The sequence below is a fragment of the Sminthopsis crassicaudata genome, chromosome 6, assembly GCF_048593235.1.
Source record: "Sminthopsis crassicaudata isolate SCR6 chromosome 6, ASM4859323v1, whole genome shotgun sequence".
Taxonomy (NCBI): domain Eukaryota; kingdom Metazoa; phylum Chordata; class Mammalia; order Dasyuromorphia; family Dasyuridae; genus Sminthopsis; species Sminthopsis crassicaudata.
This window is the reverse complement of record NC_133622.1, coordinates 59,993,399-60,137,577: the sequence shown is the minus strand read 5'-3', so window position 1 is coordinate 60,137,577 and position 144,179 is coordinate 59,993,399. Positions and strand designations below refer to the sequence as shown.

At 32.5% G+C, this 144,179-nt stretch overlaps 1 pseudogene; it reads right to left on the bottom strand.

Moving 5' to 3' along the window:
* Positions 1-36,403: 36,403 nt before the first annotated feature.
* LOC141547266 (chromodomain Y-like protein 2 pseudogene) lies at positions 36,404-123,872 on the bottom strand (annotated as a pseudogene).
* Positions 123,873-144,179: the final 20,307 nt, after the last annotated feature.

The window sequence follows — 144,179 nt, the reverse complement described above, 5'->3', positions numbered from 1 at the left end:
ATGCAAACACCTCTCAGACAAAGAGCATTTACTTTGCTTGTGTGTGTGTGTGTGTGTGTGTGTGTGTGTGTGTGTGTGTGTGTGTGTGTTTTAATTCTCCCAACCATTAGAAGTTCTTCTCTGCTTATTTCAGAATTTTTTATTTCTGTATTTTACCTTAATTACCAAGACAAAAAGACATGAATAGTTTGGGCCTTTTCTGAAACAATTTCAAATCACTTTTTCTAGACAGTTGAACTAATTCACAGATCTGCCAACAAAATATTAACACGTCTGTCTTCCTAAAGTCCTGCTCAACTTTGACTATTTCCATCTTTCTTTATTTTTGTCACTTTGAGGGATGGGAAATGTGGCCACAGACTTATTAGAATTTTTTTTTTTTTCCTTTTGCATTTCTCCTATCATTAGCATCTTGCGCATCTGATATACTTTGCAAGTCTTCTTAAACCTATTCATTTTTTTTTAACTTGAAAGTAGCTCTATCTGACCTGTGACTTTATTAATGGGTTACTATTATGAAAAGCATATTTATTTCAAATTTATATATTATCTTTTTTAAAGTAGGAAATTAATTAGATTGTGATCCCTTTAAGAAACTAGTTTGTGATCCTTTCAATTGTTATCCTTTTAATCCTTTGATTGATTTGTGATTCAGATTACTCCCAACCCCTCCTGGCTGATGCATTATCAATTCAAAAAGCTAGGACCTTTGATTCACAAATCCTGGTCAAAAGCACCCCTTTGAATTCCAATAGGAGATCCGGGCTTGTCCCAGCCCACACCAGAACTGAGCCAACTTGGGCTCTCATAGCCCCCATGGGATCTGAGCCAATTTAGGACTCCACCCATGGGCCCCTTTAGCTAAATCTCTCATTATAAAAAGAGCCAAGATGGAATCATCTCTTCACATGTCAGCACCATGCCTGGAACTCCAAGGACTCTCTGTCCATTGGAATACAGTTTCTAATGTCCCTTCTCTCTTTCTTCACCTATTTCCTTGACTAGACATGAACCTTACTTCCAATCCCCATAATAAACCTCTTTTATCTGTCTTGGTTTTCAGGTCTTTAAATTCCTTTATAGGGGACTCTTGCGCCACCTCTAGACCTCATTTAACTCCTTATCCTTGCATCATCACTAGTCCTCATTTCCCTGACCACCAGAAACCCTAATTTCATTTGGATACCCCAAATCTAGACATCATCATTTTGGTTACCTCATAAGGAAAGTATGTAGTTATAGCCAAAAATATCATAATCAGCAAAGTTAAATATAATTCTGAATGAGGAAAAAAAAAAAAAAGACAATAAATTTTCAGATTTTCAGGATTTTGTTGCAAAAAGACCTGAACTTAATAGAAAATTTGACATACAAAGTCTAAAAAAAATAAGGCAAATATAAAAAAATTAATTACAAGGGACTAAATAAGGAGTTATTATTATTATTATTATTATTATTATTATTATTATTATCATTATTTTAAATCAGGAAATGCAAATCATATGTTAAGACAATTATCAATTGCTTAGTTTAAAAGAAAGATTTGATTGGAGCTGAGTATGTGATTCTAAAAAGCAAAATGTAAAAAGAGTAATTATAAAAATTAGCAGGAATTGTTAAGGGACAGATCAATTCTCTGGGAGCCTCCACAGCTGTGGATCATAGCATCTGAAGGAGTTGCAAGGCAGTTTTTGCTGACATAGGTGTTGCAGACTGAGAATGATATAAATTGAAGGCAGAGGGAAGAGGAGAGAGGAGTGAGGTCAGACAATGCAATGGCCTCTCAGTCACAGAGGTCAGAGAACAGCCACTGAGCCTCTCAGTCTCCTTGTATCATCCTCTCACAAGAGGAGATTCATTCTGGGTTGGATATCTAGCAGCCACTCTCAGGTGGCCCCCATGTATTCAAACAGCTCTCCTGTATATTCCAACAAGGAAGAGAAAGAACTGACACAGAGGAATTAGATGAGGGAGGAAGACAAACAAGCATAGAATAATCTTAATAGATACATATGAATATATATGTGTATTATTATATATCTATCTATCCATATATATCTATGTATACTTAATTGTATACTTCTTGGGGGGAAGTGGGTAAAAGGAAAAAAGAATAACATAATAAAGTAAAAAGTACTTAGCAGAGAACAAAAGAAAACTTATATAGAAGTTCAGAAAAGATATTCCTGACACAATGTGTAGTATTCATTATTTAAGCTTTCCTGAAAGGGAAATTTCTTGATTTATATTTTGGATCCTCTCATGTTCTGCTCTGCATATGGCAATATTTTGTTTTTTTTTTTTTTCCCCTCCTATTTTGTATTAGTTTAATATATGCATATATATACATGTGTACACACACATATATATGTGCATATACACATATATATCTATACACACACACATACACACACACATACACACACACACACACATATATATGTAATAAGGTTTATAAAAAAAATAAAAGTAGGAAAACAATGCCTAGGGTAGAAGCAAAGATAGATTAGAGTTCCTTGTTTTCATCATAATTAGCTTGGGGCCATTTGTTTATAATATGGTAAATTGTATCCATTTGAAAAGCATTGAGATTCTACATTTCATCAAGAGTAACCAATGTGATATAAATTTGAGCAATTATGAAGAAAAATGAAGACATGGGAAATTACAACAAATTAATTCCTATGGGCTCAACTCTATGCTAGCACTTGAGGTATAGACAAAAAAAGTTAATTCCCTAATTTCAAGAAGTTCGTAATCAAGGTTAGGGAAATAAGGGAAATGTAAAGAATAAAACAAAATAATACATTACATATTAATTAAGGGCTAAATTTTGTGATCTCTACTATAAGCTAGAGCTTTTTAAACTTTTTCTTACATGACCACTTTTCACCTAAATTTTTATATGTGTATAGGTATATAAAATGGGTTTCCAAATCACACATTTACTGAAAATCACAATTCTGTGAGCTCTACATTCAATTATGTGATACTATAAGAGGATTGTGACCCACAGTTTAAGAAATTTTATCCACAACTTTTGGTTTAGTCTCTTGAAAAATAATCTTTGTTTTTATATAAGCAAAGCTTTAAATAGCTCTATATAATCAGTATTTATTCCTAAAGTGGAAAAAAAAAAAAGTAGATGAAAAGGAAATATGTGAAGTTCCCTTTGCAAACCACACCAAGTTCCCCCATTGAATTTGAGGAATCATCCTGATGGCACTATCTTTTCCCCACAAGAAAAGGTATATTATTTAAATCAGTTAATATTGATTACTTTAATTTATTTTTAGTTTTGATTATAAGATTAAACTCAGTTCTTTAGAAAAATCTAGCCCAAATAGCTAAGCCAAATTAACATAGATATCTTTGAGTCTAAGTAACTTAACCTGTAGATTTAGTGAATAGATAACTTGATAAGACTTTATCATTTAGCAGCAAATAATTTAGAGTAAGATATTTATCTTTGTAGGAGTACAAGAGTCAGGATTATAAGACTTTTTAAAGGCTAATTTTCACTTTCTAGCATGGAAAAGGGATTGACTCCCAGTTCTAATGTTAAGTTCCTTTTTTTCTGACAGCTGCAGGTAAGAGATTCCTAAAGTAATCTCACTTTGACAGCTAAATGTTGTCACTAGTATGCACTTGTGTTAATAAAAATGCCTAGGATAAATTAAATAATCAAATGACCTGTTTTGTCCAGAAAAATTATGTACAATATAAGTTTTGTAAAATTGTAATCTCTCCCTCCCTCTTTTCTGTTATTAAAAAAAAAAAGCTCTGTAAATAATAGTTCCCAGTAATAATAAATGTTATTAGTTAATAGTTAATTCTCAGAAGTCCTTATAGCAATTGGTTCTTTTTATATCATTCTAATGAATTTGTTTTTATCATATCTTGTCTTATCATCACATCATGAAATCCAAAATAGTTTTGATGTTACATTTTACTCTAATTATACTATATCTACATATACATATACTATATCCTGAATTCTAATCTAATTATATAAATGCTCACATTACTAGTTTAAGCTCTTGCTCTCAATAAAAGGATTTTCATAAAGGAAAAAGTCCATTATCCAATGAGATAACTGCTATAGTTCTCTTGCCACCAAAAAAACAAACAAAAAATACAGTTTCATAAAATTGAATTGAGGAAAAACAAAATAAAACAAATTGTGTGATTATACTCCTAAAAGATCATCTCTTAGACAACTAGTAAGTAAAGATACATTCAATATTTCCATTTCCCCTATTTAGATTAGTTCTTTTGGACATTAGCATGGCAACTTCATTCTGCTTAGAGACTTTTTCCAATATGAATAGACTTCCAAGTGGTAGACTGGATAACTGTTCACATCTTTTGGCTTCTTTAAATCCCTTCTTAAAATCCCTCAACCAAAACAGAGATTTTCTTGGTTTAAAATCAGACTTGCAAATGAAATTCTCTAGTACTTGTTTCTTCAAATATCTTCTTTTGCTCTAGTTCAGTAAATCTTGTGACTTGATGAAATGCACCCCTACAAACAATATAGATATGTGTATTCATACATATTTATGTAAACACATTTGTAGGAATATATTTTAATTTAAAGATCCACCCCCAATCCTTCAGTTAAATAGAATAGAGGAATGACTTTCTTGTTTACATAGATCACATAAGGATTTAACACTTTCTTGTAATTCTCTTCCTCTGTGTTTTTTATCACTTGCAGATGATATACTATTTTATATTGCATAAACAATATCGACACTTATGAGAGTCTTCAGTATTCTCATGTGAGAGGAATTAACTTCTAACTCTAAGTCTGCTTATCATCAATATGACTTCACAATTTCTCAGGTCCACAGTTTTCTACCTATAAAATGAAGAGTTTGACATTGATAACTTCTAAAATTCTTCCAATTCAAAACCTGTTTTATTTGCTTTTTAGCCCTATATTAAACGGTAAACTAGGGAATTAATAAAAAGAAAGAGTCGTTTCAAGCCTCTTCCATGATGTCATTAGGTTCTTTATTTCTCTAGAAACACCTTCTGCAGCTTGCATAGAGGTCTCATTTATTCACAATCTGTTTTGATTGCTAAGCTAAAAACCATCACTAGCCCCAATAACTTACCTATGCTCACCATCATTTGACCTCTACATTCTTCCTCCTTTGCCTCACATAAAGAGGAAATTTTCAGTTTTCCTCCTATACACCAATTCAAAGTTTCTGGGGACCTCTCCAATGAATTAGAGTATTAGATCTCCATAATTAAACTCTGTTTAAACTGTAAGCAAATATCATATCACACAGCTCATCCCGGTGCAGGACACATATGATACATATTTTCAGGGTTATTTATTTAGGAAGAGTTTCAGGTTTCTGAAAGAATTTTAAATTTGTCTACATTTTAGCTGCCCAGGAATATATCTCCTGTTTATAAGACTGTTGCTATGGAAAAAAGCTGCCCTTGCAACATTGTTTCAATTAAAATTATATTTTCATAGAACCTATTAAAGAAGTTAGGTGGGCTGAAACTGTAGGGAGAAAGTCTGAGAAAGTTTAAGAAAACTGAATTATTCAAAGAAGACTTTATGGGGATACTGATCAAAGTTTATAAAACCCTATGAAATATAATCAGAAACCACTTTAGGAGTTTAATAGACTCCAGGTTTATTCTTTCACCTTTGCTTCTTAAAGAGTTTGTAATCAGTATGTTGAGGAGTTATTTGATCATAGAAGAAAAAAAAAATCACTATACAGATCACCACTAAATTCCTATACTTGAAATACTATATACTTGAAAGTAAACATCTTGATCCATAGTTTGCTGTTCTTATTGGTAGGTTTTGTGATTATCTAGTAAGGCTGATTCTCTTGGGAAATTGTGGTAAATTTTCTTATTGGCTAAAGACTTTCCCTGACTTGAGATTGTTTCTTTTATTGTTTTTATTTTTATTGCATCAATATTTGCACTTTTGCAGTTAGATAAAATTAATTTTTTCAACTCTTTTTGAATAGCAATTAATAGCTTTCTGACCTACCCTTAAATTTAGAATCCTTAAAGATGACTTTTTGCCAAAAGAAAGACTGCTAACTCCAAGGAACATTATCCTCTTCTCAGAGCAACAGTAGGAAAAATACATCATTCTACATCTAAATTTTAGCTTGATAGTGAGAATGTTAATCCAGTGCGTTGGAAGAAGAACCAAATGCATATGTATGTGGGCAACAGCCTACATGTGTCTAACCATTCAAAATACTCCCACATATTACTTTTATTTCCATTTCTGTAGCAAAATGTTTTAGATAAATTTTCAAGTCCAAAATGTTATCCCAGGTTCTCTATAAATTGGCTTTTGTTCTTACTTAATCTTTATCTTTAGAACACCTTTTCTAGCTCTATTCAAAGAAGAGGTAAAAGAAAAAAAAAATTCGTCCAATGTTAAGACACATTTGCTTCAGGGTTTCACACTAATTGAACTATACATGCAAGGTGTGAAAATGTCTGCATAACTTATAGACTCACAATATCCATTTCACTTAGATGACACAACATAGAAATGTTAACCTATATCAAAACAGAGAGATGGGAGAGGATGAAATCTGACAAATTTTCTCTAACTTTTGCCCAAATACTTATAGCTGGTAAAGACAGTTCAAATTTAATGATGATCTACATAGACACCTTTTTTTTTTTTTTTCTTCCATGATGAAGTAACCGTTTTCTATGCTCAAAGTATTAATTGTAACCCTCTGCAAATCAATAATTCCCTTGGGATAATTCTAACTATCAGGAATTCCCATGCTTCTCTTTCCCCCTCCCTCCGGACATCAAAACCAAATTTGTCTTCATTTTACTACTCTCACACTGCTAATGTTGTCCTCTTTGGCCAAACATAGCAGTCAAATCACTGTTACGCATTTTAGTTTTTAAATATTCCAAGACAACTTTAACACCCTTTCTGAGTCTTCAATAGAGAAAATTTTTCTCTGTTCTTGGAGATATGGATTGATTTCAAGAATCTTTATCATCCTCCATTACCTTCCTTCAATGTCTTCAGGTTCTTATGTCTCCTGCAACCTGAAACTCCAGCTACATTCCAGATGTAGTTTAATCAGCAAAGAATACAATGGAAGTAACACATTCCCATCACTGTCAGCTACACACCTTGTAGACTACCATATTTTGCTGACTCATCCAGTTTATGGTCTAGCAATACCTGTAGAATTTTGCTTTTGTCTTTGTTGTTGTTGTTGTTGTTGTTATTTCTGTTATTTTGCTTTGTTTTGTTCCTTTTTTTATAACATGAAATCCTATCAAACCCTGCTTGTCCCATTTTAAATTTAGAAAACTGCTAATTTAAAACTCAAAATTCTAGTTTTGAATCATACATATATTTGATAAAATAATCAGATTGAATTCATACTTCATTCTATGGTGAGTACTTTGGTCTGTGACTGTTCCTTGGATAGGAAATAAAAGGTGAACAATTAGAATTAGACTCATTTAGATGATAGGATTGCTAAACTGATTTCAATCATATTTTTGATGTTTTGTCTTGTGAATTCATATTTTAAAAAATGGAATTGACATAGTAAGAGAATGTTGAATTGAGAACAGGAATTCAATATGAATCTCAGGTCTACCATTTACTCCCTTTATGACTTCAGACAATGTATCTCATTAATGTATCTCAGCTTTCTCTCCTGTAAAATGAGGTATATTACTGTATAAACTTAAAGCCCTCTTTCTACTTCTAAATCCATGATCCTATAACCTCTTTGGTACCTTTTCATATAATTTCCATTTTTAGTAGCAGCCCCAGGATAGTATAACATTTGCAGTTGATTACAGTATTTTTTTCACAGTGAGTATTTAGTAGATAAGTCCTAACTCTAACTCAGATGAATGAGAACAATGCCTTTTGGTAAAGTCTCTTTGCTGAAGGCAACAAGGAATATGGGAAAAGTACCCTGTGTGCACATCTGTATGTCTGTGTATATGTGTATATTTTATAATATGTGGTTTTAGGGTCTAGACTCCAGGTTCATTCAGCCTAACATTTTGCAATAGACTCTTATAGATACAGGTATTGCTATGATGAACATACCTGAAAAACACAAAGGACACTTTTTACTTAGTTATTTATTCATTTTTAGTGATTTTATAATCACTATAAAATAAAATCCAACATTGTACCTAGAGCTATTCTAAGGGGAAAAAATAATGATGAGGCATTTTTAAAATTGTATGAAAAGAAAATTTTCTTCAATTTAACTTATGATCAATAAATTGAGGACAAGAAGATCTAAAAAATAATTTAGTCTCAAATTTCAGAAACAATGTCTAAAGCTACTAAAAGTTAAAACTAAATATAATTATGTAATTATGTAGAAATATAACTTGCAAAAAAAGAAGAAAGATTGATGTTAACAGAAAGGGGAATAGTCAGGGAAAAGATTAAAGAAATTATAGTCTTTTAGGGAACTATATTATATCTCCAGGAAGGAAAATATAATATTTTAGCTGATCCAAGCAAGTGCACTGAACTATACGGAATAGATTTGAAACCAAACCAATTTAAATGAATCCTTTCATAAAAGGCAATAATTACTCCTTTTTTTTTTTTCTTTTTTTCCTCTAGATTTGGTAAAGACTTAAATAGAAACTTTTTTATTATATAAGAAGTTGGTATAAGTCACAAAGAAATTTTTGCCTTAGTAAAGAGTTACTACAATAAAAGAATGACTTTGCCAGATATATGTCATATGTGGTAATTAAATCCAGTCCTTCCTGATTCTGAGACTGGCCCAAATTTATTTTCAATATTTTTACCTCTCATTTGGTTGCTCACTATATTTCAATGTTATAATTTAAAATTTAATAGTTGAATGACAAAACAAATCTTTCTTACTGACCCGACACCCTAACATGAAACTTACTGACTTCTCATATTGTCTAGTGGCAGAAGAAAGTCCATTCCACAGTGAAAGTCCTTATGCCATCATTTGACATTAGAAAAATGATCTTGAATCAGGTGCCTTTTTTTTTATTCTAGCCTCACAAATGTTCCTTTTCTCCTTTTATCAGAGCTTCCTTTCTCTCCTTTTCACTCTCTATTTGAAAATATGCTTCATCTGAGACATTACTATATTGTGAAATTAACCTAATTAATAAACCAATTTAACTAATTAAAAATCTGATGATTTGCTTTAATCTAGATAATTATATGACCAACCTAAATTTTGGTCCAATAGCAGAACAAGATAAAAAACATTAGCTTGTGAACTCCTTAAAGACAGTGAGTATCTTAGCCCTCTTTTTATACCTTCCAGGGTATTGCCTGATATATTGTATGTGCTCAGTAAATGTTTACTGATTGTTTGGAATACATCATTAATTTTCTTTCTCAGCTGCTTAAATATGAGAAAATGCCATGCCCAAAAATTCACTTATGCTTATGTAATTATTATATGTTCCTATGCACAAATGCATATGTGTGTGTGTTTATATAGGTACTTTGAGAATCATGTGACAGGGTATCCTTTGGGATTTTATAGGAACATATTCTTTAGCTAATACAAAGCTTTTAGTTTTAGAACCATAACTAAAATTTGTTGTGTCTGAAGCAAATGTGAAAATAGTTCTCTCATTTAAGGAAAATGCATAGGTAAGTATTCCCTAACTGTGGGAAACAGAAATTTGGGGGCACTGGCATGAAGATATTGTGCAGTTGGTCTCACTCCAGCTCAGTGCTCTAAGGATTGTCAAGACCCTCACTTAGAGAATTTGATGACAAAGTCCCAGATGTCTCATTTGGTTATAGCTTTAACCAAGAAAACTAAATAAAGGCTTAATAAACACTTCTATATGTGTTCCTTCAAGTTTCCCACATGGAATTAATGTTGGAAAGCCCAGGACAAAGGCTGCATTATTAAGAGCTTCAGAAGGAATGAGACATGATAAAATGAGAATTCAAGGATATTGGGAGATACTTTCGGAAGTTAGGCTAAAGTAAGAAAAACAATTTAAAGGTTGTTCCCAAGTACTTGCAGTTCCCATTTTAATGCTAATGAGCCAAGAAATATTAAGCTAAGAAAGCTAATCTGTATTCAGAACATTCTAATAAATTAAAAGAAGAAGTGCTGATTCTTTGCTATTTGCCACCACTCGTTCTGATAATTGTCACATCAGCTGGCTATTTATCTCATCAACACCACTACATTTACCTTATCCAATATCACTGCTACACTGGTGGTCCCGTTTCTTTACTGACATTAATGGAAATAAGACTTTGCATTCACTCAGAGAAAACGTAAGACTATGAATTCCTTTAGCATAAGAGAGAGACAGCATTTCAGATGCCATATCTAGAGTGTTATAAATTTACTTATATCCTTCTTATTAAAGAACAGTCTCTCTGGAACATCTGAGTCATGTAATACTCTTTATTTTCTTTTCATTCTATGCTTTCCAGGTTTAAGGGTTATTTTTAATATTTTTATTCCATACTTCTGTGATAGTATTATTCTTTTTTTATTATTATTATTTTGCATTGAGCTTTAGCTCCACAATATCCATTTCCTACAAATTTCCTCAATTTACATGACTCCTATAGCAGCTATTTTTTTGTCAGTCTGTTCTCCTGACCTCATTTTCTATGTATATTCTCTAAAATATTTGCAGGCCCTCATAGGCCTATGATTATGCACCACATAAATAATAGCAGAGTGAATTTACAAAACATACAAAACATACATTATATAACTTCTAATGTAGTGAAAATTATCTAATGATTACTTATACTAAGTACAAAGAGAACTGCCAGTCATGATTATTTGTTATTAAAACTCACTAAACAGGGAACTGCATTCAACTTTTATATGCCAGACCCCAAAATGTGCACACAGACACACATATATATATATACACGTACACGTACATTAAAAAAAAAAAAAAAAAAAATCTATTTTAAGTGAATTTTTCCACAAACAGCATTTATTTTGGAATAAAATGGACACAGACTTAGTAAGTAAAGGCTTCTTGACAACAATTGTGTCCAATTAAAAGAAACAGTTTCCAGAAAAGAGAATGTAGAAAATAATTATGTTATTAGAAAAGATTATGAATTTCAGGAACATGATTGCAATAGCCTGTCTTTTCTTGTTTTGTTTTATTTCTTTTTGTTTCCAAAATGAAAATAACTTTGATAAAAGCACAAACCTCTTCTTTTAGTCAGAATCCTAAATTAATAATTTTTCGACCTTCAATTACAGTATAGCTAATTTTTAAATCTTGTAACTCTCCTGTAAAATATTGGCACATAAAAAAAAAAAAAAAACTATCCTGGACAGATGGAAAATTAGCATGCCATAAAAACCTATAATAGATTGGCTGTTGCTGTCAATCTTGGAGAAAATAATTACATCAGGATGGCCCATCCTGAAAATTTCCATGGATCAAGAGGTACAAGCATTAGCTATGTAAGATATTTGCAGTAATGAGTGGGTAAAGTTTCATGGATAGAATATAAGTATCTTTTATAATTTTTGGAAAGATTTATAAAAATTTTCTTGAATATCCTACATGTCCACAAGATTTTTTTTTCTTTTTCTGAGGCTGGGGTTAAGTGACTTGCCCAGGGTCACACAGCTAGGAAGTGTTAAGTGTTTGAGACCAGATTTGAACTCATGTGCTCCTGAATTCAGGGCTGGTGCTCTATCCACTGTGCCACATAGCTGCCCCCACAAGATATTTTTAACTATCTTTCCAAGTAAAATAAATATTTTGAAAGTAACAATAGGTCCTTTAAAAATGATGCATATCTCTAATTATACCTATGGATTTGTTAAAGAAAAATAATTTATAAGAGCTAGTTACACATGTATTTACTATATTTAACATGGATCATTTGCCTCTAGAGGAGGAAGATAGGGAAGGGGGGAAATTGGACCACAAGACTTTGCAATAGTTAATGCTGAAAAATTATCCATGTATATGTTTTGAAAATAAAATACTTTAATAAAAAATAAGCAAAGTAAAAAAAGAGTTAATTATAGAACATAATTAAATTAACACTTGTTCTACCATTTTCTTAAACCTAAACAATTGATTAAATAATAATAAAATGTTCAAAAGGAAAAACTTTTAAATTTAAACTACATTATTAGTGCTTTTCTCATCACTTTCTTGGACCCTACAATTAATAAATTAATTAATAAAGTTAATAAAAATAAAGCCCTGAACTGTAATACTTGCTGATTCCTAACCCATAAATTTCACCTTAAAAATTTAACAATTGTCTTTGTATGTAGAAGCATGTAGATGACACATCTATCACAAGTGTGGGAAATATTTGAAAGTAGCATATTGGTTAGTTCCTCTGTGGAGGATTTATGTGACTACATCCCACAGAAAATGTATCAATATTTCAAAATCTGAATTATTAGAAAGATTATTTAGCACAAAGAGATCAAATTCTATTGAATTATAGAAATATTGTGAGTGGAATATCAATTGCAACATGCATTCTAAGCCTCATGGGGTGTGAAAAATTTAGATAAACTCTTTTTTTTCCTGCCTTTATAGAGTCTATGAGAAAAAAAAAAAAAGTAGGCCTTAAGAGAATGAGAAATAAATATAATAAGTACCTTGGTGTACCCCCTCAATGCTTTTTGGTTCTTTCTCTATTCCACATTCTCTGTCATTGTCCCATTCATCAAACTTAGTGCCCTAAATCTAGAAGAGAGGGGAAAAGGAACTAGAAAGACAGAATTGTTGGAAATGTCTGAAGAAAGCTTACCTCTGAGGAACAAAAAGAAATACTGCTAGAAGGAATTGGGCTATTTAATTTCTAGTTTAACCCAAAACCTGAATGTGATTTAGTTAAGAAAATAACAGCAAATATGCAAAAAACTAAAACAGAATAGTGATAACACCTACCGGGGGGAAAAAAAAAAAGTCCCTCTACAATCTGATTTTTACTACCACTTCAGCATCATTTAATTTGTTTACCTTTATGAATTCTAAATTCTATCCATACTTGAATATAATCCACTTCCAAAATTAATTTCTTTCTCACCATAATACATTCATGAAAGTTGCATATTTCTCAAATAAACACCCTCTGTATCTAACTTTTTATAATTCTTCCATCTTTTCAATGCTCTTCTCAGTCAAGCTTTCTTCGTGGAGCGTCCATTGTCTTCTCTTCCCTTATGCTCCACCCTAACTTGTATTCTCTGCTTCCTTAATATTCTGTGTCCTAAATTTATATTTGTACATGTTCACAGAAGTAGAATGGAACCTCCTTGAGAATAGGAGTTATTTAATTTTTGTTTTACTATTACTAGTCACTATCATGGTGCTTAATAAATATTTGATAAATTCCATTGAATATATAAATAAGTAAAACATCTTTCCTTTAATGAAAACATGTTTAAAAATACTTAGAAAAGTTATTTTAATGTACTAAATTTGTGTTGCTTTTCAGAATTAATCAGAATTTTTTTCTTTTAAATAGATTTCATTTTAGAGGTATGATTTATCTGAAACATCAATTAAAGTATTAAAAACAATGTCTTGCAATAGAGCAGCTCAATGTCCATTGTCATGTATTCCTTGTCTTTCATGGTCAATGTTTGGAAATATCAAAAGCATTTTCTCCATCTTCTGACAAATAAAATGGTTTTATTTCTCTCAGGCACTGTCTCAGTTCAATATACATTTTGTAATGCCTGCAGTGTGCAACACACTACAAGAGAATAAAATGGCAAAGACAAAAAAAAAATGGAGTTTTTTAAGAGTTTTCCTTCGATTTCAAGGATGTAGTTTGCATACACACACACACACACACATATACATGTATATATATAGATATAGATATAGATAGATAGATAGAATTCATTAAGCACTCAATATGTGCCAGACACAAAGCTATGCCCTAGATACAAACACAAACAAACATATCCACAAACAACAACAAAATAAACAAAATAAACAAGAACTTCTGCTGCAGAGATGCTTCTGATGTAATATAATCAAGAAGGAATGAGCACAAACAACTGGGGGAAACAGGAACAACCTCCTGTAGCAGAGTAATGATCTGAAGTAATCTTGAGACTTCTGGAAATAGGAGTGAGTGATGAGAGCATTGAATAGTGCAACACCTATGCAAAGGCTTGGAAGTGAGAGATAGAAAGTTATATACAAGGAATGACTAGCAGATCAGGATAACTGGAATGAAGAAACTCTTTAGAGATATATGGATTTTTAAAAATCATTACAACTGCAGCTAAGAAATTCCCACTTGCTGGTTGTTTTGAGCTTCCATATGTCCCTCTTGCAGGATCTCACAGAGTGTCGATGGAGTGAAGGGCTGTGTTCCACACTCATTTTCACATTTCACATTTTCATATTATCCCCTTGCCATTTGGAACACACTTTCTATGGCTCTCAAGACCTCCTCCTCCTCACTTCACATTTTTGAGAGCATATTTAAAGTTGTCTTTACCACTGAACATATGGACAAGGTTTGGGTCTAGTTTTCCTTTCTCTGTCTTGTTATGATAAGTGGAACTTTTACTTTCCTGACATTGTCTAATGAATCATACACTTTCTCTTCCTTTTGGCTCTATTGCCAAACAAAGATAATAACAGCATACATGTATATATATATACACACACACATTATAGTTTGTCCCATTGATCAAGAGTTCTAAAGGTATGCACGTTTCATTTCTCATTCTCCAAGAAAGTTTCCACATTGGAAATCCTATAATATTGCTCCCCTTTCTTATTTTATTGTATTTTTTATTCTTTTCCTTATCTTTATTTTAATGTCTTTTGTTTATGAATCACAGTTATTCGGAACACTTAACTACTACTCCCCCAACTTAAATCCCTATTGTAACAAATAGAAAGTTATGTAATAAATGTGCAAAGCAACTACATATATAGCATTCTATACATTCCTCACACAAACATCCTTTTCTTTGCAACAAAAGAGGAAGGTACATAAATGCCATTCTTCTCCAGAACTGAGAACAGTCATGAAAAGTACATTGTCAAGTGTTTTTGTGATGTTTTCATTTATATTATAATAATCACCTATATTGTTCTGATTCTGCTTATTTCACTCCTGATCGCTTCCTTCACGTTTTCCCTGGTTTTCCTGTAATCCTCACATTCACTATTTCTAAAAAAGCAAAAATATTTCATTCCATTCATATAGCACAATTTCTTCCATTCTTCCACAGTCAATGGATACTATTTTTTTCCAGTTTTATCTTGAAAACTGTTTTTGTATTTATGGGACCATTTTATCTTTGACTTTATCATCTTCTTCAATGTCTCATTTCAGGATTTTAACCACAAATATTCAGATGGATTAATTCTAAATCTATTTCTTGCTTAATAGAACGCTTTACCTAAGCAAAACAAATAGTGGTGCTAGGTCTATAAATCAATAGTTTTAATCTGAGGTTATAATGTTAAGTAATGTGTACACCCACGCTCTGAAGAAATGAGATTTAGGGTTAAAGAACAACAGAACACATATCTAGCTTTTTTTTTTTTTTTTTTAAATCTACTTGTGGATTTTACATTGTTTACCTCATAATTCACTTTATCTATTAAGGGACAGGGAAGGGAAACTGTGAGGAAAGTGAAGTGTGAAAGGAGATGAGACATGAATTGTAAGGTATATCATAGAATAAATAACCTTTGAGTTCTTCACCAACTCTTGGAATGATCTTGGATCTTGAAATGGTAGAGTCTGATGAATCACAAGGACAGAACTATGTGATTATAAAGTGATAGCTTGGGAGGAACATGTTATCCTCTGTTGAACGGATGTGGCCAAATCATAAGTACTCTGAAATAATAGTTGGTGCATTGGTGAGAATTCTTTCAAATTTGTTTGTTGATAACTTCTGAATTGTTCCCCTGATTCTGCTCACTTTAGTCTCCATACATATCTTTCTAGTTTCCTCTGAATCATTTTTTAAAATTTTTTGTTATTTCTTTTGACAATTATATTTTATGCCATTCATATACCATAATTTATTCAATCATCAGACAAACTATGGATATCTCCTAAATTTCCAGTTTTAGAGGCATTAGAAACAGAACATCAAGTTTGATTTACACATATGTACAGAAATGCGTGTACATATACACATAAAATCTGTAAATATAAATGCATAGATAGATAGGGTTTTTTTGTATTTATGGGACCTTTTAATCTTTGATTTTATAATCATTTTCCTGCAATGTCTCATTTCAGGAAAAATGGATAAATAGACAGATAGAGACATTTTGTTAAGCTTTAATGATCTTAGGCCTAACAGGTTAAAGTGTAAGCCTAATTTGGTAACTAGAGGGCTAAAATTTTAAAGGCTTTAGAAAAAGCTGAACCAATTTATTACACTGATAGAATAGTGTGCCACTTTTGCCATAATCTTTCCAACATTTGATCTTTTCCATTTTGTCAACTTTGCCAACTTCAGAAGTGTGATAAAGACCCCATATCTGCTTTATTTTTCCATTGATTAGGAACAAATGAGTAGAGTAATTCTTCAGAATATTTTAATATATGCCTATAAATTTATTGATATAGAAAACTCACAATGTGCAAGCCTATCAAATGTGAAACTAGCAAACTAAAATGGAATTTAAAATTGCATCATTGTTTGGGGAACTTGAAGTGATTTTCTCTGGCAGAATCAAATAGTCTGTGTCAGAGACAAACTTTGACTTTGTTACCTGAAACACCATCCTATTCATTATGATATGTTATCTATCAGTTAGTAAGAATAATCAATTAAAATAGGAATCTAAAGGCAAGTGACTTTATATAATAGTCATCTATGGATGTATATGTTAATGAAGTCATGTTTCCAGCTGACCTGTTAAATCTTAGTTACTTATTTTCACACCACAAATTTACAAAGAGAATATGAAAGTAATTTTCTGGAAGTATTTTCCAGGTGTCTCAGTCAATAATATTGCTAGTTTAAATGGAAACTTTTCCTATGTGGCAGGGCATGCCATAACTTATATTTCTCTTCTATTGCTTTCAAGAATTCAGTGTCAGCTTCATGGAAGAAGGAACAATTATATGAAGATTTTAAAATGAAGGAAGACCAATATGGGGGAGAAGTGGAGCATGCTTTAAACAATTTCTATCAGCAGGCAAGTTAGATCCAATAATTTATTGCATACATATGTATCCTACAGGTTTGTCCCACTTGATAAGAGTCATAAAGATATACAAGTCTGAGAAAACTCTTGGAAGCATCTAGTTGGATAAAAAATATATTTAGCTAATTGCACATAATGAATCTGATGAAGTAGTTGAATTATTTGAATTATATATTCCCATTAAGTTAAAACTGATTATAATATTTTACTTAATTATAACTTCAAATAACATGAATTTAAATACATTTGATCAATTCACAGGATTCATTATTAATAAAAATTGGAACCTAGCAGTAATGCTGCATGATGTTTTGTTTCAGGACAATTTGTCATAAAATATCAATGTTATTGAGTCAGACAAGTTAGGGAAAGACCATTGAAGAACAGTCATAGAAGTACTTTTCCATGCAAGATACTCAAATTTCATAGTTTGTACCACTGGCTCAAAATAAATGGGGCAAAGAGTGAAGGATTCAGCACTGAGGGTAAGATAATTCAGTAGAAAGTACATGGTCTTGGAGTCAGGAGCCCAGGATTATAGCACTAACAGACAAAGAATTTACCATGAATAAATAATTTCCTCTCTGAAATACAGATTTTTGTTGTCGTTGTTTATGAAATGAAGACCAATAATAATGCTACTACTATTCTGTTGGGATTCAAACTAGCTTAGTGATATTTATCAAACTGCTATTATGTTCAAAGTATTTTATGAGAAAATAGCATTTCAAATATCAAGAGGATTAAAAAAAATGTCAGATATTACTATAGAAAGAAGTTTAGAATAATGAGTGTACTTTGAGTTAAAAAACATATGGGTTCAAATCATACTTCTGTTAATTATCTATGACCCTGGACATAATCTCTCTAGTAGGAGTGATCTACTAATCTAAAAATGAATTGTGATCTGCATTGTTAGAGGGAATTGTCATGCTGGGAATTGTCCACAAGGATGAAAGTACATGTTATTTTCATATGCACATAGTCATTAGGAGATCAAAATACATATCTACATGTGGATTCCCAGAAAAATTAATATTCTGATAGCCAAGGGATCTTCCATATGGGAAACTATATTTTTCAATGTATATTCTGGGATTATTTAATATTTCAGGAGTGGTAAATGGCAAAATCTTGTTTGTGATTTGTCAATGAGTCACATTTCTGTGGCACTTTAGGAGCCATAAACTACTGGATGGAGAGTTCTTAGCTTTTTTTTTTTTTTTTTTTTTCAGATTGACATTATAAAGTGCTATGATCAGAATTTGTCTTTTCTCTCTACATTAAAGGAAAATATAACTAGGAATCCTACATGAAGGCATCACCCCAGGTAAATTCCCTGACTTGCAATATTTCGATTAGACAAGCATTTACTAATTGCTTACTATATACCAGGAATTGTCATGTATATGTATTCAAGTATATATGTATATGGGGATATACATATAAACACATATGTAGACTAATGTTTGTACATGTATAGATATATGTACCCATATAAAAATATATTTTATGCATGCATGCGTACATAAAGGCATATATTCAAGGAAAATATCATGACATGTCACATGTGCACATGTGTGTGGATACTCATACACCTATGATTATATGTATATGACTACACACATACATATATATATATATATATATATACATGTGCATATGTATATATATATATGTTATATATGTGGATATGGATATGGATAATACATATAATTCTCGCCCTCAGGAAATGGAAAAAACAACCTATACACATAGAAATAAATAAAATATATACATTAAAATCAAAGGATGAAAAATGTATTTTAAATAGCCACTATCCTTCACATACTGGGGAAATATTAGAGATACAAATTTAAAAATCTGGAAATATGGAAGTGTCGTGACTTGGGGGGAATGTTTTGGATAGGGAAATTACAGGGAGTTTATGACTGGAACTATTGGTATACCCTTATCAGTAATGATAGTATAGATCTGATTACTGTTCTCAGAGCTAGATTTAAAAAATAAATAAATAAAAAGGGTGAGGTGGAGCTGGAGCTAAAAGGAGGGTTCCATAATATAAAGAAGGTTGGGAAATACTTTCCTGGGCACTAGGCTATTCTAGAAAAGGTGAATGGTCATCGTTTCTTTAAATTGGATTAAAAAGTTGCATTCATGAGGTCTAAAACAACAGTATGTTTATTATGCAAAAATGAAACTTTTAGGGACCATCAAGTAAAGAAATTCTAAATTTAAACACCCTGCTTTCTGTTACCTGAATTATTTCCTTTTGGGAAGATAATATTTGGTTTGTACTCAGCTGGCATGCTCAACTTTGTTTCTGAGCCTATGGAAGTATATTTTTCTTTAGATTTATGATGGTCGACTTCCCTCTCAGAAGCAGCATGTTACAGTGATTATAGAGGTGAAGCACCGTAAAATTATTTTCATGTATAGATAGATTTTCATTTAAATAACTTTTATTTGCACAGATTTTACCTCTGATTCATCATTATGCCCTCTACAATTCTTTCAATTAGCCAAATTTCACTGAGTGAATGTTTTTCCAATGCTTTGCTGCTCTACTCCCTCAATGTGTTCATTGTTTAACACCAATTTCATCCAAAAACCTACTTTCCATATTCAGCTTACTTTCCAGACACTTTAAATTAATCAAGTGGGTCAAGCCAAGGGCATATTTGCAGTTTTCCCTTGAAGGAAATGGTTGAAAACTATGAACACACTGCGTGAAAGTAGTAAAGCTATATAAGTGCCTTTCTGAGTGAAACTTGGCTAATTACATCAATTGTGGAGGTCATAAACATGGGAGTCAAGATCACAGGAGAGTACAGATCCAAAGCACTGATAATGTTCTCCAGCCTCTTTAGCAGCACCTCATAAAAATGTAAACCACTAAGAATTACATAGTCAAGAATGGATAATAGGTACTTCTAAACAACCTGCTTTCTTGCAAATACATTTATGTTACTTCTTGATGTACATGATACTCATCTTCTTGGAACCCCAGTAGGGAGAATATAATTATGTTTGCTAAACAATGATATAGTCATATAGACACTTAAAATACTTTAGACAGAACCAGCTGCTGCTTTAACCATTAATGGACTAATAGGTTCCTACCATTTCAAAAATGCAAAGGAATAAAGATTTAGAATTTCTTAAAAATAAAATTGAGGGCAAAACTTCAAATGAATATAGGTATTCCCACAATATTATTTCACAGGGCTAAGTCCATAATTATGATGGTACTATTTATATAAGTGCAGACAATCAATATTTAGTGACTATTACATTTTTGACTTTAGAATAAAATAGAAAATTCTTATCCAGTTTTATAAAATGCTTAAAAAAATGACTCCATCTATTTTTCCAGTAATTCTATCTGATTTCTTTGTCACAATGGCTTGGTATAGTTGTTCTCAATATGCTTTTCTATAAGTGTTCCCCTATATTTAAGAAGTACTCTTTCTTTTCAACTTTCTTTTAGAATCTCTAACTCCCTTCAGGGAACACCTAAAATGCCACTTTTCCCATAAAGATTTTTTTTTTTCCCCAGATTGTGATTTTTATTTTTTGACTCTCAAATTTGCATATATAATTTTTGTATAATATAGAATTGCCTTTACTTATTTGTGAACATATCAGTAAATTGGTTTCCTACGAGAAAGTTCTGTTATTCTTATACTTTAACATATTTAACATGTATTGGTCAACCTGCCATCTGGGGGGAGGGGTGGAGGGAAGGAGAGGAAAAGGTTTTGCAATTGTCAATGCTGAAAAATTACCTATGCATATATCTTGTAAATAAAATCCTATAATAAAAAAGTTATGTTATTTTAAACCAGAATTTGTTTGATTTTAATCTTTATAAACTCAATATACACAGACCATTATAAAAAATAGAAAGAAAATAGTATTCTAATAGTTTTTTAAATGAAGATAACTATCAAAAATTATACTTACAAAAGAGAACCAGAAAAGTGCACCAAATCACAGAATCAGAAAATTTGGTATATAAGGAAAGAAACACATAGGCGCTCTATTTCAATCAAGTATTTGTTCAGAAAATTTCTCTACAACATATCTGATAGACAGTGATCTGGCCTCTGCCTGGAGGCCACTGTTCATTTCCCTTTGGAAAGCTCTGGATCCTGCTTGAACAAACTACAGAAGTGGTGATCTCAGAATTTTAAAGAGCACTCAGGGAAATGACCCCTCCCTCATTCTTCACAGATTCTAACTTCTTCCTATAAAAAGGACATGATATTATTTAGTTCCAAGTTCCTCCTCCCACCCTCCCCTTTTATGTCATATCTTTCCATCCTCCAAACTTATGTCAGAATGACCTTCCTCGACAGATTTTTTTTTCTTTTGTTTTGACATTGAGACCATTCTATTTTAAGGGGGGAAAATGTGATCAACAAGATGAAAAAATAGGCATTTTTCCCCAGTTCCAATTAAAAGAAAAAAAAATCATGTAGTAGAGGCAAAACAATTACAGATTTTCTCACCGTACAAGAAGTAATAAGCCCAACAAGGTAATAGCTTTCTGAATTAACAGTGGAGAATGTTAATCCATCATATTCATTTAGCACCCCTGCCCAGTAGCTTCCATATTCTAGCAGTATACACAAATCTATCCATCCACTATGTCTTGGGATAAACAAGGAGATTTCCCTGCTGCTACATTCCCTGACTGCTCATTTTATTCCTGCTTTAACCCAGGATCCTGTTACAAAGAAGTAAAACAACACAACTGAACTCTGCAAAGCCATAAGCAGAGGAGAGGGAGAAAGAGAAAGACCTGATACAACTACTTTGTTAAAGATATTCAAGGCAGCAAAAAACAAACTAAAAAGACAGCTTTGTCAGAATAAACATTTCACCCTCCTCCAAATTATTTTTTTTAAAAGGAGGAGGGTAGACACTGATTCAGTCATCATAGAATTAAAAAATAAAGGGAACTGCTATAGGGGCTAGTGAATGGGACTACATCAAGCCTGAAGTAAAAGGGACTGTCATTCAACTGGCAGCAAAAAAAAAAAAAAAAGAAAAGAAAAGAAAATTACTATCCAGAAGTCACTTGAGGCAGAGATTAAGAAGAATGAAAAGTGAATTTTTTAATTTAAAAAGGGACTTTTTTTAGTTCCAAAGGATAAATCCATAATGAAAGAGGAAAAGAATTATAGAATGTACAACAGAAAAATATAAAGAAAGGGGAAAGTGCCCTAAATCCCCAAAGATCTCAAGCAGAAAATTCAGTTAAATGCCTAGAGCATAAGCAGATAAATCAATATGGAAAATATTAAAATTAGAAATTAATGACTACTAAGATATTTAAAATAATGGGTATGTATTTAAACAGTCTAAAAGAAAGAAAATTGAACTAATACCAGATAAAATATAGAATACTGTGGATTCCCAAGAGTTCATGGCACAGCAAAAAGATGTCCCAGAATCATACAAAGGAAAAATAGGAATATTGAGAGAAATTAGGAACAAATTGCAGCTAAGTAGCAGCTCTATGGACCACTAGGCCTGGAGTCAGGATAATTCATCTCCTTGAGTTCAAATGTAACCTCGGACACTTACCATGTATATTATCCTGGGCAAGTCACTTTACTTCATATGCTTCAGTACCTCATCCATAAAATGATCTGGAGAAGGAAATGGTAAGCTCCTCCAGTATGTTTGCCAAGAAAAGTCTAAATTGGATTACAAAGTCAGACCAAATTGAGAGAATGACTAAACAATAACTGAACACGATAGGAACAACAGCAGCATTTATGATCAGAACAACAGAAATAGTTTGCTAGATGTTAAACTAGCAGTGATGTGTCTAAAATGGAGTGAAAACCCAGGGAAGATATCGGAAGAATTTTGTTAAGTATATGTGTTCAGTTGATTTAACTCTTTGTGATTCCATTTGGAATTATCTTAGCAAAGATATTGAGTGGTTTTCCATTTCTTTTACTAGATCGTTTTACAGAAAAAAAAAAAATTGAGGAAAACAGGGTTAAATGACTTGCTCAGTGTCCCACAATCATGAATCTTCAAGACTTCAAACCCAGTGCTCTCTTCATTGGGCCATGAAAGAGTTTGACAACTAAACAAGAACTTAAAAGGAATAAGTACATTGTTATATTGCCTCATTATTATCATTCTCTTGGATGAAATTATTATTTTAATGATTTTTGTTTGAATCACTTATTCTTTAGAATTAGACTATTTAATTTCTAATTGGTTTTTAGTCTATCTTTCTCTGATCCTTTATTGAATGTAATTTTATGGCAATGTGAATTTTTTTAAAAGATGCACTTACTATTTTCAGCCTTTCTATATATGATTGTGAGGGTTTTATGTCATAATACATTATCAGTTGTTTTGTGTAGCTACCATGCATTGCTGAGAAAAAGTTATATATTTTTTTTAATCTCTATTCAGTTTTCTTCAGAGATCGATCACATCTATGTTTTGTGAGATTCTATTAACCTATCTAATTTCTTTCTTGTTTATATTGTTTTTATATTATTCTAATTTTGATGGGGGAGGTTGAGTTTTGCTATTCCCATAACTGGCTTAGCTTCTTCTCTAAGAATTTGGATGCTATATTACTTGTGCATATCATCACCTATGCTATCATCTTTAACAATATGTACTTCTCTTCTTTTGTCTTTTAATTAGATTTATTTTTCTTTTGCTTTTTCTGAGGTCAAAATTGCTATCCCTGCTTTTAATTTTTTCTTTAGCTTAAGCAGAATAAATTCTGAGTCAACAATTTACCTTCTCTCTCTCTCTCTCTCTCTCTCTCTCTCTCTCTCTCTCTCTCTCTCTCTCTCTCTCTTTCTCTCTCTCTCTCTTATATATATATATATATATATATATATATATATATATATATATATACATGTTTTCTGGGAGAGTTCATCCCATTCACATACACAATTAAAATTACCAACTATATATTTCCTGCCATTCTATTTTCTCCCATCTATATATTTTATATTTCTCTCTTTCCACCATGTCTCTCCTCAGTAGTGTGTTCTTTTTGACCAATCCTGGCCTCAACCTGCTCTTCCTTCTATCACCCCTCCTCTCTCTTCTTATCCCTTTCTCCTGGTACTTCTATTCAGTTCCTCCCTTTTCTTTCTCTTACTAGGTACCTCTGGTGTGAAGGCTGTTGAGCACTTTTCAGGGCTACTTTCCACTTTTGCTGTCTGCCTGATGCACCTAACTCTCACCTGTAGCTCCTAGAAGCTGAAGCATGCTGAGTTCCCCCCCCTCAGCAAATCATTTCAGCAGAGAAGCTAAAGCAGATTGAGGGGAACCAAAGGGTCTCAAACCTATGGTGAGTTAGAAGGGTATCTACCTCAAGCATGAAAAGACTCTCTGGTGGAATGAGTGGATGAGAACAATTTATTGTAATGACCATGAAGGCAGGTGAAGCAGGTGGTGTGGAGCACTTAGAGCTTGATTATTCATCAAAGACATGTATCTTTATTTATCATCAGTTGTCTTGACTCTGTCCTGCCACAAACATCTTTCCCGTTTACCTTCCTGTGCTTCTCTTGACCCTGTGTTGTTTGTGGGTCAAATTTTCTTTTTAATTCTGATCTTTTCAATAGAAATGTTTGAAAATATCTTACTTCACTGACAATCTATATCCTATCCTGAAAGATGATGTTTACTTTCACAGAGTAGTTGATTCCTGGTTGTATACCTAGATCCTTAGCCTTCTAGATTATAATATATTCCAAGTCCTCTGATCCAACCATATTTCTTGTGTTTTGTTTGTTTGTTTGTTTGTTTGTTTTGTTTTTGTTTGTTTGTTTTTGTTTTGTTTTGTTTTGTTTTGTTTGTTTGTTTTTCCTTGAGGGATCTCTTTCTGGAGATGATTAATGGATTATTTCAATGACTATTTTGCCCTCTAGTTCTAGTATATCAGGGCAATTTTCTTTGATGATGTCTTGAAGAATACTATCCAGACTTTTTTTTTTTCCCAGTTGTGTCTTTCAGGCATAGCAATAATTTAAAAATTGTCTCTTCAGGATCTACTTTCCAAGTTGGTTGTTTTTCCAATGAAGTATTTTATATTTTCTTCCTTTTTTTGTTTGACCACTCTTGATGTCTCATAGAGTTATTAGCTTCCATTTGTACAGGTCTAGTTTTTAATTTATGATTTTCTTCAACTAGTTCTTACATCTCTCATTTCCCATTTGAAATTCTAGTTTTCAAGGTATCGTTTTTCTTCAACATGTTTTGTTTTGTTTTTTAACCTATCTAATTACATTTTTAAGTGGAGCCTTTATTTATTTATTTTTGCTTTTGGCCAATTATATTTTTTAAGGAATTGTTTTCTTCAATGAATTTGCATCCTTTCTTTTTCAAATGATTAACTCTTTCCTGCATACCATCTCATTTCTTTTCCTAATTTTTCTTCTCCCTATTATTTTATTTCTTGGGTTGGCAGTATGCTTTCTGATTTAAGACTGGAGGCTGTCCCACTAGTCTGCTTTACTACTGAACTAGAACCAAAGGTTTCAGTTGCTAATCTGCTGATCTCTCATTAGGTTTCATGGACACTGTCTGAGCTGGGCTGAGCACCCTTTTCACCCCAGTGAGACTCACTTTTTCTGAAGTACTGTCAATCTGTCTTGAGCTAAATAGTTTCATTCTGAATCTCTATAGGCTCTGTCATTTTGGACTGTTCAGAAAGTTGGATTTATGTGATTTTCAAGGAAAATTGGGAAAACTTGAGCAGCTTCCTGGCTTCACTCTGCCATTTTGGTTCCTCCCCCAATAGCCCCTCCTCAGTAAATTACAATAAAAACATGCATCTTCCTATCATCTTTTTCATAGAAGATGTGTTTTTCCCAACTCTTTAAAATTATTTTTTTATTTTAGAAAGGAAACAGACTGCATTTTGAGCATAGATAGTATCTATGTTTGTGACAGAAAAAAGAGCATTGTATCCCTATGGTAGGTCACCGTAAAATTATGCCTGCTTTCCATATTTTCTGGAAGCAAGATCCTTAGGACCTATTCACTGTTCTTAGAAGCTTTTGTGGATAAGGCCTCTGGCAATTACTGTAACAAATCATAGTCTGGGTCAAGAGAACTTATATTCATAAAGTAAACCACAAAAAAATATTACATTCTTATTCATAAAGTTATATCCTTGGATATTATAAGTAATTTGAACTGCAGTACTTGAAGTCACTTTTCTGAATGATAGCGTATGTTGGGGTCTGACTGAAGCTGGATTTAAATGATCTATTAAAAGTCGCTTTGGAACCCATGGAAGAACCTCCAGGTTATTTCAGAGTTGGAGAGTCAAACACTTTTTCTAATCCAATAAATATTCTTCTAGTGTCCTCTATGGACAATTCACTGTAAATAATAATAATAAAACAAATATCTTTGATAATAAGGTGTTTACATTCTACTGGGCCATTTTTTTTCTTAAATTTTATATATACTTCAGTGTTTTATTATACATGCATTCTTAAAAAACTTGTTTTTGAATGGATAAATGAATAAGTAGATGAGTGAGCTAATAAATGATTAGAAAAATTTAGGGATGAGGTTGCCAGTTGATGGCAGAGTAATGTTTTCTTCAATGTTCCCTACTATTTGAGCTATATAGAATATCTGACCATAAAAGAAACTAATAAGATATAACAAGTTATTATGCCTCTATATGAAGTACTACCTAAATTTTTCCAGTCCATGTTTATGAGATTTTGAAGAATTCATTATAACTGATTAAATGAAAGAGTTGAGATAGGTCAATAAATGTCCCTTCTTGTTATGGTCTATAGCTTATGCTACAGGATTGTCAGTGACATTATGAAGTATAACTTATTGGTAAAAGTGACTAATTTTTATAGCTTATATGAAGAGTTAGGTTATTTGTTGTATTAAGATTACTTGTAATGATTGAACAAATTACTTTATCATAACAAAGAACTTCCCTAGTTTTTTATACTCAGTAAATTCTGGTACCAAAAAACTAAAAAAACTGCATAATTAAAATTTAGACAAAATGTATTTGTTGAACATAGTACATATTTGAGAAAAAAAATAATTTTAGTATTCTTATAGTTTTTCTGAAAGCATTAAGTCAATAATTTCCAAAAACTGAAATTTTATGTTTATGTTTATAACAAAACTGTTGCTCTCTAAAGGTTTAATGGGTAAAAGTTGAAAAAATGCATTAAGCCTTAATGTAAAGGCTTAGTATTACCTGATCAAAATATTACTCTGAGAATATTTTTTTTTCTGGAGGTATTGAGATTTTCCAACACTCAGAAGTTGGCATCAATATGCCTAATTTCTGGCCAATGACCAATATGTTGGATTTTTTGCATTTTTACTTCCTGAAATCTCTGAGGACAAAATACTAAAATGATTACACTGAAACTATGAATTATATTTTAGATATTGGAAAGACATCTAATTCCCTCTTGCTATTTTACTGCAGTGCAGAGGAAAATGATGAGTCTGGGGAAAACATAGCTCTTTTTGGTAAGTTTATTCCCAACAGTTCATGAAATTCTAAAGATCTAGGTCAGCTGTGGGTCCCTGTAAGGGCTCCTAGGAGACTCAAAGGGAGGTCATCTTTTATCAGAATATCAGTGTAGGTGTCTTGGTGACCTTTAGAACAATTCTTAGGCTGGAGAGAACCTTACCAGTGGCATACATTAAACTTGACCCATGCCATAACGCAGTTTTGAATGAAAGTTTGAGTTTGCAGGCAAATAACAGACATACATCATCATTTGTTTTTTAGGAAGTCATCTTAAGTTTCTGAATTCACAGCCATTCTGAAGTGAGGAGGCCATGTGACTGTACCAAATTAAAGATAAAGACAAAAATAATTAAAACAATTTTTAGGGTTTTTTAGGCTCCAGGCTGGCTTTTCCTCAGTTAAAGAGGAATCCATGGCAATTCTATAGATATATTAAATTAGGCACTAAGGAGATGCAAAGATAAAAATGAAATAATTTCTTCTTTTGTGAACATTCTAGTGATTTCCCTAATGTTTTCATGTTAAATTGCATTTCAATTTTTAAATGCACAAAATTAAGTACATGTGATTATAAAGAAAACTAATTACATTGAAATAGCTATCAAAAATTAAGGAAGGAAGGAAGGAAGGAAGGAAGGAAGGAAGGAAGGAAGGAAGGAAGGAAGGAAGGAAGGAAGGAAGGAAGGAAGGAAGGAAGGAAGGAAGGAAGGAAGGAAGGAAGGAAAGAAGGAAGGAAGGAAGAATTTAGTTCCCAAACCCATTTAAGAACCCTAGAAGAAAATAAACTATGGATTCAGAGTATGAAAAATGTGGATTTAGATTCTGATTGTGACACTTATTAGTTGTTTGACTAACCAATTTTGATGTCTGCAAAATCGTGATAATAATATCTAAAGAAGCTATTTCACAGGATTGTCATAGGGCTCCTTAAAATAGCATTTTTACTTCACAAAACTGTATAAGTGCCAATTTTGGTAGTGGAGGAGGAGGGGGAGGAGAAGGAAAAAGAGGAAGAAGAGGAATTGTATATAGTAGTAAAAGTTATATTAAAGTGGGAAAAAGTTACTGATTTTAAACTAGGTGCAAATACTTTTTTTTGTCATTTACTGCCTGCATAATGTTTGGAGTTCTTTCTTCTCCTGTGAACTTTTAAGGTAAGACTATAGGACTTGAGAAGTCATCACCTTCCAATTCTACATGCATCATCCTATGAATAAGTCAATAAAAAAGTATTTCAACATAACTTTTCAGAAAAAATCCAAAACTACTCAATCCTTTACCCTGATGAATGGGAGAAAAAAATAAATAGTTTCCTTATTCTGGCCATTGGAAGGGAAATTCTAATTGGCTAAGTTTATTCCTTTGTGTAGACCTAAATGCCAGATAAAACAAAAGCTGTAGCTTGTAAACATTCCAAATTGGCAATGGAATAGCTGTATAGTTGTTCCCCTTAACTTTTGTTCTTAAAAGGCAGGAATCCATTACTTTGAACAAAACATTGACATAGGTTCTTCCATTATATACATACCTATATCCTTGTTAAGTCCTTGGTCTAGTTGAGTATTTACTAAAATAGAACAATGAAGTCGAAATAAATCTAACAAATCTTGCCCAGTTACTGAAATATTTGACATTAGGTAAAGACTGTGCTAAGCTTCTAAGAAATACTCTTAATGTGTAGGAGAAAATTGTCAATTTTTAGAGGAAAGCAAAGAGATTGCTTCTGTCTTGTTCTTACCCTTAGTGGAAAAAAATTCACGTTAATAAAGAGGAAAAATATGAAGAAACCAAATTCTACCACATTCATGGATACATGATCTTTTCCTATTCCCACATGGAGGGGAAGACTAGTATGAACATTCAATTTTGTTGGCATAGAGAAATTCCAGAGAAGAAAATTCCTTTTCTAAGGCAGATCAACAACTAGTCAGTAACATATTCTTAAAGTACTATTAGCTTTACAAAACCAGTACGTGTTTGAGATCAGATTTAAATCCAAATATTTCAGTCTTCTAATTAGATACCTTGATAGATAAAATATCAGATTTGGAATCAGAAAGTCATGAATTCAAATCCAATTTCAGATACTTACTGTTCATGAGCAAATAGATAAATTTGTGCCTGCTTTAATTTCCCTATTACCTGCAGTTAGGTGACATAGTTAACTGAGTGTCAGATCTGAAATAAAAGAAGATTCATTTTTTCTGAATTCAGATCTGTCCTCAGATACTTTCTAGCTATGTGACCCTGGGGAATTCACTTAACTGTTTGCCTCAGTTTACTCATCTATAAAATGAGCTAGGAAAGAGAATCCAGCATCTTTGCAAAAAAAAAAAAAAAATGAGATCTCAGAGTTAGACAAGAATGAGCAATAAAAATGAGGATGATAACAGAACCTTCTAGATAGCACACTGGATAGGGAAATTGGCCTGGAGTCATTTCAAATCTGGCCTTAGACACTTACTAGTAAGGTGACCCTAAGAAAGTCACTAAATCCCAGTTTGCCTTGGTTATCTCTCTTGTAAACTGAGCTAGAGAAGGAAAGACAAAACCACTTCAATATTTGCCAAGAAAACCCCAAAATGCATCAGACAAATACAACTGAAATGACCAAGTAATAATAACACCTAATTATTTGTTTGATTTTTTTTGCAGATAAAATTAGATAATATTTGTAAATAGCTTTGAAAATCCTAAATCAATTTATAAATGCAGGCTATTAATATTAGTACAAAAACATCTCTGTGTCAATTAAAAAACACTATTGATTCATCCAGCATTTTTTATGTGCCTACTATATGAAAAGGATTAATAAATGCTGGATTGTGTATGAGTATACAAAAACATTCATAGCTATTCCTATACATTCCTATATGCATATATAAGCATATGTACACAGCATTTGCAAGTAGGGGTAAATTCTTTTTAGTTCAAATATCTACACTTTTACTTCAAACTTAATTGGATTCATGATCTCATCCATATGCAAACTGCTTCCAACATCACAGATTGCAATCTTTCCATTTCTTATCATTCTATATCCTTATCTGTTTCCTCCACATACATTCCTTGGAAGATATTTTCCCAGTGATTTTTGACATTCTGAGTAATTGTTTAGCATTTATCCTATAGTTGTTTTTAATTAGTTGCTCTTCTGATATCCTTTTCTGATCATATAAATATGTTATTTGATAATTTCTTCTGCATTACATGTTGTATACAATCTATCAGTAGTAATGGGTTGCAGCCTAATTGTGTGTATGTGTATGTCTCTCACACAAACACACACACACACTCACACTCACACTCACACACACACACATACACACACACACACACACACACACACACACACACACACACACGGTTCATGTGTTAACCAATAATGTATCTGCATAATTCATAGCCAAAAAGCATTATATAAGAGAATATTTTGGGGAGACATATTTTGTTTTGTGTCAGTGAGGACACTGAAATGGTTGAGAGTTTTAGATAATTTTTCCAAATGCCATAAAAATGACTATCTTTCTCATATTAAACAATGGACCTGAACAATAGAGACTATTTCATGGAGGAGGCTCTATATCATTGGAGGTAGGGATAATTTGATGTGATTATTATAATGTCATACACAAAAAGAGTATCTAGAAGTCCTGATTAGCTATCAGAAAACTCCCTCCTCCAGCTTAACCTTTCATAGGACATCCTGGAATGCACAAGCAAAAATATCCTTTGTAAACACATCTACCTCTTTTATCCCCTACTTGATACAAGTGAATGACCTTTGAATAAAGATAACTCTGAATGCATCCATGAAGGGATCTCTTATTACCTTAATATAGATATGAAAGCAAGTCTGGCTTGCAAGGCTACATTTTTTCCACAAAGTCAAATTTAAAGAAATCTAATTCAATAATCTTCTTTCAGTACCTGTTAGATGAAAATATTGTATTCGGTACTAGGGATACAGAGATGCAAATGGAAAGCATTCTGGATGACTCCATTTGCCAAATTGCCTTTTTAAAAATATGCTTCTCTGTAACCTTATCTAGCTATGTCTTCACCACTAGAGGACAGAACCCAGGAGCCTTATGTAAAAGCTGTAGAGAAGCAAATTAAAACTTATTGTAAATAAAAGCTTCTTAACAATTAGAGCTGTCCAAACAGGGAATAGATTTCCTCAGTGGAATCCTTCAGACATTGCTTATTTGTCAGGAATATTGTACAAGGGATTTCTGTACAAGGGTATAGATCAGACTATATGATCTCTGTGATATCTTCTCGTCTCCTCCAAAAACTCTCATATCATAGATTTAAATAGCTAGAGTTGGAAGGGATGCCATAATCAATTAATTCCAACTTCCCATTTTACAGATAAGGAAGTTAAGGACCAGAAATTTTTTAAATTGTCCAGTATCTCACACATATGACATGTCAGAGATAAAATTTGAAATCATATCTGCAAACTAATTCCAGAATCATTGATTTTTTTCCATTGAACTGTTATCTTTTTTGATTTTCTTGTCATGAAAAGCAAGGCTTTCCTGTGTTCCCTTTCCTCATCCTATTAAGACTTATTCAGTTAGTGTCATTTCAGCTAAAGCTAAGTTTCTAGGGTATTTTCATCTGCCTGTAATTCTTTGGTCCCACACAGAGAAACACACATTCATACATACACACATACACACACACTTTCCTAAATACAATTTTAGCCATTTAACATATGTTTGCCTTAAACCACTGAAGAAGAAAATAGCAAACCATTCCATTATCTTTGTCAAAAAAAAAAAAATAGATAGTATTGTCCTCAAGGTCAGGTCACAAAGAATCAGATATGAATGAATGACTGAAAACCATCAGAACTTAATCCTCCAATATGTGATATAATTAGTGAGAGATTGTACAAAGATCATTGACTCTGAAGTCTGAGAATCCAGAAGGATCCAAACTGTAACATTTAAGACTCATATAACAATGGTCATGTTATTAAACTTCCATGAACCTCACCTGTAATATGAGGAAGTTGGATTGGACAATCTCCAAATTCTGGTATAGCTTCAATCCTAATTAGTTTGGAGTTTGCAAGACAAATAACATACAAATAATTTCATAAAATTGAATTTGTCTTTATATAGATTTAATGACCTCCTATACTCAAGTAGAGCAAAAGGAATCAAGAATTTCTGCAAAGAGTTAAAAACATAACCTGTGAATTTTGCATATCATATATAAAGTAGATTGAGAAGTGTCCCTTAGGATTTCAGAGCTATTCTATTTCTCCATTTCCCCAAATCACTGAAGCGTTTTACACAGAGCACCAGAAAACATGCCCCAGGATGGTGCCAGGGGAGTAGTGCTTGGGGAACTTTTGAAGAACTGAGAGCCAAATGTAGCGACTTCCAGCTGTCCCTGGAATGCCAAGCAGATCTTCTCTACGATGTGTCTCCTTCCTGTGCAAATGAGTTCCATACCCTCATGAGAATGGACTACAGATGGGAAGCTGAAGAGAAATTGGATCACCCCATTTGAGGTTATATGTTAATAATCTACATTAATGTTAAAGCAGTATAAGTGGAGCAAGATGTGGAACAGATTTTTTTTTCCCCTACAGGTAAACTTTTGTATGTAACTTTATGGGCAAATTTTCCTTTTATTTTTTAAGAGATTCATTACAATAACATGCTATTATTTCATATGACTAGTCAAAGGATTATTATAACAAAGTTGTTTACTACAAAGGAACAATAGTAAACTATGAAACCTGTTATTGAAGGCCCATTTGGTAATTCAAGATTTCCTTGGTGGGAGGGGAAATGGGAGAGAGTGAGTGGGGAAAACTGTTCCTCTGTTTTTGAGAAAGCTTAAAGATTTCTAACAAAGTTATGAGAATAGTACTTCTAAGCAAAACCGCAAACCATTAAGGATGTCTTTTATGAGTCCATTTTCCTCTTCTCCTCCTATTTCCTTGTCTCACTGTACTGGCACTGCTTTGTAATATGAACTTCCTTCACTTTAGGCTATCTTTTAGTTTTTCAACCATATTGCAAACTGCTGATAGGGTTACAATGATTTAGAGTCATAAGCTCTGGCTAGACTTTCAGAATCTTATTTTCATAAGAAAAGTATTTACCAAATCATGTTATTACAACAAAAAATTTCATCAAAATATGAAATCTCACAGAATTTTTTTCATAATTTTCTATATAAGAGATTATCTATTTGTTTCTCTTAGAAACTATGTGTCAAGGTAAATTTTTCCTAAAGAGTTCTGAGTATAAATTTTTGTTTTTGGCAAAGCATAAATAGATTATGCTTGTACTGAAGCTTACTCATTACTACAATATACTAGTGCACAAGTTTGAAACATGGGTAAAAGCAAAGAGACATAAAATGGAAGCATTGACTAAACACTGCTGAGAGAGCAAATGAACAAATATGAAGTAGATAAATTCACTTCCAAGATATACTCATGATTAAATAATCTTCTATCTTGCTACTATGGTACACTTTCTTAATCCTAGATTTTCAATCTTTATTTTATAAAGTGTACTTTGTTACTATCTTTTATTTTGTTATGCATTGTTTATATCAATTGAATTTAATTTAATAAACACTTATTGACAATCTACCATTCTATGGGTTTGACACATTGTTCAGCACTGACTAGATGCTAATGTCAAAAGAAATTAAAATCTCTGCCATAAAGAAATGATATTTTATTCAGGAAAACAAAAATTAAAACAGTTGAGCTGATAAAAATATGTAAAATACAAATAAAACATGATTTCATGCTAAAAATAACTCAAAGTGGGAGATTAGAAATAGATTCTTGTGGGAAGTGCCACCAGAGCTGTACTTGGATCAAAAATATTGATTTTTCCCAGCAGTATAGAGGAAGGGGAGCATCATATGCCTACCTTAGCAAATAAACAAACAAAAATATTAGTTTGATTTGCTATTTCAAGGAATATAAATGAAGCCTCATACTAAGGTGACATAATTGAAATGTTTATTGATAGTACAAGAAATTTAGAGGAGATGCTGATACAAGATAATATATATTTGCTTCCTCTCACTAGGATCCTATGTCTCTGCTTGGGAATGATTTGAGGAAATTGCAACCCCGGCAACCAGCCTGCACATGTTCAGGAATGTGTGGCTTTATGCTGATAGAGACAAAGAGAACTAGGGCTTTTGAAATGCATCAATCTATGGGCAAGTCAGATAAGGCTAAACTTAAAACGAGTTGATAGAATTCTTTTGGAATAAAGAGTTATACATATACATAGCCAATAAGTACTATTTGGTATATGAATATTCACCTTATTCTGGGAATCTAGCCATTTTTTATCAGAAAGTTCTCTATGAAGCTCAATAAGACAGGAAAAACAATATTTGAAAATTTTTCCATATGGGAGATTTATAGTGGTTTTTAATCATCATGATAGATTATTGGATCACTGCATTTCCAGTAAACTTGGCAATATATGCTAATTATTAGAGCTGATGAGAACAGAGGGATAGACTATTTTAAATAGTTTTTCATTCTTTTTTTTTCTCTAGTTTTCTTCAATTCCTAAGTAAGATCCAATTTTACTAGAAACATTCTTTGATTTCCTTTAATACTAATGTTGATCCTGGCTCCCCCATTCACTATATAAATCTTATATCAATATAGATGTTTTTGTTTTGAATGTTGTCTCATCCATTAGCTCTGGGAGAGCAGTGATTATCTTGAGTCTTTCTTTACATTCCCAGTGCTTGACATAATATCTTGTACACAGTAGACATTGGAGTGTTTATTGACTGACATCCTTAGTGTCACTATAGATGAAACTTTAATTTATCAATATAAAGTTAAACAATGTGATTCTAACTTGGTATAGTGGAAAGAAAACCAAAAAAGAATTAAGATTACATGCATCCTGTCTCTAACACTTACTAATTATAGAACAATTCCTTTCCTTCCTCGTCTTTAAAATAAACTGAATTAAATATCTTTAAGTTTCCTTCCAAATGTAAAGTTCACGATTAAATGCCTAATATATGAAGGGCACCATTCTAGATTCTGAGAGAGATAGATACAAAGTTCAATTTACACACTGTCCATGTATTCTCAATGCTTTTGAACAATAGATCCCTGAGCTCATCGGCCCAACCACGCCTCTCATGCTATAGGATTTTCCCCTCTTCCTTCTTCTGTAAAGCAACTACTATCTATCTTCCTACGGAGCTGTAAACTTCTTTTTTCTAGACTTTTAAACAGCTGTAGGTGCCAGGGAAGCCAAAATACTGTGCAGACAAAGAAATAAGAAAAAAAAATAATAAAAAGCACATTTCCATAATATGTTAAGGTTTATAAAGGACTCTCTTAACAACATCCCTAAAATATGCACTGCAAGCACTATTTTCCCCATTTTATTTTATTTTTTTCATCTGAAAAGAAGAATTTTAAGGGGATGAGCAGAGGAACAGGAATAGATACACAAATGAGCACTTCAGTCTGGAAATGGACTGAGATTTCTACAGAGGGAAAAAAGCTCCCTAGCCTCCTGCTCTGGCAATGTGTTGCTTTGTATCCCCTTACACTATCATTTGAATGTACTGTTCAGTCTCTGAGTCAATCAGACTGACCTCAAGTACAGAACAGATAGAACTCAGGGTCAGTGTGGGTCACCCTTTAGCTTCTGCAAGCCTGGTACTCTCCTTTATTATGTTGTGGCCAAGGAACTGGTAAGAATCTAAGCCACTACAGAACACTACCGATGCTTTCCACACTTCTTTCATAATGTCTGGTTTCAGAGGATTGTTGTCAGAAATCTAGCTGGACTGCAGAATATGTGTGAATCCTTCTTCTTTCCACAGCACAGTATTTGAACCCGACAGTTGCTCTTATTTTGATAGATGCAATATCTAAGCATCTTATCAAAAACATAAGCTTTGCTTTCTTAAAGAGCAATCAGGAATTTCTGCTTCATTAAACACCTTGACTGGTGACCTGACATGTTCTAGTGGCTTGTACATATATGTTTGTAACCAATATGGGTCCATGACCAAATCCATATGACTTGATTTTATTAATCTAACTTCAAATTAATCAGCCATATCAAGTTCCCTCTCATGCTCATTCCATTCCAAGTGGAATTGTGGAAATTATTCCCAAAATTTCCCACATCTTTCTCATGACTGGCATCTCCATTCAGTATCTCATTGTGTACCATTTTTTATGGCATGATTTGAAAGCCACTGAGCATAGTTTAGTAATAAACAGTCTTGGCAGCCCTGTCCCACCCCACTGACTGGGGCTTTGTGGAATAACCCTTTTCTTTGCTTTTTTGCAGGGAAGGGTTTGTCTGCTTTCATTTATGGGAACTCCCTTCACTTTTCCCTGATTTGAGTCTATGAGACAGTTTCTCCATAGGAGTTCCTCCACTTTCTCTTATAAATTTCAAGGTGTTGGTTTGCTTCCCAGATTTAATCCTCTTCTCTCTTGCCACATGCAGTCCATTAAACTCATTGATAAATTTCTCACAGTGCAGTAAATGATGCTATTACATATCTTTGTTGCTTCCATAATCTTTCCACTGAATGAGATATTCCCATTTTCCTTTCTTGGTCTTCTTTTTGTTTTCACCTCAACCTAATGAGGGTCCCCAAAATTATTCTGGATTGTGGAACTTGGCTTGTCCCCATAACTGTACCGAGGGATCCTCCTGTCTTGCTTTCTGCTTTCCAAGCTTCCTCTCCCTCCTTGTTCTGCTTCTGTAGTGTGAAGGTGTGTGCATGCAAAGGAACAAGTGTGTATGTATGCGTGTGCTTTCCCCATTTTAAAGATAAAAATGAGTTGGTAAAATAAATTTAATGACAAAAATATGAAATTATCAAGTGTTAACATCACACATAACTGAAGTCTCCTAAATACAAATTCAGTGCTTTCCCAATCACACATGGTTAATGAATTAGTTTGCAGAATGTATTTAGGGGATAAATAAGATTTCTGCTGAATCTTTAAAATGCTAAGCAAAAAAAGCAAAACCTAATTGAGGTTGGGGCAGCAGATACTGTACCTGAAATACCCTTACCAATAAGGTCAAGGTGACAATTCCAAAAGAAAAAAAAAATTACCTTATGTTTATAATTGCTTCAATTTCTCACTTCACATTTTATGTGTAAAACAGCCACCACTTAAGTGTGGCTCTTTAACACTGCAAAGTCTTGAAAACTCATCAGCTTAAACACTTCAAAAATTCATTAGTGCTTATTTTCTTTGGTCTATTCTTGCTAAGTTCAATGAAAAATTGCAATTATTTGGAGTTCATTGTCAAAATTCTTCTTCCTGAAAACAAGTCGCATGTAGAACTATATCCTTTTTACATCCATCTTTGTCTTGTAATATTTTATACTATAGTGTGACAAAACTAGGATATTTAATTAGAATATGAATATCTTATATAAAAATAAGTCACTTTTCCAAGTTCAATTAAAAATAGTATTGAAGGGTGGACCCTATTAGGAAATATTGTACCTTCATTATTTTGTTAATTCTCATTCCTTGAGAAGATGGATGAAAGGAGAAATATGAATATTGCAGCAATGTTATAATCAACTGTAAATTTAAAATGAATTTATAGAATATAATAATAATAATAATGCAGAAAAAATAGTTTATATAAACTCTTAATTGCATGTCCTTAACTTCTCTTGGAAAAATCTCCAGCAAGAGAAAAAGTTATTCTAGATTTATCTTTTTTTACTGAATGTTAACTTTAAAAAGCAGCTCATTTTCAAGGATAGATGAGGTGACTTCTTTTGGTTAATAGTATCCAAAAACTAAAAGATATTGTATAGACTTTCTTTTTAGTATGTAGAAGTAAAGATTCCAGAAATTGCTTTAACCCATTTGGAAACTCCAGACCTCATCAAAAAAAAAAAAAAAAATCTCCTTCCTTGGAGATATACTTTATTATGTTAGTACCACATCTCCTGATGTGATGACCAGAATTGTTCATAGAGAGTTTGGAATCATTTACTCTTAGCTAAAAAAGTGAAGCATCTTATTTCATTCAAAAGACAGGAGGAAAAATTCAGCATGAAGATATTGGTTTGAAATGACTATTTTCTCTTACAGAACAAGACAGCCACTTAATAAGACTCTTCTTTCTACCAGTTAGCAGCATACAGCCTAAACCCATTTAGATTACCTCATACATTTTTCCCTGAAATGAGGATGAATAATGTGCAAAGAGAAAACCAGCTTACTTTTTCTTTTCTGTGTGCTTTTCTGAGTACTTTTTCCCCTTGATATTTAGTTAGTTAGTTAGTTAGTTAGTTAGTTAGTTAGTTAGTTAGTTTCTAGATGTATATGACTAAATTGGCTTTGTGAAAGTTCAGGATCAGTTTTAAAACAGGAAGCCTAGCATGTCCGAACAAATCAGTTCATCAGCCCCTTTGGGTCTTTCCCTATGCAATCCCAGAAAATGTTCCTGCTGGCAAAGGAGAAATTCAAAATTCTTGTACCGGTAGTATATAATCAACAGTCATGGGGGAATAGATAAAAGTTGAATATTTTCCATGCCCTATATAAAATGTTTCAGAATGGAGACTTTATGCTTTTCCATACATGGCTCCATTTCTGGAATGATTCCCTTCTTCACCTTCCCTGCTTCAAATCTCTCCCTTAAAGACATAGATTTAATGTAACTGCTGGTTAAATAATACAAGAGAATGGAGTCTAATTCTAGAGAAAAAGGATCTTTAGTTTAAATATCCTTATTAATGATTCCTAGTTCTAAAATTTTGCAACAATTTTTTTGACTAATAAAACCTTAATTTCTTTGTCTATAAAATGAAGTGGTTGGGCAGAATCACCTTGGAGTTTCCTGCCTGTTTTACTTTATAAGAGTTCTTTCCAGTTGTCCTGGCTCCTTTCATTCTGAAATCATTTCGCAAATATATTTGCATTTGCTTAGATTCATGTGTGATTTTTTTCTTTTAGTAGTATGTAAGATCCTTGAAGGCAGGGATCCTTTCTTTTTTTGTCCCTTGGTCCTTAGTATAGTGACTGCTTCACATAGTAGGTACATCTCACACACACACACACACACACACACACACACACACACACACATACACACATACATAAACACACACATACAGGTAGATAAAAAATAGATAGATAGATAGATAGATAGATAGATAGATAGATAGATAGATAGATGTATTTTTAAACCATAAGCTTCATTTTGTCCTTTATTATTCCTTTGAAAATAGAAGGGGATGGGAGCAGCTAGGTGGCAAAGTGGATAGAGCACCAGCCTTGAATTCAGGAGGACAAGAGTTCAAATCTGGTCTCAGACACTTAACACTTCCTAGCTATGTGACCCTGGGCAAGTCACTTAACCCCAGCCTCAGGAAAAGAAAAGAAAAAAAAAAAGAAAGAAAATAGAAGGGCAAATCATGGAATTGATTTTCATTTAAGTATAAAAGTGAATAGGAATGACATAAGAAAGGTTCACTTATAAAAAGTACTTTTAGGTAAACAAATCATTTTGCATGAGTTCTTTCAAAATTCTCACAACTCTTGGAGCCAAGGACTAAAGTTTCTATTCCCATTTTACAGTTAAGATAACTGAGGCACAGAGAGGTTCAATGACTTGACAATAGTTTAAAGTAAGTCTATATGGAAAAGTAGATATAAAGTGCCTAAAAAGTCATTAAAAAGTAATTTACAATCCTCAAGGGAGGGCAAAAGTAAAAGGAGAAGCCCAACTAGGCTTCATGTTATAAGTGGTCCTTGAATTAAGTTTTGAACATATGAATCAAAGTTATGAAGAGAATTAATGAAAGGCAGGAGATAAGAAACTTCAAAAACAAACAAATAAACAGTGGATTAGCCATGGGTTAATCCCAGAGGAGAGTAAATATAAATAACCAGGTTTGAGTCCATAGAGTCCAAGAGTCTATATATATATATATATATTTATATATATATATATATATATATATATATATATATATGTAGTTCATTGAGTCCAAGAAAGATGTGGAAAGAAGTAGAGAGAGGTAGAGATGTAGAAAGATTCAGAGATGCAGAAAGAGAGACACAGAGACATACATTCACTTGCTCTTTCTTCCTGCTAACCCCTGCTGATATTACCAATAAAGAAAGACTGTTTGGAACCTTAACATTGGCTCATCTTCATGTCTATCCAGGGAAGATTGGTATGCATGGCTCTGGCAATCAGTAGTCTGGAAGGGAGATTATAATGCAGGCATATAGTATTTTCTGTATTATTCCAAAAGAAAGGTGAAGAAGAGAGAAACCTTTGAATATAGCATTGTGTTTCTTATGCTTGGAATGTGTTCTATTTTATTGAATTTTTTGCTGCCTTCTAGGCTCCCACAATCAAAGGGAAGGAGAAGGGGGAGGAGAGAGTAAAGAGAAGGAGGATGAAGAGGAGAGAGAGGAGGGAAAGGAGAAGATGAAAAAGAACAAGAACAAGAAAAAAGTAAGAAGAAGAATATAAGGAGGAAGAGGAATGGAGGCCATTCAAAGAAAACATGCTTTTTTTGATGATTTTGTTGTTTTTATTGCTTGATGTTCATCTAAAAATATGAGAGGGAAACATACAGCAATTTTCATAAAAAATTCTGCAAATTTCATAATAATTTGAATGATGCATTATATTTTTTGTTGTTGTTGGCAGTTACATTTGATTTGTTTAAATTTGTGTGTGTGTATATATATATACACTACATATATATATATATTTGGTTTTTAGTACAAAATGCCATACAATGCTAGAATGCTGTCACTAAGATATTCACCAACCTATTCCACCTTGGGAGAATTTTGACATATTTTCCAATTTCTTTGCTTCCATGTCCCTGGGTCTTTCTACTGTTGTTTACTCATCATTACTGATCTTTGAATGTCACATATAGTCGTAGACCCAGAAACTAAATGAAAGTGATGAGAATACATAATGTACAAAGAATAAAAAGAATCACTATAATATGTAACAATGTGATGAGGAAAGTTCCCTACTATTGTCATACCACTTCTAGTGACAGAGCAGTGATGACAGTCACAATAATAATATGAAGGAAAAAAGTGATCCACTGCCAACCCTACAAAAATAAAACCTTATATTGCTGGTTTCTGAGTTAAGCAGAAAAGGGGTAGAGAAAAAAGGAGAGCCATGAGGTGGAAGTGAATTCTAAGCTTAATTGTCCTAATTAGCTATGTCATCTCATGCAATCTTTGTAAATCTTAAAATTAAATTTTACATGAACATTTTTTTTAACTTTTTGACCACATAGTTCAGTATAAAGTACCAAGTTCAGTATAAAGTACCAAGTTCAGTATAAAGTACCAAGTTCAGTATAAAGTGTTTCCTCGTCATTGAAGGACACTAAAATATATAGATTTTTTTTTACTTTGATCTTTCAAGGATCTGTGATTTTTTTTTTTATTTCAGAAATGATACATAGCTATTTCAATCACTGTAATTTACAAAATAATCTATGCCATAGATAACAAAATCATAGACTGTGAGAGGAGAAGGACTTTGAGCATTTGGATCTGTAGCAGAAGTAGTCAATATTGCTCCCAAAGTAAGGTGAACCACAGCACAAAAAAAAGCTATATATGAATAAAGCAAGAAATATATTAAATTAAAATCAATGCAACAATGAAGCAGCAATATTAGTCACTAATCTTAAACTATTTAGCAGGAAGGATGAAGTGTGGGGCCAGTCCAATGATTGTCTTGGTTGATATGACACTTTACCTTGGGATAGAAGTATTAGATAAATGCCTGACCCTCTTTAAATCCCATAGAGCACCTTTCACTCCTTTTATTTCATCTCTTTAAGCGTAGATATGTCATCATTGTATCTGGAGCATATTTGCTACATTATACGTCAAGCCCTGGCCAAACGGCCTTGGCACAAATGGAATCACTCACCATAAGAAACAAAATATGTCTAGTTATATACAGTAGTTTTGACATAAAACCAATAAAAGCAATTAATAATATATAATATTTCATTGACTGTTCATTTATGCTTTCAAAGTTTCTCCCAGACTCAAGCAATTTTTGGACAATATGTAGGCCTTTATGAATTCAAGAATTCTAGGAAATATTCAACTGAGTTTTCTTACCACTATTGAAAATAAAGATTCTGGAGGCACTAAGCAACTCTTACATATACTATGGGCTTTGGATAATCTACCAGTGGGGAATCCTGAGTGCCAGTTTTCTTTTCTTCAGTCTCATATAATAGACAACCACTTGCAACTATTTTCCCCATAGAAAAAATTGAGGCAAGCAAATATCAGATATAAGTTGAACTTAATTCTTCTCAGCATCATTAAGTTTTGTTCTCCCTTAGTCAACTGGGTCTTTCTCACATATTTCAACGTTTTAGGTCTCCTCTACTCTGAACAGTAGAATCAAACAGTAGATATTGAACTTTTCCAAAGTAGTGTACCTCATCCCTGATCATTTTCCCCCATATTTGGGGAGCATGGGGATTCTTTTGCATTATGATTTCTTTCAAAACTGCTTGGCATACTAGAAATAACATTTTTTTCATTCTCAATTGAAATAAATCCAATAAATATTACTTAATTACTTATGTGATAGTACTGTGTTAGGCACTGGAGAGCCAAAGACAAAAACAAAAATGGTTCTCAACCTCAAGGAATTTATCTTATAACATAATATATATTATGTTATATATAATATATATATTATAATAGAAAGATGAATAGGAAAATAAATAACTAGATATTCATATATGTTTATATATATAATCTATAGATATTATATAGATATTTAATATATAGTTATATACATATATTTGTGATAAATACAAAGTAATTTATTAATTTCAGATGATAGAAATGCTAACTCTGCTTCCTTCTTTTCCTCTTATCCTCCTTTAATAATAGGTAAAGAAATAGAAACTGATCAAATGACCAATCCTCACTTGTCAAAGTTATTATTTCAAACGGTAGAGACAGCTAATGATCTTTGAAAAATCTAGTTTCCAAACATTTCCTGATGTTTTCAAGCTAAGATCTACTGAAGATATAGTTTTATAGTTTTGTCATGTTTTTAGAAATTCTTTCAATATTACCTGCAGCAGAAAACAAACCATGTTTCCTAATTAAGAAAAAAAATGCTATTTATTTCAGAAGTTTATTAGTAAATTCTTCCAATTTCTATTTGGTACTATGGTTCTGGGATATCAAGGGATTCTTCATTGTGTGTTGAAACATCATATCTAGACTCTTTGCTTGAACATCCTTTTCAATAAGATGAGGATGACCATAAGGAAGAGGAGGAGGAGAAGGAGGAAAGAAATAAAAAAGATAATAGTTTTTCTCCAAATGTTTTGCCTAAGATTTTGCAGCAGCGATTTGAAGAGCTTAATCACAAGAACACAGGCTTATAGCTGTGAGAAACTTTAATAATTACCTAGTTTTACTTCCTAAGTAAGGAAGAACATTTCTGGACAAACTATAGGACAATTTGCTCACATGCTAATATATCCCACAATCAGGTCTGCTTCTAAATCCAGTATCCTTTCCCTATGTTCATGCAACACAAGTCCAATTTAAAATTTTATAAATATATAAAATACTGAATAACTTCATCCATATTCTTAAAAATACAGAACAGTAGCAATAATAAGTAAAAAAAGAAAAACTAAATAAATGCTCTATTCTAACAAATAATGTAAAAAGATGGAGGACTTCAGAGAAATGTGTGTTTGTATTAGTCAAGTAATAGCCACATCAATCCTGAAAAGTTGTTTTCATCTTATTTGGTAATTTGTATCTTCTTTTGCTTCTCTGACTTTCTCCATCAATGAGAGCTTATCTTTTAGTTTCCATGTCAGAATATTAAATTGCTGATAAATTAGTGTCATCTAAGCCATCACAGAATCTACTTACTGTTAAAAGTGTCAGTCACTCATCTTTCTTTTTTGATGTCTGGCTTCCCATATGCTTTTTAAAGCACCCTTTCAAATTACAAAAGCTATCCTTGTAGTTTTGCTCCTTTAAGGTAAAGCAGATTTGGTAGATGGATAAATGGTAGGTTTGGTATTACAGGTCTTTTTTTTTTTTTTTTTTTTTTTTTTTTTTTAAAGGGTAGGATAGGGACTTTTATTGTATATATATATATTTTATAATATTATCCCTTGTATTCATTTTTCCAAATTACCCCCCCTCCCTCTATTCCCTCCCCCCGACGACAGGCATGGTATTACAGGTCTTGGCCACCTGTCAAGAATTATTTTAACTCCTTAATAATATATTATTTAACCCCTAAATAACAAGGAAAATAAAGCCCTTGAGTCTCATAGCTAGCTGGCAACTAGAAAAAAATATTACCCTGTTAACTGTGTTAGTTTACATAGTCAAGTGACTTCCCCAAGCACATTAATAAACAGTATCTGTAAGTCTAGATACTATAGGGGATACAGAGTAAGTATATGATCTGTAACTTTCATTCTCATTGAAAAGCCACAGTTTACACAAATGAGACAATTGGCAAACAATAGGAAACAGCATATATCTCACTGGCTTGCAGCTCACATTCAATCAACTCTTATCATAGAACCAAAAGTGCATGTCTCAGAAAACCAGGCCAGCTAAAGTAAGGGGTTCATTATTGACTTGGCTGCTGTGATGTAGATGTAGATTTATTCTACAAGTAGGTTTTTTTTTTGTTTTGTTTTGTTTTGTTTTATTTTACTGAACCTTAGCTGATACCATTATTGTTATTTTGTGATAGGGCCATGAGGCATTCCCATCATCTCTTATGTTGATATAGATTTTCTTCTTTCCTAAGATCTCATGAGGAATTGTCAAAATCACTGCTAATAATAGTATCAATCCCACAAAAGATGGAGAAGAGTTTCACATAGGATATTTTTATGTATCACTCCACTGTCATTTTCCATGGCTTAATGATATTGTTTGTGTGTGTGTGGGGGGGGGTGTAATTAATTTAGATTAATTTCTTACTTTGGTCACATTCAAAGTAAGAAAATATTTTTATTGTTAGATTTGGGGTTGCTTAAAAAATTTAAGAAACCTGCTCTCAGAGAACATTATATTCTAGAGAAGAACATTACAAAGAGGCCTACAATTCTTGCTATCACCAAACCAATCCACATTCAACTGCCCCTGGTGGATAGCTTCTTAGACCCTGGGAACAATAGAACTCTCATTGCTACTGATTCTAGCTTAATCCCCTAAGCCATAGCACCTGGGAAATATCTCTCATGAAATGTTAAAATTTACTTTTCAGTCTTACCCAAGACGCAGAAATGAAAGCTCTTATCACTAAAATCTTTGACATCCTCAAATGGTGTTAAACCAAATGGCTGGATTTGGTAAAAAAAAAAACCAAAAAAAAAAAAAAAACAAAAAACAAAAAACAAAAAAAACAAAAAAACAAAAAACAAAACAAAAACAAACAAACAACAACAACAACAAAAAAAAAAAATCCACTAAAGCTATGACTTGCCTTTTCCATCTGAGTTGAAGCTGAAACTTTTTATGTATGTTGTCTCTCCTTATTAGAATATAAGCTCCTGGAGAAATTAGAAGCTGTTTTACCGTTTTTTTTTTTTTTAATAAACTAAACAGGAGATTGTTTAGCACATAATAAGGGCTTAAAATATTTTTTCATTCCTTTCATTTATTCAAGAGTAACTAACAAATAGGAGCAGCTAGCTGATGCAGTGGATAGAGTACCATCAGCTCTGAAGTCAGGAAGATCAAATCTGGCCTCAGCTGTGTGACCCTGGGCAAGTCACATAACCCCAATTGCCCCAGAAAAAAAGAGTAACTAACATGATGCAAAAGAAATACCAGGAATTTTTTATTTGTACTTGAAGTTAGACATAGCAAAATAACTTGAACTTGAGACAATGCAAATTTAGTGAGAATGCATTTCATACATATTTCATTATGGTATGTGTGACACATTTTGATATCTTATGCCTACATGTTCAACTCTGTGTTAAACATTCCATCTTCCTATTAAGCTTGAACTCTACTTTTGTTTTTCATGCCCCAAATGATGTTTTTTCTATACCTTCTTATCCAGTTTTATTATTTATTATTTTACTACCCAAGAAATACTTTTCTTTTTTTTAATTGTTTTATTTTTCTGGTTATACATGTATAATAACTTTTAATGCATTTTTTTTTTATGAATCATGTTCAGAGAGAAAAATCAGAACAAAAGGGAAAAACCAAGAAAAAAGGGAATGCACCATGTGTTCATTTACATTCAGTCTCCATAATTCTCTCTGGATGCAGATGGCATTTTCCATCTGAAGTTTATTGAGATTGCCTTGGATCACTGAATCACTGAGAAGAAACAAGTCTTTCATAGTTGATCATTGCACATTCTTGCTGCTAAAGTGTACAATGTACTTCTGGTTCTACTAGTTTTGCCCAGCATCACTTCACATTTAAGTCTCTCCAGGTCTTTCTGAAATCATTTTGCTGATTGTTTCTAATAGAACAACAATATTCCATTACATTTGCATACCATAATTTATTCAGCCTTTCCCCAACAGATTGGCATAGACTCAGTTTCCAGTTCCTTATTACCACAAAAAGAGCTATTGCAAGCATTTTTGCACATGTGAGTCCCTTTCCCTTCATTTATGATCTCTTTGGGATACATACTCAATAGAAACACTCCTGGATTAAAGGGTATGTTGGATAGCCTTTGGGTATAATTCCAAATTGCTTTCCAGAATGATTGGAACAGTAATGTAATAAAAATTGTCCATTTTGCCTTTAATAACGTTTAATAACGTTCTCTAATTCTTTGCTCATAAATTGTTCCTTTCTCCAAAGATCTGATAAGTAAATTATCCGTTGCTCTCCTAATTTACTTACGGTATCACTTTGTATGGTCAAACCACTTAACCATTTTGATCTTATTTTGGTAAAGGATAATAGGTGTGCATCAATGCCTAGTTTCTGCCTCCAATTTTCCCAACAATTTTTGTCAAATAATGCATTCTTATGCCAGAAGCTTGGGTGTTTGGGTTACACTAGTTCACTATAGCCATTGACTATTTTGCCCTGTAACCCTAACCTTTGCTACTGATTAACTACTCTTATTTCTTAGCCCATACCAAATGGTTTTGATGACTATTATTTCATAATATAGTATTAGGTCTGGTATAGCTAGGCAAGCTATATTTGCATTTTTTCATTAATTCTCTTTAATTTTTTTATTCTTCCAGATGAACTTTGTTATTACTTTTCTAGCTCTGTCAGAGTGATATGGCCACTGAATAAGTAGATTAATTTAGGAAGAATAGCCCTTTTTTATCATTTTATTTCAGCCTACCCATGGGGACTTGATATTATTCCAATTGATTATGTCTGACTTAATTTGTGAGGAAAGTGCTTTGCAATTTTGTTCATATAGTTCTTGACTTTGTCTTGGCAGATAGACTCCCAATATTTTATATTATCTAGTTATTTTAAATGGAATTTTTCTTTGTTATCTCCTGCTGCTGGACTTTTTTGGTAATATATAAAATGCTGACCATTTATGTGAAGTTATTTTGAATCCTGCAACATTGCTAAAGTTGTGAATTGTTTCAAGTAGTTTTTAATTGATTTTTCAGGGTTCTCTAAGTATACCATCATATCATATGCAAACAGTGATAATTTGGTTTCTTCATTACCCACTCTAATTCCTTTATTTTTCTTCCTTATTTAATATGTATGGGAATGCCTGCCATCTAGGGGAGGGGGTGGAGGGAAAGGAGGGGAAAAACTCGGAACAGAAGGGAGTACAAAGGATAATGTTGTAAAAAATATATATATCTATGCATATGTACTGTCAAAGAAAACGTTATAATTATAAAAATTAATAAAAAATATAAAAAAAATTAAAAAATATATTTTTCTTCTCTTATTGCTAATACCAACATTTCTAATACAATATATTGAATAGTAATGATGATAGTGGACAACCTTGTTTCCTACCTGATCTTAGAATGGTTCTAGTTTATTTCCATTGCATATGATGCATGCTTGACGGCTTTCAATAGATACTAGTGATTATTTAAATGAAAACTCTATTTATTCATATAATCTCTAGTGTTTTTAATAGGAATAGGTGATGGATTTTGATAAATGCTTTTTCTGAATCTATTGAAGTAATCATAACTTTTTTGTTAGTTTGGTTACTGATATAGTTATTTATGCTAATAATTTTCCTAATACTGAATCAGCCCTGCATTCCAGGTATAAATCCTACTTAGTCATGGTGTATTATACTGGGAATAACTTTTTGTAATCTCTTTGCTAATATTTCATTTAAGATTTTTGCATCAATATTCATTAGGGAAATCAGTCTATAAATTTTCTTTCTCTGTTTTAATCTTATCTGTTTTAGGTATCAGCATGATATCTGTGTCCTAAAAGGAATTTACTAGGAGTCTTTCTTTTTTTCCTATTTTTCTAAATAGTTTGCATAGTATTGGAATTAATTGTTTTTTAAATATTTGGTAAAATTCACATGTAAATCCATCTGGCCCTGGAGATTTTTTCTTAGGACATTGATTAAAAGACTATTTATTTTCTTTTTCTATTTTTTTGTAACATCTAAGTTTTTTTTTTTTTAATGCAAGGATAAATTTTCAACATTGACCCTTGAAAAACCTTGTGTTCCAATTTCCTCCTCTTTCCCCCCAAAGATGGGGAACACCATTAAATGGACTTTGTTGGTAATATATAAAAATCCTAATTATTTATGTGGATTTATTTTGTATCCTGATTCTTTTCTAAAGTTGTAAATTGTTTCTAGTGGTTTTTTAATTGATATACCATCATATCTTCTACAAAGAGTTGATAATTTGGTTTCTTTATTACCTACTCTAATTCCTTTAATTTCTCTTTCTTATGACTAGCAGAATGATTTCAGAGAGGCCTGGAGGGACTTACATGAACTGATGCTCAGTGAAATGAACAGAACCAGGAGATCATTATACAAGGCAATAACAAAATTATATGATGATCAATTCTGATGGATGTGGCTCTCTTCACCAATAAGATGATTCAAACCAGTTCTAATTGTTCAGTGGGTAATCTACACCTAGAGAAAGGACTGTGGGAACTGAGTGTGTGGTTCACAACATAATATTTTCACTCTTTTACTTGCTTCTTTCTCTCTCTTTTTTTTTTTGTTTGATTTGATTTTTCTTGTGTGGTATGATAATTGTATAAATATGTATGCATATATTAGATTTAACATATATATCTACCATATTTAACATGTATTGGACTACTTTCAATCTAGGGGAGGGTATGGGGTAATGGGGGAAAATTAGGACACATTTTCCCTCATTCCCCCATACCCTTCCATAGATTTTTTTCTCTTATTGACCCCTAGATAGATTTCTTCTCTTATTGATAAACTAACATGTCTAATACAATACTGAACAGTAATGGTGATCACGGGCAATCTTTTTTCATCCCTGATCTTACTGGGAATGATTCTAATTTGTTCCCATTACATATAATGATTGCTGATGATTTTTAATAAATGATACTGATCATTTTAAGGAAAAATCCATTTATTCCTATACTCTCTAGAGTTTTTAATAGGAATGGGTGTTTCCTCCACTAGTATAGTTTTGCTATTTCTTCTTATAGCTCTCTGAACTTCTCCTCTATGAACTTGCATACTATGCCACTTGGTGTGTGTGTGTGTGTGTATGTGTGTGTGTGTGTGTGTGTGTTTAGTATTGACATTCCTTCATTATCAATGGTACCCTTTAGTAAGATGTAGTTTCCTTCTTTATCTCTTTTAATTAGGTCAATTTTTGCTTTTGCTATATCTGGGATTTGGATTATTTCTTCTCCTTTTTTAATTTTAGTTAAAGCAGAATAGATTCTGCTCCAGGCTTTTACCTTTCCTCTGTATGTATCAGTCTTTAATGTGTTGGTAAACAACATATTGTGGAAGTCTGGCTTTTAAAACAGTCTGCTGCTCCCATTTTATGGGAGAGTTCATATCATACACATTCACAGATAAAATTTCTAACCCTATATATTCTGCTATCTTATTTTCCTCAAGTTATATTTTTATTTTTTTCACTTTCCCTCCTCACCAATGTGAGGACCACCTCAAATGGCCCTTCCCGTTGACATCCCCTCTCCGCTTTCTTATTCATTTCCCCTTCTACTTCAATTCTCTCTTCTACTACTTCTCCTTTCCTTTCCACGTTCTACTCCTAATTCCCTAGAGGATACACCAAGTTTCTATATTAAACTAAATATGTGATATACTCTCTTTAAGCCAAATCCAATGAGATTAAGCTTCGCCCAATGTTCACCTCCCTTCCTTCTTTCCTTCAACTGTAATAGGCCTTTTTTTGTCTTTTCATATGATATAATTTACTCATTTTACCTTCCCTTCCTTTTTCTTCCAGTCCAATCCCTTCTACACTAGTAGTTTCATTTTTATATCATCACAGAGGATATACTTATATCCTCTAAGTATATTCCTAACAGAGATACAGTTCTCAAGAGTTAAAGATATCATCTTTGCATATAGGCATATAAATATTTCAAGCTTTAAAAATCAAACTTTTTTTTTCCTTTACCTTTTTACTTTTTTATGCTTCTTTTGACTTCTGTATTTGAAGATAACATTTTTTGTTCAGTTTTGCTCTTTTCATTAAAAATAAAAGAAAAATTCCCTATTTCATTGAATGGCCATCTTTTCTCATGAAAAAAATAATGGTTAATTTTGCTGGATAGTTGATTCATAATTATAGTCCAAGTTTCTTTGTCCTTCTGAATATCATATTCCAGGGTCTTTGATACCTAGAAGCTGCTAGGTCCTAGATAATCCTAATTGTGGCTCTTCAATATATAAATTTGTGCTTGCAGTATTATCTCCTTGATCTGATAATTCCAGAATGTAGCTATAATATTCCTTGGACTTTTCATTTTTGAGTCTCTTTTAGAAGGTGATCAGTGAATTCTTTAATTGACTATTTTACCTGGCAATAGGACATTAGGGCAGTTTTTCTTGATGATTTCTTAAAAGCTATTGTCTAGGCTCTTTTTCTCATCACAGTTTTCAGGCAGTTCAATAATTCTTAGATTATCTCTCCTGGATCTATTTTCCAGGCCAATTGTTTTTCTGATGATATATTTTATATTTTCTTTAATTTTTGAGTTTTTGTTTGAATGATTCTTGATGTCTCATTGAGTCATTTGCTTCCACTTTTTCAATTCTAATTTTTAATGAATTATTTTCTTCAATTAGCTGTTTTATCTCCTTTTTCAATTGTCCACTTGAACTTTTAAATGACTTGTTTTGTTCATTGGATTTTTTCATTTCAAAAATTCTATTTTTCATGGAGTTGATTTCATTTTCCATTTAGTCAAAGCTATTCTTTAAGGAAGGATTTTTTCTAAATAATTTCTTTGTTTCCTTTTCAAGTACTCTCATTTACTTTCTTCATCTTTCTTCTAACTCTCTTTTAAGATACTTTTGAATTCTTCCAAGAATGCCCTGTGAGATAGAGACCAATTATATCACTCTTTGAGTATTTATCTGGAGATGTTTTGCCTTTAGTGTCGTCAGGATTTGAGAGCTGTTCTTTCTTTCTCCACAAATGCTAAATATGGTTACAGTTCTTTTTGCTTTTTTGTTCATTTTTAAGAGTTGAGATCTGCTCTTAGGGCAAAGGAATGATTGTCCCAAATGTCCCCAGTTTCCTCTACAAATGAAAAGGCTTCATGATGTCCCTAGGACTGAGGCTATTGGCTTCCTTCCAGTGCTAGGTAGATGTGGCTAAGTTCTATGTTATTCTGGGGTTCAGGTGCTTGGCATTTGCCTTTTGTAGTTGCATTGAAGTTCTCACATTTACTCTGCTGATCCAGGACAGAGTAGCCAATGCTACTATACTCATCAAATCTCATTTCCCTTTTTTCAATCTAAAACTTTAATTTACCCACCCATTCCCTTATGTTTTATTTAATTCTAATTAATATTGTATTAGGGAAATTTTCATAGAAGAAGGGATGGGTTGGCCCAAATAAGATCTGGATTGTCTTAAGAGAAAAAAAAAAATATTTCTCTACTTGAGCAGAGGCTTCCTGCTAAATAACACATAAAAGTGTTTTGTTATAGGACAACCTTTTTCTCCAGAGTTGGTCTGAACAATCTTGCTATTGACAAGCAATCTTGCTATGCATATCTATCCACCAATACTTTTATATCATTCAGATGTAATGTACTATGTTAATGGACAACAATATGATTTTAATGTATCGATCAAAAGGAGGAAATATGTGATATTAAAAAATATAGTTAACTACTGCTGTAAAGGGAAATATATATATATATATATATATATATATATATATATATATATATATATATATATATTCTTAAGAAGAGTAAAGACACGTCAGTAACAGCAGAGGCTAGGTGAATTTTTCAGTGTCGAGTATTAAAAAAAAAAAAAAAAAAAAAAAGTTTTTATTTAAAGGATGTACCCTGCCAGGTATGTTCTCTAAATGATATGATTATGGAAAGTCTTACCCGAGGTCCTTTGCTCTTCCTGTATAGGTTGAACCTTAAAAATCTGTCATAAATAGTTCTCCTTCTGAGTCATCCTCACAGCTTCCATCTCTAGCCATGAGTAGCTTTTGACTATTAAAATGCATTACACCATATGTTCTGGATTTAAACTTTTGAAAAATAATGATGTAAAGCTCAGCTGGATTCAAAATAAAGCTGTAAATATCATATTTAGTAGCATTATGGCGCTTCCTTCTAATTCATATGGTACAATCATTTTGTGCTGCCCAGAATTCTATGTACTGTGGAGCATGTAATGGCTGAAACTCCAAAATACATTTTGGAGAAAGAGGGGAGAAATTTCCATCTGCTTCAATTTAGCTGGTCGGTTAGTTTAGTATTTCATATATCTGAGATTTCATCACTGGGGATAATCTTTTGATTAATAAAGATCAAGGTTTCCTCACCTTATCTTGGTAGATATCTATTAAGAGTTATTGTGCTAAGAGTCCATTATCTTGGGGCCAACCTGGTGATGAACTTCTGAAAACTTGAGTTAGTTAAACTGTTTCTTGGACAGTAGACACAAATTTCAAATTTCAGTTGACAAATCACTTCACTTTTCCAAATCTGTCTTTGCTTAAATGTATAATGATGCTCTTAGAACAGATGGTCTACAGGGTCCCCCTAAATTTATAATATAGATAAAATAGTTCTATAATCTTATGATCATACATTCTTTTGAACAATAATAAATTATCTTTATACTCTCTCAATACCACAGTTGGAAGCCATATTTTCATATGTTCCTTTGAAATCAATTAACAAAAATTTTGCATTGACAACCCAGAAAAAAATGTTAACATTTAACTTTTTATCCATCCCTTAATAATTATGTAAAAATGAGGATCTTTTCTTCACCTCTACATATCCAAATTTCAGGCAACTGTGTTCAATTGACCAAAACCAAAAGATGGCTGAGTGTGTGGAGAGGGAAAGGGGTGGGGTGGGCTAGTAGAAATTGCTGCATAATCAAGGTTACCAGGAAAGCAATGGTGGGTAGGGATAAACCAGGCCCCAGTCCAAGATGTCAGCTGTTGGCATCTAGCCTGACTCTTCCCAAGCCTATTATATTCCTACCATGGAGGGATCCAGAGACCCATGATGTATGGTGCAGATCTGAACAAGGACCCAGGCCCAGGAACCCCAAAGAATTTGAGGGATGGTATATGTGAACCTTCATAATGTTAGATGACGTTAAATGTTCATCTGGCTCAAATATAACCTGATCAAATTCTACCATGAAGATTGTATATGATTATTGAAAAGCTCAAAGCAAACAACACGCAAGCAATCCCAAATGGAGGTGACATTAAAACAGAACAGCTATTGCAAGGATTAGACCACAGAAAAGTAAATGCTCTTCAATCCCCAGAAATATACACTTGTGCAAAGTATCCTCCCATCATTTGTTAGGGCAAAAATTCAGACAGTTTGATTAATATCCTATCTAGGAATTCACCCAAAGTACTAAAAGTGATAACTTTTAACTCCTGAACAAGCACAAAAGCAGTGTGTGTGTGTACATATATATGTATGTATGTATATATCAAGTCACTCCTTAAGAAAAGCTATAAATCAACAATTATACTGAAGATTATCTTGTGGGTTCAAATACTAAGAAAGTTTTTGTATCGTTGATAGCTCCAACAAAGAGGTCCTTGACATTAAATAACATTTGTGAAGTACTACACTGTATTTGGCACAAGGCAATCATTTAACAAGCAGTCCCCCATGTAATTGTCATTTAAAGATTTCTTTAATTCTTTAAGTTCTCTTTAATTTTTCTATGTTGATTATAAATTATTCTCCTTTCAAGAATTACAGAATTCAAGACATGACATAGTTGTTATTTCCCATATACAGCATTCAATTTCGTATCTCCATGTCTTTGCATAAGTTATACCTCACTTCTACATTGTTCTTCTGAACTATACCTATTGTAAATCTAGATCACTCCATAAAAAAGGTTTTATTTGATTCTTCTGGTTATCATATATCACTCTACAGTAATTTTTTATTTACTTTACATGTGGGTGTATATCTGTATCCACCCCACTGGAATGCTCAAAATTCACTTATATTACACTAACAAAGAATCACTAGGTAATTTCCAAGACTATAAAGAACAGAATAATTTCAACAGTAGCATCTTAATTCAAATAATTTCACATTAATTCACTTCAAGCTGTTTTTATGCATGTGAAACAAGAAACACAAAACAAATATATACTATTGCTTTGAAGGACTAAACATGAAATATACAAGTTACTAAAACTGAATTTTTGGGGAATAGATTTTTAACTGGGAAAAAAACAACTTAGAAAATCAAAGATTAAATTATTTGACAAAATGTTCCTTGTTTTGTCATAGTTAGATATTACTCATTTCCCCATGTTCTTTATAAGATAAGAAAGCTACTATTAAACTGAGGTAGGTGGAAGCCATGGGATTTCAGTAGTTGCTCTCAGGTATCACCAACATGTGAATTGTATTTGGAAGATTTCTAATCCATGAATGGATAGATTGATTTCTATAAGAACCTCCCAGTTCACTTTAATGGAATTCTGGTGAAATAAACATTGGTTTTTATTGACTTACTACTTTAGATGGGTAATATTCTGTCATGAAAGTGGAAAGAGTATTTGAAAACTCTAGGGCTAATAGTTCAGTCTAAAAGAGAAAAAGCCCATCCAATAGGCATATAAAAACAAGAACAATTAAGAGATTATTTATAAACATATGAGCAGCTACACATTTATCAAGGAATTTCATTCTTTTTCAGTCATTTCGTTTACTCCCAGCTGTAGGTATTCTCCCTCCCTCCTTTCCCACTGGTATTGTTTTTAAAACTGTTTTAAGCTTTTATAAATCAGAATGTTATTGCTGTTTCCATGTTGCAGAAAGCAGATAAAGTAGCAAGAAAAAATTTAATGAAAAAGGAAAACAAGCCAGCAAGGCAATTTACAGCAGAAAAAAAAAAATGTAACAGAATGTGGAATTCAGATGTATTCAGCAAATGGGAACAAAGAACTTTGATAATCTACCTTTTTAGCTCTGAGCTGTTAAATAGAAATTACTTTTAAAAAATATAGTCTATGTTTTCCAAAGGGGATGGAAAGGAAAAACTACTTCAAGTACTTTTTTTGGTGGTTGCTGATAAAAATTAGTATATTATACTTTTATAGGTTCATTCTATCATATTTATGTCATTATCAAAATAACAATGTTATTTATAAAGCAAAATTTTAGGTATAAAATGTATTATTCTAATTGAAAATATTTGAATAAAAAGATGGCAGAAGTAATAAATATAGAGATAGATATAACTATAAGTTTAGTAAGTTTGACCAGTGACAATTTATAGGAAATTAATTTAATAATTTAATACTAAAGTTAATGAAGTTCCTTTTACCAGTAATCTCAAACCCACTCTGCAGCTTATAAACTTAAAGTTGCTTAGAGCACTGAAAGGTTGGACAATTCATTCAAAGTCACATAATCAATATATGTTAAAGGCAGTATTGAACAAGGAACTCCAAGTTAATCTTTCTATTCACTATCCCATATTCTCTGTATGTGTGCACATATACACATATAAGTGTGTATATGAATATGTGTTCATATAAATATACACACAAATACATATTTGAGTACCTTAGTAAATACACATGCTCACACACACACACACACACACACATTCACACACAAATATTTCTTGTCTCTAAATAATCTTAGCATACTGGTTAGTCATGATAAGGATAGTTGGCATTTAGCTAAGTGATCAATTAAAAAATTGAGCAATTACTAATAGAGTCATTCATGACAGACTGAACCTTAAACATATGCTGAGTTATAGATGAAACAAACATGCTAATTCAATATCAAATGTTTAATCAATCCATTATATCCTTAGGTGGGGGAACATGAAATAAATATCTGAAGCTGAGTCAATATATCTATAATGAAGCACATTTTGAGGATCTTCCCAAAATTATCGAAGCTTTATATTGGGTGAGTCAGAGGTACTTTTACTATCATTATTCAGATATGTAAGAGTATTATATATATATGATATATATACATATATATGTATATACATATACATATATATGTATATATATAAATTTAGGATTGTTGTCTCTACTCTACACTTAATTCAGCTATGCAATTCTAAGTACAACAAAAATTGACATTCATTAGGTATTCCTATTACCTTTATAATCACACACATACACACAAAAAAAAAATTAAATAAAAAGGAAATACTTGATGACTCAGCACTTACCATAAATCCTCAGTTATGTTTCTATGCATTGAATTTTGATTTGTTTTCTTTTGAATACATAAAGGTTTATGGTTTCTGAACAATAAAACTTTTTCAAAGAGAATGGAAAAGCTAAAGAGGGAGTATGGTAGCATACATTAAGAACTTATGTTCATGTCAGGAAATCTAAAATATAGAGAGACTAATCATGGTAAAGAGCATTTCATTGAAGAGAGATGGAGAGGAAAAAAATGATATTGTCACTATATTAACACTTCATGGTATGTAATAAACACTTAATACATATTTACTGATTAATTGGTGGAAAGACTGGAAGAAAGAGAAAAGAGATTAAGATTTTAGTAAATACTTCTCAAGATTGGCATGGAGATAAGACATAGTAGACAATGGAGCCTTTGATGATTTAGATAACTGATGCAGAGACAATAATTATTACCTGCCTTGCTTTAATGAAAAATTTAACATATAAAAACAAATAGAATTTCCATCCTAAATTTCATTCTTATAAACAAAGAGAAACTGGTTGAATAAATACAACTAACAGGAAGTATGGGGAATTAACAATTTTATCTCAAAATATATGTAATCCTTGCTCTTGCCATATCACATTTTAAGTATTCAATTTTGGACACTGTATTTATAAAGGACATTGATAATTTGGAGAATATTCAGAGAAAGACAGCAAGCATATCGAAGGATTACAAGAATTCATTCCATCAGGATTTATTGAAGGAATTGAGGATTTTTGGCAGCTTTTTGTAGGAAAGATGTTAGGAACGAAATGATAGGTTCTTCAAATATTTGAAAGGCTTCCGTGGAGATAAAAGAAGAGATTTCATATGTTTCATCCCAGAGGATAGAAGTCAAGCAATGAATGCACAGGCTTGCATAAAGCATTAGTCAAGTGAATTTGTAGACATTTAAGAAAGGTTGACCAGGATGATTTTTATCATCCTTATATTCTCTCCCAAGGTAAAGTAGAAGTAATGGTCATGTTGTTCTCAAGGTGTAGTGACTTTATATAGCATACCTTTGGGCACAAAAAAAGAAAATTTTGTTTTGTTTTGTTTTGTTTTTTTAATTCAGAGTTAGACTTATTGGAATAAAAAAAAATCCTAACAATTAGAGTGCTCCAAAAGTGAAATGGAATGCCTGGAAAGCTAATTGCTTGCTAGAGATGTTCAAGTGAAGGCTTAACGACAATATGTCAGTTATGTGGTAGAAGAGAATTACATTCAGTTAAATGTTCATAGGATAATAGATTTAAATTTAGAAAGGACTTTAGTCTAACATCTTATTTTGTAGATAAGAAACTGAAATTTAGAGATACTTATGCAGGATTATATATCTGGTAGAACTATGGCAGTATTTGAACCCAGGTGCTCCTTACTTCAAGTCTTTTACTCTGTCCATTAAACTGTGATGAATGGCTTCAAAAGATGTCCAAACTCAGATATTTTGTTAAACACCTAAAATATAGTCATATTAGTGACATAATGGAATAATTTTCTAATAAAATAGACAAATCTTTTATATTAATTTTGGCATACCAGCCTATCATTGATCATGCTGAGATTTTTAAGCATGCTAAACATCTTCCCTTAGCATCAGTCCATGTTAGTCTCTTCAGGCCTCTCTGAAATCATCCTGCTGATCATTTCTAATAACAATAATACTCCATAATATTCATATACAATAACTTATTCAGCCATTCTCCAACTGATGGGCATCCACTCAGTTTCTAGTTTCTTGCCACCACAAAAAGGACTACCATGAACATTTCTGAATATGTAGGCCCCTTTCCCATCTTTGAGATGCAAGCCCAATAGAAACACAGTTAGAACAATGGATATGCACATTTTTGGGCATATCAGTTCACAACTCTACCAACAATGTATTAGCATCCCAGTTTTCCCACATCCCCTCCAACATTTGTATTATATTTTCCTGTTATTTTAGCTAATCTGAGAGGTGTATAGTGGTTGTCTTAATTTTTCAGAATTTTGTCAGAGTTGTCTTAATTTGCATTTCTCTTACCAATAGTGATTTAGGGGAACTTTTAATATGAGTAGAAATTGTTTTTATTTCACCTGAAAATCTTTCATGTCTTTTGACCATTTATCACATGAAGAATGGCTTGAATTCATATGAATTTGAGTCAATATTTCAGAAATGAAGCCTTTATCAAAATCCTTGAATGTAATTTTTTCCCTGGTGTATTCCTTTCCTTCTAATCTTGTCTGCATTAGATTTGTTTGTACAATAATGTTTTTAACTTAGTATAATCAAAATTGTCCATTTTGTATTCAATAATGTACTCCAGTTATTGTTTGGTCAAAAATTCCTTCCTTCTCCCCAGATCTGTCAGGTAACCTATCTTTTGTTCTTCTAATTTGATTATAATATCACTATTTTTAAATCATGAAATCAATTCGACCTCATCTTCGTATAGGGCATTAGGTGTGACTCAATGTTTAGTTTCTGCCAATTTCCAATTTTCCTAGCAATTTTTGTCAAACACTGAGTTATTACCACAAAGGCTGGTGGTATCTTTGGGTTTGTTGAATACTACATTACTATGGTCATTGACTACTTTGTCTTGTGAACTTAAACTACTCTATTGATCGATTACTCTTGTTTTTTAGCCAATACCAAATACTGATCCTTTATAATATAGTGTTAGGTCTGGTATAGCTAGGCCATGTTTATTTGCATTTTGTTTCATTAAATCTCTTGAAATTCTTGATCTTTTCTTTTTCCAGATGCACTTTGTTTTTATATATATATATATAAAGTAGAAGTAATGGTCATGTTGTTCTCAAGGTGTAGTGACTTTATATAGCATACCTTTGGGCACAAAAAAAGAAAATTTTGTTTTGTTTTGTTTTGTTTTTTTAATTCAGAGTTAGACTTATTGGAATAAAAAAAAATCCTAACAATTAGAGTGCTCCAAAAGTGAAATGGAAAAAAAATACATACATATATATATATATATATATATATATATATATATATATATATATATATATATATGTAATTTTTTTTCTATTTCTGTAAAGTAATTTCTTTGGATTTTGATTGGTATGGCACTGGACAAGTAGATTGGTTTAGGTAGTATTGTCATATGTATTATACTAGTTCGCCCTACCACTAAACATTTAAACTTTTCCAATTGGTTAGATATGACTTTATTTGTGTGGAAAGTGTTTGGTTATTGGGTTCATATATCTCCTAACTTTACTTTGGCCAGTAGACTCCCAAATAATTTATATCATTAACAGTTATTTTAAATGGAGTTTCTCATACTATCCCTTGATGATGGGCTTTGTCAGTAATATATAATAACATTGATATTTCTGTGCATTTATTTTATATCCTGCAACTTTGTTAAAATTGTGAATTGTTGTCAGTAGTTTTTTGGATGATGTTTTAGGATTTTCTAAGTATATTATCATATCATTCATTTTACTTCCTCATTTCCTATTCTAATTCCTTTCTTTTCTTTTTTCTTTTCTTTTTTTTTTTATTGCTAAAGCTAATATTTCTAGTATAATATTAAATAATAATGGTGATAACAGGCATCCTTATTTCAGCCATGATCTTCTTATTGGAAATGTATCTAGCTTCTCTCCTTTACAAATAATGTTTGCTGTAGATTTTAGATACTGCTTATTATTAAAAAACAAACAAACAAACAAAAACAAAAACAAAAACAAAAACAAAAAAAAAAAAACTCACTTTATCCCTATGATCTCTAGGTATTTTCATAGGAATGCATGCTACATTTTTTCAAAATCTTTTTCTGCATCTATTGAGATTATGATATTATTTCTGTTGGTTTTGTCATTGATATGGTTAATTATGGTAATAGTTTTACTGATACTAAACCATTACATTCCTGGCATAAATCCCACTTGGTCATACTATATTATCCTGCTGATAAGTTGCTGTAATTACTTTGCTAACATTTTATCTAAAGTTTTTGCATCAATCATCTCATTAGAGAGATTGGTCTGTAATTTTCTTTCTCAGTTTTGTTCCTTCCTGGTTTAGGTATCAGTGCCATATTTGTGTCATAAAAGCAATTGAGCAATACTCCTTCTTTACCTAATTTTCCAAATAGTTTACATAGTATTAAAATTAATTGTTCTTTAGATGTTTGATAGAATTTATTTGTGAATCCATCTGTCCCTGGAAATTTTTTGCTTAGGGAGCTCATTAATGATTTGTTCATTTTTTTTTTCTAAAATGCAACTATATTTTTATTTGATTTTCTTATAAAATATTTTATTTCTTCTTCTATTAACATGGGAAATTTATATTTTTGTCAACATTCATACCTTTCAGTTAGATTGTCAGACTCTATGCTGCCAAAGAGTTGAGAAAAATAGCTCCTATTTATTTATTGCTTTAATTTGTTTTTCATTGCTAGTAAGTTTATCCCTTTTATTTTTGGTGCAGGTGATTTTTTTTTTTCTTTCCTTTTTCTGATCAAATTAACCAAATGTTTATCTATTTTGTTGGTTTCTTTTTAATAAAACCAAATCTTCCTTTTGTTTACTAGTTCAATAGTTTTCTTGGTTTCTATTTTATTAATACCTCCTTTGAGTTTAAAGTTTTTAAATTTGGTATTTAATTTGGGGTTTTTAATTTGTTATTTTTCTTTATTTTATTTTTGTAACTATTCAGAGATATAAAATTTCCCCAAGAATTGCTTTGGCTGCATCCCAAACATTTTGGTATGTGGTCTCATTATTGTCCTTTTCTTGGATGAAATTATGGATTGTTTCTGAGATTTATTTTTGATCTACTGATTTTTTAGAATTAGATTATTTAATTTGCAATTGATTTTTAGTCAATCTTTCCCTGGCCCTTTATTGAATACTATTTTTATTCCATTGTGGTCTGAAAAAACATTACTATTTCTGCCTTTTTTATTTGATTTGAGATTTTTATATATATTTATATTGAGATTTTTATATTTCTCAATTTTTGTGAAAGTGCCATGTACCTTCACAGAGAAACAAATATATTCCTTTCTGTCCCTATTCAGTTTTCTCCCAGAGGTTTATCATATCTAGATTTTCTAAGATTTTGTTAACCTCATTAGTTTCTTATTTATTTTGTGGCTAGAGTTCTCGGATTCTAAGAAGGGACAGTTGAGGTCTCCCACCAGAAGAGTTTTGTTTTCTATTTCTTCCCGTAATTTGCTTAAAACCTTCTCTAGGAATTTGTCTGCTTTACCACTTGGTGCATACACATTTAGTATTGTTAATACTTCTTTGTTTACAATAACCTTTATCAAGATGTATTTTATCTCCATATCTCTTTTAATAAAATCTGTTTTTACTTTTGCTTTATCTGGTCAGATCTGCTATCTCCACTTTATTTTTTACTTCAGCTGAAGCATAATAAATTCTGTTATAGCTTTTTACCTTTACTCTGTATATGTCTCTATAAACAATATATTGTAACATTCTGTTTTTTTAATCCATTCTGCTATTTACTTCTATTTTAAGGGAGAGTTCATCCCATTCACATCCACAGTTAGGATTACCAGCTCTGTATTTCCCAACATCTTATTTTCTTAACTATAAATACTTTTATTCTCTCTTTCCACCCTGTCCTCAGTTCTGTGTTCTTGTGGTGTTGTTTTTTTTTTTTTTTTAATCATTTTTTTAATCCTTTTTCACCTTATCTATCAATCAACCTTCCCCCTTCTCTTATTAGTGTTTTTTGTTAACCTAGTAAATCCACTATCATATCTTATATCACAGCTTTCTCCTTTCCCTTATCATTATCCCTTGTGTTTCTGCCCTCTTTTCTATCCTGTCCCTCCCTTTTCTTTTCCTCTTTCTCCTTCTACTTCTTTGTGGGATTAAATGAATTTCTATACCCAACTGAATGATTAAGTTATTCACTTTTAAAGCTAAAACTCATGAGATCAAGCTTCAGACAATGTTCATCCCCTCCCTTTTCCCCCTAGATTGTAATAGATCTTTTGTACTTCTTCATCTTTACTAATTATCCCATTATACCTTCTCTTTTTTTTCAGTTCAGACCTTTTTCCACCTTTTAATATCATTTTCTCTGATGTTATCATATCAGGGACCATATACAAAAACAACCTAGTCCATGTCTGTCTGTCCCAGTGACAAATATAGTTCTCAAGAGTTACAGATATTGTGTTCCCATCTAGGAATGTAAACAATTTAACCCTTAAATATATTTTCCCCTGTTTACCTTTTTATGGTTCTCTCGTGTCCTCTGTTTATAGATTAAATTTTCTATTTAGTTCTGTTATTTTTTCAATAGAAATGAATGAAAGTCTTTTACTTCATTGAAGTTCCATCTGCTTCCCTGAAAGATGATGCTGAATCTTTCTGGGCAGTTAATTCTTGGTTGTAATCCCAGATCCTCTGCTTTCTAGAATATGGTTTTCCAAGCCCTCTGATATTTTATTGTAGAAGCTGGCCAGATTCTGAGTAATCCTGAGTGCTACTCCTTAATATTAGAATTGGTTTTGTCTGGCAGCTTACAATATTTTTATCTTGAGATTGTACTTCTTGAGTTTCACAACAAGGTTCCTGGGGATTTCCTTTGTGGGATCTCTTTCCATAGGAGATGGATGTATTCTTTCAATGAGTTTTTCTTCTCTCTGTTTCTAGAATATTGGGGCAGTTTTTCTTTATGACCTCTTGTAGAATACTATCAAGGTTCTGTTTTTTGTTCATGGCCTACAGGTAGGCCAATAATTTTTTAAAATTGTCTCTTCTGGATCTATTTTCTAAGTCTGATTTTTTTGTCAATGAGGTATTTCACCCCTTCTTCAATTTTTTTCATTATTTTTAGTTTGTTTGACTGATTCTTGGTGCCTCGCAAGGTCATTTGCTGCCCTGTTTAGTTTTTAATATGTTATTTTCTTCAGTTATCTTTTGTATCTCTTTTTTCCATTTGATTTATTGTACTGTTTAAGGATTTGCTTTCTTCAGACAATTTTTCCCTTCCTTTTCCAAACTCTTGAGTCTATCATGCATATCTCTTATTTCTCTTTTCATTTGTTCTACTTCTCATTTGTATTTTCCAAGAAGGCTCTTTGGGCTCGAGACCAATTTATTTCCCTCTTTGAGATTTCTTCTATGGAAATTCTGTTTTCATCTGAATTTGTGTTTTGGCCTGCCCTGTCACCACTAGCTTTCTGTCATCAAGATTCTTTTCTGTTTCTTGCTTATTTTCTTTACTTTCCTTGTGGTAATTCTTTTTTTCTTTTTTCTTTTTTTTTTTTTTTTTTTTTTTTAAGGTAGAACTCTGATTGGGGGATAAAAGGGTTGTTGTCTCAAGTTTCCTGTGCAGCTCTGAGCCTTGGCTTTGAGCACAGGGGCCCCATGTGTTTCTAGGTGTTATCTTTGCCTACTCTGTTCAGGAAACAGCCTGGCTTCCCAGAGTTTCCCTTCTGAGCTAGGACTGGAATGTGCCCTCTTGGTCTGATTCTCTGCTGAGCCAGGACTGAAGGTTTCAGTTGTTGATTTGCTGTGGTTAAGACCTTCTCATCAGCTTTCCCAGAGTCTATCTGAGTTAGGCTGACCACCCTTTTCACTCCAGTGAGATTGACTTTTCTTAAAGTTTGTCCAGTCTATCTTGACCTAAACAGCAGATTCATTTTGTCAGACTGTTTTGAGGCTTGGTTTCATGTAGTTTTTGACAGAATTCCCTCAGTTTTCAAATTTTTTCTACTATCAAAAACTGGCTTTTATACAATTAGTTCCTTTTGACTTGTTTTTGATCTCTTATGTAGATCTAGTAGTAATGTGCAGTTTTATAGGGTCTTTCATTGTACTTTCAAATAATTCTGCAGAATAATTGAACTAATCCATCAGTCTGCTAAAAATGCAACAGTACATTAATGTCCAAATTTTTCAATATCCCTTTAAGTATTTTTTTTTTTTATTTTCTGTCATGTTAGTCAATTTGATTGGTGGGGTATCTCAGGGTTACTTCAAGTTGTATTTCTTTAATTTGTAGTGATTTAGATACATTTTAATGACTATTCATAGCTTTGATTTCTTTGAGAAGTGCCTCTTCATATCTTTTTTAATTATCAACTGGTAAATTGATTTTGTTTTTATAAAATGTCTCAATTCTCTTATATATTTGAGAAATGAGGCCGTTATCTGAGAAAATTACTGTATGGTTTTTATTATCTAGTCTTCCTGTTTTCCTTCTAATTTAGATGATGTTAGTTTTGTTTCTGCAAAATCTTTTTTTTTTTCTTTTTTTAATTTCATATTATCAAAATGATCTATTTTACTTTATGTGGTCATAAACTCTTGCCTTAATCATAGATCTGACAGATACATTTTCCATGGTTACCTAACTTACTTATGATAACATCCTTTTATGTCTATATCATTTATCCATTTCTATACCATTTATCCATTTTGATTTTAGTTTTGTATATTGATTGAGGCTGTAGATTGATGTTAGTATATGGTGTAAATGTTGGTTTATACTTAATTTTTTACCAAACTGCTTTCTAGTTTTCCAAACTATTTTTGTCGATTTCTGATTTATTTTCCCAAAAGCTAGGATTTTGGGGGCTTTCCAAACACAAGATTACCATAGGTATTTTCTTTTGTGTAGTTTATACCTAATCTAATCCACTGATCCATGATTTTGATTTCTTAGATACATACCATGTAAAATGATGATTACCATTTTATAATATAGTTTAAAAACTGGTGCTGATAAACAGTATCTCTTCCTATTTTAAAAAAATTGATTCCCTTGATATTCTCAAACTTTTGTTCTTCCATATCAATTTTGTTATTATTTTTCTAGTTCTATTAAACAATTATTTTGTATTTTTATTATTATGTCATTGAATAAGTAAATTAATTTAGACAGAGTTGTCAATTTTATTATATTGCTTTGGCCTACCTAGGAATAATTTACATTTCTCAAATTGTTTGTATCTGTCTTTATTTGTGTAAAAAGTATCTCAGAATTATTTTCATACAGTCCCTTAGTTTATCTTGGCTAGTAGACCATAAGAATATATATTTGTCAGTAGTCATCTTTAATTATTTACTTTTGGTTTTTTCCCTAATTACATATAAATTTTTTTTTTTTTTTTTTACATTTTGAGTTACAAATTCTCTTTCCTTTCTTTCTCCCCTCATTGAGAATGGAAACAATTGATATAGGTTATACATGTGCAGTCATGAAATACATATTTCCGTATTAGTTATGTGGTAAAAGTTATGTTGTATTAGTTGCTATTTATATTGTAAATAAAAACACAGATGAAAATCTAAGCAAAATAAAGTTGTTGTTTTTTTTTTAAGTTACTTTAAAAAATAAAAATAAAGTTACTTACCTCTAAATAGGACCCCATCATTTCTTTCTCTGGGGATAGATACACTTTTCATTATAAGTTCTTAAGAATTATCACAGAACATTGTATTCAAAGTATTACTGAAAAGAGATCTTACAATATTTCTATTACTGAATACCACTTTCCCCTGGTTATTTTCCTTTCATTTTGCATCATTTCCTCTGTCTTCTCAGATTTTTTCCAGAGAGGATACTGCTTATCATTTCTTATAATACAATAGTATTCCATCACAATCATATATACCCACAATTTGTTAAATCATTCTTCTATTGAACATCCCCTTCTATTTCCATTTTTTGCCACCAGAAAAGAATTGCTCATTATATCATAATAACTATTTATTAAATCTATCATAAGAATGATAGCCAGGAATTTGACATTTGAATACATTAAATCAAATTAAATCCTATCCCCACCCCATTCCAAACCCACATGTAATACTTAGTAAATATTTACCAGTCATTGCTCAAGATGAGTGACCTGAATGGCAAACTGACTTAGAGCTCTATAATATTTTATTAAGACCTTACTTAAATCACATCCTCTTCTGTCATTTTGAGAACAATTCTGGGTGTATATGACAACTAAGCATTTTGTTTGTTTGCTTGGTTCTTTCTCTGTTTTAGATTATGCACAAGTGTAGAGAATAACAAATTAGTAATAGACAAAAGAGAATGGACCTTCAATCCCAAAATCATTCTTCTTCCCAAATGGAGGTTTGAGTGTTTTTCATGCATGCATTCATGCAGATCACTCTCATGATGGAGTGACATTGGCCAGTGTCTACTGCTCCATGGGCTAGTGTATAAGTAGGAAATGGAAAAATAATGATCTTGCCAGCAAGGAAAACAGTTCCATTCATCTTGCTCAGCTTCCTCACTGCCATGTATAATAATGTTACACTCCCCTAGAGAGGACTAGACTATTTCCACCACACACACCCCTCTGCTTGTCTTGATTGTCATTTGCCCTTTCAAAATAATACACTGCCCTCGGCACTCCTCATCCTGTAAAATATTAAAATGCTATCTTATTTGGGGGACCAGAGGGTCTACAAGGCAGTGTGAAAAATTAATGGGATATGTGTGAGTTTATGACCCTTTACTTGTTATGAACCAAAGATATATTTTAGGAGTGACCTCTCATTAATTCTTAATAGAAAAGACAGTTTCACCTCAGCAACCAAAGCTATTCCTTAGTACTATGGTGTCCCTCTAATATCTATGGGGAGCATTTAGAAAAGGAAGAGGTCCACTTGGCCGGGGCAATAGATCTTAATTTGCCTCTGTAACCAAGTGGGCTGATGCAAAGCTGACAGTCTCCAAGGAAATATTATTCATTATGTATTTACAGTTATTGGATTAAAACTTTGTAATGTGCTTTGTTCAATTAATAATCATACCAAGCTGCCTGAGCTCGGAAATGCATTGTGCTTTTTAAAAGCTCTAATATAGGAAAAGACAAGCAGTTTGTCCTAATGAACGCGTCTAATTGGTGCACTTTATTATAAAACACTGGAGCAGCATTTTTCAAGAGGCAGTTCTATTTGTAACAGGCTGTCTTCAGCATGTCAGGGTGTAATAAATGTGCTGCAGACTAGAACTGCTGATTAGCATTTCTGGAATCCCAGGAAGTTAGTAAAAGCTATTTGCTGTTAAAGACAGACCTTTTTAACAGTCTTTGGAAAGGGAGTTGTAGTACAGTGACCTGTAGGGGTGATCCAGGAGTATAAGTAACTTTCTATTGATTTCCTCTGGTCATTCCAGGGTATCTATGTTTGCTATAGGGAGAAGATTCTCAAGAAAACGAGTTAAATTTTTATTTTGTCCTTTCAATGTTTATCACACTGGGCATTTTTTCAATGAATGAACTCCCTTTTAATAGGGAAGAAGGAAGAAGATAATTGGAGTGGGTTAGTACAATCATAAAAATATTAAATACTTTGTCCATGTCCGCACCATTGGTGATATTTTAGGGATACTGCAAAATTTTCTATCTCATCCTAAGTTTCCTCAACCATTTTATACAGGAAGACTACTAAGTCATTTTTATGATGCCTTACTTGTAAGTCTAAATCTTTGATCTTTCATTTCATTTCCCTACATCCATAAGCAGTTCATCTCTAAATTAAAGTCTTACAAAGTTGCAGGGGGTCATTGTGAAGTTTATTGTCAAACAGGCCGAATATGTTTAAAGCTGGACCACAACTTCTATCTTCCTTACTATGAGGCCAGAGCCATACACAACTATATGTCATTTTAAGTTAATAATCTAATACATATTTTATTGCTTTATGCTTTATGTATGCCAATAACTCTGCTGTCAAAAATTATTCTTTTTAACGGATGCAAAATAGCCATAGACAAGAAGAAAAATGAAAGGAGATGAACATAATGTTTCAGTAGGACAAGGGAATGATGCTGAGAAATACAAAACCAAAAGTCACCTGTGAAATATTTCCTGAGTCTCAAAGTGAAAGTACAATGATTACCAGAAGAAAACACATCTTTAAAAAGGAAACTCTAGAGTTCTTAGACTGATTGTACATTTTGCCTAAGAAGAATGAAAGGCAAAAAGGTCCTGACTGAAATGATTACTCGATAGGAAAAGGGAGATCATCATTATTTCTCCTTTTGCATACTCAAAAAAAAAACCAGCATGAGAAATCATCATATCATGAAGAATGCCCATTTGAGTGAAATGAATGTTTAACAAAACTCTTTCTGCTGCCACTTACTGCTAAAAGTGAATCCTAGTTGATATGTCTTTTAGACTGAATTATAATGGAAATATTTTCATGTGCTGTTTTTTTTTTGTTCAGACAGAAGTGTGGAGTTGAATGGTAAAACATAATTTATCCATTGTTAGGTGTATGTATATATGCAAACACATATATATGTGTATATAAATATTGATAGATTTTACATGCCTCTACATGTACACACAAATGTATGTTTTGTTGGTGGTGTCTGGTGTTGCAGAGAGATATAATGGATATTCAGATAAAGAAAATCATTCCTAACAATTGAAGACATAAAACTGGAGTTGACAACTTCCATAATAAGGATCCTGTCATTCTACGCCTTCAAATGAAGACTGGATGGCCACTTATCAGAATTGTTACAGAGTCAATTCTTGTACAGATGTTAGTTGAATAAAATAATCTCACTTCTGATTTCTCCTCTAATTCTGAGATTAGGGCTTTAAAAATAATTTATTCTGAACTATAAATTACAGGTCATGGAATATTATAAAACATGACTGTCATCCTTCTGTGCAATCAAAGATGAAAAGTGGCTAGCTTAAATATAATGAAGAGAAAAAAGTATATATACATATATATATATATATATATATGTAAATACAAAAAAACCCTGTGCAATCAAATTGTCTTATATCTGTTAATAACTGTTTTGCTTCTGTTTGTAGTACAGTGCTGAAACATAGAAAATGAACAATATATTATTGTTGCTTGCTTGATTGAAATTGAATGAATCTTTAAAGTCATGAAATTACTTTTCCTATTCTTAAATTAAATAGTCTTTTTCTTTGCCATAACCCAGAATTTGGTTTCTACTCAACTCTAAGAGTCAGAATGGCCAAATAACAAAATATTCTTTTTAACTTAAATATTAAAAAGAACTATAAAGAGCTACTTCAAGCTTCCAAGATAGAGATGACTAAACTTCCAAACTCCTAAGATCTAATCATTATAAAGTACCTAATAAGAAAATTAAAGCACTTATTCAATACTTCCTTATTTCCTAAGGAGTAGCCTCACTTTTGAGGAAAAAATGGTAGAATTTTGAATAATACTTCTGCACATTCTACTTATTCACATCACAATGAACTGCAATTAGATCCTCCTCTATATTCATATTCCCTCAGGTGTTGTCTTTCATGTTTAATTGCTAAAAAATAAAATAAAGAATGTACTTTTCTATGACTTCATAATCTTTTTTATTTTTTTTAACATTTATTGATTTTATGTTATGGACTTAAGTTGATTTATTCTCAGACATAGAACTTTAGAACTTTGTAAGAATTGTAGAGCTTTTGAATTGAATGTAACCTTAAAAAACTTTTAATTATACATGACCAAGTATATACATTACCATCAAGTCAGAAAATGGTTAGTTATTATGGCAACCGTAACCTATCTATCTATGACTTTTTCAACCTGTATCATTTTTGTTTATATGCTACCATCCATAACTTTGTCAAAGGAAGTTTATCTATCTTACTGAGGCATTTTTTCTTTTCAGATCATATTACATAATGGAATATAAGAACTATCTATTGTTTATCCCTTGATCTAACCACATGAGTATTTTTTTTTAATGTTGCACTAATATAGATTTGTAGAAATGTCCTCTCCACCACTTTTTGTGCAAGATTTTTTTCAAGACTTTGCAGCCTTGTAGATTCTGTATGCTTCTCCAAAGCCCTTTGAAAAATGACCTTCAACTTCAGTATTTGGAAGACAATAGCATTCTAAGACTTGAAACTCTATAAGCCGTTGTGGTATAGATGGGTCTCTGATTTCAAAGCTGTGCCAGAGGTACACAAGATCCAGCAAGCTCTATCAATCACTAAGGGCTCCAAGTAAAGTCCAAGATGCTAGTTTTGTCTGGTTTATGAAGACTAGCCTTGAAAAAATAAAGGAGGGTCTAATAAATTATTTGGTAAATTATTTAATCATGGCATCTCATCTACTAATTAATCTCAACATATCTATATGGTTGTGACTGCATTATCACTGAAATCTGTTAAAGGACAAGCTGGAACAACTAACTAATTATGAAATTTAATGCCTTAGAGAATCTAATGGACTCAGAATTGTTATTCAGGGGCTTAGAAGTTATGGCCAACAGAGAGTTTCTTTTTTCAATTATTTCAGATACGCCATCATTGAGTCTCCTAGGTGACAAACTGAGCGGTGTGGCCATTTATTCATCATAAACTATCTAGCCATACTTATGAATGTCAAGTCATAATAGAGATGATAATACATGAATGCCTGTAATAGGCTTATTAAAACAGGCTGTTACATTCTTATTATTGCTCAATATTGACATCAACAAAGTGAATGATAATAAAAAGATTATGTTTCAAAAGTACATAATAAAATGTCACAAAAGAACATCATAAAAATGTTACAATGCACCATAAGGAATATAAATAGTTTTAGAAATGAAACTGTCAAACCATTTAAAGGGAGGGAATGCAATTCTCAAAATCCTCTGTAGTCCAATGTAATATTAAGTAAAAATAATCTCTTAGAAATACATCAAAAGTTAAATGTACTTGTCCTGAAACTTTGCCTGATATAAAAGTTAATTTATGCAATGAAGGATATCTTCCATACATTTATCTTAATTCAGGAAACGTGTGTGTGTGTGTGTGTGTGTGTGTGTGTGTGTGTGTGTGTGTGTGTGTGTGATGTAGTTTGAAAGTATGTATTTCTCTACTAAGAGCTCGAACCATCAGTCAGAATTGGACTGATACTCGAGTCTATCAGTCTATAAATTCATTTTCAACTCTTCTATATGCCAACTATGGACATAGCGAAGATGAAGAACTTCTATGAGATGCTCCCCCTATCTATCAGATAGATGAGGTGATCTCTAAGCAAAGATTCCTTTAGCTCTGACACTCTGTGTTTCTATGGTACCATCATTTCATCCTGCTAAGGATGAATTGAATGATTCTGTTTGGGAGCTTACTATGAGCTGCTTTCCTCTAAAAATGACTTACAATTTTGATAAATGGATCAAAGCAGCTGATGGCAGTACAGTGTGAAAATGAGAGAAGGAGGTACACATCTTAGACCAATTATCAAGACATGTCATGTAAGTTGAAAAGGGGAATGCAATGAAAGGTTGTTTCACTCTAGAAACTGCTTAGTTAGCAAGCTTGTACATAATAATAAGGTCTTAAAAGGTGACAGAGTATTAAGCTGGAAGATGTGGAATGGCAAATGCAGTGGCAGGTCAAAAAAGAATTGGGAAAATAAAGTTCTAAAAACCTAGTCAATGGAAGTTCAGTAATTGTTAAAATCCTTAGGTGTCTGTCTTCCTTTAATTGAGTTCTCCAGTCTTCCCATTGAGATATAAAAACTGGTCCTAGACCATTAAAACCTTTACTATAAGACCTGTTAGCATAAAGGAAAAACCTGTCATTTATAAAAATATGTCTAAAATACTAACATACAAATGGGGGGGGGGGAGGCAGTGAGATTGTTCAAAAAACACAGGTTTACAATTAAAACAAGGATAGAGTTGGTAAACTAGATTGATTCTTAAGTAGTCTTCCATTTGTAGCTCTTTTAAAACCACATATAAGGTCAACAACAACAAAATGCCTTACATACTTCATTATAAAACAGGAAGAGATAAACACACAAACATTGGAATATATATTGAAACATTATTCATAAGGGTGCTTAATCATTGAATTTTAGACAAGCTGTTTCATAAGGTATCAAAGTCACTATAGAACCCCACCAATTTTTTTTTACAAGTAAAGCAAATCAAATAATGATATTTGACAGTGTATTAAGTATTCTAGTCTTATAAAATTCTGAAATTTTTTGGGGGTACTGTTTTAATGTTCTTTTCTCTTGCACCAAGAATCGTCCTTATAATAAATGAGCTTTTCTGCTTTTCAGAATTATTATAATTTATGTCATATTCATGGGACTGTGTTTATTGTTCTCACTTACTTATTTTATTATATATTAGTAGATAAAATTTTTATTTTTTGTTGAATTGCTTGTGTTTGTCGTGTCTCTTGGTGCTATAATTTTCCATTACTCTTATATGCCAGTTTATTCATTCATTTTCAAATCATTTGTTTCCAGTTTGTAGGGGAGGCACAGAAAGTGTGTCTATGAATATATATATATATATATATATATATATATATATATATATATATATATATATATATATGCATATATATATTATTCTGAAATTCTTTGATGATATTCTGGGATCAACATACATTCTCACATTTTAAAAATAATTTAAAGAAAGCTATTCATTATTGATCCTTAACAAGGCTAATTTGTTAATTTTCAGAAGTTCAAGTTAAAAAATTAGCCTAAAACTAAGAATATTATTAAATTTATGCAAAATACTATAAAGAATCCCTTTCCTTTCTTATGTCTCTTCCCTATATAGAAATCAGTTTGCATACATCACTCATGGTTATTTCTACAGCTTAGCTTATATATTTGCCTTAAGATACTGGATAACCCTTAAGACTATATCCTGGACTAAAATTTTTACCTGTATAGCATTGGATGCTTTGGAGGACAAATCTTTTTTTCAATCATTGTCCAATCCTTTTAATACCTGACTTTGGCACTATTGGGATAGAATGATGATTCTTCCCTGCAGCACCCAGCAAAAGCAATCATGAGAAGGAGAAATCTTAGCATAATGGTTCATTATTTAAATATAGATCAAACAGGAACTCAAGAGGAGCAGCAAGTCTGACAAAATGAGATGTTATACAAGCTTGATTCCTTACACAAACAGAACTCTCAATTCTCTTAGAGAAGAAAAAAGCTATAGAGCTCCAGAATGTTCATATTGAATGATTTCTGACATTTTTAAAACATTCTTTTATGTAAGACACTATGCTAGTACTCCTGGAGCTGATAAATAAAACAGGACCCATCTCTATAAGAAGTATACGCGTTAGTAGAAGGGTTTAAGATAGCATTAATAAAAATAGTTATCATGCTGAGTAAAACATGATATGTCTACTTCTTGTAGGTCAAAACTAATTCCTTAGGAACTCTATAAGGTAGAAATAACTTCCTTCTGGAGGGGGAAAGGGAGCATGAGCACATCTTCACAGAGAAGGTTGTATTTGAAGGCATTGAGTAGAGGTGGTAGAAGTAAGCACATCCCAAACACAGGAAACTCATGAACAAAGTCACATGCAATATGTAATGCACTCTAGATGGTGGGTAAAGGTGAGGAGGACAATAGTACAAAGTTGGAAATAAAGCAGAAAAAAAGGAGGAAGACAAAATTCTTGCTCTAAAGAGTTTTGTAGAGAAGGATGTAAACTAGAAATGGACAGGCTTCAAGCTACAGGACAGAAGTATTCAGAATCAAGTCAACTCAGACTTTAGTCCTAAGCTACATACAGCTGGCTGAGTTCCTAGAGTATCCCTATCTGAATCTATAGCATCAAACTAAATGCAATTTGATGAGAGGAATTATAGCATAATGGATTATGGATTGCCATTGGAATCAAGGATCTCTAACTTCAAGTCTTGTTTCCTACATCCTGAATATGTAACCATATCTGGTCCCTTAACCTGTTAGTGTTCAGAATAACTTTGTTAGAGTTGCTCATCTGCATTGGTGGAGGTAAATTCTAATCCATGAGTTTATTCTCTCCATAATGGTGAGCTTTGTGTCAAAGTGAGGGAAAGGGTGGAGAAAATAAATATTTATAAAAGACTTATGTGCCAGATACTATACTAAATGTTTTATTTTGTTTTTACAAATATTATATCTTTATTCTCACAAGTCTTCAAGATAAATATTATTATCCCCATTTTAGAGTCAAGGAAACGGTAGGTTTAAGGGTTTGCCCAAGATCACATATGTTTGAGATTATATTGAGATCAGCTCTTTCTGACTACAGGGCCAATGCTCAATCTACAATACCATCAAGCTGCATCTAAATATTTATAAGATTAAATGTGGAAGAGCAGAAGGCATTCTGCATTGATAGAAGGAGTTTCTCTCTAGTAGACACACAAACAGATATACTTTTATGTACATATACACAAACATATTTTTAGTCTAAACAAAAGTATACCCTCACAATTTTAATAAAGTAGCAATAATGTTAAACTCAGGACTATTTTTGACAATATGAAAAACAAAAAGTATAGGACATAGTTAAAGAGAAAAAAAAAAAAACCCTTCCTAAAGTTATATATCTATGAAAGAATTCTTCATGTTCTCATTCACATGTTTCTAGATCTATTATGATTTTTGCTGGAGTTTTCACAAGTTGCTGAGCAAGACCAAAAAAGTAGAAGACCTGAACTGAGTTCTGGAAATGGGCCAAGTAAAATTATGAAATTTACCAATCTTTTTCTTTCATAAACTTCAATTTCTTGTGTAGCTGCCCTTTTTTCACCACATAGAGGACTATCCACTTCTTTCTTCTCCCCAATCTATGCTAAGTCTCATTCTCAAAGGGTTTTCTTTTCAATCTAGCCATCAGCCTGATGAAGAGTTAACTGTCAAGGGTTTGTGTGATTATATTTTTTAGGAGGAAAGCATTTTTAGGACTTATATGACAAAATGCTTGTTTTCAAGAATCATGCATTCCTGCCAAAAAGACTCCTTAGTCCTCAATATTTTTGTAAGTACTCCCTTTAAAGGTTTTTTTTTTTCTCTGAAAGAAAAAAAAATCATACCTTCTCAGCACTTTAGAATGCCTCTTCCCTTGTTATTCTAGTAGAATTTCCTACAGTTATTTTGCCTGGTTCAGTTAGATATCAGATTTCTCCTGGTATTACTAAAATTTTTTCATTTAAGTAGAATGCAGATACTTTCCTACTGTGCTATCCATATAAACACACATATACAACATTGTGGAATTCCATAATATTCACTAGCATATTATACCATAATCATACCATAAAATCTTATATCATACTGTACCATAAACATAACAAAATAATATAAAATAATAGTTTGACATCTAGACTTTGTAAAGCTGCTATGACTTTCCTGATATGCATATATATGTATGTGTATATTAGATATATATATATAATTGTATATCACATATAACTAATGTACCATGTGATATATTAAATGCAATATATTATGCCAATGCACATTATTAGCTACAATTTATTCAGCTCAAAACTCATCTATTGTAAAAAATTAAGATGCTAAAGGAAGACTACATTATAGAGACTTCTTCATTTATGAAAATATGAATTTAAGAAGTTCTAAGTATACTTACATCTATATATTTATAACTATCTATAAATATGAGAGGAAATATACTATAGACTTGCTTCTAACATATGTCTGTGTAACCTGAATAACATGACTTAACCTTTCATATTCTAATAACACTCTAACACTATAAACTGCAGAGAACTAGTTAGTGTCTATTGCTTCATAATTGTTTTTTTTTTTTTTTTGAAGCTGACAGTTCCAAGGCTAAGAAAATAAGAGATCCAGTATGTATGTATGTATGTGTGTGTGTGTGTGTGTGTGTGTGTATGTGTGTGTGTGTGTGTGTACTATCCTATGATTCTGAGATCTGTAAACGCTGGTGCTTGAAGATAATGGTCTTATTTGATATATTTATGAAACTTAATATCTTAAATGTAGTTCCTGGCAATATAATTGAACTTCTGAAGGATCCATTAATGTAGGTATTTCTACCATCTTGACATAGATAAATATTGTCCATAAATTTTGTTTCTATAAATATTCCATAGTGAATCTACTTAATGTCCTGAAAAACTTTTCTTTGGATCTTTGATTGTTACATAGACATAAGTACAATAGAAAATTTCCAGTACTCATATTTCCTTACATCACACACACTTTTTTTGGGCACTCATGCTTTTAATGATACCTTTTATACCCTCTCTTCTACTTAATTTCTCATTGGGAGGATGATATAAACTGTAGTTTCCAAATATTCCTCTATTGTACTGTGGATACTCCCATTGAATTCCATGCTGCTTTACGTCACAAAAGCAGAACATTTTTGCTCCAATCATTATTTTCCCATTGATGAAAAAATTTGTATGATTCCTACATTTGTTAATAAGGTAAATATTAAAGTTTTGATGTACAAAGAAATAAGAATAATTATTTTAATCTGTTGAATCAGAAAAAAAATGAAATAAAAAATGAGCATTCAGTTTGAAATCTACATAAAGAAGACAATTTTGGCATTTTTTTGAGATGAACCAATCAAGTAGATACATTCTATTTGGTTCCAGGTAGTAAAAAAGGAAGGAATGGCAGGAGAAAAGGAAAGCAGGGAGAGAGGGAAAGAGGGAGAGAGAAAGGAAGGAAAGGAAGGAGGAAGGAAGGGAGGAAGAAAGGGAGTAAGGAAAGAAGGAAGGAAGGAAAGAAGGAAGGAAGGGAGAAGGGAAGAAAAGAGGGAAAGAGGCAGGAAGGAGAGAAGAAGAAAAAAATTGGTGGAAATAGTGTAAGGAATCATTTTCTAATTATCAGAGCAGCCCAGGTATTGAATCAGAAGTATTAGCTTGCACTCAAGAGATCTTTTCACAGTGACTGGATAAGCTTATTGGGTGTGGTTGTAAAATAAATGCACTTAAATGTAGAAATTAGATTAAATTGTCTCTGATGTCTTTTCCAACTCTGAAATTCTCTGAGTCCTTGATTTGGAAGGTGAATGGCTAATAGTTCCATTCTGGGGAAGATGAGGACAATAATAGCTATTGCTATAATAATCTGCCACCACAGTCACCATCATCTATCATTTCAAGCAAGTTTTAATATTTCTAACACTTTTCTCTCAATCATCCTAAAGTATAAGTAGATACAGACAAGATATAATTTTCCCTATTTTGCATATAAGAAAATTTAATCTCAGATAGATTAGGTAGGTTGCCCAAGGTCATATGGCTAATAATCAGAAGTGAGAGAATTTGAAGTCTGTCTACACCTTTTTCTACTATGATCTGTTGCCTTTCAATGGCACATAGAGGCATCCATCCTATTGTATGATCTCCCCTGGTCCTCATAGTTTCTGAATAGACAACAGGCATATTTTCCTATATTTGGGGATCAAACACAAGGCAGTAGAAGATAAAGTCATTATTAAAATTCCTTGTTCTATTTAAATAGATGAGATTTTCCCTAACCACCTCATTAATTGCTTTCCTCCTTTAAGTCTTTTGACCGTTCTTCACAACATTTCTTTCGTCAGGAAAAGTCAAATTAGATCCATTCACCCTACTCTTTCTTCCACATAATCAGAAGGAACTGGATCTGTAATTTCATTGTTCTAGGAATATTGTGGTAAAAAATTTCTTCTGCCAATATTGGTCCACAACTTCACTGCACTTAAAGTCTTAGATCAAAAATTTTGTCAGATATGAGGTCCACTGGCCAGATGCAGCTGGAAGTTCTCCACAATGCAGCTGAAACCAAATTAAAATGTAATTAGGAAATACTTTTTTAAAATAAATAAAAATGCAATAAAACAGTATTATATCTTAAAACTAGGTTAATATGCAACTGGGTGAGATCTTTACATACAGTTTAATGTTTCCTTTCTCTTCCTATTTGAATCTTACAAAGATACCTAGAGAATTGGGTTGGCGAATGATTTCCCAAGGATAATATAGACAGTATATGTCGTAGGTAAGACTTCACTACATCAATGCCACTTCTTGTGCACAAACTTTCATTAAGTCTTGGAGGAATTTTCTGGGGAACTCAAAAGTAATCATGAATTTGGAGTTATATGCTTTCAAACCACATTTAATTCAAATGTTTGACTTACAGATGAAAAAAAGTAAGGATTAAAGTCATAGCTTATTCATGGACACAAAGATATTAAGTATCAGAATTCAGGTCTTCCAATACTTCCTGCACAATACTATGTCTGCCTCTCACCAAGGCTTAAGGTGAAGGTAAGAGATAATAAGCATATCATTAACTTATCTAGTAAGGAAAAAATTAAGTAAAGAAATATTGAAGTATATTTCTTCATGTGCAATTGTGTGATTAATATGTATATATGTATATATACACATATATATAAATAGATAGATAGACATGCATACATCCACTCACACACATGTATGCTACCTGATTTTAGTGTAAAAATTTCACATGTATAAAACGCAAATCCATCAGTGTTTCCTTTGCTTATCTTATTCAAATTCTCATTTGATAGAATTCAGTTCTCAAATGAATATACCATGTGCATAACTTTGTAGTATACATACACTGATAATTAATTCATGTCATTATGCAGTTCAAACTCAATACAATTCCTTTAATGCACAGATGGATTTTATTTTTTATATATATTTTTTTCTTCTTTAGCAGGATGAGACACTCAGTGTACAAAAGGAAAAAGCAGAAAAAAGATCCAACTAGAAGTTAGGTAATCAAACAGGTGCAGATTCTAAGAAGTTTAGATGCCCATATTTGGGATATTTTTTCCTTTGAATACAGGTACAGACTGATTAAATGAAAATAACCATCTAATGATGGCACATTGCATAGTTCAGCAAACTTAATGACTCAACCACATGCAATTCAATTCATTAAGTATTTAGTAAGCACCTGCTATGTGCAAGGATTCATGCTATATGGTAAGGTCATAGCAAACAATGATGAAAATAAGTTCTTGCCCTGGAAAAGCTCCTATTTTAACTTGGGGAGAGAAGGCAATAAGGGAGTTCATTGATTGGAAATATAAATGAATAATTAATATAAGAAAACTTGGGGAGAAAGATAAGAAGTAAGAGGAACACTGAAGACTTCCCTGAGAAAGTGTCCTTTCAACCTTCAAGGAAGCTAAGGACTCTGCAAGTGAGAGGAGATGTATATGCCAAGCATGGGGTTTGGAAGAGGTAGCGTGTGCAAGACAGTAAAACAGGACATTAAAAGTTGAATCTGGGGATTAAGTACACCAGTTAACTTGGAACAGAGATTGTATAAACAGGAACAATATGAAATAAGCCTAAGAAAGCAGGATTTTCAAAGGTATTATATGCCAAATTACAGATTCCTTATTTTTCCTACAGCAAAACTAATTATCATTTTTATGCCATGTATTCCTTTGGTAGTCTGGGGAAACTTTTGGACTCCTGAGAAAAATCATTTTTCTTGTAAAAAATAAAATCCATAGGATTACGAAAGAAACCAATTATATCAGATAATTGTTTGTTTGCTTTTTAATACGTTCATAGACTTCAGATTAAGCAACCCTATTCTATAGGGGAAAGCTACCTACAATTTTGTAAGTGGGTAACAAGGTGAGAACTATTCTTCAAAAAGAATTTTATGTTAGCTATATCAAGGATAGATCAGAAGAAGGATACTAAAAAGATGAACCAATAAAAACAAACAAACAAACAAAAAAACCTCTTGTAAGTGATTACTGAAAAGATATAAGGGACTGAAAAAGAATGGTAGCAACATGGTCTGAAAGCAGAGGAATACATGTGTGAAAGGTAAAGAATTTATTATATGGTTGATTAGTCAATGGACACCCAAATAGCTTCTAATAGCAACAAATCAATATGCATTGTGTGCTTTCTATAAGAGGATATATACATATTATATCTGCATTTATACATACAGACATACATATATATACAAAAACAGAGACCCATAAACCTTTACATACATATATACAAAAATAATACACATATTTATTTAGAACATAATTATATGTATGAACATTTATATATATTTATTTATATATATATATATATTTATGTCTTTTTACTCATTTGTTTATAATTTTCTGTGTTCAATGTGGCAGATTCTGTTACAGTATCTCAGCCAGAATTATAGTTTCAGGATAGATAAGAATAAGGAGATGATGAATATTTTCTCTGCTCATTCATATTATTTACTAATTAAAAACATTTAGAATTCAAAAGAGCTACTTAAACCAGCTGTAATCTGAAGAAAATAAGTCATTGGAAGTGGTAGGGTATTAGATCCTGTGGCCCACTCTTTGGGTTCTCATATTTCCTAAAGTTGAGCCATAATCTTTAAATGCTTGAGATAATTTCTATATCCTAGCCATCCCAGTTTTGTTCAGAAGCAAGTTTTTAAGATTTGTTTCATTCATTTTCCCAAAAATTTAAATCTTATAAGAGATAAGCGTGTTTTCTAGATTTTATTCTTCATTGCTAGCTTGGTACAATGTAAATAGACAGAAGTTAAAGAAGAAAAATCCTTTAATAATAATTCCATGTGCTATTTGATGCCTGGCAAATAAAGGTAAATTTAGATGCCAAAGCTTTCCCATAAGGGAGAAAAAGATGCAGAAAGACAGAACAGTTTTCTGGCCAAGTAAAGGGAAGATAGTTTGATCCATGGCAGAAGAACTGAACAAGGCTTTATATCTGAGAACTGAGTGTTGTTGCTTAAGATAATTAAAGTTATGAGTTATCAAAGCCAGGAATAATGTAGAAATTAAGGAGAGTTAGATATGCTTATAAGTAAATATCAGGAAAGAAAATCACAAGGAGGCACATGGAGGCACGTGTGTGAACACACGTGCACACACATATACATTTGTTTAAGGAACAATTTGGATATAGAAATATTTTAAGTATTTGGAAGAAATGGTTTTATCTTCAGTAAAGAAGTAAAAATATCTCCTCCCCCCAGTCTCATGGCAGCTTTAATAATTACAGGTATGTCAGGGGTATACCTGAGTTTGAATAGGATTCTGACACTATCAAGAAAGGGAGACATAAAAGGGAGAGAAGAAGGAGTAGAGGGGAGGGGAGGGAGGTTAGGAAGGGAACAAATGGAAAGGAACAATTTTTCTTAAAATACTTAAATAATCTTGATGGAAAGAGGGAGGCAAAGAAAGATAATCTGAATGTAAATGTATATGTTTATGTATGTGGTTTATGTGTGAATTTCAGCCCACCAATAGGAGTGGATAATAACTATAGATCCTGCCACACTTATTGCTTATTGAAAATAAAGACATTTGATTCAGGAAAGCAAAGTATCACCTTAAGACTTCTCTTCCAAATATATACCTTTGATGAATTCATCAAAAATAAGCAAGATGGAGAGATAGAACAATGTTCAAAAGGGAAACTTAAGCTTGCCAAATATGATCATAAGTATCATGGAAGATATCCACCAAGGAATCCAAGTTGAAAAGTGATGGCTCATGAGGTTAATGAGTTACTCTTTTCTGCATATGATATTTTACCACTTATGTCTATACATAGGCATAAACATACTGATACATACTAATAAACTCAATAGGTTGTCCAAATTTATTACTGTCATAATAGGGACAATTGGCACATTTCATCTTGTTTTTGTTTTTTTTCTCCTGTTGATAATTATCAAACTCATTTAGGAAATTCATTTGGAAATCATTACAATATCATGGGCTTGATGCAACTGGTACAATATCATACATAAATGGGAATATTTAGATGATTTTACACTCCACAGTGGTTCTGTCTTCCACTTAGCCTTCTCTTTTATTCTTTTCTGTTTGAGGGATGATGATCTTTGGCAAGCATTCATCTGCTTTCTTCTTCTATTCTTTTGTTTTCTTTTCCTCTTTTCTCCCACAGAAGGTAATTGAACAAAATTATTTCTTTTGTTGTTTTTTGTCAGATGCATTGGTGGAAGAAAGTTCTGAAGATGACATTTTGCACTACTGAATCAAATGCCACTTCATAATCAATGATAAACACAGGGGAATTTTGGATCATGAATCCATTTCTGTCAGTTGTAGAATTATAAAGATATAGCTTGTAATGGAAAAGTCTGCTATTTCCCTAAAAATATCCTCATGGACTAGGTCTGCAAGGTGTGAATGAATTCAGTTCATAAAATGTTTTATATAGAAATGAAAGCAGGAAAATTGGAAGTTCTTGCTAATGTTCTTTCAGCACCATTTTTTCATATTAATTAGCCTAAGCTATTTTTTGATCCTATATTTTTGGTCTTTTAACCATATTATATCTTCTAACTAATTTGGCACTCCGCTCAACATAAAATTACTCTTTGTTCTTGTTTTGTAAACATAACCTGGCCCTCACATGATTTTTTGCCAGTTTGATCTTTTACCAATTTTTTTACAAATTGGATTTATTTACTGTGGTTTCTCGTTTAATAAATAAATGTCATATAATCTTGAATACTTTTTTTTTGCTCAGAGAGATATTTTGCATATAAGTTTATGCTCCAAAAAAATATTGGTTTTGGACAATATATTTCTCTACTCAGTTAAGTATTTGATGACCAATTGTCTATTTATATTATTATTATTATTCTAGAACTACAATTTCAAAGGAAAAAATACTGCAAGCTACCAGACAGAAACAATTCAATATTAAGAATCAACACTTAGGATTATCTAGGATCTGGCAGCTTCTACAATAAAGGATTAGAGAGCCTGGAAAACCATATTCTCGAAGGCAACAATTAACTCCCCAGAGAGAGGCAGCAGCATCTTTCAGAGAGGCAATGGATCTTTAATGAAATAAGAGACTTTCAGTCATTTCTTTTAGAAAAAAAACAGAAATAAAAAGAAAATTTAATTTCAAACACAGGATGCAAGAGAAGCATAGACAAGTAAACAGGGGGAAAGATACATTATTTAAAGGTTAAACTATTTACATCCTTAGATGGGAAAATTATACCTGTAACTCATGAAAACTATATCTATTACTAGGGCAGAGAGAAGGGATCATCACACAGATGGAGGTTATGATTGTGAACGGATTACTATGTGATGATATCAAAGAAAAAGGCATTAAAGAGTGGGGAAAAGTCTGAACTGGGAGAAGAAGATAAGGGAGGTACAATGGGACAAATTAGATCACATGAAGAGGTACAAAAGACTTATTACATGACAGAGAAAGAAGCAAGGGGGTGAGGATTGTCTGAAGCTTGATAGCATAAGTTTTAGCTCAAAGAGAGCATAACTTATTCAGTTGTTATAGAAATTCATCTGTCCCTATATAGAAGCAGGAAGAAAAAGAGGAAAGAAAATGGAGAGGCAAGATAGAAGGGAGAACTGAAACACTAGGAGAAAGAGGTAAGAGAAAGGGGGGAGGTTGATAGAAGATAAGGTTGTGGATGAGGAGATTCAAAACAAAACAAAGCATTAGCAAGGATGGGTGGAAAGAGAGAACAAAAGTATATACAGTAGAGAAAATAAGATGGAGGGAAATACAGAGCTGGTAATCATAACAGTGAATCATTCCATAAAATGGAAGGAAATAGTGGAGTGGATTAAAAAACAGAATCCTATAATATATTCTTTACAAGAAACACATTTGACACAGAGAGACACAAGGAGAATAAAAGCAAAAGACTAAAACAATTTATTATGCTTCAGCTGAAAAAAAAAATCAGGAGTAGCAATTCTGATCTTAGATAAAGTAAAAATAGATCTAATTAAAAGAGATAAAGAAGGAAAGCTCATCTTGATAAAGGGTAGCATAAAAATTAAGTAGTAAAGATATTGAATGTATAATACAAATTGCTAAATAAGCTATTAAGCCAGTTACAAAAAGAAAAAGACAGCAAAACTATATTCATGGGAGACCTCAATATTTCCCTCTCAGAATCAAACAAATCTAACCAAAAAATACATAAGAAAAAAACTACAGAGATTAATAATAACCTAAAAACATCTAGATATGATAGACCTCTGAAGAAAATTGAATAGAAACAGAAAGGAATACACCTTTTTTTCTTGAAAGTACATGGCACCTATAATTGACCACATATTAGGGCATAAAAACTTCACAACAAAAGGAAAAAAAAAAAAAACAGAATTGTTTCATTTTCAGGAAATGATGCAATAACAATTATATTCTATGAAGGGTCAAGGAAAGCTACACTAAAAATAAATTGGAAATTCATAATCTAATTCTAAAGAATGAATGAGTCAAACAATGAATCACAAAAACAATCCATAATTTCATCCAAAAGAATGACAATAATAAGACAATATTTCAAAAGCTATGAATGCAGCCAAAGCAATTCTTTGGGGAAATTTTGTATCTCTAATTAGCTATATGAATAGAGAGAGAAGAGATCAATGAATTGGAAATGCAACTAAAAAAGCTAAAAGAAGAACAAATTAATAGCCCCCAATTAAATACCAAATTAGAAATTCTGAATCTCAGATATAATAAAATTGAAACTATGAAAAATTGAACTAATTAAACAAAACTAAGATTTGGTTTTATGGAAAAAAATAAGAAAATAGAAAAACCCTTGGTTAATTAGATTAAGAAAATTAAAAAAAAAAAAAAGTACCAGCATCAAAAGTGAAAATAACGAATTTAACACCAATGACAAAGAAATTAAAGCAATAATTAGAACTAATGTTGCCCAGCTCTATGGCAGCACATCTGACAATCAACCAAAATGAATGAATATTTATTAAAAATATAAATTGCCCAAATTAGCAGAAGAGGAAACAATCCCATTTTAGAAAAAGAAATGGAAAAAGTAATTAATGAATTCCCTAAGAAAAAAATTCCCAGGGCCAGATGGATTTACAAGTGAATTCTACCAAACATTTAGAGAACAATTAATTACAATACTATAAAAATCATTTGGAAAAAATAGTTTAAGAAGGAGTCCTGTAAATTCCATTTATAATACGAATATGTATTGATACTTAAGCCAAGAAGAACCAAAACAGAGAAAGAAAATCACAGACCAAATCCTAAAAAATATTGATTTAAACATTTTAAACAAAATATTAGCAAAGAGATCACATAAATTTGTCAGCAGGATAATACACCATGACCAAGTGGGATTTATACCTGGAATGAAGGACTGCTTCAATATCAGCAAAACTATTGTCAAAATCTACTATATCAACAATAAAAAAATCAGAAGTCATATGATAATTTCAATATATACAGAAAAACCTTTGGACAAAATACAGCACCCATTCCTATTAAAAATACTAGACAGCCTAGTGATAAAAGGAGATTTCCTTAAAATAATAAGCAGCATCTCTCTAACACCTACAATAAGCTCTATTTGTCATGGAGAGAAGCTGGATGCATTCCTAATAAGATTGGGGGTAAAACAAGGATTTGCATTATCACCATTATTATTTACATTGTACTAGAAATGTTGACTTTAGCAATAAGGAAAAGAAACTAAAGGAATTAAAACAGGAAATGAGTATATAAAATTATTACTTTTTGGATGATGTGATGATATACTTAGAGAATCCTAGAAATTCTTCCCAAAACCTAGTCAAAATAATTAAAAGTTTCAGCAAAATTGCAGGATATAAAATGAACCTACACAAATTGTCAGTATTTCTATATGTCACTGACAAAGCCCATCAGCAAGAGAAAGAGAAATTCCATTTAAAGTAACTGTAGACAAAATAAAATATTTGGGTGTCTACATGACAAGACAAATTCAGAAACTATGTGAACACAATTATAAAATACTTCTCACAAATACAGGGAGACCTAAAAACTGGAAAAATATCAGTTGCCAAGTTTATATAACAAAAATAACAATTCTGCCTAAATTGATCTACTTGCTCAGTACCACATTAAATCACACTGCCCAAAACAGTTTTAGAGAATTAGAAAAAAATGATAAAAGATTTCATCTGGAAGAAGAAAAGGCCAAGAATATGAAGGAAATTAATGAGAAAAAAAAAATACAAAGGATGGTGGCGTAGAAGTAGAAGACCTAAAACTCTATTTTAAAGCAGCAGTCATCAAAACTATTGACTAAGAAACAGAGTGATGGATCAGTGGAATAGATTAAATACACATGCCACAATAATCAATCCCAGAGTAATCTAGTATTTGATGAACCCCCAAACTCCAGGTTCTAAAATACTATTTAACAATAATCTCTAAGAAAACTGAAAAACAATGAGTCATAAACTGAGCATAGACCTATATCTCACATGTTATACTACAATAAGGTCAAAATGGGTATATGATTTGGGCATATAGAGTGATACCATAAGCAAATTAGTAGAGTATGGGATAATTTTACTATCAGAACTTTAGAGAAGGGAGGAATTTATGACCAAAGAAGAACTAAAGAACATAATGAAAGGCAAAATAGCCAACTTTAATTATATTAAATTTAAAATTTTTTGCACAAACAAAAGCAACAGAAACAAGACTAAAAGGGAAATACCAATCTGGGAAAATTTTTTTTCAGCCAATATTTATGATAATTGTTTGATTTCTAAAATATATAAGGAACTATGTAAATTTATAAGAATACAAGTCATTCCCCAATTGAAAAAAGGTCAAATGATATGAATTGATAATTTTCAGATGATGAAATTAAAGCCACCTATAGTCATATAAAAATGTTATAAATCACTATTAAGAGAAATGCAAATTAAAACAACTCTGAGGTACCACAGGAAAAGATAATGAAAAATATTGGAAGGGATGTGGGTAAACTGGAACACTATTGCATTGTTGTTGCAGTAGTGAAATGATCCAACCATTCTGGAGAGCAATCTGGAACTGTGGCCAAAGGCTTTTAAAACTGTACATAACCTTTGACTTAGCAGTGCCATTACTGGATCTGTATCCTAAGGAAATCATGAAGAAGGCAAAAAGACCCACAAGTGCAAAGATGTTTGTAGCAGCTCTTTTTGTTGTAGCAAAGAATTAGAAAATTAGTAGATGCCCAAAGAATGCCTGAACAAGTAAGTCATAGTATATGAAGGTAATGGAATGTTATTGTTTTACAAAAAAGAAAAAAAATTATGAACAAGATGATTATGGAAAGGCCTGGAAAAATTTACATGAACTGATGATGAGTAAAATAAGCAGAACTAGGAACACATTGTAAAGTAATAGGAAGATTATGCAATGAACCATGAAAGCCTTGGTTCTCAGTGATTCAGTGATGCAAGGCAGTATCAATAGACTTTAGATAGAAAATGCCATCTACTTCCAGAAAAAGAACTGATATTTAAAGTAAATTAAAACATGCTTCTTTTTATCAGTTTTTCTTTCTCCCATGTTCTGATTTTTCTGCCCCAGCATGATTCATAAAGCAATGGATATTAAAATAAATAAATAAATGAAAAAATGAATTTATTTTTATCTTTTCCCCTACAATTGGGATAGAATACTCATAATTCAATACAACCTTATTCTTTCTGGCTTCAAATAATAAAAGCTGTATTTTTTAATGAATTAGTCCTAAATTTAATCAACATTGACTTGCAAATGAAAATTTTAGCTGAATAACACAAGCAAAATGTAGTGGTACATGATATGTGTAAGGAGGTTTAACATTGGAAAAGAAGAATTATTCATAAGAATTGTCATCAGCAATGTGATCAGAAGTATAAGAAAAGAACTATGGGTCCATCACAAAGTAAAAACAAAGTACAATGGGTAGACAGTACATTTGCCCCAACATTATCCATGCAATGGCAAAAGACATAAAGTCAAACAATAATTATGAGAGGAAGTGAGCCAGAGTTCAAGAGGATGAACAGGCTCATAATCTGTAAAATTATCTTAATAATATCATTGATACACAAACGCACCTAGAGATAGATAGATAGATAAGATAGAGTATTTTCAGTCCTTTTCCCAATCACATTTTCCTCAACTAATAGCATATTGTCAGAATGTTCTATGTGCTTAAACATCACTTCAGTTAGACTATTCAAATATAGTCTATACTGATAAAATACTCTCTCCTCATTTATTTTGCCAGTGATCCATGAAAGACAGGATGACAATCAATGGATGATAAAACCTGAGTAACAGAGAGTATAAATGATTTGACAACATGGAATGGGACCTCATTTCATAGTTTCTATCATACAAGCCTCTTATAAGTCTATTATGTAAAACTTGCCCTGAAGGAAAGAACATGCTTTTTTCTCTCTGCAGCTTTATAGGCCATGTAACAATTTTCTTCTCAGCTGAGACTTTGCTATTATTGTCAGAAAGCAGCAAGATTCTGGCTATATTACCTGTCTTCACAGTGGAGCATTGTAGAAATGCAAGTTTGAATGTAACTCAAACATACAAGACTTAGAAAACAGATGGGGTGCTTTTTAAAGTAACATTGAATTTTAAAAGTGACCATGAGCTTTATTCAAGGTTGAGATCTCTTTACTGTACAAAATTCATCCCTAGGCAAAAGGAACACTCCTTTATTACCCAGCATTTTTTTTCCCAAGACTCTAGAGATTGTAAGACTCTAGAGTCAACTAATATATATGCTAAGTCACTGGTGTGGTAAAAGAGAAGCTTACAGTATTCTTAGATAAAATTGTTAAATTACTCTCAAGATCTCATTTTTACAGTGAATTTTGTTGTCATAACGTGTAACAATAAAAGCTACTATTTTAAAATTGTTTATGTTTGAGGAGTTTGTTCTTTTTTTACTAAAGTTATAATAGCTTCCCCTTAGGTTTGTGTTTAGTATTTTTGTGTCTGGAAGACTGGGTTTGGGGGTATTTTTAAAAATTTATTCACTGTGGGATTTTTCATCAGAATTCTCTAAAAATATATTGGTAAAATATCATTCTCATAAACAAATGCTTTAAGAACCTTCACTATGAATTAACATCACCTGCATCATACTCCTCTCTGGCTGTAATTTCAGGAGGGTTGCAGTGAAGTTAAATGCATTTTTAGACATCCCACATGCACTGATTCATTTTGCTTTAACTGCATTTTGTTATAAAGGAGTGTTCTAGAAGTAAGTGTGGGGAAGCATTGGAAAAGACAGTATTTTTAAGAGCATCAAATTAAAGTAAACTCCATTTGAACAAATGAATTACACGAAGATTAAGCCATGTCAATAGTATGTAAACTCTTGAAGTACAGGGAGTCTTAGATATTTATTTTATTTGTATCTGTAGCACCTACCCTAGTTTTGCATAGCATAGATGAAAAGTAATGAAATACACTAAGAATCTTTGATTTCTTCAGTATTGGAAGTGGGGTTTTAAAACAAGTCTGAGGGAGATGTCCTAGTCAAGTAACTTCCCAAGAGCATAGTAGAATATCAGAAGCAGGATATAAAATTAGGTTTTTATACTTCTAAGCTCACATTCCATTTACTACAACATTCTGTTTCATAGGCACTTAATGAATCTTTGTGAAATTGAATTGAATTTGATGTCTTCATTTACAATACCATAATAAAAAACTATATACAATCATCTTTACTTGGGATATGTACTTTTCTCTCTATTCACAATTTGCCATTCTGGTACAGGATCACTTCATTTAAGGCTATGGATTGATTTTTTTTAAATTTCTTTTGTCTTTTTTTCTCTGTCTAAAGTCTCATCCACTACAATCCAGTCTTTATTCAGTTGTCAAAATGATTTTCCTAAGACACAAATCTAATCACATCACCTCACTACTCAATAAACTCAAGTGGTTTGACATTACCTTTAGGATCAAATACAAATGTTTACATTTGACATTTAAAGCTCTTCATAACATGGTCCCTTTCTACATTTCCAGTCATCTTATATGTTATTTCCTACCACATACTCCACCATCCAATGGCACTGCTATTTTTACTGCTCTTCAAATGTAGCATTCCATGTCCCAAATCTGCTTTTTGAGTGTGTGTACTCCATAACCAAATATTTTATTTTTTTTAATTTCCTATATGAACTTCCTGACTTTCTTGGCTTATTTCAAGACTCCACTAAAATTGTATATACTGTATGTAGTCTTATACATTTTCCTGCTATTACTACTGCCTTCCCTCTGAATTACATTATATTTAGAGTTACACACACACACATATGTAATATATGTAAAATACATATATATTTGGATGTTTGATATTTGTCCTACTGTCTCACACATTAAAATGGGACTTCTATAAATTTTTGCCTTTTTTGTATGCTCAGCTCTTATCATCTGTGACATAATTGATAATCATTTATGAAACACTCATTATGTGGTAGGCACTGTACTCTGCACTAGAGATACAAAGAAGGCAAAAGACATTCCCTGCCCTCCAAAGAACCCATAGTTTAACAGGAGAAACAACACATAAGAAGTTAAAAAGGAGCTGAGGGAGTATAAAGTATTATGTTGGATGCTCATTTTTCTAAGTGGTAAAAAGAAAAGAAAATATATATTTTCAAGAAAAGATTAATATTTCTTTTTATTTTGGAAGGTCATAATTAGAAGGCAGCTGTTTGAAAAATGTATACACATACACATATATAGACATATATCTATATATGTGTATGTGTATACATTTTTCATATAAGCATATATATGTGTATGTGTATATACATTTATATATATATATATATATATATATATATATATATATATATATATATATATATATATATATATATATATGACTGATTTTAGTGGTGTGCCAGCTCAATATAAGTCAGTGGTATGATATAGTAGCCCAGTTGTCCCTGTTATCATTTTGGACTGAATCAAAGGAGATAAGACTTTTAAGAATAAGGAAATAGTAGTTTCTTTATGCAATACCTTGGTCAGATCACTTCTGAATTCACATCATTTTATGGAATATCCATGGATATGGATGGATTTCATATCTTATCTGGCCACAAATATTCATGTAGATCATTGACAAACTTGAGGGGATACAGAAGAAAGCAAATAAGATGGTAAAGGCCCCTAAATTGATGATATGTATATATAAGGTAAAGGAATAGAAGTGGTCCATTGTGAAAAAGAAAAGACTTGGCTGGGATGTGGAGGAAGGAAAGCATGATATTTGTCTTCAAACTTTTGACCAACATTGATGTAGACAAGAGAATGAGAGATACAATTTGCTGTTTGGCCACAGAGAATAAAGCAAGATGGTTGAAACTGCAAACATTAAAAAAAAAAAAAATTAGGTTTAATGTCGAAAGTTGATTTAGGCCATCTTCCTTATAATTGGTACTGACTAAAAGTCGGAACTCTGGGAAAGGTATATTTGAAGCAAGCATACTTACATCAGGATATTTACTTAGAGTTATTGATGACATAATGGTTCTCTAGTTCACAAATACTTAGTGTGATGTTATGATGTAATTGCTCTAGTTGGCATATAATTAGTGTGATACGGTGATGTAATGTTCTACAGCTGGCACATGCTCAGTGTGCTGTAGTGATGTAATCATACTAAAGTATTTAAGGACTTGACTTGAAATAAACAGACTCTATTTATGTTCTCTCCTGCCTCCATCACTTCTCCACCAAAGACCAAGGCCCCTCAGGAGATCCAAAAAGCTAACGCCCAGACATTACATTTTGGGGCCTAAATTAGAAATGCAGAGCCTTGCAAAGCAGTACACAAATCAGCTTGACTAACATGATTAGCCAAGTTCAGTGGAGAAGTCCCTGTGACTGGGAAATAGGGTAAGTATAAAAATAGGCAAGCAGGAGGATTTGATAAGTGCTAAATGAGGCAGATAGTAAGAAATGAGTCTCCCTCCCCAGGAGAGTATAAAGCATGCTTAGTTAGGTTAACAGAGAAGCAAAGTTTGTTAGTAACTCAGAAGCAGATCAATGAGTTCTCAGGTGCTCAGAAGGGCATGTTTCCTTGGCTCTTTAAGTTTTGGAGATTAGAACCAGAAAGGTAGAAGTTAATGAGAGAACAACTAACTGAATACAATGGAGTAAAATTGGTTTTAAGGAATCCTACAAGTTGTAAAATGAGGAAAGATTTTTGTTTGGATTGTCAAACAAAGAAATATCAGGAGAGAAACAAGCAAAGGATTGGTGGCTGGCTTCAGAGGGCACAGCATATGGAACATAGTTAAAGAAGTCTTTTTTAGTATTTTACTGATTTATTTTGCTTGTTTACTACAAGAAAACTGGACAGGAAAAGAGTTAAGCATGTTAAATACCATGGTGAGTTAGCAAAAAAGGAATGATAAGAAAGGGTGTGGCACTTTTCATATTCAAAACCCAGTTTCAATTCTGTTCACACCTGAGCAAGATCCCTTAGGGTATTTCCCATCACCTGACCCTCCTCCCTCAACTCCACTTTCCTGGGCAGGAGGAAGAGGAGGAAGAGTGGGAGGGGCAATGACAACATCAGTATGCAATCATTCTAGCTCTTACTTATTACCCAGGATATATAAATATAATTATCTGAGTCAGCCTATTCAGTCGGTGTGGTACAAAGAATTGCCACAGCCCAAATAGAATTTGTAGCTTACAATATATATCAGCTCTTTAAGGAACTTCAAGAGCAAGTGAGAAAGCATCCAGGTAAAATTTATATCTTGCATGTCCACTCTCATAGTGGACTTCCAGGTCCTATTTTTGATGGTAATTCAAAGACCCATAGCCTTCTATGTTGGCCAATACTCCTTTACTTCAGGAAGCCCAAGAATCTCATTCTAAATATCATCAGGCTCAGGTCAGCTAGGTGGCGTAATGGATAGAGCACCAGCCCTGAAGTCAGGAGGTCCTGAGTTCAAATCTGGTCTCAGATACTTAATACTTCCTAGCTGTGTGACCCTGGGTAAGTCACTTAACCCCAATTGCCTCAGCAAAAACAAAATAAAACAAAACAAAACAAAAACAGAATAAATAAATAAATGAATGAATAAGTATCATCAGGCTGCTCAAGCCTTACATTTGCAATTTGGGATAACTAAAGAGGAAGCTAGGAGCATAGTAAAAGCCTGTCCAGCTTGCCTTCCTTTCCACACTCCTATGCTCCCTCCAGGGAAGAATCCTCTTGGTTTGAGACCCAATGAAATTTGGCAAATGGATGTGACCCATTATAACTCTTTTGGTCATCTGTCTTTTATACATGTTGTGGTAGACACTTTTTCAGGATTCACTTTTACAATACCAGAAGCAAAAGAGACAGCCCGAGTGGTCACTGAATTCCTTATACAAACATTTGCAATTATGGGTATGCTACAAGCACTAAAAACAGATAATGGACCTGCATATACTTCTAAATATTTTGCACACTTTTATACACAGTATAAGATTTTATGAGGACAGGCAATAGTAGAGAGGAGAAAGAGAACTCAAGACATTCCTCCAAAAACAAAAGAAAGGTGGAGCCATAGGTAACCCTAGAGAACTTTTAATTTAGTTCTTTATACAATTAACTTCTTGATTTTTGATAAAGATGTACTGACTCCAGCATACAGGTTTTATAACCCACCAGAAGGGTGAGCAGCTCCACTATCTTCAGATAATCACCAGGTGATATGGAGAGATCCAAAAAGTAGTGAATAGAAGGGACCAGATAGGTTAACTGCTTGGGGGAGAGGGTTTGCTTATATCTCTACAGAGGGAGAAGGTATCAGATGGGTGCCAACAAGCCATATTCACCTTGTCCATTGGAGAGAGACGAAGCAGACCCTTGAAAGGAAGGAGAAGACTCAAGAAACAACTGGTGGTTCCATCTATGATTACAAGTGCCACTGAAAAAGCATGGGTATTAACCCAATGTGTATGGCAATTGACACATGAACATCAAAAATTGAGACTGTTGCAGGACTTCAAAATTTGCAGGAATCATTGGATTCCCTGACACATGAAGTAATGGACAATAGAATGGTTTTGGACTATTTCTTGGCTGCTAAAGGAGGTGTATGTGTGATTATTATTTATATACCCTAGAATATAGTAAGCACTTGATAAATGTTATACATACATGCATATATATGTATATATATACTTTGTATGTGTGTGTGTGTGTGTGTGTGTGTATGTGTGTGTGTGTGTGTATGTGCTGAAGCAATTGGGGTTAAGTAACTTGCCTAGGGTCACGCAGCTAGTAAATGTTAATTGTCTGAGATCAGATTTGAACTCAGGTTCTCCTGACTTCTGCACTATCCACTGCACCACCTAACTGTTCCCTATTGTACATTTTTTACCAAAGAAATAAATTTATCTATAGCAAATATTTTTCCAGAAATTAAACTCAAGATTAATTGTCATAGAAAGAGGCTGAATTACTTCACAGAGAGTATTTTCAGACAGTTTTATCAAAAATTTAGTATCTTGATAAAGTATCTGTGGTTCTTGTATCAACTCTTGATAAAAGCAAAGGAAAATGCATTAGAGTATAACACAGTGAAGAGATCTCAGGGATGGGCAGAGAAAGCAAGGGCCGATATCTCTGCATTTTAACCATCTATCTTAATATGTAATAAAACTGAAACTATTTGAATAAGTAAAGCATTAGAATGCTTACTAGACCATGGCTCCCCAGTATCACATATATTAAATGAGATGTCGACAGGTGCTGGTTCTCATTCTGCTCATAACCAAATATCCTAACAAATGCTGAGAGTGCAAATATTTTATACTGTTGATTAAACTGAAGGCTATGAGCTCAGCATGACAGATGCAAGGGAGGAAAAGCTGACACTCCATTGTGGGGGTTTAGAGACAGTTTTGTATTTCTGCCCAAACAGAAAACCAATATTAGCACAGGCATGATCAGCAGGGGTGCTTGTTGAAAGAGCAGATTATTCTTTTGTTGTTGTTGTTGTTGTTGTTTGTTTGTTTGTTTTCTCCTAAATTCTTGAATCAGCAATCAATGAAAAATCCCTTTTAAAACTTAAAAAAAAGGAAATACAGTGTAATATTTGAAATTATGTAGACCTGGTATGAAATATTATCTCTCACACTTGCCTAGCTATGTGTCTGTTTATATCATTTAACCTGAATCTCAATTTCCTCATCTATAGATAAAAATACCTATAATATCTACTTCAGGTTTGCTGTAAATTTCAAATAAAGAAATATACACAAATAACTTTTAAAAATTTAAAGTGCTAATTTGTTACTATCATCATCATCATTAAAGACTATAGGAAAGAAGACATTGTTCTGAAATATGCTTAAGTTAAAATAGCTTCAGAATTATTAACTTGCCCTTTTAACTAAAAAGCTAACAGCAAATAATCAGTCCTTTTGGATTTATTCATGTGTGTGTGTGTATGTGTGTGTGTGTGTGTGTGTATGTATAAAATCCTTCCATCTATGTAGCTATCTAGAGAGAATACAGAACTACACAGTTCATCAATTTAGTTTGAAGATTGAGAATTAAAATTCAATGTGTTAATAATGGCAAAGCCATGTATCAAAATATATGATTCCAAACAGAGTACTTGTAGTTTAGAAGTTGTGGTAAAAATAGTTGGTCCAGAAATTGAATTGTTTCTTAAAATGATTCCTATTCAAAGATAATAGGAACTCACAGATTTAAATAATGACATAGAAGTCCTAAAGGGGCTGTGCAAAAAAAAAAAAAAAAAAAAAAAAAAAAAAAAAAACATAAACTTTAATGCTTTATTGGTAGAACTGTGAACTGATCCAGTCGTTCTGGAAAGTAATTTGGAGTTATGTTCAAACAATATAACACTGTTTATAATCCTTTGACTCAGTGACACTGCTCTAGTCTAGTCCAAGAAGTCCAAAGAAAGAACTCTTGAGAAAGCTGAGACAGCTAAGCAATATGAAAAAGAAGATGAGAAGGAAATCCTTATCAAGAAGCATCAGGTAAAAGGAAGAAAGGAAATAGACTAAGAAATAGAAACTGGAAACTGAAGGATCTAAATTTCAATCTCTTTTTTGCTAATCTAAACATCAACAAAACTGCATTTGTACTAAAAACTGACATTATAAACATAAAACATAAAAAACTGGCAAAAAATGGGCCTCAGCAGAACTAGGAGATCATTATACACTTCAACAATGATACTGTATGAGGATGTATTCTGATGGAAGTGGATATCTTCAACATAGAGAAGAGCTAATCCAATCCCAATTGATCAATGATGGACAGAATCAGCTACACCCAGAAAAGGAATACTGTTAGCATTTTTTGTTTTTCTTCCCAATTTATTTTTACCTTCTGAATCCAATTCTTACTTTGCAACAACAACAACAACAACAACAACAACAACAACAACAACAACAACAACAACAACAAAATTCGGTTCTGCACATGTATATTGTACCTAGGGTATATTGTAAAATATTTAATATGTATGGGAATGCCTGCCATCTAGGAGAGGGGGTAGAGGGAAGGAGGGGAAAAATTTGGAACAGAAGGGAGTGCAAGGGATAATGTTGTAAAAAATTACCTTTGCATATGTACTGTCAAAAATGTTATAATTATAAAATTAATTTTAAAAAAGTTTAAAATTAAAAAAAAAATGGGCCTCAAAATTGTGGACATCCACACTTCTGCCACCAGTAAGTTCAGCTTGGTGAAATTCAAGTGCCCTGAAGATGGACAAAAGACCCTTCAAATACTTGATTGTGAAATAAAATGGAAAAATTAAGAGAACAAAAAAGACTGAAATACAATGCTGATCTTCCTTTAAAATCTGCTGTACAGAGAATAAACAAGGCTGACCTAAAAGAACAGATGTTCATTGAATTTGACTCTGTAGAAGATGTGAAAGAAGTTTTGAATTCTTGTGACAATATAGAAATTGGAGGTAAAATCATCCAGTTGGAGCTGATGAGACAGACAACAACAAATGCAGCCAGGACCATGAAGCCAGTTTTACAAAATAGTTTTTATCAATGATCTGTTCAAGGATACAACAGAAAGGAACAAAAAATTAAAAGATTCACTTCACAGCTCTGTGAATGACAGGACAGTCACAGACAGAGTCAATTAGACATTTAAATTGTATGGACTTCTTAGAAAATGTTTAACTTTAAGACAAAGAAACAGAAGATGGGAAGATTGGTAGAAATAAAGTTAACTCTGAGCTGGATGAAGCCCACTCACTTTGGAGGCCATGAAATTGATGAGGGCAGAGGTGGTCATGAAGGTTTTGGTGGCCGAGAAGACTTTGGTGGTAGAGGCAATTTTGAAGGTTTGTATGCTTTTGGAGAGGGTCAACAATCCACAAGGAAGAATTTTAAATATCTTCACTTTTTTTTTTCCTCTTGCCATTTGAATGAACTCTGGAGGTTTTAACTCAGTTATTAAACACTGACAGAGTTCTGAAACAAATATACAATCTGGAGGTCATTTTAATAAAAACCTGATGAAATACAAGTGAGCAAGTATATTGATTTTTACTAGATGGATGTTCCATATAAATTATTTGCACAGATGAGTGATAGATGTAGAAGTTAATCTTTTCTTCTACACTGGGAAATGAGTATAAACTGTGAGCACTGTTTTGTTTTGTTTTGTTTTGTTTTTCTTCCCAGATTATTTTTAGCTTCCGAATACAATTCTTCCTTTGCAACAACAACAACAAAATTCAGTTCTGCACATATATATTATACCTAGGATATACTATAAAATATTTAATATGTATGGGAATGCCTGCCATCCAGGGGAGGGGGTGGAGGGAAGGAGGGGGAAAATTTGGAACAGAAGGGAGTACAACGGATAATGTTTAAAAAAAAAAATTACCTATGTACTGTCAAAGACAATGTTATAATTATAAAAATTAATTTAAAAAATTAAAAATTTTTTCATCTTATAGATGTCTTGAATGTTATACCTAATGTGGAAAACCATCTTTCTACAAAATAAATTAATAAATAATTGTTAACTAAATATTTTAACAAAGATGATATCATTATGAGCCAACACAGGCTTCTATTAAGAATATACAGTCTATTTAATCTTCTCATGGATCATAACAGGTTTTAATTTATTTGTATATGCTTATACTTTTAATTTCTATTTACTCTTATTTCTTGTTCATCTCTGAAACAACTAGTACAAAGTTTGATGTAAAAAGTGCTTAATAGAAAATTTATAAATACATAAATGACTAAGTGATTCCCCAGATATTTGCAGCTGCTCTTGTGGCAAAGACTTGGAAACTTAGGGGATGTCCATCAAATGGAGAATGGTTACAATATGTGAAAATGATGTAATAATATTGTGGTATTAAAAAATTGTGAAGTGAATGGTTTTAGGAAAAATAGAAAGAACTATATGAAGTGATGCAAAATGAAATTAAGTTAAAAAATATTTTAAATAGAGGAATCCATTTGGGGCATAATGAGGTTGAGCAAATTTGAAATTTATTTCTAATTCTTCTTTCATATACTTATATTTCAATGACTATGATGTCTTTAAGGTGGGTACTCCCTTTATTTTTGCATTTAGCTACCCATCTATATATATGTATATATATAAATCTTATCCATGTCATGATATTGATCCTTTACAAAGTCTCCATCCTATTTTCTAGGGTTCACTTTCTAGTCCTCTTGTAATGACACAGATAACATTGGAACAAATGAATTGATCAAAATGTATTCTTCACTCTCAATATGTGATGGACATATCTTCTTTTCATGTTATATATTCCTTTTATGAACACCTTGCTCAGCCTTTCATATGCAATATTATCAAGTGTTGCAGTCTTATACCCACCATGGACCTCTACACTGTCCTTTAGGCATTAAAGAACACAGAGGTGTTTAGATTAGAGTCAGAAAGACCTGAATTCAAATTCAGTTTCATATTTAGTAGCTCTATGACCTATACAAGTCAATTTCCTTAACTATAAAATAAAAATTATAATAGCACTTACCTCTCAGAATTGTTATGAGGACAATATTTTAAAGTACTTAGTCCAGTATCTGTCACACAGTAGGTACTTAATAAATGCTTTTTCCTCTCCTCAATTTTTCCTTTCCCTTTCCTCCTATGGATGGCCTGTAACATTCTTTAGAGGCAAAAGAATTCCATCATATTTGAGCATAGTACATTATTTGAGGCATTAAAACAAACAAAAAACATGAAGATCCTGTGTGTTTGTGTGTATGTGTGTGTTTTTCCATCAGGGAGACATTTGGAGCCATTAAAAGCATAGCACATTTTCCAAATGAAATCTACTCTTCTCTACTCCTATTGAATTGGAAGCCCAAGTTCTTCATATAAATGTGTCTATTTAAGATGTTTGTACTGTTGGACCAGTCCCATAATATGTCCATCTTAATTTTTAAGTAATTTATCATTTTTAGTCTTTGTGGATAGCTAGAGTAAACTCTTTAAAATGACTAGACTCTTTTGTGTTCACTCTTAAATAACGCATACTCTAACAATAATAAAGAAAAAATTAGTATACTTACCTCATTGATAACACCTGTTTTTCTTTTCTTTACTTCTCATTCATTAATCAATTCATTTGAACATGATTTTGTCCTCAGGTAAATTGCTCTATCACCACATTTCTCAGATGTATTTCTTTACAACAATGTTTTATGTCATTTCTATAGATCTAAAATTCACATTAATTAGTTATGACATGCGCCAACCATTTTGCAGAGCAATTTGGAACTATGCTCAAAGGGCTATAAAACTCTGCATACTCTTTGATTTAGGAGTCTCACTACTGGTACAGAATCCCAAAGAGATTATAAAAATGGAAAAGGACCCATGTGTACAAAATGTTTGTAGAAGCTTTTTTTGTAGTGGCAAAGAACTGGAAATTGAGTGGATGCTCATCAGTCAGGAATAGCTAAATATGTTGTGATATATGAAGTTAATGGAATATTATTGTTTTATAAGAAATAATAAGCTGGCCGATTTCAGAATCTCCTGAAGAGACTTGCATGAACTAATGGCTGAGTGAAGTGAGCATAATCAAGAAAAACTGTACACAATAACAACAAGATTATGCGATAATCAACTGTGATCATTGCATAATCTTGTTATTGTGTATAGTTTTTTGGACTTGGCTCTTTTCAACAATGAGATGACTCAAGGCAATTCCAATAGACTTGGATTACAAAATGTCCATCACATCAGAAAGAGAACTAGGGAGACTGAATATGGTCTCAAAGCATAGTATTTTCACCTTTTTGTTTTTTCTTTGCTTGTTTCTGGGTTGTTTTTTTTTTTTTTTTTTTTTTTTTGGTCTGATTTTTCTTGCACAATATGAGAAATATGGAAAATATATTTAAAGGGACAGTACATATTTAACCTATATCAGATTGCTTGCTGTCTTAGGGAGGGAGGAGATGGAGAGGAAGAACAATTTAGAACACAAAGTTTTATAAAAATGAATGTTGAAAGCTATCTTTACATGTTTTTTGTAAAAACATAATATCTTGAGAAAAAGAAAAAAATAAAATTCGCAATAATAATAAGATATAATATACTTCTTTGTGATAAAATTTTGTTTGCTTTATTTTTTAGCCATGCTCTTTCTTTTGATATGTAGAAGCTGAAGCATTAAATATTTTTATCAATCTCTTCCAAGTTATTTTCTCCTGTGAATAACTTGGAATATTCTTCATTTTTCTTTTTCTTTTTGGGTTTTACCTGAGGTTTTCTACACTATCTTGTTTTAGTGCTTTTCCAGATATCCCCCCCCATCTCCTTCCATAATCAGTTTAATGCTCTTATTCAGTTTGGCAAGTTTTTAAATTAAAAATAGTCCTACCTTAAACCTTGAAATATATCTCATCCCTAGCCAAGAGTTTATCATGCTGGCATCTTAACCTATGGCCCATAAAAGCACATCCTTTTGTTTGCCATGATCTACAGAACCAGCTGTTCACTTATAATATTCTCTTTTTTCTTCCAAAAACTAAAACTTTATTTGGAAAAAAAGAAATGAAAACACCACATGTGTCCCCAAGTCCTTGAGTTTTCTGTCCAGGACTTCCTAATTACTAAAGATGGTTTCCAGGTTTCTTTTGGCAATACCATATATATACATATCAACAAAAGTGAGTTGTGGTTGGCAGCTTTGATAAGTTTTGGCAGGCTCAGGTATATGCTCTAGAAATGAAGTATGTTCCCCCAAATGGCCATGTTAGTTCTCCATATGACCATTTTCATACCCTTCAGCAACATCAAGATTTATATTCTTCTAGCGTCCAGCAACATGTATCTTCACACCTGCTACTGTCTATGAAATCTCTTTATTTTATCTTAAATATGGAGGGATACTTTTTCATGAAAATTACCACATTTACTTCCTATAGAATAAATCTTATACTTACTATATTACTCCCCTAAATCAGTGTTATTTCCCTTTATTCCATGTGCCCTATTTTCCTGATCTACTGTCTTGATCTCCGCTTGAGTTAGCTTCTGATGCCTCAATTTTTTTTTATTTTCTTGATTTCAATCTTTGTATTGTTTCTTCCATTTTGGGTCAGGACTCTTTGAGCTCACTAGCAAGTTATAAGTTGAGTAATAGCCTTTAATTTCTTTTACAAGATCCTAAAGCAATAAATATCAACTTGTTATACTCTTGAAGAGAGCTTTTAGTAGGAAAACAAATGGCATTAGAAGTATACTACCTTTCAAAGATATCATTTACGAATCCTCTTTCTTATGCAACTATTCTTCATAGTTTCACAAATCATGACATCAAAGATTGAGAGTTGATTGGGAACTTAATGACCACTTGGTATATTCTCCTTTCTCTGAAGTTCAGGAATTGTGACTCTTGAGAGTTGAATGACTTGACCAAGATTATTAGGCAGTAAGTCTCAGAGCTGTGATTTTAACATCAAAACTGATTATTTCTGATGATTACTAATTCTGCATCTTGTTGTTATTCTGTTCTCCATTCCCTACAAATTAGGCCAAAGTGTGTGTATGTTGGGGGAAGCAGGGCAACATGTATGAATACTATACATGGTATTTGTACTCTGTGGATGCATTTGTACATAAAATATCTTCCAATGACTAGATCAGATGCAAATTAATCTACTGACTAAAACCAAATTCCCAAACCTTATCTCTGCTTTATTTACATTCACCCAAGAACAGTACAAAGGATAGGAAAAATCTTTTCATTAAAACTGATGATGTTTCTCCTCAAAAATGTATATGCAATAAAATGTTAAGTTGTTGAAAAGTTGAAGAGCTTTTGTTTCAGACTTTTTATGACCATGTAAATTACAATTCTTATGGATTTGTTTTGACAAATTTCCATTCCTTCCATGGCATACTCCAGGGAATTACTACAAACAAGGTTAAGTGATTTGCCCAGGGTTATACAGCTAGTAAGTATTTCAGAGTAAATTTGAAGTCAGTTGTTCTTGATTCCAGGATCATTGTTTTATCCAATGGGACACCATGCTGACTCTTATTACCTAGCTGTCTTTTTAGGTCTCACCTTTGAAGTGATATTATAACAAGGATTAACAAGTGCTAGGCTTAGAATCTGGAAAGATTGTATTCAAATTCTATCTTGAACATGGTCTAACTTAGAAATCATTAGGAAGTTATATAAACATAAACCCTGAATGTTACATGTGACTCATTAAGACACTGTGATAAAGAAGGAAAAAGGAGGGAATTTTGATAATAGGAATTGCTCACAACACAGATAGAAAACTTGTCCATCATCTTTCTACTAGAAGAAAAATCAATATCTATAAATGTAGGTGACTCAAAAATTAGGGATACCACATGATTTGAGAGGCCTGATTAAAGTATGTAAATATTTCATTTTACAACACCAAATTAATTATTACTGTGTCTTTGTGGATATTCTCTCCAAATAGAGAGCTCACAAGTCATCCATATCTATATGTTGAATTAATTTCATCTATACCCACCACAATATAAACATTGCAAGAAATACAATGCTATGCTAAGCAGCAATAAAATTGTCATTTGGTGGAAGAATCCAAAACAGATATTTGGAATTTCTTTTAAGTATTTTATATAAATATTTTTGAGACTGGTTTTCTTTATCTCATCCAGGCTAAAAGTATAATAGAATTTACTGGCCTAACCCTCTACTAAATGGAAAGCAATTTTATTGGGGCCAGCTCATTCCTCCTTAACCGTATCACCCCTTGCTCCTGGAACTTATCATATTGATGTCAGACTCAATGTGGACACCTGACTGCCTTTAGTTCTATAGCAAGCAAAGTGAAATGCTGTACTAATCTGGGCCTCTCCGTTAGCCTGGATTATAAATAAGCATATGGTACTCTACATAGCTAGGCATTTTTTAAAATAAAAAAGTTAATACACCAGTGCTTGCATCCTTCTCTAAACCTGTAGTTTAAAAAAAAAAAAAAGCAAAGTTATCAAATATTACTTATAGTTTTAGAGATAAAAAGGTATCTCAGAGACGTCATAAATCCCTAATTTATTGGACTGTTGTTTAGAAATATTTTAATACATTATATCCAATTTCAAAAGATATTTTATTAATTAAGCTTCCACTTAATTCAATATACCATACTCTAGAAATTATGCCTAGTCCTAGACAGAATAATCAAAGGCAAACGAGATGTTTATATTTTAAGAACTGATTAATAAAGAAGCATGTTCATATCTTAATTACTTTAACAAAATAGTTTTCATATGTCTTAGCATGACATTCTACAACTTGTATTTGCCGAAAATATTTTTGGCTGTATTGGTTTTGCTATAATGGTTTGACTTGAATTATCTATATAAAAAGTGCTATTCCTTTATCTTTAGCAAATTAAATGCATATTAACATTAAGGCTAATAAACCCTTAGAAACTTGTTACCTATTGATTTTGTTGCCATATAAAATTTTCAAAGATATGATATACTTTTTAAACATGTAAAAATTATTCCCAGAGGCTCAGGGGTCTTCTAGGACAAATAATATGCGACAATAGAACTGATGAACACTTCATAGAAAAAGCTATTTAACTTTCATCTCATCTGTCCTTTTGATAACAGTTCATTGTGAGAAATAACTGTGTTCAACTAGAAAAATTATTTAGCTATGTTTTTTTAGGGGGGAGGGCGTTATGTGGGAATATTATTATGGCAATATTGCTAGAATTTGAAGCTTTATGAATATTTTTTTCTTTTAAAATCAAAAATGGGGAGGGAACATAACTAAGATGGTAGAGAAAAGTCAGGGACTGATCTGAACTCTCTCTAAAACGTCACTGAACATTAAAAATTGTCTCAAAACAAATTCTGAAGTGGCAAAATTACCAAAAGTACAGAATGAAACAACAAAACAACAACAAAGAAAATTGGAACAACTACCCCTTTACTTTAAAGCAGATTCCCACTTTGGTATAAAAAAGTCAAGGAATAGATTTTTTTTTTTAATTGCAAAATAATGGGAAGTGATTCTGGCTATTAAAAACAAAACAAAACAAACAAACAAACAAAAAAAAAACCTACCATGGTGACAGAGAAAAATTAAAACACAAACCTAGAGGAAAGTAACTCAGTCAAAACTGCTATATTAAAAACTGCAAAGAAAAAAATATAAATTGGTTTTAGGCTATGAAAGAGTTCAAAAATACCTTTAAAAACCAAATAAGAGAGATAAAGGAATAATTCAGGAAAGAAATGAAAGTAATGCATGAAAAGTATGAAAAAAAGGGGGCAGCTAGGTGGTGCAGTGGATAGAGCACCAGCCTTGAATTCAGGAGGACCCGAGTTCAAATCTGTCTCAGACACTTAACACTTCCTAGCTGTGTGACCCTGGGCAAGTCACTTAACCTCAGCCTCAGGGGAAAAAAAAATTGTAAAAAAAAAAAAAAAAAAAAAATAGAGGGGGCAGAGCCAAGAGGGTGGAGAAGATACACTCGAACTTCTAAGCTCTCTTTTACCCTCAATACCAACTAGTTAAATCAGCCTCAAAAATAACCCTGGACTGATAAAAACTGCAAGGATTAGAAGTACAACTTACCAGCCAAAGAGAATCTGGAATTTCATCAGAAAAGGTCAGTCCTGAGGAGTTGGAAAAAAAGACCAGCAGCAGACAGGGTTAGACTAAAGGCTAGCACATTGTGCCAAATGGGCTGGGGAGGCCTCTGGGGTTATAAAAGCTACTGAGACAGAGGAATCTGGCATAGACTGATAGCTCTACTCTGCTTGTAAAACAGCAGATCAGAAGAGAAATCAAACCCACTTAAAAAAAAAAAAAAAAAAAAAAAAGTCAGAACCTATAACTACCCAAAACCATAAGTGAACCAACACTAATCTTTGCTCAGCTGTGCAGCCGCCTGCTGCTGTCCAGAGCTTTTCCTTGGGGCAGTTAAGAACCTGAACAGCAGGAGACACAGCACAGGGCAGCCTCTAATCCACATAGGGCTGGGCTCAGCCTGAGGCAGTGGAACTCCCACAGCAGCAAAACTCCATAACAGTGACTGTGCTTCCCTTGCAGAGGCTTCTGGTTTGAACGCAGGGGTTTTTTGCGTGTCAGCTGCTAATATCCACGGCCCCATGGGGGGGTGGGGGAGGGGAGGATTTGGCCTGGGGTTGAAAGCTTTCACTGTTCAGCCTCTAGCCTCAGGGCAGTCGCTAGGCCACACAGTAGGGGTCCCTCACTGGGCACTACCTGCAGTGCAGCCTTGCTAACCACCTCTGAGTCATTTCTGGTAGGGGGGGAGACTCTCTCTTAAAGCTTCCTCTTAGTCTGTTCAGAAGACTGCTGCAATCCATCCTATCTCTGTTCTGCAAGGAAGCTGGTAAATTTCCTACCCTAAAGGCAGACCTCAAAAGTTTTTAATAATGAGTAAAAAATTGAAAAGAATGATTGACACCTTCTATACAGAGAAGCAGCAGGTATCCAACACTGAGGAGACTAACAGCAGACAGTCTGCAGATAATACCCTAAAGGGGAATGATTCTTGCCCCCCATCTCATAACTCCCTCCTAGAAGAAACTATTAAAAAGTTGAGAGTTAGAAGAAAAATTGGGAAAGGAAAGAGAAGCTATGATAGAGAGTTATAACATTCTGAAATTTGTATTGGAAAAGATAAAGAATTCACAGAAAGTGCAGGGAATTGGAAAAGGTTAAAAAATCACAGGAAAGTAGAAACTGTGAATTGGAAAAAATAAAAAATCTCCAAGAAAGTAGGATTTGTGAATTGGAAAAAGAAAATAACTCACTAAAAAAAAAAAAAAAAAAAAATTAGTGAAATGGAAAAAAAAATTCCACAGAGCAAAACAATTCATTTAAAAACTCAATTGGACATATACAAAAAGAACTAAAAAATGAGAATGAAGAAAATAACTCATTAAAAGTGAGGACTGGACAAATAGAAATGAATGATTCATTGAGACACCAAGAATCAATCAAGCAAAACAAAAACAAAAACAAAAAAAAAGAAAAAAAAAATGAAAAGCTAGAGAATAAAGTCACATATTTAATGGGAAAATCAACAGACCCAGAAAATAGATCTAAGAGAAATAATCTTAGGATCATTGGATTTCCAAAAAATTATGATGAAAAAAAGAACCTAGATTCTATTTTATAGGAAATCACCAAAAAGAACTGTGCAGAGATAACAGAAACAGAAGGGAAAATAGGCATTGAAAGAATTCATCAAACACCTGAAAAAGACCCTAAAAAACAAAACAAACAAACAAAAAAAAAAAACTTCCAAGGAACATTGTGGCCAAGCTGCAGAATTACCACACTAAGGAGAAAATATTGCAAGCAGCCAGGAAAAAACAATTCAAATATCAAGGTGCCACAAGAAGGGTCACTCAAGATCTGGCTGCCTCCATATTAAAGGATCAAAGGGCCTGGAATCTGATATTCCAAAATGCAAAAGAATAAACTACACAGCTAAGTTTAGCATTTTCTTCCATAGAAGAAGATGGTCATTTAATGAAACAGAGGAATTCCATTTGTTTCTAAGAAAAAAAACAAAAAAAAAGAAAAAAAAACATTTAAACAAAAAAATTGAATTCTAAACACAAGACTCAAGAGAAACAGAAAAAGGTAAAAGGAATTCTTTAGAACTATATTTCTGTTGTGGATATACAGAAAGTCCACATGTATAATTTGATTTTATTGCTATAATATAAAAAAGGGAAGTAGAAAGGGAAAGGGGATAGTACCAGAAAATGTGTAAAGGGGAGATAAAAAGAGGGAAACTACATCCCAGGAAGAGATAAAGAAAATTTACTACATCTGAGGTAATTTAGAAAGGGGATGGAACATTGTGTGAATCTTACTCTCATCAGAGTAGGCTCAAAGAGTAAATAATTGACATATTTGTTTTTCAGAGAATTCTCTCTCACCTCATTAAAAGGGGAAATATGAAAAGGGAAAAGGAAAAGAGGAAAAGGGGAAGGGACTTAAAAGCAGGGGGGAGGGATACTAAAAAGGGAGGGCTGCGTGACACAAGTGGAGTACATAAGTTTGATACAGGGGAAGGGGTTCAGGGGGGACGAGGGGAAAAAAGCATAATCAGGGGATAATATGATGGCAGGAAATACAGAATTAGTAATTTTAACTGTAAATGTGAATGGGATGAACTCTCCCGTTAAGTGGAGGAGGATAGCACACTGGTTCAAAATTCAGAACCCTACAACATGTTGTTTAGAGGAAACACATTTAAAGCAGGGAGACACATGCAGAGTGAAGGTATTATACTTGAGGTAAAGTCAAAAAAGCATGGGTAGCCATCCTTATTTCAGATCAAGCAAAAGCAGAAATTGATCTAATTAAAAGAAATAAGGAAGGAAACTATATCCTGCTAAAAAGTTAGCATAGACAATGAAGCCATATCAATACTAAACATATACGCACCAAGTGGTATAGCATCTAACTTTCTAAAGGAGAAGTTAAGAGAGTTGCAAGAAGAAATAGACAGCAAAACTATAAATAAATAGATAAGTTTAGGGAGTATTGTCATCTTGATTATATTTGCTTGGCCTATCCAAGAGCACTTAATATTTTTCCAATTATTTAAATCTGACTTTATTTTTGTAGCAAGTGTTTTGTAATTTTGCTCATATAATTCCTGACTTTCCTTTGGTAGATATATTCCCAAATATTTTATATTATCAACAAAATAATAAATAATTTTATATATACGTATATATATATATATATACATATATATATATATATATATATATATATATATATATATTTTTTTTTTTTTTTTTTTTTTTTTTACTTTCAATTTTATTAATCTCACCTTTTATTTTTAGAATTTCAAGTTTCGTGTTTGTCTGGGGGATTTTAATTTGTTCCTTTTCTAGTATTTTCAGTTGTAAGCCCAATTCGTTGACCCTCTCTTTCTCTATTTTATGCAAGTAGGACTCTAGAGATATACAACTTCCCCTTATTACTGCTTTGGCTGTATCCCACACATTTTTGCATAATGTCTCATTATTGTCGTTTTCTTGGTGAAGTTATTAATTATGTCTTTGATTTGCTGTTTCACCCAATCATTTTTTAGTATGAGATTATTTAGTTTGGTCTATTTTTCCCTGGCTTTTTATTGAATGTAATTTTCATTGCATTGTGGTCTGAAAAGGATGCATTTACTATTTCTGCCTTATTGCATTTGATTTTGAGGTTTTTATATCTTAGTATATGATCAATTTTTGTATAGGTTCCATGAACTGCTGAGAAGAAAGTGTACTCCTTTCTGTCTCCATTTAGCTTTTGCCAAAGATTTATCATATCAAACTTTTCTAGTATTCTACTTACCTCTTTGACTTCTTTCTTATTTATTTTGTGGTTTGATTTATCTAATTCTCAGCTTTCAAGGTTGAGATCTCCCACTATTATAGTTTTGCTGTCTATTTCTTCTTACAGCTCTCTTAATTTAAGAATTTAGATGTTGTACCACTTGGTGTGTATATGTTTAATATTGATACTGCTTCATTCTCTATGCCACCCTTTAGCAATATAGCCCTTCCTTATCTCTTTTAATTAAATCAATTTTTGTTTTTGCTTGATCTGAGATGAGGATGGCTACCCCTGCTTTTTTGGCTTTGCCTGAAGCATAGTAGATTCTGCTCCATCCTTTTACTTTTAGTTTGAATGTATCACCCTGTTTCAGGTGTGTTTCCTGTAAACAACATATAGTAGGATTCTGGCTTTTAATCCAGTCTGCTGTTTCTTCTTTATGGGGGAGTTTACCCCATTCACATTTATGGTTAGAATGACTAATTCTATATTGCTTGCCATCCTGTTAACCCCTGCTTATGCTTTTCTCCTTTCCTTCCCTCTTACCCCCTCTCCACTATTAAACTTGTGAGCACCACTTGCTTTTCACAGTCCTCTCTTTTTTGTATCGCTTCCCCACCTTAAAGTTCCTCCCCCTATTTTACCCCTTTTCCTCACAATTTCTGTATTCCCTCCCCCATAGCTTACTCCTTCCCTCCCACTTTTCAATAAAGTGGAAGAAGTTTCACCATAAATCGAATATGTCTATTGATACACACTATGTTCATCCCCCTCTTTTCTTTATCTCAGATATAATAGGTTACCTTTGCCTCTTCATGAGATGTAATACCACCACTTTACCCTTTTTTATGATATAATTGCCTTTCCACCTCTGGTTTCTAAGACAAATTATACATGTGTTCTTTACATATCTTTATGGCAGAAATATCGTTCTCAAGATTTCATTTTACCTTTTTAGAAATCTCTTGAATTCTGTATTTGAAGATCAAACATTTTGTGTAGATTTGGTTTTTTCATCAAGAATAGATGGAATTCATTTATTTCGTTAAATGTCCATCTTCTTCCCTGGAAAACGATGCTCATTTTTGCTGGGTAAGTTATTCTTGGCTGCATACCAAGTTCCTTAGCCTTTTGGAATATCATATTCCACACCCTTCATTCCTTTAATGTGGATGCTGCTAGATCATGCGTTATCCTTATTGTATCTCCTGCATATCTGAATTGCTTTTTTCTAGCAGCTTCCAATATTTTTTCCTTTGTCTGATGGTTCTTGAACTTGGCCACTATATTTCTTGGTGTTTTGATTTTAGGGTCCCTTTCAGTAGGTGACTGATGAATCTTTTCAATGTCTATTTTACCCTCTGTTTCTAAAACATCTGGGCAGTTCTCTTTGATAATTTCCTGGAAAATAATGTCCAGGCTCTTTTTTTCCTCACATTTTTCAGGGAGTCCGATTATTCTCAAATTATCTCTCCTGGATCTGTTTTCCAGGTCTGTTTTCTTTCCAATAAGTACTTGACATTCTTTTCAATTGTTTCATTTTTCTGGTTTTGCTTTACTACTTTTTGGTTTCTCCTTGAATCATTCATTTCTACTTGTTTGATTCTAATATTCAATGATGTATTTTCTTCACTCACTTTTTTTATATCTTTTGTAATTGTCCAATTGAGTATTTAAGTGAGTGTTTTTCTTCTATGGAATTTTTTTTCTATTTCATCAATTTTATTTTTTAGAGAGCTGTTTTCTTTTTCCAACTCACTAATTTTATTTCTCAATGATTTGATCTCTTTATCTCTTTCCTTTTCCCATTTCTCTTCTAGCTCTCTTGTGAGAGCTTTTTTGATTTCCTCGATGAGAGTCTTGTGTATTGAGGAGCAGATCATATTCCCCTTAGGGGATTCCTCTGGAGACAGTCTGCTTTTCATCTCCTCAGGATTTGAAGTCTGCTCTCTATCCATACAGAAGCTGTCAATGGTTAGAGCCCTTTTAAATTTTTTGTTTATTTTGTCAGAGCGGAATCAAAGAAAAGAAATTGACAAGAGAAACAATTGGTCTGTTTCCGGGGGCAATGGGGCTGCATGGTGTTACCAAGCTTTCTGTACAGACTGCAGGAGACAGCAGCGAGGCACTAGCAGGACATTGATGGCTGTGCTGGGTCTGAGCTCTGAGGCTCTAAGAATGTGCTGAGTCACTTCGGGTGGCAGTGGGGGTGGTTGGGTCCCAAGAGATGCTAGCTTTCTGGAGTTTTATTCTTTACCTCCAGTGTTTACAACTTCTCTGCTGCTCCTGAATTTCTGCCAAGAGGGACATCCACACTGGGGTAAAGGTCGTTTTGCAGAAAAAGAAGAGATTGCACTCTTCCCCCCTCAGGTCTGAGTAGTGTGAGCTGCCTGCCTTGCTCTCCCTGCTTGCCCTCAGCCTGTGGCCAGTCTGTTCGTCCCCTCCCTCAAGCGACCACAGACCTTTTCTGGTGAATTTCAAGGATGTCTTTTGTTGGTGATTATTTGTGAGTTTTTTTTTTTTTTTTTTTTTTTTTTTTTTTTTTTTTTTTTTCCAGTCAAGCATTAATTCTGAAGCTTGTCATGAACTAAATTCTGAGAGCAAACACAGAGCTCAAGCAGCTGTGTGCCTCCTCATCCCCATCTTGGCTGGAAGTCCTTCTTTTGAAGTGGATATCTTCAACATAAAGAAGATCCAATTCAGTTCCAGTTGATCAATGATGGACAGAAACAGCTACACCCAGAGAAGGAACACTGGGAAATGAGTGTAAAATGTTTGCACTACTGTCATTCTACCCAGGTTACTTATACCTTCGGAATGCAATTCTTACCATGCAACAAGAAATTTGGTTTTACACACATATATTGTATCTAGGATATTCTGTAACACATTTAATATGTATGGGATTGCCTGTCATCTAGGGCAGGGAGTAGAGAGAGGGAGGGGAAAATTTGGAAAAATGAATACAAGGGATAATGTTGTTAAAAAAAAAATACTCATGCATATGCACTGTCATAAAAATATGTAATTATAAAATTAATAAAAAATAAACACAAATTAAGATTTAAAAAAGAAAAGAAAAATACCTTTAAAAAGCAAAATAGGTTAAATGGTTAAAGAAGCACAAATATACAATGAAGAGAAAAATGGCTTAAAAAGCAAACTGGCCAAATTGAAAGAGATTCATTAGAGAAATTAACCTTTAACAAAGCAGTACTAGACAGATGAAAAAAAAAAAAAAAGAGGTACAACACTTTACTGAAGAGCTCCTTTAAAATAATAGAAGTGACCAAATTGCTGGAATATAGTGGGGTAGAGAGGTATAGAGAATTATTTTAAAAAATAATTACTTAGATCTTAAAATTGAGCAAGTAGAAGTTAATGAATCCATGAGACATTTTTTAAAAATTAAATAATGAAAAAAAAGAAGAAAAGCTTTTTAAAAATCCATTGGAAAAACAACTGCTTTAGAAATAGACATTGGAAAGATCATTTACAAATTAGCCGAAACTGCTACCTGAAAGTCATGATTTTAAAAAAAAGAAAAAAAAAGAATCTTGATATCAACTTTCAAGAAACTAACAAAGAAAACTACCATGACATTCTAAGACTAGACAGTTAAATAAAAACTGAAAGAATCCTTCAATTGCCTCCTGAATGAGATCCCAAAATAAAAACTCCCAGGAATATGATAGGCAAATTTTAGAACTCTTAGGTAAAAAATATATATATATATATATATATATATATATATATATATATATATATATATATATATATATATATATATATTAAAATGAAAAACTCAAGACTCAAGAGAAGCATAAAAGGGTAAGAAAGAAGGAAAAAGTCTAAGCTATGCAATTAGGTTAACCTATTTAGATTCCTCCTATATGGGAAAATGTTATTTATAACTCCTAAAACTCTCTTATTATTAGGGCAGTTAAAAGCATTATACATAGACAGAAAGCAGAATGTTAATGTGAAAGTTAATATGAATATCTAAAAAGTAGATTAAATTAAGGGATGAAAAAATTAATGTCTTGGGAGAAGGGAAAAGGAGAAGCAGAATGAGGTAAATTATCTGATATTAAAGGCATGAAAATGGTTTTATTGTGGAGCTGAAGCTTGGGAGGTTGTAAGTGTGTGAACATTATTCTTCTTAGCAGTAGCTCAAAGGAGGAATAATATACATCCCTTTTACCCTTAATATACTGGAAAATAGAAAGGGCAGAAGATAAGAAAATGAGATAGAAGGGAATGAAGATTTGGAAAGGTAAAAGTCAGAAGTAAGATAATTTTGAGAAGAGGCATACTGAAAGTAGAGAAAGAGCAGGATAAACAAGAAAATAGGATGGAGGGAAATTTATAGTAATCATAATAAGAAAAAAATTTCAGTAAGTATCTCTGATAAAGACCTCATTTCTCAAATATATAGAAAACTAAATCAAATTTATAGAAATAAGTCATTCCTTAATTGATATATTATCAAATTATAAGAATAGGCAGCTTTCAGAGGAAGGAACTAAAGCTATCTATAGTCATATGAAAAAAAATATTCTAAATTACTACTGATTTATAGAAATTCAATTTAAAACAACTTTGAGGTAAGACCTCACACCTATTAGCTTGGTTAATATGACAGAAAAAAAATGACAAATGTTAGTGCGGATGTGGGAAAATTGAAACACTAATACAGTGTTGATAAAATGGTATACCAATTCAACCATTCTGTCAAGTAATTTAAAACTATGCCCAAAGGACTATAAAACCATTCATACTCATTGGCAAAGCTCTATTACTATTAGTTATGTCTCCTAAAAAGATTTAAAGGAAAAGAATCTAGAAGTGCAAAAATATTTCTTGCAGCTTTTTTAGTAGTGGCTAGGTATTGGCAACTGAGGAGATGTCCATCAATTGGGGAACAGCTAACCAAGTTGTATATGATTGTGTTATAACACCACTGTGTTAAGAGAAATGACAAGAAAAAAATCTGGAAACACTTAGAGGAACTGATGGAAAATAAAGTGATCATGGCCAGAAGAACAATGTGTACAATAATAGCAATATTACATGATTATCAACTGTGAATGACTTATAATGAAAAAATTCTATCCATCTCCAGAAAAAGAACTAATGGATTCCAAATGCAGATTGAAGTTTACTTCTTCTTTATTTTCATTTTTTTTCCCTTATTTTGTAATTTTACAAATGACTCACATTGAAATATATTTGGATGCATATCAAATCAAATTATTGACTATATGATAGGAGGCAGGTATTAGAGGAAGAGAAAATATAATTCAATTTTTAAAAAATGAATGTTAAATATTATTTTACACTGAATTGGAAAAATAATAAAATATATAAAAAACAAATAAACAGAGCTTAGAACTTTTCATGATAGCAGCTCACACTACTTCATTGCCCTGACAGGTTAGAGGGGATTTTCAGATTAAGTTAATAAACTACAAAATGTAGGTATATTTAGTAATGATTAAGAAGAGAAATTGCTACATACATTTAAGCTTTTATATTTCTCTTTTATTTTCTTCCATAATTTCTGAAAAGTTAGTAAGAAATTATAGAAAACTGTTGCACAATATTAATATATTGGTTTTAATTCTTCACATTCTGGCACCATGTCAATGTACTGAAGTCTAACATGAGGTTTTTGTGAAATCTTACTGTTGTATAGGAATACAAAGAGATTGGATTGTCTCCCCTTGGAAGATTCTGAGAATCAAGGCTTGGGAACCCTTCTTTGTTTATCTTCTCTATCAATGAAGATTAAAACAATTTACTACTTAATGGAAAAGTCATCAGCAGTTGATTAAGATATAATGTCTAGCTCAGGGGCACAAAGCTAGGAAGTATAAAAGGCAGAATTGACACCCAGGTTTTCTTGACCCCAAAGCAAGCAATTTAGCTACTCTGCAGTACTGCTTGCACACATGTGTTTTAATAGAATATTGAAATAATTAATAAAAAAGACAGTCTAATTCTCTATTTTGAGTTCAAGGTCCTTTTGGCAATAATTGGAGAATTCCTCCCCTCACTGGAACAGTCCTAGTTACTTGGCTAGACTGGTTTGCCTAGGTAATAAGCTTAGCTTGGCATCAAACACCATTTTCTGACTTAGATTATGTTTAAATTGGTCCATTGCCAATGCACAGAAAGGCAGTGAAAAGCCTTCCTCTCTATAGAATGCATTTTCTATTCTAATATGTGCTTGAGCAGCTCTATTCTCTACTAGAGGTATGGAGGGACTTAGAATTACTAAACTCTTTGGAACCTATGTTTATATTCACTGTTGGCATAAAGGCCCTATAGAACTTGTTAAGATAAGATATATAAGGAGATAGAGATTAGAAATGTTACAGCTTCCAAATACTTAATCCATTCCCATACTCATTTGTTTCCCATCAGTAGCTTAAATTTTTGTATGATTAATTTGATCTCTTTATCTACAAAGCAAGCATACTTAAGTGAATTATATTTATTATTCTTATGATATTAATGTGACAGTTTAGGACCTATAAAGGTTATCCAGAACCAAGGAATGTTGACATTGGAGATGAAAAGAGGTTTAATTTCTCCTTTTAAGAAATCCTTGGGGGCAGCTAGGTGGCACAGTGGATAGAGCACCAGCCTTGAATTCAGGAGGACCCGAGTTCAAATGTGGTCTCAGACACTTAACACTTCCTAGCTGTGTGACTCTGGGCAAGTCACTTAACCCCAGCCTCAAAAAAAAAAAAAAAAAAAGAAAAAGAAAAAAGAAAAAAGAAAAAAGAAAAAAAAGAAAAGAAAGAAAGAAAGAAATCCTAGATGTTGCTTTGGTACATTTCTATATATTACTAACAAAATCCAACAGTGAGTAATAGAAAATTGCATATTGTACTATAAAATCTATCTGGCAAAATAAGCCCAGGAACCATATGAAAACGAGTATAAAACACTTTTCACAAAAATAAAAGCAAATATAAACAATTGGAAAAGTATTAATTGACATAGGCTGAGCCAACATAATAAAAATGACAATTCTATCTAAATAAATTGATTTATTTAATGCTACACAAATCAAACTATCAAAAATTATTTTATAGAGTTAGAAAAACTAACAAAATTCATCTGGAAGAAGAAAAGCTCAAGGATAACAAGGAAATTGATGAAAAAAAAAATGTGAAAAAAAAGGTAGTCTAGCCAGACCAGTTCTCAAATCATATTATAAAGCAGCAATTATCAAAATAATGTATAATTGGCTAAGAAATAAAGTGGTATGATAGTGAAAAAGATTAGGTATAAATGATCTAGTAAATGACCATAGTAATCCAATACATGATAAACGCAAAGATCCAAGTTTTTGGAACAAAAACTCATTATTTCACAAAAATTGATGAGAAATCTAGAAAAGTGTAACAGAAACTAGATATATAACATTTCACATTATACAGCAAGAACAGAAAGGGTATGTAATTTACACACAAAATTATTTGCCATAAGCAAGTTAAGAGAGCATGGAATAATCCATCTGTCATATCTATGAATGAAGGAAGAATTTAGGACACAAAAAACATATAAAGAACATTCCAAAATGTAAAATCAGAATTTTTGTTCTATAAAATTAAAAAAAACAAATTGTGCAAATAAAACCAATAGGATCAAAATTATAAGGAACACAGAAAAGTAAGGGGTGGGGGGAATTGTAATAAGTATTTTTGATAAAGGCTGCATTTACCAAATACATAGAAAATTGAGTCAAAATTATTAAAATGCTTATCATTCCCCAATTGATAAATGGTCAAAGGATATAAACAGGCAATTGCCAGATAAAGAAATAAAAATTCTCTATAAGCATATGGAAAAAAATAAAAAATAAAAAATAAAAACCCGCTCTAACTTGCTACTGATTAGAGAAATGCCTATAAGATTGGTTAATATGAAGAAGGAAGGAAGGAAGGAAGGAAGGAAGGAAGGAAGGAAGGAAGGAAGGAAGGAAGGAAGGAAGGAAGGAAGGAAGGAAGGAAGGAAGGAAGGAAGGAAGGAAGGAAGGAAGGAAGGAAGGAAGGAAGGAAGGAGGGATGGAAGGAAAGGAAGGGAGTGAGGGATGGAAGGAAAGAGGGATGGAAGGAAAGAGGAAGGAGAGAAAGAGAAAGAAAGAAAAAGAGAAAAAGAAAGAAAATGTTGGATGTTAGAGAGGATTCAGAAAAAATAAGACACTAAGGTACATTTGTTAGCGTTATGAATATTTTGGAGAACAATTTGAAACTATGCCCAAAGGACAACCAAACTGAATAACTTCTTGTCCAGCAATACCACTACTAAGTATGAATCCAAAAGAACTCATAAAAAGTAGAAAAGGACTCACAAGTACAATAAGTTATTTTTTGTGATGGCAAAAAATTAAAAATTGAGGGAATGCCAATCAACTGAACAAGTTATAATATATGATTGTGATGGAATTCTATTGTTATAAGAAATGACAGGCAAGGTAGTTTCAGAAAAAAAAAATTGGGGAAACACATGAATTCACATAAAGTGAAGAAAATATTTTGGTAAAACATAGTTATAGGTTAAAACCTCACACTTATAAAAACATAAGGTCAAAATGAATAAATTATTTAGACACAAAGGGTGATTGCATAAGTAAATTAGGGGAGTATAGAGAAAAGTACCTGTCAAATCTATTTAAAAAGGAAGTCTATGATTAAAGGAGAGATAGAGAAGATCATCAGAATTAAAATAGATAATTTTGAATATGTGAAATTAAAAAGCTTTTGCATAAGCAAAACTAATGTTGTCAAAATTAGAAGGAAAACAGGAAACTTGGTGGAAAATTACAGTAAGTTTCTCTGATAAAGGCCTCATTTCTCAGAGAGAACTGGGACAAATTTATAAATGTAAGATCCATTCCCCAGTTGATAAAAGCTTAAAGGAGATAAACATATAGTTCTCAGAAGAAGAAATCAAAGCTATCAATAGTCACATGAAAAATGGTCTAAATCAGTGCTAATTAGAGAAATGCAAATTAAAAGAACTGAGGTACCATCTCATGCCTCTTAGATTGATTATCATTCCAGAAAAAGAAATAGACAAATCCTGTAGGAAATGCAGAAAATTGGAACACTAATCCAATATTGGAGTGGTGAATTAATCCAACTGTTCTGGAGAACAATTTGGAACCTATGCCCAAAGGGCAAAACCACCACTATATCCCAAAGAGATCAAAGAAAAGGGGGAAAAAAAGAATATTTCTACAAAAATATTTTATAGCAGCTCTTTTTGTGGTGGCAAAGAATTGGAAAATGAAGGCAGTTCCATTGAATGGAGAATGGTTGAACAGGTTCTAGTATATGATTATGACCAAATTATAAGAAATGACAAGCAGGATGATTTTACAAAAAAACATAGGAAGACACATAAGAAGTCAATAAAAGTAAAATGAATAGAACCAGAAAACCATTTTACACAGTAACCGCAATATTAAAAGGATAATCCACTATAAAAAGACTCAGCAACTATGATCAAGACAATGATTCAAGACAATTCCAAAGATCCCATGATGAAAAATGCTATCCAGCTCCAGAGAGAGAATTAAAACTCTGAATGAAAATTAAAAACTTTTTTCCAACTTTCTTGTTTTTTTTTTTTTGTCTGTGTTTTCTTTCACTAACATGAAAATGCATTTTTCTTGACTTTACATGTGTAATCAATATCAAATCCCCTATCTTTCATTAAGAGTAGAGAGCCAGAAGGGAAAAAAAAAAAAAAAAAAAAAAAAAAAAACTTTAAAAATTAAAAAAAAAAAGTTAAAAGATTGTCATTTCTTTTATTTGTAATTGGTAAATATTTAGCTGTGTGTGGATGAATGGATAGAAGATAGATAGATAGATAGATAGATAGATAGATAGATAGATAGATAGATAAGATAGATAGAAAGTCAGGCAAAATATGGAAAAGTCATTGTCTGAAATAAGAAATTCTAGTTACCTTATAGCTCCTTCTTGCGATGTATTACTTTTATGAAATAGCTCAGAGTCTTACATTCTTTATTATATAGGAGCCCAGAGGTGAATATTAGACTCATTCAGTTTATAATCCCTGGAATAATTTGTAGGCAGAAAAAATTTTCCATAGTACTCCTAATTGTTTGGAACATTGATTTCTTTCCTGTCAACTTACTAGAATGACCTCATTTTTACCCATACATAGTCCTCTATAGTATCAATTCCAGTACAGAAATTAAGAGGTGTATAGTTCTCTTTTGGCTATACAAGCAAAAGCAATCAAAAAAGGAAGCTCTGGAGAAACCACTCAAATTGCCTCTCTGATCAAGCAAAAATATCTAGCCAGTCCTTCCCTCATCTTAACAGAATTCTTCATCATCCATTAAAAGTACATCAATTTTTTTTAATTGGCTTAGTAACCAGAAAAATCTCTATTTTCCCATTCTACTTTCTCTTCTCAAATGAGAAAAGGCAATAAAGAACAATAAATGTTTCTTTTCAGAAGTTTCACCTCTCAAGTTCTAGTTACCCTGAGGGGAACTTGTTGGAACTGAAGCAGTTTTTTAATGAGATTAATCTTTATTCTGCCAATCACAAAGTAGCAGATGAAGGCTTTTTATCTGCTAACTGCTCCAGCTCTTAGTTTCTTCCAATAGCTCAGGCAAAAGTACTTTTCAACCCCCTACTGAGTCTTTCTGGTCTTTTTGTCTTGCCAGATATTTTAATCAAAATGCCCCGAAGAAATCTAAATAGAGAAAGTTTGATCACCTGCAATCCTCTTCACATGGAGGACTTTTTTTCAAATCAATAAACAATCCATTAAGAGAGATGTTATTCTCCACAATCTCAGTTCTGTCATTGTTAAAATATTCCTTTAAAACAGAGGTACCAGCAGCAGAACCAGATTAAAATGTGATTGGGAAATACTTACAAAATAAATCAAATTCAATAGAACATAGATAATGTTAGTGTGTTGTATTCTGATTTAATTAATATGCTACCCAAAGGAATTCTTATTTAAGACTTAGCCTCCATTTCAATTTGAATTTGAACTTGTTCCCTTTATGTGTTTTCACAAGGATAACCATGATACTGGTTAAATGGGTATTATTCTATTAAAACAAAATTTTACAAATAAATATATATATACATATATATATATAAATATATATGTATATATATATATATATATATATATATATATATATATATATATATATATATATATATATATATATATATATATATATATATATATATATATATATATATATATATATATATATATCAATAAGTGCTGTTGAATTTTTGGTCTTCCTTTGGGCAAAAGTAATATCCATGATCTTTTCAATTATTTGGGAATATTTACAACTTTATCTTGAAAATCTACTTTAATCTCTAGCACGTTTCTTAACATATCTATTTAATTAGGTCCAGAAATTTTTCCTAAAAGCAAATTAAGTCATTGCTACAAATGAAATGCTAGTAGATATTTATGGTTGGTCAAATCATGTCTAATTCTTCATGTCCACATTTGAGGTTTTTTGGCAAAGATATTGGAGTACTTCATCATTTCCTTCTCCAGATCACTTTTCAGAAGAGCAAACTGAGTCAAGAGTATTAAATGTCTTGTCCAGAGTCACAAAACTAGTCAGAGTCTGAGTTCAGATTTGAAACTCAGGTTTTTCTGACTCTAAGCCTAGCATTCCCAAATGTTTAGCTATCCCAAACAAAAATACCCTATTTTATATCCATTTCTTCCCCTCCAGTTTTCACCTACAGATTATTTCTATATGTTTTCCCTTAGCTAGGTTGCTTCTCTTTGAAATTTCATTTTCCTCTCAAGTATTTTCATTTATTTATAAGATGAAACTGCACAAATTTTTTTCTAACTTTTTTTTCTTCCTTTTCCATCCTTTAAAAATTGTGGAGATTTTTTTTGTGTTATATTCTGCTATTTTGGAAATATCAGTCAGTCAATACATATATATTTTTTTTAAATGTCTACTATTCCCAGCACTGAATTCTGATAGCCCCAAGATCTTAAAGACCTTGTAATATGAGATTAGAAGCTGAGAATAAAATGAATAGGGCAAAAGACAGGTTTATTCAAGAAGAGATTACAGACAAAAGTAGGAGATAAAATAATCACCAGGAATGGCAAATAGGAAATAAAGTTGGATCACCATATAGTTAGACTAAATAGAACCATTCAGAGTAAGGAGAAAGATGCCATGAGACAAGTCATTATGAGGGAGAAAGATTATCCTCATAGTGGGTTTACTCCTTAATAGAATTTAGTGAAGATATTTATAATCAGATCTTTTAGAGGGGGATTACAGTTTTGAGCATTTTTCTCAGGCAGGCTGGACAGGTAGGCTGGGAATTCAGAGGGAGGGGTCTGGCACTGATGGAATACACCTGCTAACCAGGTCCCAGTCTTTGTTTCTAATGACATTCTAATCAAAATCTCAAAAGTGGTTTAAAGATCCCCAGAAGTTGGGAGATGATTCAAATCATTCATTTTGGTGACTATTCTGCACAGGTTAAATTTCTTTTTAGAATAGTGATAGATTTTGAATATTTCCCATTTTTCAAAATCAACACCTTATTAAAATAGCTCAAATAGAAGGAATCACAAACTAATCTTCCTTCTTTCTTCTAACTGAGACTTGCCTCTGACTTTTACCCTAACATATGATTTAAATGAACACAGACAAAATAAGTACTATGCCAATGACTATTCATTTGCTATTAAGATAAAAGTTTTAAATGATTGATATTCACAAAGATTATATTAATGACTTAATTATGAAACTTTTGAGGAATTTACAAGTCTTTCACCTCTTCCTCTCAGCTTCCTCCTCAAATCATATTTGAACATGGCTTAAAATATTCTACTCCATGCCAACTTTCCTACTCATCATCCAGTATCTTATGCTGACATATTTTTGATCTTTTAAGATTTCTCATAGAATCATATAATTCTTCATACTGTATTACAGATGTGGGTTCATAATCCAGTTGTCTTCAAGGTAGTTTGTTCACATTTATCATTAACACTGCAAGATTAAGAAGCCAAATATTCCAGGAAAGGATGTGATCTTTGGGTCCAGGATAAAATACATTTTATTTAACTTACCACTCTAAGGAGAATATGCAAAATATTAGCTTTGACTTTTTAATTTTTTTTTCATTTCTGGCTTCTTAAGATCATAGAATCAGAGTTAGAAGAGACCTTTGAAGTTAAATAATTCAACTACCCTCATTTGAACTTCAAGTGAGAAAATTGAGGCTCAGAGAGTTTGTGACTTGCCTAAAGTCATGCATGTTAAGTGGCAGAACAAAAATATCATCCCAAATCTTCTAACTTCATATCAAGAATTCTTTATGTCATACCACATTGCCTTTACTTGGATCAGAAAGAAAGACTACCACACCCAAGAGGAGGAAGAGGAAGAAGAGGAAAAAGAAGGAAAAAAAGATGTGGGAACAAGGGAGGGATCATGAGTAGGCTTTATAGTTCATTACAATCAGTATTTTCCTCTCTGGTGATGTTTATTACATATTCTACCTCCACCTCTGACCCATCATCTTCAACTGAAGTCCCTAGGGCTTCTGACAGGTGAATTTCATCATAAGTGGCCCAGCCCAGCCCCACTACTCTGGCCGAGTTCATGTCTTGTCTGTCTCTGTCTCTCTATCTCTCTGTCTCTCTGTCTCTCTGTTTTTATCTCCTTATGTCTCTCTGTCTCTCTGTTTTTATCTCCTTATGTCTGTCTGTCTGTCTGTCTGTCTGTCTGTCTGTCTGTCTGTCTCTCTCTCTCTCTCTCTCTCTCTCTCACACACACACACACACACACACAGAGTCCTCACCCCCACCCAATTCCATACATATCTCTATAAACAATAACCAAACCTGCATTACCTGGGAAGGACATTATTTGCTTACAATTCTAATATTATTCTTATTATAACTTTTAACATAACATTCCCACTCTAGTCATCCCTCCCTGGTAGGTGTTGTTTTACCCAACTAGAACTGGAGGCAAGGACCGTTTCGTTTTTTACATTTGTATATCCAACACTTAGCACAGTATAATATACATATGGTTCTGTTTCCTTGTAACACATTCATTCATTAATCACTGAACAAAGGTTATTCATTATTAGACCCCTCCATGTAATTTAATGTTCAGGGATTGTTTAACAATTATGTTTTTACTAGACACCTAAGTCCTCAATTTCCAGCATAGCTGCACTTCAGACATTTTAGAATAATTTGTCATAGGGAAAGTCATGTTGCTGCTACCTATTTTGGGGTTTAGGGATAACATTACTTTGGGGAGAAATACTTCTATGACTCGCTACAGCAGCTCTGGAGCCATCACCAGTCTTCTTCTCATTAATATAGATGAGTTAACAAGACAGTACAAACTTTAAACATAAAACCTTTACCAAACAAAAAAGCAAAATGAATAATTAGCTTAAAATATATTTAATAGGTGAAAACAAAAATAAACAAAATATAGTGGTCCACCTGAATCTGAAACAAAATTCTGTCACCAATGCAAATGATGTAAACTGTATCTCCTTTAATCTTTGGGAGGGGAATAGTTGGAAAGGCCCGGATATAAATTGGGTCCCCTTTACTCTTTGGATTAAGGGTGCTCTTGAATCTCAAATCCTCCTGGCCTCTGGGAAGGACCCCACCCATTCATGGAGAAAACTCCCAGATAAGCAATCTCATTCAATTAGAAATCTCACCTGGGACATTACCAAAGCCCTCGGTTGAATTGAAGAGATTGGTCCCTGGCTCAGAACCTACTAAATCACATGCTATGTGACCAGATTTGTACAAAAATCCTTACAGGAATTTGCCTGCTAAGAAAGTTGTTTCCTCAGTGTATACCCATTCTTGCCACAGACCTAGAACCTGGATTCTGTGGGGTTTGCAAATTCTTTTGCAAAGCCTGTGAACCAACCAGGGGATCCTATTGCCTCAGGGGAATTTTCAATCCTTATTTCTCACACCTCAACCCTGTTGTTGTTTTATTTTGTTTGTTTTAGCTAAAACAACCAAATAAATAATTGGAGACCTTGGAGTTAGGAAAATCTGGGTTTCAAGTTCAATCACCAAACTGTACTGGATTCATCTTCCTTCAGAGGTCACTTAAATTCTCAGTATGTTTGACAATATTCTAAGTTGTCAATAAAGCTAATTGTATGCTGCAGTTTCCTAACCAAGGAATACCTGATGAATGTGGTTTGGTCCTCAATATTTTTTGGATATTTTAGAATTCACTTTACCTTGTAAAATATCCCAATGCCTAGCATCTTTCAAGTGCTTTGTAAATATTTTATTCATAAGTCTAACATATTAGTAATATTAAACATGAATATGATTTATAATATGAGAAAATTATTTATTATATTGTTTAGGAAAATTATTATACTGTGTAAATCCAACTTTATTTGATTAAAGGTTGTCCACACTCAATTTAATAATGCTCTAGAAAAGCTGGAGATATCTACAAAGTATAAAGTGTTCCTCTCTCCAGGGCCTGCATTCATTCAAAGAATTCTTGTTTTCAGTTACTACACTTGAGTCTTGTGATAAGTTTACTTAAGCTTATGTTATGTGTTTTGGCTTTGGCCAAATTTCATTGAATAATGAGTTACAGCTACTCATATCTATTTTAAACTTCCTTGTTTTCTAGTTACCCTTTCTGCATTGTGTATGTGTATTTCTCATGTGGACATCCCCATCAAAGATAAATCTTTCAGACCTAGATGAGAAGGAGACCTGCCTTCTTTCTGGCTCACTCACCTCTACTAAATGACCAGATAATCTTTTGGGTTTGTTTTTACAAATAACAATAAATGAATGAGTATATATTGGGAATGTTAGAGTAACAATTTTTTTTTTTTTTTTTTGCTAATATATATAAATATCATTAAAAAAAAGTTTCAGAGGAATAATGGAGATCATGTGGAAAAAGAATTGTGCAGATGATCAGATGAGAACCTGTTGCATACTATATCATTCTATCCATAAATAATCAGCAGCTATTAAACTTGTTAGCTAGGTACTGTTCTTATTGCTGAGTGTTCAAATGGGAAGAATGTCACAATCCCTAAAGTCAAGGAGTTTATAATTGTGGTGAGGTGGGAATGAGTACATACATTAGAATATACATAATAAATGCAAAGATAATTGATTTTAAAAATGCAAGGAATTTTAATGCAAATTGGAGCTAGCTCTCATTGGATAGAATTTGGGGTCTGGAGTCAGGAAGAGGAGTTCAAATAAGGCTTCAGTTATTTAACAGGCTTTATAAACCTTGACCAGTCTCTTAAACTTTGCCTTAATCCACTGGAGAAAGTAATGGCAAATCACTCCAGTTTTTGTGCTAAAACAAAAATAAAAACTAACCCACAGAGAGTATCCCATGTGTTATAGTATACAAAGTCACAAAAAGTCAATCATGATTGATTGAATGACGAATAGCAACAAACTTAAAGGCAAATAGTAGGAAGAGCACTAATAGATGAGGAGAGAAGTAAAGGTTTCATTTAGAAGATAATGAAGTAATTTGTACTACTTCTTTTAGGACCAAAACATACTCTGAGTGAGACAAGCAGAAAGTAGGATTCAGGAATGGGACCAAGTCAATATAAAAGCATGGAGATGAGAGATATAGTGTCATGTGTTAAGAACTGAGAGATTGCTAGTTTGTACTTCTTTGAATGAGGATCAAGTATAGTGAATAAAAAGACTGTGAAAGGAATTTGGCACAGATGTCAAGGGTTTTACTAACTAAATGAAGTAATTTATATATTTTTTAAAGTTTTGCTGAGGGACATGGGATGCCATGATGTTGGTGATCTGTGCTACCTCTCTGGCTATCAGGATCTCTTGTTGATTTGCTGAAGTGGGGCTTACTCCTGGCAGGCTGGTGAGTTTCCTGTTTTAGACTTTTCCTCCTCCTCTACCCCTTAGCAAGGGAGAAGACCATCAAGTTTCCTGGGCTAAAAAATGGTTTCACCCTGTCTCCTTACTAGTTCTGCTTCTTCAGGACTAGCACTATTTCATATTTGCCCAAAAGTGAGCAGGGAAGGTTACAGAGATTTATTGCTTATTCTCCTATCTTGAATTTCAGAAGTGGAATCTAACAACAGTTTCAATTTGGATGCCAAACAGGTGGTGTCTTGTATATGCCGAGTCTAGATGGGATGTTTTTGTATTTCTTTGGTGCTACATTGAATCATTCCATGGTCTAGCCATAGGAGGATTCCTAATTGCTTGAAGCTGTGCTGAGCTTGTTGAAGGTCTGGCTGCAAGAGGATGTCTGTTTGGCATCTAAAATGTCTGGGCACTTAGGAATCTTCCAATGGATTCAATGGTTCAACAGAGGTTTCAGTGTACTACCAGGGAATCACAGAAACTTTCCGCCGGGGCTCAACAATCCCAGGTCAGTACCAGGTAAGTTGCCAGACTCCTATAGCCCCCATTAGTGACAAGCACACCCCACCTGATCCCCACTCTTTAAGCCAGCACCAGACACAAGTCCCTCAGGCCTCAGGGCAACATCAGGGAAGCTCCAGGTAAACAGCCAGTACCTGTAAACAGAGTATTCTTTCCACCTACAGAACAGAGTTCACATTTAAAAAGAAAGGGACAAGGAAATGAAAGTGTGTGTGTGTGTGTGTGTGTGTGTGTGTGTGTGTGTGTGTGTGTGTGTGTGTGTGTGTGAGAGAGAGAGAGAGAGAGAGAGAGAGAGAGAGAGAGAGAGAGAGAGAGAGAGAGACAGAGAGACAGAGAGACAGAGAGACAGAGAGACAGAGAGACAGAGAGACAGAGACAGAGAGAGACAGAGACAGAGACAGAGACAGAGATATAGAGACAAAGAGAGAGAGCCAGTAAGAGAAACAGACAAACAGAAGAAGAAAACAACAACCAAGAAAGAATCTGACCATAGAAAGTTATTATAGTGTCAGAGAAGACTGAAACACAAATTCAGAAATGGACAACAATGTCAAAATACCTATGGATAAATCCCACAAGCCCAAAAATAAACAGGAAGTGATCTTAAGCCCAGAAAAAAATTGTAGAAGTGTTCCAAAAAGGAACTCAAAATACATAAAAAAAAAGATATAAAAAAGATTGCTGGGTGGAAGAAATGAGACTGATACAACAGAATCAAGAAAAAAGGAGTCATTATCTTGGGAAACTGCTTCAAAATAGAACTGGCCAAATAGAAAAAAAAAAAAAAAAAAAGTATAAAAGCTATTTAAGAAAAACAATATTCTACAAGCTGGAATTTGGCAAGTGGAAGCTAATGAATCTATGAGACATCAAGCATCAATCAAACAAATCCAAAATATGAATAAAGAGGAAAAAAATGCAAAATGCCATTTTACCTGGAAAATAGATTTAGGTGAGGCAATGTCAGAATCAATGGACTACCTGAAAGTTGTAACAAAAAGAAGATCTGGATAATATCTTTCTTCTTCTTCTTCTTCTTCTTCTTCTTCTTCTTCTTCTTCTTCTTCTTCTTCTTCTTCTTCTTCTTCTTCTTCTTCTTCTTCTTCTTCTTCTTCTTCTTCTTCTTCTTCTTCTTCTTCTTCTTCTTCTTCTTCTTCTTCTTCTTCTTCTTCTTCTTCTTCTTCTTCTCCTTCTCCTTCTCCTTCTCTTCCTTCTCCTTCTCTTCCTTCTCTCCTCCTCCTCCTCCTCCTCCTCCTCCTCCTCCTCCTCCTCCTCCTCCTCCCCCTCCTCCTCCTCCTTCTCCTCCTCCTTCTTTTTTACCTCCTCCTCCTCCTCCTCCTCCACCTCCCCCTCCTCCTCCCCCTCCTCCTCCTCCTCCTCCACCTCCTCCTTCTCTTCCACCTCCTCCTCCTCCTCCTCCACCTCCTCCTTCTCTTCCACCTCCTCCTCCTCCTCCTCCTCCACCTCCTCCTTCTCTTCCACCTCCTCCTCCTCCTCCTCCACCTCCTCCTTCTCTTCCACCTCCTCCTCCTCCTCCTCCACCTCCTCCTTCTCTTCCACCACCTCCTCCTCCTCCTCCACCTCCTCCTTCTCTTCCACCTCCTCCTCCTTCTCCACCTCCTCCTCCTTCTTCTTCTTCTTGTTTTTATTTACCAGATATTTGCATGGCTAATTTTACAACATTGACAATTTCCAAACCATTTGTTCCAATTTTCCCCCCTCCCCCCCCCCCACAGATGGCAGGTGGACCAATATATGTTAAACATGTTAGAGTATAAATTAAATACAATATATGTATACATGACCAAACAGTTGTTTTGCTGAACAAAAAGAATCAGACTTTGAAATAGTGTACATTTAGCCTGTGAAGGAAATTCAAAATGCAGGCGGACAAAATTAGAGGGATTGAAAATTCTATGTACTGGTTCATAGTCATCTCCCAGAGTTCTTTCACTGAGTGTAGCTGGTTCAGTTCATTTCTGCTCTATTGGAACTGATTTGGTTCATCTCATTGTTGGAGAGGGCCACATCCATCAGAATTGATCATCATACAGTATTGTTGTTGAAGTATATAATGATCTCCTGTCCTGCTTATTTCACTCAGCATCAGTTCATGTGAGTCTCTCTAGGCCTTTCTGAAATCATCCTGTTGATAATTTCTTACAGAACAATAATATTCCATAATATTAAAATACCACAATTTATTCAATTGATAGGCATCCACTTAGTTTCCAGTTTCTGGCCACCACAAAGAAGGCTGCCACAACATTCTTGTACATACAGGTTCCTTTCCCTTCTTTAAGATCTCTTTGAGATACAAACCTAGTAGCAACGCTGCTGGATCAAAGGGTATGCACAGTTTGATAACTTTTTGATCATAGTTCCAAATTGCTCTCCAGAATGACTGGATGTATTCGCAGTTCCACCAACAATGTATCAGTGTCCCTGTTTTTCCACATCCCCTCCAACATTCTGCATTACCATTCCCTGTCATTCTAGCCAATCTGACAGATGTGTAGTGGTATCTCAGAGTTGTCTTAATTTGCATTTCTCTGATTATTAATGATTTGGAGCATCTTTTCATATGACTAGAAATAGTTTCAATTTCTTTATCTGAGAATTGTCTGTTCATATCCTTTGGCAATTTATCAATTGGAGATTGGCTTGGTTTCTTATATATTACTGGATAATATCTTCTAAGAAGTTATCTATGAAAACTGTCCTGATGTCCTGGAATAAGAGGGAAAAAATAGGCATGGAAAAAGTTCATTGATTACCTAAGGAAACAGATTCCAATAGAAAATTCTAAGAAACATAATATCCAAATTTCAAAAGTGTCAGGTCAAGGAAAATATACAAGTGGTCAGAAAGAAACAATTCAATCATTGGTGAGTCACAAACAGGATTACAGAGGACCTAGAAGCTGCAACATTAAAGGATCTGAGATTATAGAACATGATATTCTATGGAACAAAGGACCTAGGCATACAAACAATAATCATTACCTGAGTAAAATTAAGCATAATACTTCAAGATGAAAATGGTCATTTAATGAAAAAGAAAGATTTCAGGCTTTCATAAGATGATGGCCATAACTAAATCAAAAATCTGTCCTTTAATATCAAGATCCAAGAGAAACATAAAAAGGTAAATGGAAAAGAAAATGAAAGGAATTCAACAGAACTAAGCTGTTTATTTCCCTACAAAGGAAAATGATTATAATCCTTAATAATATTATCATTAATGGTATGCTAGAAGGAATACATATAGACTGAATTATAGGTATAAGGCAAATTTGAAGGAATGACATAAAAATAAATTGTGATGAGAAAGGGGAAAATACTGGGTATAGAAGGAAGGAAGAGGCCAAATGAAGTTAACTATTTTATGAGAAGAGATGTGAAAAATCTATTTTAGTGGAGGGAGATATGGGAAAGTGAACAATAAGCATTCCTTGAACCTTATTTTACATTTTGGCTTAAAGAGTGAATTATAAGCCCAATCAGTTGAATATAGACATTTATTTACTCAATAGGAAAGTAGGAGAGAAGGACAGTAAATAAAGGGTGTGGAAGGTAAGTAGTGATAGAAGCTGCTGAGCCAGATTAAGGGAGGTAGTAGATCTAAGCAAAACACAGGTGAGGAGGAAAAAAGTGAAAGGGGAGAGAGAGAGAGGACAAAGGAAAGGAAGAATATGTTGAAGGAATATACACATGTAATAATCATAATTGTCAATGTGAATATGATGAACACTTACATAAAACAAAAGCAGATAGCAGAGTGGATCAAAACACAGAATCATACAATATATTGTTTGGAATAAGCACATTTGAAGCAGAGAGACATATACAGAGTAAAGGTAAAGGGCTAGAGTGGAATCTAATATGCTTTAGCTGAAGAAAAAAGAGAAAGGAGCAGGGGTAGCAATCCTGATCACAGACAAAGCAAAAACAAAAAATAAGACTAATTAAATGTGCTAAGAAAGGAAACTATATCTTGCAAAAAGGTACCATTGATAGTGAAGAAGTATCAACATTAAACATTTTTTGTAAAAAGTGTATAGTAATCGAATTCTTAAAGGAGAAGTTAAGAGAATTATATAAAGAAATAAACACTAAGTCTATACAGTTAGAGACGTCAACTGTCCCTTTTCAGAACTTGATAAAACCAATCCCCAAAAGAAAGAAAGAAAAAAACAAAAACATGAAGTAGAATATTTTAAAACTTAGATATGATAGACTTTTGTAGAAAACTGAATGGAAACAGAAAGGAATGTAATTTATGTCATTTACACAAAATAAGCTGTAATAAGAAATAAAATTTCAAAACCAAATGGGAAAGACGGAAATATTAAATGTATTTTGGGGGGATCACAATGCAATAAAAATTACATACAACAAAGGGCAATGAATAGATAGGAGTACAGATAAGACAGTACTTAAAAAATAAGGTATTTCTCTAAATTCTTGCATCAACAAAATGAAAAAAAAAAATTAGATCAATGAATTAGGCAAACAACACAAATACCTTGAAAAAAGTGATTAAAGATCCCCAATTGAGCACCAACATGAAAATCAAAGGTGAAATGAATAAAATTGAAAGCAAAAACAAAACAAAAACAAAACAACAGCAAAAATCTATTGAACTAATAAAATTATGTAAGAGCTAGTTTAATGAAAAAATCAATAAGATAGATGTCATTATTGAATTTTTTTTTAAAACGAAGAAAAATATATCCAGTATCAATAATGAAAAGGGTGAAATTGCTACCAATGACAAAAGAAATTAAAGCATCATTAGAAAATATTTTGCCCAATTATATTCCAATATATCTTACAATCTAAGCAAATTTGATGAATATTTACAAACATGTACATTAACTAGATTAATAAATCATGAAACAAAAAGCCTAAATAATTCTATCTTAGAAAAAGAGATTGAACAAATATTATCAAATTCCTTTGGGAAAAATCCCCAGATCTAGAAGAGTTCATGAGTAAATACATTTAAATAACAATTCCAATGCTATATAAACTATTAGGAAACATAGGTGAAGAAGATGATGTATCAAACTTTTTTATGACACAAATATGGTTCTGATACTTAAGCTTAGATAAGCTACAACAGAGAAAGAAAATTGTAGAACAATTTCCCTAATGAATATTGATGCAAAAAGTTTAAATAAAACAATACCAAGGTAATTATAGCAATAAATCACAAAGATTGTACACTATGACATGGTGGGTTTATACCAAGAATGCAGGGTTGGCTAAATATTAGAAAAATCATCAGCATAATATCAATAAGAAAACCAAGAGAAATCACATGATTAGTTCAATAGATGCTAAAAAATGTTTTGACAAAATATAGCACCATTCATATTAAAAACACTGAAAAGCATAGACTTGAAATGGAAAGAAACATATGCAACCAGAAAGAAGACTATTGGGATGGAATGTAGATTACAACATAGAATTTTCACCTTTTTTGTTGTTGCTTGCATGACTTTTTTCCCCATTCTCATGTTTGTTTTGTTTTGTTTTGTTTTGTTTTGTTTTGTTTACTTCTTGATATGATTTTTCTTGTGCAGCATGATAAGTGTGGAAATATGTTTAGAAGAATTGCACATGTTTAACCTATATTGGATTACTTGCTGCCTAGGGGAGGAGGATGGTAGGAAAGGAGGAAAGAAATTGTGGAGCACATGGTTTTGCAAGGATGAATGTTGAAGATTATCTTTGCATGTATTTTGAAAATAAAAAGCTATGCAAATAAATAAATAAAGTGTAAAAATAAATATCAGAAAGTATAGGCATAAAGAGAGAGACCTTTCCTCAAAATGATACTCATTATCTACTAAAATCATTAGTAAGTATTATCTATAATGATAAAAAAAAAAATCTATATCTGTAAATGGTAGAATATTTATAAGGTAGAAAAAAAGCCTTCCCAATAAGAACAGGGGTGAAACAAGGGTGCTAATTAATTATTATTCAATATCACCTTAGAAATGTTAGCTTTAGCAATAAAAAGAAGTAAAAGAAATCCAAGGATTCAAAGTAAGCAATAAAGAAACACTAATACCACTATTTGCAGTATGATGGCATACTTAGAGAACCCTAGAACATCAACTAAAAAAAATTAGTTTGAAATAATTAACAACTTTAGCAGAATTGCATTATATAAAATAAATCCACATAAATCATCAGCATTTCTTCACATGACTAACAAAGCCCAGAAAGAGATAAGAGAAATTCCATTAATAGTAACAAACACTATAAAGTATTTAGAAGTCTGTCTGCCAAGACAAACATGGAGACCATATGAATGCAGTTATAAAAGAGACACAAATTGAGATCTAAACAATTGGAAAAATATCAGTTGTTCATGGGAAGGCCAAGCCAATATAATAAAAAAAAATTGCCAAATTTTATTATTTATTATTTATTATCAAACTACCAAAGAAACTTGACAAAGCTAGACCAAAAAAAAAAAAAAAATAAATAAATAACAACAAAATTATCTGGAAGAACAAAATGTCAAGAATATCAAGGAAATAATGAAAAAAAAATACAAAGGAAGGTGGCTTGTAAAAGCACCAAATTATATTATAAAGCAGTAATCACAGAAACAATCTGGAGAAAAAGAGTATGGAATAGATGGTCAATGGAATAGATTAGGTACACCAAACATAGAAGTCACTGACAAAAGTAATCTTGTATTTGATAAACCCAAAGACCCCAGCTTTGGGAATAGGTACTTACTATCTGACAAAAACTGCTAGGAAAACTGGAAAACAATAGGACAAAAAGTAGCTAGAGACCAACATTTCACACTGTGCCTAAAAGGCAAATACCCTTTGAGTCAGCAATACAACTACTAGGTTTTCATCCAAACAGATTATTAAAATAAGCAAAGGACCTACATATACAAAAATATTTACAGCAGACTTTTTGGTGATGGCAAAATGTTGAAAAGTGAAGGGATATCCCTCAGTTAGAGAATGACTGAACAAGCTATTGTATATGAATGTATTGTATTGTATATTGTATTATATCAATTTTATTGATAAATTTATTTTATATCAATTTATTGATTATATCAATTTATTGATATAATTTATCAATTTATATTATTTATATTTGATAATTGATTTATATCAATTTATATTATATCAATTTATTCCAAAAAGAAATGAGGAATAGAAAGATTTCATAAAACCTTTGAAAAGCTTGTATGAACTGATGCAAAGTACAATGAGCAAAGCCAGGAAAACTTTATACATAGTATCAGCAGCCTTGTCTGATCAATTATTATTAATTTCTCTCTTCTAAGGAACACAACAAATGATCCAAAATGAGTACAAAGGACTCATAGAGGAAAATGCCATTCAGAGCTAGATAAAGAACTGGTGCACTCTAAATGGAGATTGAAATAGGTTTTATTTTTAACTTTCTTATTTGCTCATGATTTTTTTTTTATTTTGATCTTTTTTTTTTACTTTTTTTTTCAACTGTGACTAATATGCAAATGTGTTTTACATGTTAGCAGATGTATAAAAGATATTCAACTACCCACCATGTTTGGAAAACAGGGAAGGAAGAAAGATAGAAAAAGTTGAAAATGGAAATTTTGTAAAAATGAGTGCTGAAATATTTCTTGACATGCATCTGGGGAAAATTAAATACTATTAACATGTTAAAAGCATTTAAAAAATTAAACTGGAAAAAAGTGAAAAACTACAGGGAGTTGCTGTCATTGACTGAGGAAAGGAGCAATATCATCACATCTATACTTAGAAAATTACTTTGGGAGCTATGTGAAGAAAGGGACAAAATTGGTATATGGAGGCTAATGTAAAAGTATAGTGAAGAAATGATGAGAACATGAACTAAGGTAGTGGTTATGATGCAAGAGATGCTGTAGAATTGTATATGTTGAAAGATGTAATTGATTAAATATGTAGAGGAAATGAATATACAAATTTGAAGATAATTGATGGTATTGAGGTGGGAGAGATTAATGGAATTGTGTCCTTGATAGAAATAGGGAAGTACAAAATTGGGATTCATTTGGAAAGAAAAACTCTGATTTGTCTTTTGAACCATTTGAGTTAAGCTATCTCCAGGACATTGAGTTTAAAATGGTGAATAACAGGTGCTGGTGAAGGCTTAGACCAAATTCTGTGTTCACTTCTATCTTTATCTCTATGATCCTTGATCCTTTTTTATGTACAATTTAAGTATTTCAAAGAAATAGTATGACTGGCAGCTATTATGGCAAGGAAATTGACTCTGTAGTTTCTTCATCTGGATTGATGAGAATTAGGAAAAAGGGTAAAAAGACCAAGACTCATTTCTAATATTGGGCCTATGGGTTCAAAAATTGACTTTCAAATTAATTTTGGAAAACAACCCATGCATAATGTGAGAGCTATAGATATCGATTCATACCTGCCATCTTTTAGTAAATTGCGCCATCACTTAATTTAATATAGTTTTTGATCTCTATTTAAACTAGGTTGCTTTCCAAAAGAGCTTTATCCAATATCACATCCAAGGCAATAAACAGTTTATTCTCAATTTCTGGAATGACTTCCTCACTCCCATCTGAAAAACCTTGTTTTGTCATTCCTTTCCTGTTCTATATTCAACCCATGAGGCTTTACCTAATTAATTACACAGGAGATCCCTTTAACCACATATTGGTCCTCCATTCTTCCCAGGTGGCTAGTCACTCAGCATTTAACTATATTGCTCTACACAGCTATAGTTATAATCATACATCTTTCTTTATTTATATATGGAGTTATGTATATGTTTTGGCTTGTATCATCTCAATTATCCAAAACAGTTTGTCCTTATTGTTTATCAGCAGCAGATGTTTATGTTCTCACTAAAGAGATTGGTTTAAAACAAATAAACTTTGGTTAGCATTTTCACTTTCTTTAATTTTAACAACTTTTTTGACATTCACTGAATTCTATTCTTTTCAGGATTATCTTTATTTAGGAAATGTTAATAAGAGGCAAGGAGATTTCCTCTCCACACTTAGTTCAGAACCAGACATTTTCTCCAGGTATTGCTGGATTGCTTGGTCTCTTAGACATTTTCCAACTCTGAGATTCAAAGATTCTGACTCCTAAATTTATTAAAGATATGAGCCACAAACACGTCGTAGAAAGATAGATTCTAAGTGTCCTCAAGTGATATGGGGAAACTGAGTTTTCTAATTTCTTTCATTATGGATCTTCCTGGTCTTTCTTTGAAGAGCTATAATATTACTTAGAATGTTCATCTACATTCAGGTGAGATTCCTGCCAATTCCCTAAAATTATAATAATGATAATAATAATAAGGATTCTAAATATAAATAAATTATTTCTCATGGAAGTTATTTTTTCCTACTGATTCTTCTTTATTAGAATAAATGAAAGTTGTCTGAATTTTTATTCATATTTCCTATTATTCCTTTATTGAGCTTGTAAAAAAAGTACAAGTCTGCTATTATTTCCTAAAAAAATAAATAAATAAATAAATAAACAAACAAATAAATAAATAAATAAAACACTATTTGGTAATATGCATATGTTGATTTTTGGATTAATTGCTCAACACTAGTATTTGCTATTGGTTCTATTACTAAAAATCTATTAAATTATTTATTAATTGGGCTGTACATGCCAAGAATTGTGTTAGATACCAGGAATTCAAGGTGGAAAGAAAATAAAATGAAAAGAGTCCTGTCTTCATCAAGCTTAGAATTTAATGCTTGTGAGAGACCTATGCAAATAAATATAATAATATAGGTCACAATAGAATTAAAATCATAAGTGATGTCTAATGGGGTGACAGTAGAGAGACAAAGAGGAAGAGATCACTTCTAGCAATAAGGAATGGTGTTTATTCAACACTTTCGAATTTACGAATTCTTTCATTTTCTCTAATACTTTTATGAAATAGGTATTATGTATATTGGTGATTCTTTTATAGATGAGTAAACCATAATTTTAAGAACTGACATGATCCTCCATGATCATACATTTTAGAAATCAAAACTAGATTTGGGTGACTCCTCCATCTTTGCTATTATAAGTTATATTACACTTTTTTTCTGTTGTTTTTTTTTTTTTCCTCAAAACTGTAAGAATAAGGGAAAGGTCATTGATGATGTCATATATGAAATGGACATTAAGGAGAGAATTTGTATGGGTAGAGAAAATAACATTTACTCACATTAAAATAACACTCCCCAATTTTCAAATGTCTTTCCTCATAGCAAATGTATGAGATAATTTATACAAATAATATTAATCCTGGTTTGCAAATCAGAGAAATTGAAAAAGGAAACTAAGGTGTATGGATTAAACAATTGGCCCCAAACCAGGCCCAAGTTGGCAAATAACATAGATGGGATTCAAATGCAAGTCTAATTGATTCTTATACCCATTAGATGTCCTTTCCACTATTCTATAAGATATAAAGATGTCTGTTCTGGTCAGCTATTTATATAGAGAGGAATAATGGGGGGAAAAAAAAAAAAAAAAAACAACAAGAAAACTATTAAGGAAGAGCATTTTTTCCAGATCAGATATATATATATATATATATATATATATATATATATATATATATATATATATAAAACCAGAATAATGAAGTATCTCAAATTCAGACTTTATAGGGAAAAAATAAATAAACTAGATTGTTTAGTCTGTAGAGGAAACTTAAGGAGAACAAAATGGCTATCTGCAAGTATTTGAAATTCTAGGCTATGGAAGATAGGCTAAGGTTTGAAGAGGCAAGTTTAGACTTCATATAAAGGAAGATTTTTTTTTTTTTTTTTATTAGAGATATCCAAAGTTGAATGGGATGTATTGAGGGAGAAGTTTTCTCTTTGCCCTCTAGAGATATTCAAGCACAGAATGAATAACCACTTCTCAGATATATTGTAGAAAAAATTTATTTTTTAAGATATTGAATTGGAATAAAGAGCTTCTGATAACCCTCTCAACATTCTGTGATTTGGGGTGAGGGAAAGAAGAAAGATGAGTTTAAAGTACCCTCTATAGACAGAAGACCTCCTAGAAAAGAATTATAATCATATCATCTCCAATTACAAACAAACCAAATCTGCTGGGTAATTTCAGTGTGAAAGTATGTGTGTCATATTTCCAAAGCTTCTAATGAAATATTTCTATGGTTTCTTTTATTGTTTATGTGACAGAAAAGTTCAGATAACATATTTAGTCTGCATATTGAATTGGCAGAAATAGATTTTGAAGTACCTATTTGAGGAGGGTTTTTTTTAATTAATTCAAAATTAATGCAAACACTAAAGGAAAATTTCCTAAAATATTATTGACAAGGCATTTTCAATTATATATGAAGTACTCTGAGAAACAAAACTGAAAAAATAGCTATTTTTTTTTCACCAAATGAATCAACAAAGGATTTCAACTTACTTAACAACTTGAGTGTCTGCAATATTAGCATAATGCCATGTTTCTTAATAATGCTGTTAGATTTTTATCTCAGAATGTTGAAAGTTATCCATACATAATTGGTACTTTTCATAAATATTATCAGTCCCTTGGTATATTCTAAGAAATCAGTCAATTCATTTCATCTCCCTGAGGGAGGAAAGCAATAAATTCTACATTTGGAAAACATCCTCATTTGAATATGAAGAAACATTCTCAAGGGAATTTAGGCAAATTTTGAAAATATTATTTAAGCAAAGAACTTGAGAGAGAATGGAAGAAAAAACATACAAAGACTTTTCCAAGAGCTTATGAACAAATATTCCCACAAAAGAGACAAATAAAGCTCTCCTTATTTTTTGGAAAAGTTAATCTAATGGTTATAGAACATTATAATCATAGTTCTTTAAAAAAAAAAAAAAAGTTGTTTTTCTGCATTTATTTTTCCTTTTCCTTATAAAGCAAGATTTACTACAAAGGCCAGTGGGTAGTGTGCTTCCAGTGCCTACAATGCTAAGAAATGCTTTGATATAACTTTAAAGAGAATTGAAACTAATGGAGAGCATTAGTTTGCCATTTGACTATTTTTTAAAAATAGTATATAAGTATATATATATATAATAGTATGTAAATATATAAGTATGATTCCTGAATGTATAATAATCAAATCTAGATAGCTCTCTTTGCTTGCTATCAATTTTGGTTTTATTCATTAATCTATTTTTATAATTTATATATATTTAAATCTATCTATATATGTGTTTTTGCATACAACATTTTGAAAACTTGTGAATAGCAAGAACTATGATGAAAAGAAAGGCAAAAACAGGAAAAAAAAATGAAGAAAAGAGCCTTAAGAATAAAAAAAAAAATTTCAGAGCATTAAATTTCTATAGCCTAGTAGATAGACCTACACCTTAGCAAAGAGCCTTGAAGATAGTAGATATTTAGTATATTTGTGACTTGAAGGCCATGTAGTATGAATGAAGAAGGAAAAATTGGGATATATCAGGGGAGAGAGTCCTATGCTAAAGAAAGCAAAGTTTCTAAAGGAACTGAAGGATTGAATGCATGGCACATTTCACAATTCAATTAGACTTTCACTGTCCTGTGGCACTCACTCACCCCCTAGCCTCCACCAAATTACCCAATGATTCTTAAATTTGAAATCTCAGTAGGTACTGTTAAGTCTAGGCAGGTGGATTTTACTCAGTTATATTTACAAGCAGTTTTATACCAACACAAGAAGTGCTTTATTCTATGTTAAAAATTTTGGGCACCCTTCCCAGAGTGCCTACAGATGGCCAACAAAGGTGGCAATCTGATTTACCCGGTGCTGTTAGAAAGAGAAAGAAGTACATGGCCAATAATGTCTCTGATTGTGAGGGGGAAGGGAGGAAGAAAATATTACATTAGGTGATTCAGGTAAAATCCTATTTTGTTGGAACATATGAAGTCTTCAAATGACAAAGTAATTGCCTAATAAAATGTTACAGTACAGCCCTAAGCAGAAAAATGAAGCAATTATTTTTTTATGTAGCTCTTAGCTTTCCTAACCCAGAATTCCTTTGTTCTTTTGTTTTGCTTTTCCTCTTGATCTGTTTGAAGAGTGTTTTTCCCCTGCATGTTTAATAGAAGCTGTTCCCCCAAAGGCTGATACTCTATGGTGCTTTCCCATTACTCACCTCAGCAGTGTTACCTTGCTGACTGTAAAATTAAAACTTGACTGTCAAACAGGAAGCAGTGAACCAAAAGCAAAAATTGCCACACTATTGGTTAGAAAACTCATTGTCATTTGGGGCCCACTAGACATCATACTTCATAGTCAAGCAAACACAGTGGCAGTTCAGAAACAGGTAATAGAACGAAAGGGAAAAATAAACAATAATTTCAAAACTAAGGCTTAAGTATAAACTGGGGAAGCAAAGCCCTCTTGCAGTACTCTGCTAAAAAGATTCCAGAAAGACTCACAATTAATTCCAGTTCATGGTGCAATGAAATATTTTAGATTATCTGTTACAAATTAATTGCTTTGGCATAGTTTGGTAGCACCTTGTAAGGATTATTGGGGCAAAATAATTAAGACCATTTGTTTAACTTTCTCTCCATTATATATTCTTTTACTATTTAATCTCATGTCCTTAATTGTTGCTTCTTCCTATTCTTTCCCTCTCTCCCTCCCTCTCTCTTTCTTTCTCTCTCTCTGTCTCATATGCAGAAAAATGCATATATATGCATATATACATACACGTTGTTCATATATAGATCATTCTCATGTATATATATGTATATGTGAGTTGTGTGTGTGTGTGTGTGTGTGTGTGTGTGTGTGTGTGTGTGTGTGTACATAGACCAAAGAGACTAGGATAAAAAAGAAGCTCCTTAATGGTAGAGGCAGGGGCAAGGGGCAAAGAAGGTGATGTTTCTGTATCCAAAACTGAGCACGACACCTAACACATAGTAATTGTCAGAGTGGCAAAGTAACATCACAATGGTAAGAATATTTTGGGATAATGAATTATAAAACATGCATTTGTCATACTGTGCTTGGTTTGGGTTCTTGTTTTCAAGGAACAGAACTTAACCTTATAGTGGATGTCCTAGATTTAGAACAAGAACAGAACTTACAAATCATATAGTACAAACCATTCATTTTACAAGTACAAAATTAAGACTCAAATATTTGAAATGATATGCTAAAGTTCACACTCCAACGTAAATAGCAGACCTAGAATGTGGCTCCACATTCTGCTTCCAAACTAGGTCACTTTAATGATAATGGCTTACTAAGAAATCAAGAGAGTCTACATATTCACCATAGAATTAGACAAGAAAACCTTCACCCTCCCTTCACCAGATGTTCCCTCTACTTCTTTGACTTTATTGAAAGCTTCACATGAAACTGTTCCCAGAAGTGCAACTCTTTTCAGATGTTTCTTTGACCTTGCTCTCTTTATGTGACCCACAGATTTAAGGTACTCTATGGTTGTATGGTTGCAGTAGACAAAGAGATAAATGATTTAATCTAGAGTAACCTAATTTTAACAACCAATCAAGTAGATTAGATCAAGTTAAATTCAGAGATTGTTAGAATTTCAATAGAGTCAGAACAGTGGTAATTGATAATGCATCAGTTATTAGCTTTCTGGCTAAAATTCTGCCATCCTCAGTGAAATCATGCCTGATTTAACTAGTTTATGATACCACCCATAATTAAAGCAGTTTTTTCCCAGGAATTTCCATTTTGTTTTCCATTTATGCTCCTACATTTTACATGTGGTAACCAAAATACAATACATTATTAAATGTGAATTTGACCAACTTAGATCATTATGATATTGTACTTATCTTATTAATTCAGTCCATGTTTTTATTTGGGTAATGCATTTTGGCTCATTTAAATTGTCATCTTCATCTAGATGCCCACAATAACTCCAAAAAACATTTTTTTCCTTTTTGCTGAGTGATGATGAACCTAGCAAACAAAATATTCCTTCCTCTTTGTCTTTCCCTGCTTCCAATAAATGATGACTTAAAAAAAATTAAAAAAAAAAAAAAGGTTTTAGAACTTTTCTAATAAGTGGAACTGATCAAGGAATTCCAATGTTGTCACTAGAGTACAAGATATAGCAAGTACCAAGATAAAAACTTTTGAGCACTGATCTATTAATGAGATATCTGTCAACTGAAGATCAGCCAAACTAAGGTAGGTAAGGCTTATCTCCAGAATGATGACTACCAGATTTTGAAGTTTTGTGTCTTGGCAACTTATTAAATCATATGCTAAAGCAAGGAAGTGTTGTGATCTGCCTTAGGGAATAGATCATAATATCACATTCAGGACTGGAAGGGATGTGAGATTCCACATGGATAGAAACCTTTCAGGCCTTAAAATTTAACCAATAGAAAACCAATAATCTTATCTTGTAGATGAAAAGTTGATGCTTTCTGAGCAGCCCCAGCCTCATTCTGGTAGTTTTGTACTCTTTCTTAGATTAAGTGTACTGTTAAGGCACAAAACTTTATATGGACAGAGAGTAACTTTTTATACTTTTCTCCCCTCTCTTAAGGAAAACAAATAAATCTTATTTTGTCTAGAGAGTATGATGAATGTGGACAGACCCAGGCAGAAGAAATTTTAGAATTTCTACTTCTCTCTCACATTTTCACCTTGTAGAAAATATACTCTTCCCTTAGTCATATAAACCTGACAATATGAAATCTGTCCTTAAACAAAAACAGAAAGGGATGATTAACTATATATGTTGGTTTTCCTTTTTGTATAGAAACAATAAAAATATTTGGAATGTATAATATTGGAGTTTATCTGTTGTTGTTATTGTTTGTCCTTTGTTCTCAAAGAAGACCATGACATCAAGGAGGTGTTGCCATAACATACAAATGAATTGAATGTAAGTGAGAAATACTATACAAAATCTAAAAGAACCAAAGAACAAAAAATGGTTGACTGAGAAAGTGAAATATATAATAGAGGAAAAAATAGCATTTAATTTAGTTTTAGGAATAAAAATCTTCCTACTATCCTCTCACTAGCATTGGCTTTATTGCTCAGCATGTCAATAATTCAAAAGTATAAAAATCCCTGCTTACATAAAGAACTATATAACTCAGTGTACATAATAGATCACCAGGTGACTTTTAACCATCTCTTTTAATCAATACCATAGTGTTTCAATAAAGCAGTAAGGAATTGCTAATGGGGCATTGCAACTTGAATGTGTTTTTTATCCAAAAGAACATGTTGGGCAATATTGCATACAAAGACCACAATGATCTCTCTGAGATCAGAATAAAACTAGTGGGCTATCAAATTTCAATTTTTAAAATATAATCTCTAATAAATAAGTTTGATTTCTATATTAGTGCCAAACACTAAATTAGTGGAAGAGGAGGAGACCTGAACTTGACATGGAAGTGCCTCTGATGATTAATAATTGCTATTTTGTTATAGTGGTTTAGTTATAAATTCCTTAGTTTAGCATTTTTTTATTTTA